This window comes from Bombyx mori, chromosome 17 (assembly GCF_030269925.1).
Source record: "Bombyx mori chromosome 17, ASM3026992v2".
NCBI classification, from domain to species: Eukaryota; Metazoa; Arthropoda; class Insecta; order Lepidoptera; family Bombycidae; genus Bombyx; species Bombyx mori.
The window spans coordinates 3583901-3728079 of NC_085123.1; the positions used below are offsets into that span (position 1 = coordinate 3583901).

At 37.7% G+C, this 144179-nt stretch overlaps 5 protein-coding genes, 2 long non-coding RNA genes and 1 other non-coding gene across 17 annotated transcripts; 5 read left to right on the plus strand and 3 right to left on the minus strand.

Moving 5' to 3' along the window:
- The first annotated feature begins 4921 nt into the window (after positions 1-4921).
- Positions 4922-7440, plus strand: A3 (actin A3). Of its 2 annotated transcripts, none has more exons than XM_038016618.2 (3): positions 4922-5506; positions 5964-6324; positions 6417-7440. In XM_038016618.2, exons 2-3 carry the CDS (start codon positions 5975-5977, stop codon positions 7195-7197), a joined length of 1131 nt encoding a protein of 376 aa, XP_037872546.1. In that variant the 5' UTR covers positions 4922-5506; positions 5964-5974; the 3' UTR covers positions 7198-7440.
- Positions 7441-16088: 8648 nt separating this feature from the next.
- On the plus strand, positions 16089-21426 carry A4 (actin A4). Of its 5 annotated transcripts, none has more exons than XM_062673184.1 (4): positions 16089-16216; positions 18509-18712; positions 19886-20246; positions 20339-21426. In XM_062673184.1, exons 3-4 carry the CDS (start codon positions 19897-19899, stop codon positions 21117-21119), a joined length of 1131 nt encoding a protein of 376 aa, XP_062529168.1. In that variant the 5' UTR covers positions 16089-16216; positions 18509-18712; positions 19886-19896; the 3' UTR covers positions 21120-21426.
- On the minus strand, positions 20336-63333 carry LOC101741471 (klaroid protein). The gene is made up of 12 exons (XM_004921900.5): positions 62503-63333; positions 60952-61144; positions 46871-46983; positions 40528-40683; positions 38925-39129; positions 37773-37971; positions 36377-36483; positions 35323-35461; positions 30033-30635; positions 28705-28875; positions 26845-26957; positions 20336-25516 (listed from the first exon to the last, which is right to left on the minus strand). The coding sequence occupies exons 1-12, from the start codon at positions 62661-62663 to the stop codon at positions 25238-25240; spliced, it is 2439 nt and encodes an 812-aa protein (XP_004921957.2). The 5' UTR covers positions 62664-63333; the 3' UTR covers positions 20336-25237.
- A 1551-nt stretch (positions 63334-64884) lies between these two features.
- FANCI (Fanconi anemia, complementation group I) lies at positions 64885-98406 on the plus strand. 5 transcript variants are annotated; one of them, XM_012690033.4, is made up of 25 exons: positions 64885-65119; positions 65458-65562; positions 67098-67270; positions 68092-68259; positions 68938-69048; positions 69634-69764; positions 70185-70384; positions 71920-72047; positions 77868-78073; positions 79404-79608; positions 81352-81522; positions 82484-82587; positions 83849-83997; positions 84960-85136; positions 86402-86590; positions 87421-87635; positions 88273-88452; positions 89109-89236; positions 91321-91511; positions 92127-92282; positions 94003-94201; positions 95208-95397; positions 95654-95846; positions 96701-96818; positions 97434-98406. In XM_012690033.4, exons 1-25 carry the CDS (start codon positions 65021-65023, stop codon positions 97565-97567), a joined length of 4020 nt encoding a protein of 1339 aa, XP_012545487.2. In that variant the 5' UTR covers positions 64885-65020; the 3' UTR covers positions 97568-98406.
- On the plus strand, positions 72058-76845 carry LOC105841629 (piggyBac transposable element-derived protein 4). Its single transcript, XM_038016832.2, has 5 exons — positions 72058-73344; positions 73467-73580; positions 73656-73748; positions 73938-74002; positions 74100-76845. Exons 3-5 carry the CDS (start codon positions 73714-73716, stop codon positions 75812-75814), a joined length of 1815 nt encoding a protein of 604 aa, XP_037872760.2. The 5' UTR covers positions 72058-73344; positions 73467-73580; positions 73656-73713; the 3' UTR covers positions 75815-76845.
- A 15820-nt stretch (positions 98407-114226) lies between the features above and the next one.
- Positions 114227-114979, plus strand: LOC119629791 (uncharacterized). Its single transcript, XR_009975338.1, has 2 exons — positions 114227-114297; positions 114379-114979. It is a non-coding gene; the product is annotated as an uncharacterized LOC119629791 (long non-coding RNA).
- Positions 114980-116741: 1762 nt separating this feature from the next.
- Positions 116742-117671, minus strand: LOC101741279 (uncharacterized). The gene is made up of 2 exons (XR_209562.5): positions 117321-117671; positions 116742-116911 (listed from the first exon to the last, which is right to left on the minus strand). It is a non-coding gene; the product is annotated as an uncharacterized LOC101741279 (long non-coding RNA).
- Positions 117672-130129: 12458 nt separating this feature from the next.
- On the minus strand, positions 130130-132165 carry LOC101741136 (uncharacterized). Its single transcript, XR_009975333.1, has 2 exons — positions 131815-132165; positions 130130-130295 (listed from the first exon to the last, which is right to left on the minus strand). It is a non-coding gene; the product is annotated as an uncharacterized LOC101741136 (transcript).
- Between the last annotated feature and the right edge of the window lie 12014 nt (positions 132166-144179).

Below are 144179 nucleotides of genomic sequence, written 5' to 3' on the forward strand. Positions count from 1 at the left end.
AAGATAAAATTGTTTTACGCTCCATCCGTCAGTCAAAAAAGATTTTTTCGTGATTATAACATTTAAGTAATTATAGGGTATTATGTTATTTTTACCGGAGATAATACGAAAAATACAAATAGGGATAAAAACGAAGTTTTATTTATTTATTGCTTAGATGGTTGGATGAGCTCACAGCCCACCTGGCGTTAAGTGGTTACTGGAGCCCATAGACATCTACAACGTAAATGCGCCACCCACCTTGAGATATAAGCTCTAAGGTCTCACGTATAGTTACAAATTCGTTACATCAATGTTCGCACTACAACACGCTACGAGAAATAAAAAATCCGGACAACGAAAAAATTAATTTCAATAAATAGAATTATGCAAAAAAAAATTGCCAGCCGTCTTCGATATAAAATTGGAGTTATTTAGAAAATCGATTTTTTGTCCACTCCAAATAAAGATTCCAATAAAAAGAAATATTTTTTGGTAAAGGCAATAGTTAACAATAGGTAAATATTTTGACATTCCACAAGTGTGTCATCATGACGTATCTAAATTTAAATAAACCAATGTGGTTTAAATGAATTTAGTACACAACACGGTTGTACAGATACCTACAAGGAAAATTACGTCATGAGTTCTATGTTTATAACGAATTAAAATCATTACAGTCGAAGGTATAGGTAGTTTAATGATGTCTGAACAGCGAACCACGAAATAATATTAATTAAAAGATAGGTAGCTGATCTAAACACAATTAAACACCTTTTCTCTATCGACTAATCGCTCACAAACTAAAAATATATTAATGGTCTATGACACATTATCAAATCAAGATTAGATTCTGACATTATTTCTGTGGTCTATGATAACTAAAGCATAGTGGTCCACCGGCGCGGCGTCTACTCCCGCCCCGTCCGTATGCATCCCCCTCTGTGACCCACGATGCATATAGGGATGTCCGCGTTATATGTTTCAATTTTTACTGGTGGTAGGACCTCTTGTGAGTCCGCACGGGTAGGTACCACCCCGCCTATTTCTGCTGTGAAACAGTAATGCGTTTCGGTTTGAAGGGCGGGGCAGCCGTTGTAACTATACCGAGAACTTAGAACTTTGTCTCAAGGTTGGGTGGCGCATTTACGTTGTAGATGTCTATGGGCTCCAGTAACCACTTAACACCAGGTGGGCTGTGAGCTTGTCCACCCAACTAAGTCATAAAAAAAAAACTAATTTATGATGCAAATTGTATAGACCTCCTCTTTTTGAGGTGGTTACTGAAGCCCATAGATATCACAGCCCGAATGCTGCCGTATTATCTATGGCAGCCAACCACCTTGCGACATAAGGTTTGTCTTAATTTATAGTTTAACAGTTGTCCCACCTTTCAAACCGGAACGCTTTGCTGCTTCGCGGCAGAAATAGGGTGGTAGTAAAAAAATTTACTGATTTAAATTTATTCGGACATAAATTATCTGTGGCAACCCTGATTAGTTTTTTTTTCTTTATAGACGATGTGCATACGGCCTACCTGATGATGAGTGGTTATCGTCGCTCATGGACGTCAGCAATGCCAGGGACAGAGTCAAGCCGCTGCCTACCGGTATTTGAATGCATTAGCTTTTTTTTTAATCTCTTCAAAGTAGCTTTTTAGGTGCAACTATAGGTTTTTAAAATCTTTCTACTTGCTACTGTGGCGCCACCATAATTTGCTCTCTCTCAGTGGACATTTCGAAATACTTTTAACCGCCATACTTTTAATTAACTTACTAAATCGAGCATAGTATCTATGATTGGTTTAAAAATTGAATTTCGTTTATGCTAACTAAATAATTCCTTTGTTAGCTACGAGAATAATTATCACACTACCTAAGTACCTACCTATTAATCGAAGATCGGTGTTCATTTTCATTTTTTGGCTAATAGTTTTATTATTCGTTTTCATAATTGAATAATAATACTTAAATCAGTTCATTTTATGTTATTCCAAACAATAATTAATAATTTTACAATGGAATCGTTATATAAACCGTACTGAATTGTTTTTGGCTAATTGTAAACACCATTCAAAAGAGTTAAATGACGACATTATTGATTAAATATCTGACAGTCATCGAGAATACTGTGAAGGAGACGAATCGTCACGAATCAAATCGATTACATTCTATGACTCATGCTTGAAATGTTCCGAGAAAACAACCTATGAGTCATTTTACGAGGGCACGTTTTGGTCAGTTATAAAAAAAAACATATAGAATTTAACATTGAGGATTTTTTCATTCTACTATTGCTGAATATGATTTGACATCGCCTGATATATATTTTTGGTATAGTCCTCTAACTATTCTTTTACTAACTAAACTGAGCTCTTACGAACGGATTGATTAAAATTTTAACAAGACAACTATAATCGGATATTTTTTCAATATAAAAGAACTACTTTTTTCTAAATACACGTATTAGTGGGATTGTATGGCCAAAACTAGCGGATTTTAACACTAAAGCCTGTATTTCAAAACACCACTCGGGACAGTAATGACAACCAATAACTCACATAGACGCTCATCCGTTTTTCTTTTAAATTTAGAGTGCCAGTGTAAAAAAATTAAAAACTGCAAAAAAAATTGGCAAATTTTAATTTAAAAAATACCGATCTTCACACATATGTACATATATAAGCCCCTAGTACGGACAGGGAGGTGTTTCAGAAATGCAGTTTGTCTGTGCTCGGTGGAATGAGTCAGACTACACCCCTAGCTCGCCCACAGATGCGCCACCTTCTCCCCGGGAACCAGATCGATACACGCAGACTAATACGTACCTACTAAAACTTATTTTAAACGAATTATTCTTCTCAGACGAGGGGTCGTGTATTGATCGTGGCGGTCAACATCGGAGGGTGCCAGAATAGCGATTCAATCTATATTTTCCCAGTAATATTTTGGCAAAGAATTTCTATCGTTTATGGTAGCAGTTTTTTTTGTTTTAAGAAGCATACGGATTTGTGGCTAAGGTATTAAGTAATTACCGGATACCAAGGCCTCCATATCGTAGAAGCCGCAGCCTATTACATTAAAAGGAAGAAGTATGAAAGGAGGACCTGAAAAAAAAGACTTGAAATATTAAAAGGAAGTCCCCTTAGTAGAAAGGTCTTACATATCTACAATCGTATGATTGATTTGCCTCCGAAATTGCCAGGATGACGATACACACCCGATTACGTTACCAAATACCGATAAAAACTACACAGGTACGAAAATAGATAACACTAGAGATAATACTAGGGAATAATGATGAAGATGTGGCAGCTGTACCATATTGTCGCCTACCTATATCTTCCGATAAATCGCATCATCGACATCTTCTTCTTCTTCTCATCAACATCGTCTGACCAAAATACCAAGAATTGGTGATATAGCTATATCATATTTGTAAATGACAATGAGAATTACCGAACTTCGGCAACACTTTGTAAAATACATACTTTTGAACTACCAACAAATACAAAGTTGAAACTCAATCAGATTAACGGTTTATTGTGTGCAAAGAATTCGAAAAAGCAAAAACTTAAATAATTAAAACATTCAATTTATTCTAAAGTGGCGGATGAAAGGCGATTGCATGCAGCAGAGATGCGAATGTTGCGATGGATGTGTGGAGTAACGAGAATAGATAGAATACGGAATGAATATGTCAGAGGAAGTCTGAAAGTAGCACCTGTGACAGAGAAGCTGAGGATGGTATGGACATGTGATGAGACGAAATGAAAATGAGGTTGGTAAGAGAATGTTAACTATGAATGTGGAAGGATATAGAGGAAGAGGTAGACCTAAGAAGAAATGGATGGATTGCGTAAAAGACGATATGGGTAAGAGGGGAGTGAGCGAAGAAATGGTATATGATAGAAGAGTATGGAAGGAGAAAACATGTTGCGCCGACCCCAAGTTTCTGGGAGAAGGACAGGATAATCATGATTCAATTTATTCTGAGCGTAAGTGGAATGTTTTCGAACCTGAAACGTCAATAAGCTGCTAAACTAACAAATGACAAAAATCATTAACTCAAGTAATTGCCTGCTGGTTTAAACGTTTTATATTGCGTAAGATCAAGAAAATATTGGTAAATAGGAAACTGACAAGTTTTACGAATGCGATTCTTTACATTCTCATGTATCTGTCATGAACCATTACGAGTTCCAGCATTACCCGTTTTTAGAGCAGTTCCAAGAAATCTTGAAGATGTTACATACTACATACATACATACATATTTTTTACTGGTGGTAGGTAGGGCCTCTTGTGCTTTAATTTGTTAATTTGCTCAAGATACTTTTTCGGTTTCGGTAACTTTACCTTGAATCTCGCTTGAAGAACAACAATCGCCTTTAGAGACTCGAGGTTAGTATGAAATTAAAAAAGATAAAAATATTACATTTTTATTGTTCCTCCCTCGAAACCCTCCAAATAGAATCTACTGGTGGTAGGAGCTCTTGTGAGTCCTCGCGGGTAGGTACCACCACCCTGCCTATTTCTGCCGTGAAGCAGTAATGCGTTTCGGTTTGAAGGGTGGGGCAGCCGTTGTAACTATACTGAGACCTTAGACTTCATCTCAGGGTGGTTGGCGGCATTTACGTTGTAGATGTCTATGGGCTCCGGTAACCACTTAACACCAGGTGGGCCGTGAGTTCGTCCACCCATCTAAGCAATAAAAAATTAAAAATAAATATGTTTGAAGTCCGTAACATAGATTCCGTATTTTTACAGTTGTTTTTCACGTTTTTCATTTCTTCATCAATAATGGAAAATAATCACACACAAAAATACTGTATATTAACAACAAGTACAGCCGATTTTAGAGTTTCGATAAAGCGAGGTTACCAAGAATGCGGCAGATAAGATTTACGTACATTCAAGAGTCGCTGATAACAACTTTTACCTCTCAAATTGCCCACAGTGCGATCACAAGAAACATAGACGAACGGATCTGTGCGCAACGAGCCGCTACGATATCATTATCATACAGATTTTTATCTTTTCATCTAGCTTCAGTTAGTGATGCTTTCTGATCTCTTCATAATTATAATTAAAAAGAATAAATTATCTAGTAATATAGTTCTACTACGGTACACGAATTTTTGAGATTAATTAACCGGATTTTCTGGGTTATGATTTACATCGGTACAGAATCTAGTGAAAGCACGTCGAGTGAAATTCTATGAAACTTCGGCGGGAGTCGGGGAGAGATTACAAGCGACCGCGAGGTGCCGCTAACTTAATCAGTTATCAAGGCATCGCCTTATCAAAAGATGCGAGTTGATAGCGTGCGCGTTACCATATATGGTGACAAAAACTGAGTCAGCCCGCGATTGGTGGAAAAACAAACTGGAGCCGATACTGTGTAAATTGTGATAACGGCTCTTTTATATAGTTTATCCTCACGAGTCGGTTCTCATTTACTAAGGTGTGCTCGAACAGTGCGCATTCGCATCTACGTACCTACTTGTCACTTATTTAATAATACTATGTAAGTTTTAATTTTAAAATTGCGAAAGAAAAAAAAACATATTTATTTATTTGTAAAATTTGAATTTCGAAGGTTCTCCGTCCCTTTACCTTTAAGTATTACATATGTTTGAGTGTTTTTTTTTTTTAATAATACGCTAATGATAACGTGTTACGTTACATAATTGTTGCATAACTAGTGAAGTGAAATTTTTTATAAAAAAAAAGTTTTCGGAATTAGTGTACTGCAGATGTTAATAAACACTACTAAATAAGAAATAAGTTTATTGGACGCACATTTCAAAGTGTCCACTCGCATCGATCAATTCGGAAACAGAAATTGGGAACAGTGAATTATGAATCTTATACAGTTTTCTTTAACGTCACTAAATAGATGGACGCAAATAAATTTGTCGTTTACTTAGTATAATGTATGGAATGAGAATGTAGTTTGAATTGTTTTTTTTCTTTTCTTGCAGACTAATTCAAGATGTGCGACGAAGAAGTTGCCGCGTTGGTAGTAGACAATGGCTCCGGTATGTGCAAGGCCGGTTTCGCAGGAGATGATGCTCCTCGCGCCGTATTCCCCTCGATCGTGGGAAGGCCCCGCCATCAGGGCGTGATGGTCGGCATGGGACAGAAGGACTCGTACGTAGGAGACGAGGCACAGAGCAAAAGAGGTATCCTGACCCTCAAATACCCCATCGAACACGGAATCGTCACTAACTGGGATGACATGGAGAAGATTTGGCATCATACCTTCTACAATGAGCTGCGTGTCGCCCCCGAGGAACACCCCGTCCTGCTCACTGAGGCTCCCCTCAACCCTAAGGCCAACAGGTGAGTTCATCGATGCTGGACTATGCACTTTGCCTCTCGGTCGGTGGGCCGTTATCGACCGTTATCTAACGAGTGACTTTGTTCTGTTTCAGAGAGAAGATGACCCAGATCATGTTCGAAACATTCAACACGCCCGCCATGTACGTCGCCATCCAAGCCGTGCTCTCGCTGTACGCGTCCGGTCGTACCACCGGTATCGTGCTGGACTCCGGCGACGGTGTCTCCCACACCGTGCCCATCTACGAGGGATACGCACTCCCCCACGCCATCCTGCGTCTGGACTTGGCCGGTCGTGACCTCACAGACTACCTCATGAAGATCCTCACCGAGCGCGGCTACTCGTTCACTACCACTGCCGAACGGGAAATCGTTCGTGACATCAAGGAGAAGCTGTGCTACGTCGCTCTCGACTTCGAGCAGGAGATGGCCACCGCTGCATCCAGCAGCTCCCTCGAGAAGTCTTACGAACTTCCCGACGGTCAGGTCATCACCATCGGAAACGAAAGATTCCGTTGCCCAGAGGCCCTCTTCCAACCCTCGTTCTTGGGTATGGAAGCCAACGGCATCCACGAAACCACATACAACTCCATCATGAAGTGCGACGTGGACATCCGTAAGGACTTGTACGCCAACACCGTATTGTCCGGTGGTACCACCATGTACCCTGGAATCGCCGACCGTATGCAAAAGGAAATCACAGCTCTCGCCCCATCGACAATGAAGATTAAGATCATTGCTCCTCCAGAGAGGAAGTACTCCGTATGGATCGGTGGATCGATCCTCGCCTCCCTCTCTACCTTCCAACAGATGTGGATCTCGAAACAGGAGTACGACGAGTCTGGCCCCTCCATTGTACACAGGAAGTGCTTCTAAGCATTGAGACTTTAAGTTATGATGCCCTACAGCAGAACCTCAAGAGGGTGGCTCAAATTACGCTTGTGATCTTGTAAATAAATTCAGTATTTAATGTAGGTTGTAAGGTATTGTAATATGCATATTACGTAAAACGAACGGAATGTTGTTGTTGCCGTTTTTTTTTTGACAAAGATTTTTATTTATTAAAGTTACTAACCCCAAAACTTTTTAATAAAATAAATTTATATACCGGTATAATAACTGACGTTTTTCACTTGCTGTCCCCGCTCCCGACTAACAGTACGTTGTGTGCACCGAAATTACCGATTTCGTGCACCGTTTGAGACAGTTACGCTAGGAGCACAAATCTCCCAGCTGCATACCGTTGTTTACTGCAGTCTTTAATTGGAATGCGAGTCGTTGACCGCTTAATACGAAACATTCTAAAATTCGCATCGTAACGCCATTAAAAATGCAAAGGAAACTGGTTCTGTACTTTCTACCTTTCAAAAGATCTGATTCACCAAATTAATTTTATGCGGACTCACTAATTCCGTAGAAATCTGTGTTCGTTAATAATGAATCAGAGGTACCCAGGTTACGCTTAGGCATAAGATGACTGTTCACGTTTTTACAATACATACGAGTAAGTAACACGCAAGATGAACATCCTTTGATGCGTCTGTGTCTTGAACCCGTCTGAGATTTGAGTGACTTGTCAACGTCATTGCGTAGTGTCACCGGTCGTCGACCTAAGCTGTATAATCTGTACAAAACAATGTCAGTTTGTCATTTTTTGGTAGTTCAAAAGGGCGTTGGATTACGTCACGTACCTACCAGGCTATGACCTAAATAGCCATAAAGTCTCTTTACAACCCTGTTATCATTTTAAACGTGTCGTATCAAACTTTCAACAGCGTCTTTCTGTAATAATGTTTTAATTTTACTTCTTTTTAACAACCTATTAGTAAATCCTATGATGTATCGTTGACGTTATCAATCAGAATTAACACATAACCATTATCTGTGTATGTTTACTCGCAACATTTATGTACATCCAAAATTTTCCATGAAAGTGAGTGGGCATCGACAAATGTGGTTTGTCCGGTAGCATTGATTTTACTAAGCTACGATGCATGTAATTTCAATTTTGGAATCAGTTTAGGTTTTTCTTTCTCGGAACATTATGCAGGAGAGGCGATCGAAACTTGCGTCTGGAGTGGAGAGCTCATTGGATTACAAATTCGGCCATTTGAAAATAGAGGTTTGCGCGTTCACTGCGAAGAAGGTCGCCTTTATCATGACAATGCAATTCCAAGGAGTATCACTACTTTCTTCCGAGAGTATTGTAATTCTTGAAGTCTAAACTTCGAGTGCTATTCAATGTTGGAGTTAACTGAAAAGGAAGACCAAGCGCAGTGTTCCTTCGTCTGGACAGAAGATTTGTTGTTTGAGTCCACTCCATACAGAAGACAAAAAGAAAGAAGAGAAAAAATGATTTTATTGTAAAAAAAGCGTGGGGTGCATGGTATCAGTAGTTATAAATATTTTATGAACAGATATGAGTAAAAGGGTTATTTTGATAATATCCTGAAATTCAACCCACACTTTTTTAACAATAAAATATTTTTTTCTTATAATACACTATTTTTAATTTAAATTTATTAAATTTTGTTTTCTATTTTTTAATTGGATTTTCTATTAAAGCGTATTTTGTTAGTTTTTTTAAATTATTATTTATTTAATCATTATCTCGTGACTTGACGTGTATTGTTACCAAGAGACTGATCGTTTCTTATTACTGAAAATCCTAAATAAAACAGCTTACGACGTTACACATTGATGATATCGGTTTATTTTCTGTATTTGACCTAGAGCAAGGTTTATTTACATCTCAAAATAAACCGTTTAAAATTAGTTCGGTCAGACACACCCGCGGCGAATCCGTTGCGTCTATGTTACGTATGATGTTCAACAAACGCATATCTATTTCTGGGCTGTTGGTTGGCTGTGCTGGTGTTTGTTTATTTACAAAAAAAAAAACAAAAAATGTATGCTGTATGGCGTATATTCGAAATATAACTATATTTAATCTACCTTCCGTAAGTTGGACGTACAATAAAATGCTCATGGCAAGTTAAGGGCTAAAATTTCATAAGCTGGACATACAAATGCTTACGGCTAGTTAAGGACTAAAAATATATTCGAATTTATTCTACTATGTAAATTAAACTTAATTTTATGTGAAACACTTCCAAAGAGTAAACTATCATCTAAACTAAAATCATATAAGCTAGATCTCTTGTTTTACCAAAAAAATATACTAAATGTAAATTTTCTACCATTATAAAGAACATAAGATTATCTATCTCTCAAACTGATATGTCACATATTAAGCGAAATGTGGCTTAAACAAAATAGCCTCACACCCATGTATTTGACTCATGCTCATAACTTCCACGGTGAAGTAATAACATCGTGTATTAAAAAAACAAAAGCGGGAAAATCTAATTTCAGTACTTACTGGCGGTAAGACGTCGTGTAAGCCTGTGAGTGTGTGTAAATAAAAATAATAAAAACTTGAGACATCTTACTACACAATTAAGACCTTTTTTCCCTTGTAGGCAGAAGAGCGTACAGTCCACCATATTGGTTTTTTTTTAAACTAAGCTAATATAGCCTTAAGAGGCTATTTCAGCGTAACCTTAACTAGTAGGTGAGCTCACGGGGCTCAAAGCTGACGACGTTGCTAACTCGAACCCTAGCAAGAGCCGTGCTTCTCAGAACCTACCACCGGATCGGAAACGCGACCCACTGAGAAGATCCGACGAGAAACTCAGTGAGCTGTGTTAGTGGGTCAATTTACTCGTCGAGCCCTTCGTCGCACGCGACGGGTTCGACGAGAACGATGACCGGGGCTTGAGGTACCTAAAAGCACCGTTAGTGGAGGGCAGGATCCGAAATGACTTGACCATATTGTAAGTGGTTACCGTAGCCCATGAAGGTTAAGTACTCTCCACAAGCCTCGTTTGAAGGACATGTCATAGCGCTCGGGAAATACCGAGCAGGGGAGCTCATTCCAAAGCGGGATGGTACGTGTATGAACTCTATCTACTCCGGATGCTATGAACTATTATTGAATTGCATTACTGGTTTTGACGAGATAAGTCTTGATTTCTTTCTCTTTTATGATTTTGTTATAAAGATTAATGGTCTCTCGGTCCACTCAATGCGAAGAAGTTATTGAAGCAAATAAGATGTCGCAATAATTCAATATTATTAACATTCACTTTTATTTTGAGATAACTCAAAAATGACATAAATGTCATGTCAGGCATAGATAATAAATACACTTAATATTTAAGATGTCCGAGAACAATACTAACAGCTTAAAAAAGTGCTTTTCATTAGATGATACTACAAATTTTAATATAATATATACCTTATTATAGGTAGCTTAGGACACTTAATTGAACCTACTTTTAAGGTTTATTACCGCGTTTTTTATACATTTACATCGTAACTCGTTAGTCGTATACATTTTAGTGTAAAATGTGGGGCAGATAGAAAAAACTCTTTGATTTTTGTAGTGCTGTTCTTAAATAGCTTTTGTGGCCAACCAAGATTGTATTTTTAGCGTTGGTATCGATTTTCACAGCTGCGCCCATACTGTGTCTCGTCTAATACATATTTCGCTCCTCGGTCTGGCCACCCCACGTAGCGTGGAAAGAAACGAAGGGCCTTGACCCCGCTCAAGGGCGCGCGAGAGGGCGATCGATTCAAGGGCCTTTCCCCCCTTCGCCCTTCGCCCTCAATTGGCCTGCTCGCCTAGACTGCATAATTCGCTTTGCTACACGTGCCACCACTAATCACATTGCATTAAAGTATACCTTCAAACGAATGCGATGTTCTGTTAAATTTGCATTAAAATTAAAACGAGTTTTGAGTTTTGCAAGTCTCAAGAAGGCTAGGCGTTTTTACCTTACATAAAATTTGACTAACAAAAACAACCCAAGTACTATACCCATTTGATTCTTTTTTTAACTCCAATAATTCCGAATAATTGGATTGTTTTCTTGTCTAAAAATATATAAATAATAATAATATAACATAAATAAGAATACAACAATTCTCTTAGAGGTTTATAAAATAAAATAAAAAACTATAAAAAGACCTTGTTCTAGTCAGTCCTTTGTCAATGACAGACACCGTTTTTGGGTCGGTAGGTACCGTATTTGTGAATTCTAAAATAGCTCTTATCGTTCCGGAGTATAGATCAATATCAAATGAACGCTTAATGCCAAAAAAAAAACATTTTTATTGAATTTTATGTACTGTATATGTATCTAATTTAAATAAATTTATATGCTAGTACTCTTATTGTACCAAGTTTCAATTCGTCGCATAGTATGGACGTTATGCTTAAAGATGTGCAGCATTTACGTTGAGATTAATCTATCTAAGCAAAAAAAAAAGGTACAATGAGACATGTTTTAATCCCAAGTGACGTTCATCCAAATTTTTTTGTTCTATTGCCCTTGTAGGTAGATGAGCATACGACCCATCTGGTGGTGAGTGGTTACCGTCGCCCAAGGACTTCAGCAATGCTAGGGACAGAGCCAAGCCGCTGCCTACCGAAAAAGTAATAAAAAACTATATAGTGTGGCTACATAAATTATCATTTATCATAATTATTGATTGGGTACGTTTTTTTAAGCGATTTTATGACCTGGGAACTAAGACCTTTAGGTCAAGTCTTATTTTAATTTTAGTGACACGTAACTTTTTTATATGAAAATGATATTATGAAATGAAATGAAGTTGATTATTATGAAACATAGCATGAAATGAAATGGAAACGAAAAGAAATGAAATGAGATGAGATGATATGGGATGAAGTATAATCTTAGTAAAATGGTGGTCATTTACTGAGACTTTTCAGTGGACTTTTGGGAAGATCCCGAGAAGATACGTTCAGCGGCTTTGTTTCATTTTCCCACATTTGGCACTTTTACAGATACTAAACAGTTAATAAACCACCGTTATTACACATTTAAACCTGAAGCAACACTAATTAGACAAAATAAAACAAATCACACAACTTCACTCCTCGCGTTCCCGATGAAAATGCATGTCGGTATTACCGAGTATTGTTATACTCCATAATATTTATTTTGAGGTCGGTATTTTGAAGTATTTATTTATTTGTTATTTTTAATTTATTTTTTATTGCTTAGATGGATGGACGAGCTCACAGCCCACTTGATGTTAAGTGGTTACTTGAGCCCATAGACATCCACAACGTAAATGCGCCACCCACCTTGAGATATAAGTTCTAAGGTCTCACGTATAATTACAACGGCTGCCCCACCCTTCCAAATTTTATGTGCTTGTCCTTAACAGCTGATTCACACTGAGTTTCTCACCGGATTTTGTCAGTGGGTCGCGATTCCGATCCGGTGGTAGATTCCGCGAAGCACTGCTCTTGCTAGGGCTAGTGTTAGCAAAATCTTTCAGCCCGTAAACTCACCTAGCCCCTTAGGCTTCAAGTGAATAGATATGAATAACAAAAAAAAATAACAGTTGAATACATTGCGTAGGATAGCTTGTCTCGTTAAAAAATATGACCTACCTACCTTTATTGGTGGTAGGACCTCTTCTGAGTCCGCACGGGTAGGTACCACCACCCTGCCTATTTCTGCCGTGAAGCAGTGGTGCGTTTCGGTTTGAAGAGCGGGGCAGCCGTTGTAACTATACTGAGACCTTAGAACTTATATAACAAGGTGGGTGGCGCATTTACGTTGTAGATGTCTATGAGCTCCAGTAACCACTTAACGCCAGGTGGGCTGTGGGCTCGTCCACCGATCTATGGAATGAAAAAAAACATCTAATCAGTGAAAAGAATGACGGCTACAAGAAGGTGACTACATGACAAAATTATTAGCTCAGTCGACTGGCTCATCCTAGAATCGAATGCTAAGCCATAGCATACTCTTAGATTTGCTGCTAATTTAATAATAATGATACCCGGAAATTGTCCCAGCAAGGTAACCAATCTCATGCAAAAAAATCAAATAAGGATTATTTCTTTTAAGACCATGACCTTTCCTTTATTTTATGAGGTAAAGTTCTCGGGAACTAATATGGCTTTTAACGATGAGGTAAAATACCTAGGCGTGACCCTAAATACGACAATGACACAAAATTGCATGTTGATAATCTTCCACGCAATTCTCAGGAATATTTTTGCTTGGGGACTGAAACACAAAGTGACTTCTAGTAAGATCCTAAGTCCATCCTCTATACTCTATTGGATAAAGAGCACAATTATTCTACTGACTGTTTATGAGATGAAAACCAAGTTGACGCTGAGCTGTATTCGGACGTTAAGCAGTAATTTGGGAAGGCGCTCAATCATCGATCTTAATTCGGTATCTGACCGTGTTAATATCAAACGCAATTAAATGGCTAATGAACTAGTGGAAAAGGATTCCAAAACAGAAATATTTGAACCCGAACCATACAGGGTAACTCCAGAAAGGACGGTTTAATGTACATAGGCAGACTACACCAAAATCTTCATGGAATGAAATGGTATGGATCAAAAGCACAGAATATAAACGAATACAGATCATAGACCTATATAGTAGGGACACGACATATTGTTCTATACGTACAATTGCTTATATAAATAGCACCCATTTTGAAGGCACATACATAAACATATATCTATCTCGTTCTTACTCAGCACTTTAACTCGCAGGAAAACAATATAACAGTATTTCAGTGCGTACATAAAATGAAACATGAATATACGTAAATATCTCCGTCTCCGTCTAATGAGGCCGAAAATCCGCCATGTTTAGCGCGCCAAATGTCATTGTCACGTCAGTTCGGCCGTCTGTTTTGGGTTGTACATTATTTATTGACTTTGATATCGATTTAATATGATTAATTATATAAAATTTCATAATTTATCATGCTTAAAACATACAAAAATAATAATTAAAACGTATTTTATAGGATCTCAAGAAAGTCGATGCCCTAAAACTATTATCTATATGTATTTAAATTCATTATGGAGCCCTCATCCGAAAAATCCATTTTTCGGTCGGAATCTATTGATCATGACACTAATCATAAATACCACTTTAAAATATGTCATCAAAACATATTTAGACATTCTGTTTAGATATTTCGGGAAAAAGGCTACCGACAAAATCTCTTCGGGACTATTTAAATAAAATAGTTTTATTCCGCAGTGAGTAAAACACTCTTGTAAATTTGTTAAATATTTAATAATTAAGTGATTTTAGAGCGGAAGTCACAAGGAATGACGTTTGTAATTAATGAATAAATGTTCTGTAGGTGTTTTTTTTTTCACGCGGTCCCTTGATAAGTTTAAAATTTGAATCACTCTCAAGCGAAAGTGATTCAAATGGTGCGGCGCACCTTCCTCGGGGTGCGCTGCGGTAGTATGTTACGGACTTTAGAGTCAGCAAAACAATTAAAATAGATTGTTATAGTCTAAGAAAAACACGTACTCAAAATACGATAACATTTAGCATACTAGAAATGGGCTGATGGCTTTGAACTACGCCATATCTTTATGTTTTGCGACAAACGACAACATTATAAAATCAGTGTAGCAACTTTTAAAAATCATCATATCGTTTACTTGGCAAATTCGAAGGACGAACTTGTCTTAGATTTCACCCATCTAAATCATATCATATTTGCACATAACAATATACCTACTTACTTCCCATTAAAGTATAAATTCTACAAATAAATAATACTCAACAATATTTAAAATAAAATGAGCCAAGAACGTTTATCGATAAAACCTGATAACATTGAAATCTTTTGTACAGCACTAAAGCCGCCATGTTTTGTGGCCAGATGACGTCACAGTGGCACGAAATTTTGGTTGACGTTTCATTTCCATAGGTTTCCTACTTCATTGATACAGATAAAGAATACCAGGTTTTTTAAAAGTTAGCTCAGATATCTGGTTAATGCGCTAATGGGGTTGTTAATATTGGTAACAGTGATATTGACATGGAAAGTTCCTTGGCTATTCACCGTAGTAAAGATAGTTCTAAAGCCTAAGTAGTTTTATCAGCCTTAAAAGTACACGAGAAGAATGCTCTATTTGATCCTGTAATTGATGTGGGCCTGCGAAAAGTCAAGGTTTTAAGTGGGCTGGAAGTACCCCGTCCCACTATCACGTGGATGTTTCGGTCGCGTCAAAATAAAGGTGTGCTATAAATTAACGTATCACTGTTTCCATCCAAACGAATTAAGTTAAATGATTCATATCTACGGTTTTAAGTAAAGCGCAGTGACTGTCGCAGCTTGAGTCAGCCTTATAGTACGCATTTGCGGCGTGCGTGACTCACACCGGAATGAAAACTGACTTAGTTGTAATGATCGGATGAGTTATGATACCAAGGTTTTTTTTTATTTTATTTTTTTATATTAAACATTTACTTGGACGATTCCAGCTACATAAACGTGCCGACGATTTCAGCTACATAAACGTGCCAAAGAATAGAGTTGAAAGAGTAGCAGATTATTACCTGCATCACATAGAAATGTTAAAATAATAAAAAATTGGTTTTTAATGGAAATATTCGAAAAACAGAACTAGAAATGAATACAGCGAAAAAGAATACAGCCAAGAAACTTTACATCTTCAACATATGTGCAAGGTACAAAATTAACTATCTGTCGGTGATATAAAATTACCCAAAATTAGATAAATAAGAAAAAGAGAATAAAAAGAGAAATAAAGAAAAGAAAAAAAAGAGAAATAAAAAAGAAAATTTAAAAGTTTTCAAAATCAATATCAATTAGGCAAACATTAGACAGATATGTCTATGGCATTTTTTTTTTAAATCTGACTTTTTGGCGGGAACGCGAAATGTAAAATTGTGTGAATTGTTTTATTTTGTATATTTAGTGTTTAATCAGGTTTAAATGTGTAATAGCGGCGATTTATTAACTCTTTAGCATCTGCGAAATTTGCACGAATGTGGGAAAATGAAACAAACACTTTGGACATCGTTGTCGGGTTCTTCCAAAAAGTCTTAGTACCTAAATACCCACCATTTTACCAAGATTTTATATCATCCCATCTCACCTCGTTACATTTAATTTCTAAATTCTAAAATTAATCACACTAATATTAATCAACTTCATCTTATTTAGTTTCATATCATTTTTCATATTATAACAGAATTTAAGAACAAAATATAAGACTTGACTTAAAAGTATCGTTACCAAGCTACAAAATATTAAAAAAAAAAATCAAATCTCAAAAAGTATTATATAACATTCGGCCTACTTGATATACTGAGGCCAATTAATTAAATAATTAAATTATATATATACTAAAATAGTTTAACTTTATTTTTAAATTTATAAAATTTATTTTTGTTTTCTCTTAGACACTGTAATTTTAATTAATTATTGATGAGATTAAGAAGCGAAAAAAGAAATGTTAATTTAAAACAATTTGTTCATATGTCTCAAGGTGGATGCGTGGTGAAAGTCACTTTGAGGTATCTATAGGTTCCACTTACCATTTAATACCTTGTTTGTGAGTTTATATAGCTCAATTCGAAAATAAAAAAATAATTGTACTAAAGTTGCTATTTTTACTGCCTAATTTGTTTTATTTTAATATGTATGTATTACAAGTGTTTCAAATATAAAATGTTTAAATATAGAGAATGAGAACACAGAGGTTATTGTTCGTGTAATAAAATAACGAAAATAAACGTGTGAAAACCGAGCACTTTCTAGTAGAAAAGCCGATTTCAACGGAGCGAAGCAGTTGCAATAATGCGCTAATTGGTTTTAATTTATCAGATCTAAACGAAGACTTCTCAGTGTCGCCGCGTCTTAATACATATTAATATGGATCCCTCTCACTGTGTTGTGTAGGCCCAATAAATTTAAAGCAGTGAGTCTTTTGATGATATGTAATGATCATAGCTTTTATTCAGTCTTAGAAGGCGTGAAGAGAAATAGATTTATGGTATAATACTAATATATTTTTTATTTTTTATTATTTAACTTACATTTCGTAAGGGTTTTTTTGCATTCTCAGATTGAGAATAAAAATAAATCTTAACCAACAGTCTAGGTATATGTACCTACAACTAACGCTTTGATTATATACACGTATATAATCAAAGCACCACACGTTCCGATTTGCGATTTGTCCGTCTCGCTGTCCCCAACCAGAACAAAAATGTTTTATCCGCTTTCGTTTATCTGTAATGTCGTGCATGTGTTTATTAGAAACTTACCGAATATTTACTTATCCCAAATCCTTATTGTATTACAAAATACATAGGTACTAAAGTAACTAATTTTGCTGTAGAAAAATAGTTTTTTGTTGCGAAATTATTTATAAATATTACGATGTCAGTGAGGGTAAGATACCATAATAAATTATTTCAAGTAATTTTTTAAATCATATGTTTTATTTTGCACTTAAATATTGTATCTTATCCCGACCTACCCTATTTATGTATTTATTTATATACGAAATTCCGTAGGCGTCCCGCTTCGACAAGAAAAAAAAAATGGTCACGTTATGTATAACTGATAACTGAATTCAATATGCATTATATCGAACATTAAAAAACAGCTTACTTAACTATGGGAAAAACAAAATAAAGATACCCACCCACGACGCTGCTTATCTTAACAGCAAAAACAATCTTTCTTTATGTAGGTATATACCTATATCATCAAACTTAATTTCAAAACCATCCAGTCTTATAATAATCGAGGCTTTCTTCACAATGTGAAATTAATTAATGACTAAGATAAGGCACGTCTGTTTCAAACGAGCCTTTTCTATAGGTCATCATAAATTAAAAGACACCGTTTCCCTATTCATGCTTTTTAAGAATTGCTTTGTTCAAGTTAAAAGCCCCAAAATGATATTCATGATTATATATAATATAATATGAATGGGAAAGATTTTTTTATTTAACTTTGAATGCACACAGAGAAAATTTGTTTCAATGAGTTTGTAAACGCTATGTTCGTACAACGACCGTTGCTGGCGTGCACCAATCAGAGTTGACGATTTTACTCATGCCCATATATGGTAAGGCCATCGGTTCAAAGGAGTAGCGGGGGGCTCGACGTTGGGCGAGTCCATTTTTTTGCGAATTCATAAAAGATTCGTAATTCAAAAATACTACAAAGCTTTTTAGATAAAAATTAAAACTATCAAAATTGACGTTTGATACGTATTTGTCATAGACTTTGTCGAAATATTGGTGATTTTATTGCACTTGCAAAGGTCCATTGGGCGAGTTCATTGTGTCACGAGGCGCCGGCGTATCGCGTATTCTAGTGAAGCAAATCGACCTCCACTCCAACACACGCAAGCAAGCATTGCGTTGAGCAGGGACACCGGCCGGCAATCGGTATCTGTTTCTCACGGTTAGCAGTCACTGCAGGGCGTTTAATTTTCATCTTGTCACACCTACATCTTACTAATTTCGTAAGTAGATTTTTTTTACACGTAGAATGTATGTATTCTTTCCTTAATTGCTTATTTTTAAACGAAATAAATAGGCTATTAATATTTGGAATTAGGTTGCGGTCAATGTCAATGTCTGTCTCAACTTTAATTCAGAATGCCTTGTGTTCCGTAGATGCTATAAATCAATCAAGATGCATCTTGGATTGTTGCCAACTCGCAGCTACAAAATTTGTTTCCAAGCCTAAGCATAGTGCTGTACCCGTTCCCGTGTATTCAGATCCCGTATAATAGTATAATATACTCCGTAAATGTAGTGTCACTGCTTGCTGAAATGATATTGCAAGTTCCGTTGGGAATCTTGCCGTTTTCAAGCAATGCGATATTAGCGGTATGGCGGGAGGGGGACGCGCAGACTCCCTCTGCTGTAATACCATATATGGACACAAAACTTCGTGTATTGTACCCTAGCGCGCGATTGGAGGAAAGGCTGCGGCGGCGGGGCAGGGGCGCCCCGATAACCAGCCTCATTTATATAGTCTGCCAAGCGCACTCACCGACATTCCACGAAGTGAGCTTGGGTCGTTGCGTTGTACAGCAATAACGAAGCTGTGCAATAGCAAGTTAATTTATTTATTTATAATAGAACTATTTAATTAAAAGTAAGTTATTTTCATTGTGTCTTCAAATATATTAAGTGATTGTGATAACGGTTAACGGTTGTTAGAGGATTGGTGCATCGAGATTAGTGTGTGCGGTCAGTGACATTAGCAATAGGGGTGAATCGTGTGACGCGCCGGTCCCAGAATTCCGGGATTTAATTGTAGTTTTGCGGTAGGGCGTGGTCGACCCACCGGTTTGAGATTAAAATATTATCATAGCTGTGTGCCAGTTGGCCAATCCAATTAGAAAGTAATTCTCGTCGCGAATTTGAATCTACTTTCTCGCGTCGTATTACAGAACGACTCTTTCTAGACGAAATCCATGTGGCATCACATGCCACGTTTTATCGATTTTTTTGATGCGTACCACCTTATTTGGTTCCGATTCGCAATTCGCCCACTTGCATACTTATTTGTTAACAATGCGTGGGTTACCTGCCCACAGGATCTATGTTAATATGGTATCAATCACAAAGCTTCTATATATTAGGTAATATGAATCTCTGAACTAATTATTCATTATTCTTTTCAGACTAATTCAAGATGTGCGACGAAGAAGTTGCCGCGTTGGTAGTAGACAATGGCTCCGGTATGTGCAAGGCCGGTTTCGCAGGAGATGATGCTCCTCGCGCCGTGTTCCCCTCGATCGTGGGAAGGCCCCGCCATCAGGGCGTGATGGTCGGTATGGGACAGAAGGACTCGTACGTAGGAGACGAGGCACAGAGCAAAAGAGGTATCCTGACCCTCAAATACCCCATCGAACACGGAATCGTCACTAACTGGGATGACATGGAGAAGATTTGGCATCATACCTTCTACAATGAGCTGCGTGTCGCCCCCGAGGAACACCCTGTCCTGCTCACTGAGGCTCCCCTCAACCCCAAGGCCAACAGGTGAGTTCATCGATGCCGGACTGTGCACTTTGCCTCTCGGCCGGTGGGCCCTTATCGACCGTTATCTAACGAGTGACTTTGTTCTGTTTCAGAGAGAAGATGACCCAGATCATGTTCGAAACATTCAACACGCCCGCCATGTACGTCGCCATCCAAGCCGTGCTCTCGCTGTACGCGTCCGGTCGTACCACCGGTATCGTGCTGGACTCCGGCGACGGTGTCTCCCACACCGTGCCCATCTACGAGGGATACGCACTCCCCCACGCCATCCTGCGTCTGGACTTAGCCGGTCGCGACCTCACAGACTACCTCATGAAGATCCTCACCGAGCGCGGCTACTCGTTCACTACCACCGCCGAGCGGGAAATCGTGCGTGACATCAAGGAGAAGCTGTGCTACGTCGCTCTTGACTTCGAGCAGGAGATGGCCACCGCTGCATCCAGCAGCTCCCTCGAGAAGTCTTACGAACTTCCCGACGGTCAGGTCATCACCATCGGAAACGAAAGATTCCGTTGCCCAGAGGCTCTCTTCCAACCCTCGTTCTTGGGTATGGAAGCTTGCGGCATCCACGAGACAACATATAACTCCATCATGAAGTGCGACGTGGACATCCGTAAGGACTTGTACGCCAACACCGTATTGTCCGGTGGTACCACCATGTACCCTGGAATCGCCGACCGTATGCAAAAGGAAATCACAGCTCTCGCCCCATCGACAATGAAGATAAAGATCATTGCTCCTCCAGAGAGGAAGTACTCCGTATGGATCGGTGGATCGATCCTCGCCTCCCTCTCTACCTTCCAACAAATGTGGATCTCGAAACAAGAGTACGACGAGTCTGGCCCCTCCATTGTACACAGGAAGTGCTTCTAAACGCACCGCGCGTCGCTGCCTCCAGCAGCCCGCGGCCGGCTGCTCAATTCAGGCTTGTAATCTCCGTTAATTTAATTGTACGTAAGATATTATTGTAATTAACGTAATAGTGACGGCAGGACGGAGCGCGGCGCCGCGGGCGCGCCTCGACCGCCGGCCCGGTACTGCACTCGCCAAAGGATTTTTTGTAATCTCATGAATGATGATTGTATGTGCTGAAACGGATAAGACTACTTTCTTACTAGGTCATTTATAAATTATAAAAAACAAATTTAAAAAAAAATACAAAAAAAAGTCCGAAAAATTATACCTGTCTTTTTTTTCTAAACTTCCCGAGCCTTATGACGCAGTGTGACCACAAACCTGCATACCGATTAATATTTGCTTAGTACTGGTCAAACAAAATCTGGTCCGTAATTAATACCTACAACTATTTTGTTAAAACCAGGTACATAAGACACCCAGTGTAGGCAGCGGCTTTGCTCTGCCCCTGGCATTGCTGAAGTCCATGGGTGAGTGGTCACCATCAGGTGGGCCGTATGCTCGTTTGCCTACAGGGGCAATAAAAAAAAAACCAAATATGCCAAGAATTACGATCGACCATAATTCCACTTGGATGCAATACGGGTGATCGAACTCGACGAGTGGTTTCATTTTACTGACTACCTAGGTATATAGGTAATAATAAAAAGTGCCGTTTCTTGAGCAGACTTCTGTTACTTGATATATAGGTACATACCTACCTACTCTAAAGTATAACCGTTATGGTGACTGAAGGCATCTAGGGTATGCACTACACTGTTGCTGTTAGGACAAATTCAGATAGGTAGGTACTTAGTCTCCTATACTGAACGACCGTGTTCTTGTGTAAATTGCTGTAAATGCTTGGCATTACATACATATTCACTTGATATTTTTATGTTTCTTAACCAATATGTGTAGGTAGCAGTGTCACAGATTTAGAATCAGTGTTTTTGGACGCCATCCGGTTTCCGTACATCCCATACATATGCGTTTTAACTTATACCTGTACCATGTACATGGATTGTTTCCTAAAATAGCCTATTATCTCTTAACTTTAAAAGAATATCTTTGTTTTTAAACTGCAGGAATACAGAATAGGTACCTACATTCGTGTTTTAAATAATGAATTGAGTTTTACAAAAATCAAAGACAATATTATGTTTACAATTTTATTTCAAACATCACAAAATGAATATAAAAGAAAAAGCAGCATTTAAAATAAGTTAAAAATTGCTATTTACAAAATTTTTTCGATGTTACGTAATTTAAAAAATCTTTCTTTTAAATATTTTACAATTTATAAAACTTAGTGAACATTTGGTGAACAAACATAGTTAAATGTACTGTAATGTTTTTTTTAACAATCCAAAGTACATATCAGCAGACATGCTCTGAGTGCTATACATACATTGAACTGACTTACTGAATTTGATATTTAGTGAATTACAGTTGCAACAATGCATAGTAATATTTCATATCTCGGTAAATATTGCAACGTGTAAAAAATATTCTGCATAAAATGTAACTTATGAAAGAAAAAAAAAAAACTATTGATAGTGGTAACTCCATAAAATGTTAATTTCTTAGACTAAAACACTTAAAACACAAAATTCAAGCACATTCTCTGTCAAATAAAATTAACAACATGATTATTATACACAAAACTGCATTCTGTTTCGATTCTCTAGTGACAATGTATTTTATGAGCGTATTCTAGAATCTAGATAAACTGTACTCTAATTTCAATGTTTATTTTATTTTATTAAAACACATCTAAAATATAGTTTTAACAAATTTATTTGGTTAGTATTTAATGTACTTTGTGTAAAAATGTGATTATTTTTTCCTAGGTCATCAGATTGGGTTCCATTGACCCCATTTTTGTTATCCGAAATATAAAATTCTCAGTGTGCTTAGTGCGAGTTTTTTAACGTTCTCGATAGCGTAAAAGTTAACCCAATTTTGTATGCAATTGGAACAGCGCCCCTAGCGGCAAACGTACGCAAACGATTCCATTCCATACAAATAAGAGCTAACATTTACGCTATCCAGATCGTTAAAAAACTCGCACTAAGCACACTGTAGTATACTAAATTATTTCTGTGTTAACTAACTTACAAATTCGGTCGGCAGGATGTACTTGAGGGTTCACAGAAATCAGTCACTGCCATTTTAAGGTACCTCTTATGCCTAAAATATCATTAACGTCTTCGACTTCAGTTGTGTTTAAATCTTTATCGTTATCTGCTTTAGGGATACTCATTGTAAGTTTTTGGAATTATGGTGGCTCGGCAATTCGAATATGCTCTTGCTTTGATACGAGGAACCTTCAAGATCGACTCTCTGCAAGTGTACGGTACACTTGGACTCATGAAAACTGCGTGATTCCCGTGTAATAATAATATACTGATACTAAGCCAACCCTTGTTTCGGTGTACTATAATCTTAGATTTATTCGAATTTTAGTTTACTTAATCTTAATTTGTTCCATGTTCCACATATTGTTAACTTAACGTTTTATTGTGTCTGTATTTACAGTAAACAAACTAAAATAAAAAAATAAGTTTCAATTCAATTAGTCCCACAACAGATCTAAGTGTGCCTCGAGTGAAAAAGTGCTATTCTTAATATTGAACTTAAAAAAATATCAGAAAATAATATCTATTGGTTTGTGAATATACATTAAACACGATTTCAAAAGATGTATAGAGTGATATAACTGCGCAATGATAGACTTAACCAAGCTACCTTGTACAAAAAAATCTTAATTAAATTTTAAGTGTACTTAACAACACCACTTCCTTTCTTGATTTATAATATATATTTTTAAATAGAGTGTTTTTGAATGATGTTGTAGGACAGTCATTTAAAATTCTTACTTAATTTTGTTTTAATAATTGACCCAGGCATGGAGAGAACTGCATACATTTTTAATTGATTTTCTCAGTGTCCCAATATTGCATGGCGTCTTTATTTAGACGAAAAAGAAGTTTTGTAATTTCATAAATATGGAGACACGCTAATATATTATATAGTAATATATTTCGCAACGTTATGCATAGAAGCGGAAAGTTGGATATTTTTGTAGTTAAAACGGTCTAGACTTGGTCTGTGATTTCTTTTCACATAAATAATTCTTATCCTAAAATGGTCGTTTTTTTTTCTTTCTTGTTCTGCCAAAATCTACAACGAAATAGAACCGAATGCGATTGAAAAACTTTCATGTTTCATCTTTGCCTGACTTAAAATCGTCGAGATTTTCAAGGTTAAGTTTACAGAGTAAGTTTTTTAAAACATTATTATTGAACTAAACAAGATCGTCAAAGTGAACAGGGCTGTGCGTCTATTAACTTAGTTAAAATATTTGAGACAATAAAATAAAAACCTTAAACAATATATATAATTGGCATTTATCCTTCTAAATGGACTAGTTCCTTTACTAAAACTACAATTTTTTAAATTAAATTCATAGTCCGATCTTAATTTTATAACATGTGATATTTATTATTAATGTTACTTAAATATATTCTTTAAAACAATTGTGAAAGCTGCTGTAGTCGCTTTTTACGTTTTATGTAATTAATCATATTTTAATTAAATCGAAAACTAACCCGAGATAAAATGTTATATTGTAGTCTTTGTCAATAGATGAATGAAACATCTCATTTTATTGAAAATGAATTTTCGGCTTACAATGTATAGCTAAAAAATTAAAACCCTTAATTAAGATTTAAAATACACGTAACGATACAAATAGATATAAATAAAAAGAAAAAAACCAATAAGCGTACACAGATAAAAGATTGTGCGATTTTTATAATTTTGTACATAATTTATTGTTCTTTTTTTTATTTTACAAAAAATAAATGTCTTTGGAAATAAACAGTATAATAAAATATCCAGTAGTACTGTTCACTTAAAAAAGTCACCTTTCATTTAAAAAAAAAAAAACGAATTAAGGGCACTTCTATTAACACCTACACACTATTGAACTAGGAATGACCCGGATTGAACACAATATTCGCTCGCACATATTCGATTTAGATTCCTCTGCTTAATATCATACATGGGACGTACGTTTCTGGACGTCTTTGCTACAGCTGACTGTCGTGCATACTGTCCTCCGCCGCGCGTCGCACGTCGGCGAGCGGGTTGCCGTGCACGCGGAACCTGTACACGCAGGTGTACGTGGGGTTGCCATGGTTGCTCTCGATGCGAAGTTCCACGATGTCGTAAGCGACGGGATACTCTATGCCGTCAATGTTGGTCGTCTTCGGATGCTTCACCGGGAAATATTGTATTGATTTTCCGTCGGCGTCGTACATGTAATCGCCGAATAGGTGTGGCTCCGGATCCAGTTCGCCGTGGAGACCCTGGTAACGAGAACTATTTCATTTGCTGGCAACATTATATTAGTTATTAGTTTCACTCGGACTTTTTGGCGGGAACGCGAGAAGTGAAGTTGTGCGATTTGTTTTATTTTGTCTATTTAGTGTTTCTTCAGGTTTAAATGTGTAATAACGGTGGTTTATTAACTGTTTCATATCTGTGAAAGTGTGAGAAAATGAAACAAAGCCGCTGGACGTAACTTCTCGGGATCCTCCAAAAAGTCCACTAAAAATCTCAGTAAATGACCACCATTTTACTAAGATTATATTTCAGCCCATATTATCTCATTTCATTTAATTTCATCCCAGTTGATTAATGTCTCAAATTAATCATCTTAATTTCATTTCACTCCATATTATCATTTGTCATAAAAATAAGAATATTAATTAAATTAAGACGTGACATAAAGGTCTTAGTGACCAGGTCATAAAATCCCTTAAAAAAAATTAGTTTCACTCGTCAATTTGCTGAATCTGTTTTTTTTTCTACCTATCCTAGTAACCTCGAGGGGTTATTCTAGATTCACCAAACTAGTAGGTGATCTCACGGGGCTCAAACCGATAGTGTTGCTAACACAAACCCTAGCAAGAGCCGTACTTCGCAAAATCTACCACCGGATCGGAAACGCGACCCACTGAGAAGATCCGGCGAGAAACTCGGTGGGCTGTATCTGTGGATTAATTTACTCGTCGAGCCCTTCGTCGCAAGCCACGGGTTCGACGAGGACGGTGACCAATTGAATCTGTCATTAATTGACTATGAACACGTGCATCAGAGCAGCACTAAAAAGATAGTTTTAGAAATTTCTTATTTCTCAACCGGTTAATTTCCCGCTTGATATAATTAGAGACGAATAAAACGTATGTATGTATGTACGTACTAAGCGTACATATGTATGTTACTATAAGACTGATATTTTCAGCAAATCTTTAGATTGGCCTAGTTGGTCCTAGTTTGGCAGCAGCCGGATCCGAGTCAAGTTTGGGCGGTGAAGCGGACGGGCTACGACCAGTAGGACTGATTCATTTAATTTTTATTTATTTATTTAAACATCATCTTCTGAAGAACTGACGGTACGGCCGAGGTTTAATTCCGTGACCGATTCCAATTCATTCTTAAATTTTATTGCAAACTTAATTTTAGCATTTAATAACGCAGTAAAGAGAAAAATATAGTACATATTTTTCTAATGTAGATCATCGTTTTGTTTATGTGTGTGTGTGTGTGTGTGTGTGTGTGTGTGTGTGTGTGTGTGTGTGTGTGTGTGTGTGTGTGTGTGTGTGTTTTTTGTGTCCAAAAATTATGTACTCACGTATACTGAGAAGTTCTTGGGAGCTGATTCAATCTTTCCGTCGATGGCGAGTAACTTGGACATGTGCTCCAACGAGAACCCGGTCACTTCTATTATCGCGTACGTCTTTATGACTGCAATTAAAATAGGTCTCAATTACTTAGTGATTCATGTTTGTTTAGTCAACTAAAGTGGCGGATGAAAGGCGATTGCATGCAGCAGAGATGCGAATGTTGCGATGGATGTGTGCAGTAAGGAGAATGGATAGAATACGTAATAAATATGTTAGAGGAAGTCTGAAAGTGGCACCTGTGACAGAGAAGCTGAGAAGTGCGCGTTTGGGATGGTATGGACATGTGATGAGACGAAATGAAAATGAGGTTGGTAAGAGAATGTTAACTATGAATGTGGAAGGATATAGAGGAAGAGGTAGACCTAAGAAGAAATGGATGGATTGCGTGAAAGACGATGCGAAAGAGTGAGCGAAGAAATGGTATATGATAGAAGAGTATGGAAGGAGAAAACATGTTGCGCCGACCGATGACTGGGAGGAGGGCAGGAGAATGAATGATGTTTATGGAGGGTAGAGGCAAGAAGCACCATCTTCTATTGGGGACAAGTTGGAAAAGTGTCCAATTGTAAACAGCAAGTTATTGTTGGAAGACTCACCGAAATAGCGCTAGTGTAGGAAGTGGAAATGATATTCATATCATGCTATATTTATATAGCAGTTTTAAACAGTATAGTGTACTGGATTGAAGTGAAATGTGGTAGTTTATGACGGCGTTGTTTTAATCTTTCCACTTGCTACTGTGGCGCCATCTTACTTGGTTTTTTTCAGCGGACACTTTTTAATACACTGAGATGGTGTTCCTTACTTGTATCCTCCATGTTCATGAGTCGAAGTGTCAAAGCGTCCGTCACCAGCGCCATCTCGCGGAGCTCACAACGACGCTCCGTCGCGGTGAACGTTGGTGAGCACGTGTTAGGTACGTATATTCATAGAGCTCGTATTCCGGCATAGTCGATATTTATTGAAGCTTTAGTCGCTTATGTTTGAGAATGGTGAATATAGAGAAAATTTTGATTGTCATTCATTTGCATTTTAAAATGATCGGCTCGAAGATTTTTCTCTTTTTTTCTGTATTTTTTGGCCAGCCGGGACCAGTTAGTTCAGCTTGCTCATGATTTCATAGCCACGTCACACGAGCACATCCAACGTCAGTCAAAGTAATATTTAACAATGACATTAGCGGAACCGTGAGCTTTAGGTGCAGCTCGTAACAATCTCCACACGACCGGCGGGTAACTTTTGGATACATTTCAAAAATTTCAGTCGACGATAGATGCGGTAGGACGTCTTGTGAATCCGTACGGGTAGGTATCATCACCCTGCCTATTTCTGCCGTGAAGCAGTAATGCGTTTCGGTTTGAAGGGTGGGGCAGCCGTTGTAACTATACTGAGACCTTAGAACTTATATCTCAAGGTGGATGGCGTATTTACGTTGTAGATGTCTATAGGCTCTAGTATCTTAACGCCAGGTGGGCTGTGAGCTCGTCCACCCACCTAAGCAAAAAAAAAGATTTGCCGCTGCGTTCATCCACAGTGAGTTTCCAGAGGTCTTTTTTGCCACGCACCATCCGGCTATGGAATGAGCTCCCCTCCACGGTGTTTCCCGAGCGATGACATGTCCTTCTTTAAAAGAGGCTTGTGGAGAGTATTAAGCGGTAAGCAGCGGCCTGGCTCTGCCTCTGGCATTGCTGAGGTCCATGGACGACGGTAACCACTCACCATCAGGTAGGCCGTGTGCTCGTCTGCCTACAAGGGCAATAAAAAAAAATGACGCTCGTCGCTACGGTTCTGGTGTCGACCGTACGTACCCAGGTAGCCGGGGAAGCCCTGGAAGGCCCAGCAGTCGGCCGGCGCGGCGCCCGCCGTGAGCGCGTTCCGCGGCGACGTGTGCACCCACAGCACCGGCACGCCCAACACCCAGTACTGCTTCGACTTTATCTGGTACAGCTCAGTGCACCGCGTCGACAGCACTTGGCCCCCTGCGCAAACATCACGTTACAGCTATAGCGTTGAGTGGTTAGTGGAGTCCATGGATATCGCTGCCTGAATGCCACCACCCACATTGAGACATTACACCGTGACAGCTTACAGTATACAATTACGAATATGTAACCCTACCCTCAACATACCGATAAAACTACTAGGTAGAAGAAATTTTACACGAAAGGATAGCAAGCATGGTGCCTATGTCGAAACGGTGCCATAGACAAGCGGGAGACTTGCAACGATCGTCTGGTGTAGTGGTAAGTGACATGGTCACTACACAAGGGGGTCGCGGCTTCGAATCCCGCCAAAGGAAGATATTTGTATGATAAATATAAATGTCTTTTCCAGGGTTATGGATGTATATTAAATATATGTATGTGTATAATAAAAATCTTACATTTATTTCCGTTATCTGGTACCTGTAATACTAGTTCTTTACGAACTTAGCACGGGACCAGTTAACGTGGCGTGATTGTTATTAAATATTTATTTATGTATTATTATTTATTTGCAAGAAGGTATGAAAACTGGACAGTTAAGATGTAGAAAAAAAATTTTTTTTTCTTCCTTGACAAAAATAAAGAATTGGTTTAAAAAAAAAATTATATTGACATAAATTCATTGTAATTTTAAATATCGTTTCCTAACGTTACTAACTCAGAAAAAAATAAACACGAAATTCGAATTAGTAGTCGTGGCCTAATAAAGGATGAGACGTCCGGTGCATTCGTATGTAGCGATGCACCGGTGTTCGAATCCCGCAGGCGGGTACCAATTTTGCTAATGAAATACGAACTTAACAAATGTTCACGATTGACTTTTAAGGTGAAGAAATAAAATCGTGTAATAAAAATCAAACCCGCAAAATTATAATTTGCGTAATTACTGGTGGTAGGACCTATTGTGAGTCCGGGCGGGTAGGTACCACCAACCCGCCTATTTCTGCCGTGAAGCAGTAATGCGTTTCGGTTTGAAGGGTGGGGGGCAGCCGTTGTAACCATACTGCCAGCTCCGGGCTCCAGTTTCCACTTAACACAAGCTGGGCTAAGCAATAAAAAAAAAAACTATACCTAATTCGTTTTTACTTCGCTTCGATTTAAAGTTATAAGACAAACATACCACCCTATCTCATATTAGTTCGCATACTGACCGGCACTCTCCAAAGCGTAGTCCACGAGTCCAGTTTTATCAGCATCATACACTTCCAGCATCCCGGCGACGAGCGTCCTCACCGCCTCCATATCCACTCCGGACCCGGTTCGCTGCACCTCGACATCCTTTACGTGTTCCTCCACCTTCTGCACGATAACCTCCAACTGACGACGTTCAAACAACGCCAAATATTCTTGGACCATCTCTTTTATTCGATCTTCGTCCAACTCAGCTTGACCAATGTTGGCCAAACGTTCATTTAGTACCCGACTGGCCTCTCGCAATTGCTCAGGTGTGACGTAATTCTGATCAAAATACGCTTTCAATTTCAAAGCTAGAGCGTCCGTATTGTCTCTCGTTAAGATCTGCATTAGGTTTTGTTGCAGATGCATCAGCGAATACTGCTCTATTTGAGATTCGATGTTGTCCAATTTCGACAGCTTTTGATCGAAAAGTTTGAGGCGGCTGTCGACGCTTAACGCCCAAGCTTCTAAAGCTCTCATCCGATCGGCCAGATCAGAATCCTGAGATATTCGCGGGGAGGAGTACGCTTCATCAAGGATATGTTTCTCTTGAATTATAAAATCTGAATAGTTGTAACCTGAAAACGAAAAAGAAAAATCAAATTTTGTTAAGCATTCACCCTCTGTCCTTCCCACATAATTTCATTTATTTACGTTGGTTAAAATTCGACTTTAAGTACGGGGAAGGACAGAGCTATATAATTATAATATTGTATTGAAATTTAAACTCACCCAAAGGTGTAGAGTCGCTCAAGCTAGTCCACTTTATATTAGGTGATATTTGCCCTGTAACCTTCCCCGGAATTAAAGAGATATCGCACTTTTAATCCCGAAAAGACTAATCATATCCGAGGCAAAGGAGTTAATGATAGACAGAATTATCGAAAAATATTATTCAATTAAACTGTTTTTTTTTAATTCCAGAGATCTCTTTCAAATCTAATAAACTCAAGTATCGTTACGCTGGTATTGAATTAAACGTGCGAATTTATTATATACAGGGAAGAATTATGTGGGAACAGAATAAAAACTTAATTATTTAAAAATATATATTAAAATCAAAATTATTATCCACAATAAAGCCCAGCACATTAGTATAACACAACTTTGAACATTATTGTTCTTTATTATTATATCTCTTATTTGTACACAATTATTGTGATATTTTAATAAAATATACTAGTGTTGAATTTAAGTTATAAAGTTCGTTGGTACATATTTTGAAAGATTAAACCTATTGAATAATTTTAATTGTATACATTTTTTTTATAAATGAACAATTTTAATTGAATAAATCAAATACTGCTTTGTCTTAGAAAACAAAGAATGTGACATTAAAATATAAAATAAAATAAAATAATCATTATATAAATTTGAAAACCATTTTCTTATGAATACTACTACAATAAATATATAATACAAATTTTGAAGACAGAATAATGTGAAATATATTTTTGCTTTCAATTTTAATATGACTAGGGAAAGTAAACTTTTAATAAATTATATCAAAAACTCGAATCATATAGATTGAAATATTATAGGCGGATTTTTTTTTTAAATTTCCAAAACTTAAACTACAATATTAAAGCAGTACGTGACTCAGACAAAGACAAAGATATAACATATAAATAAATTCAGTTGCCTTTTATAATAAAACAAGAAAACTAAAAAAAAAAATTATGACCAGAGTGCCTAAAATAATGGACTAAACTGCCAAAAAAAAAAACAATTTTCCATTAATAATACAAGATTTTGTGAACACTAGAAACTTATAAACTAAAAAATAAACTCCATTATGGCCGCGTCATGTTAATTTAAGGTACAACAATTATGGTGCTATATTACACACGATACTTGCATATTTAGCGAGGGCCTTATTCGCAATGAGTTATTGTTGGCGATAGCGATATACGAGCACGTCCATCCAGAACAGTGTGAAAACGTGTTAACCATATCGAGAGGTGAAATATTTTGGTTTAAGCGACATTTACGCCACCTTTATCTTTATAATCAAAGGTAAGTTTTATTTGGTATTAGCATCAACATCAGCAATGATTGTGTATAACAACAATAATTGTTCGGATTGAAAAGAAAACGAAGTATTTTTTTAATTGCCCTTGTAGGCAGACCAGCATACGGCCCACCTGATGGTGAGTGGTTACCATCGCCCATGGACTTCAACAATGCCAGGGGCAGAGCCAAGCCACTGCGTAGCGTTAAGTATCGTGTATTAGCACCATAAGCTTCTACTCCTTGTATTGTCTTGATCTGCTGTCTTTAATATAAATTTCGCTTTAAATAATTATTTATAGTCAATAAAGAGATGCAACATTGGAGTCACATTAAAAAAATTAAAGACTTTTTTTAGAAGTACATGAAAAAAAAAAATTTGCAATAAACCGATGCATGCTACAGACGTAACCTGGTCGATTTTTATAACTTGTAAGTTAGAACAAAACAAAACAAAGAATAGAAGTATGACTAAAAAACTTACAAACTAAACAATTCAATATTAAATAATTAAAATATTTATTATAATATTATAGAATCATACAACACATCACTATAGCGGAATGAATAAGCGACGATAATATTAAAATTATAATGTATGCATTTTGTTGCAGCAATCGATAATAATTAATAAATAATAAATAAATATTTGTACTTATAGGTAAGTTTAGTATGCTTAAAGAACGGCGCGCGAACGACATGACAATGACATTTTGTGACAAAAAAATTCTAACCCAGCAATGCTTTTGTTCTAAATATAATTTTAAAATAAATATTATTCAATATAATTTTGTATTCGACATAACAACAGAACTTTCTAAGACATTATGTTTGTAATAAATATTAAGTACCATAAATGTTGTTAGTCTTTTACCCAGTTTTTTTAAAATGAACAAACACAATGTTATTGCACAGCAAACATTAATATATAAAAAAAAAACAATAATTATGAATGTATTTTGTAGCATATACTCATACTAGTCCAATAGAATGTCCAATATTGATTGCTCAATGTTCCATTTTCTGCAAATATTTGTTAATTATAATAATTCTATATAATACATTTTTGTTCTTATGTTTCATGGGTATATAAGGTGATTAACACAGTCCATGGACATCATGAAGTGAATGCCGTGACTTTATTGAGACATGATGTCAAAATCTCTTTATCATGACAGTCCTATATCCTCAATACATCCCTCATGATGTGGCTTTTTTTGAAATGTTTTAAAGATAATTTATTGTAGTTTTCTGTAGGTCACTAAACAAAACCCTGATATAACTTGGACCGTACTAATATTGATTTTGAGAAATCTGGCATCTATGAATAAAAGTTGAAAAAAACTTTGCTAAGTCATTACATATGTTTTTGTGGACCAAACTATATTGAACAGATTCACTTTAGGAAAACCAGAATGTTCAGTAAATAAATTGACTTTCCATCTACAGTTTTAATCATCAAGGATTAAAAGATATTTTGGAGTTCTTCAATTTATTGGTGATATTCTTATAGTCGTAAGCGAGAATAGGTTGAGCAACACAAATTTCAAGTTCACCGCCACAGGTTAATCATATTATTTGAAAATTTGAAAAATCTTATTTAAAATTTTAATACGCATCATTAAAAATAATAATTAAAGTATTTAAGTTTATAATTCTATGGATTTTGATCCATCGCTGAATGTATGTATATTTTTAACATTTTTTTTATAGACTTAAAACTTAAAATTACTGCAAATATTTATTTTGCTCTCTCCATTGCTGATTCATTGTGTATGTGCTTAATGGAAGTAACGTTACAAAGAAAATATGATAATTGGGAGAGACAAGGCGTCACGCAGAGCTCAAATTAAATAAGGGATAAGATGTGATCAGTACTTTTGTTAGATATATTTGCAAATGGACCAAAATCATTAGATATTAATAGACAAATAAGTTTGTCGACATCAATCATATTAGCTTTGGATTTAGAAATATATTTATATGACATAGCCATGTAAATTGATATTGTTTGAGGCTTTTACGATGGACTTTGAACAAAGCTGTAGGTGTGGCTTAACATCAAATGATCCCTCGCCACAATCGTCTCATCTCTTCGAAGCAGCTCTCTGCGACGACCTTAACGTATTCCGAGGTGTCGGCCATTCTGTTCTGAACGATATCTTTGTACTCTCTGTAAGCTTTGCCTACTTCGGGCATGTTGTCAGTTATTGCCGGCATGCTTATGTTAATTTTCGGCATGCTTATTTCGGTCAAAATGTTCTGAGGCACAGTTATGTTGGGCAGACGGAACGCGGGTAGCCTGCTCGAGAACTCGGTCAGATTTAATTGGAAATCTGTAAAATTGACCATCGCTAGATGTTCCCAATTTTCATATGTGTAGTGTGCTGTAAGGAATTTACATTATTAAATATATTACTGCTAACGTACTTGAATATAAAAACGAACACTTATATTTCAATTTAATTTAACAACTTTGAGTATAAAAAAACTTTTAAAAAAACCAAAATCAATAAACAAACATAAGAGTACGAATACATAACTATCACCTTCTGTTGAAGTCGGTTAAAGGCGCTGAAGGTTCATCATTACAAACTTACGTGTATCATAAAACTGTCATAGAATTAATTTAAGTACACATTCGGTTCATTTGTCTGAAACACCCGTCTATTTTTAATACGCTTTTATTAGCTTCAGACATATGTAACGGAATCTTTGAACATGACTTTGACCCTCTTCAAAACGCCGGATTAACTCGAAATCTGGCATGTTTAATAAGGACCGATGACAATTCAATATTAAAAAAATATATTGAAAAAAATGAAAATCAACTAAAAAATGAAAAATAAATACTAGTTTAAAAAAACAAAAAAAATACGCTTTTATAGAAAATCCAACAAAAAAATAGACAATAAATTTGAATTAATTTGAATTAAAAATAATGTAAGAAAAAATGATTTTATAGAAAAAAGCGTGGGATGCTTTTCAGGATATTACAAAAATAACCCTTCTACTCATATCTGTTCATAAAATATTTATAACTACTGAAACCAAGCAGCCCAGGCTTTTTTTTACAATAAAATCATTTTTTCTTACACTCTTTTTAATTCAAATTTATTAAAACTGATTTTCTATATCTTAGTTGGATTTTCTATAAAAGCGTTTTTTTTTTTAAATATTATTTATTTTAAGTGTTCCCTGTTGTATCATCGCACGTGCCTCTCGGTTATTTAAGCACGTGTAGTATGTACTCACATCCGTACGCGACGACCGGAAGGAGCAGTAGCAGCAGCCACGGCCACCAGCGTCTCCCGACATCCGCCTCCTTCGCCGTCTTCTCCTTGTATCTCCGAGCGACGTACTTTTCGCTTTCATTGGCATGGTTCGACGATACCTGAGAGAAATGAGACATTAGTTTATATGAATTCACAGAGGCATTTACGCATCGCGGTTCTGTTAGCCTAGTGGGTAAGACGCCGGATGTACTCGTTTTTTCTCTTTTTTTTCCCCCTCCCTATGCTGATAGCCTTGAGAGGCTATTTCAGCTTCACCCTAACGTGTAGGTGAGCTCACGGAGCTCAAACCGGAGTGTTGCTAACACTGGCCCTAGCAAGAGCAGTGCTTCGCAGAATCTACCACCGGATTGGAAACGCGACCCGCTGAGAAGATCCGGCGAGAAACTCAGTGGGCTGTGTCTATGGGTCAATTCGCTTGTCGAGCCCTTCGACAAGCAACGGGTTCGACGAGGACGGTGACCGGTACCTAAAAGCACCGTTATTGGCCGGACGACGTCGACTGTTTACCATTCGGTCTACAGGATCGGGAATGTAATTCCCAACGGCCACAAGAGGGTTCTCATGTCGTGCCGCCTTCTCAAAGTGATGTACTCGTACCAAAGGACTATACCACAGTTGAAAGACCTCGACAAATTAGAATTGTCCGAAGTAAAAACTTAATGTTTTCTCTTTAATAATAATGAAAAGTACCAAATTTGCGTATTGTTATTGCTCATAGGTTTCGGGTAGCATTTTTGTTAGGGGCAAGATAACCGTTATGCAATGTGGAGTCAGAACGCTACTTTGACAAAGCGGCGCGACCGATAAGCCACTTTGTCGTCAATTCAACAGAGACTTTTGACTACGTTTTTGCTAAGGGTAAAGTGACACCTATCGTGGTGGGTGACGGCAGTGATCTAGTCCTTTAAGAGCACTTAAAAAAGTTTATATAGAATAAAATAGGGACTTCGGCATCATGTATCCAGTATTCACTTGGGTTTATCTAGGCATTTATAGCTAAAAAGTTTACTCACAGATTCCGTGATAGTGGTAACAGTTGTGGTGACGACATTCTTAACGGTAGTGTAGATCCAGTAGAATGGAGCCAGCGCCGCCGAGCCCGCTCTTGATACTAATCCCGCTGAAATATAATATAGTACATTGTTAAGTAGACTTAATCATAATTCCTAGCTTTACTAGACTAATGTTATTATATGCCCTCTATTATTAAGACTTTGCAGGTAAGAGGCCTGGGCGTGTCCCGTTGTATGCCGTAATCTTGTAATGAGAAATCAAAGCGTTTTGGACATGAACATGCTGTAAATTTGTTTGTGCAATCTATGGCTGAAGAGTTTCTTTTTATATTCTTTTACTTTACTGGTGGACCTCTTGTGAGTCCGCACGGGTAGGTACCACTATCCCCCCTATTTCTGCCGTCAAGCAGTAATGGATTTCGGTTTGAAGGGTGGGGCAGCCGTTGTAATTATACTGAGACCTTCGAACTCATATCTAAAGGTGGGTGGCGGCATTTACGTTGTAGATGTCTATGGGCTCCGGTAATCAATTGACACCAGGTGGGCCTTGAGCTCGTCCACTCGTCTAAGCAATATAAAAATATCTATATATTAATACGTGAAGCCAAAACTTTGTAACCCTTTTTACGAAAATTGCGCGGACGGAGGAGTATGAAATTTTCCACACTTATAGAGAATATAGAGAAGAAGTGCACAATGCTAATATTTTTTTTAATAATGCATAAAAGATACATTAAATCAATAAAGTAAACATTACACACACTACATACCATGTATTTAACGCACACACGCATGCATACTATTCATTTATTGTCAAAATTTTGTTCTTGACCTCTGTGGTCAAATTGAGAACAGATTAAATATTGTTTGTCTTTATTAATATTTTTCTATAGTGTAGTCTTGGCGAAAGGAGACAGAAACGATTACATACATTTTTGAGCCCGAATGTGACGTGATGAAACTAGTATGAATTAATAGATTCAGATTTATCAGAACCTTGCATTATAGTATAGTGCATTCATTACCTAGTGCAATGTTTTTCTTTTTATAATCCTGTAATCGATTAATTAAATCGATCACACCGCTAAACCGACAAAAACTAACTTTCTCATTTTTCTCCAGTCCCAGTAAAAGGATTGAGATGATTTTTTATATTCTTCTATAAAAAAATAACACATATTTTTTAGACTACATTCCAAGTTATTACATTTTTGGCCCACGATTTTCTTTCTCCTTTGTGTTTATAGAAGTATAATAGTCTTTGAAAATAGAATCATAATAGTGTACAAATATAATTTCAATTTATTATAGTCGAATTTCGACTACCGGGCGACCACTAGTAAAAAAAAATCGGCGAGAAACTCAGTGGGATTTGACTTCTTCAATTGTCAAGTACCTTGCGGTGTCGGCCTTCGGTCGGTGTAGGGGTACCGGTGCGCGGGGCCGACGAGCCGCCTGTACGCGCCGCGGGTGCCCGACGCGATGCCGCTGATGATGGAGACGAACAAACTAGTGATCCACCATCGCTCGTCGTGTGCCACCACGGCACCCTTGTTTTGAATGTAGCCGGTTTCGTCGTCCGAGCTGTCGATAGCCTGTCGAATACATTGAATACATAATAAAAGGAAGATCTTCCACCGAGGGGGTGATATTGCTCAGTAGACCGACGGTCCGAACGTTTTTCTTTATGTTTGAGCAATTACTAGTGGCCTGGAGGCTTTTTACCAGGGCAGGTGGGCGAGCAAGGGCCTCAGCCAGGAAGGGTGGGATTAGCTAACAGCTACCCGAGCGCCTCCAAAGGAGACCTAACGACTCAAGAATAGCTGCTTCGCGAATGAATCTAATACCGGATCAGAATCGCGATCCGCTGAGAAGATCCAGCGAGAAACTCAGCGGGCTGATGTGTAGGTTAGGTAATGTTGTTCGGAACAAGCTTATGTTGAAAATGTCGTAAGCGAGATTCAGGCATCTGTCAAATATCATGGTTACCCGCCACAGATTGACACGTCAAGAACTGAAGTTTTTTGACCAGTTTACTAGTCATGTAAAAACACCCCATGTGTTTTTTATATTTCGCATGTGTAAGGATTTTTGCTTATTTCTGTCGTACAGCAGTGGTAGGACGTCTTGTGAGTCCATACGGGTAGGTACCACTACCCTGCCTGTTTCTGCCGTGAAGCAGTAACGCGTTTCGGCTTGAAGGGCGGGGCAGCCGTTGTACTGTTACAATTGAAACCTTAGAACTCATGTCTCAAGGTGGATGGCGGCATTTACGTTACAGATGTCTATGAGCTCCGGCAACTACTCAACACCAGGTAGGCCGTGAGTTTACCAACGCCCTGCCTATTTCCGCGGTGAAACAGTAATGCGTTTCTTTCTGAAGGGTAGAGCAGCCGTTGTAACTATACTGAGATTTTAGAACTTAGTAACCACTACACCAGGTGGGCTGTAAGCTCGTCCACCGCATCTAAGCAATAAAAAAAAAATTCGTCCCCCCAACAAAGCAATAAAAAAAAATTGTAAAGCGTCATAACGCTAAAACACTCACGGTATATCGTTTCCTGACCGTGGTGGCTGTCCACGCGCTCGTAGCGGACAGCCGGTCCACCTCGTCGGGGCTGGTGTTCGGTCCCTGTATGCGGAACTGGGAGAGCGACCGCCGGGACATATTCGGCATGGCCACCTGTCCCGGAGCGAGCTCCACGCGGTCCTTCGACAAAGGCGAGTACGTGTAGTCCGTTTTGGGGTATTTGCTGTGAATAACAAGCACCATTATTACTTTACTAGCGACCCGCCCTCGCTTCGCTTCGGAAACTGTAATTTATTATTGATTTCTCCACTATTTAATGGATGTTATTATGCATATAAACCTTCCTCTTCAATCACTCTATCTATTAAAAAAAACCGCATCAAAATCCGTTGCGTAGTTTTACAGATTTAAGCATACATAGGGATATAGGGACAGAGAAAGCGACTTTGTTGTATACTATGCAGTGAAGCCTAATTGATTAAAAAAAATCATCGCCCCTACCCCTCCATTTTCGGGTATAAAGGTTAATTAGTAGAAATCAAGCAGGCCAAACTTTTAAGCATGGGGGTCATAGCGAAGCAAAGCAGCAATAACCCGACTTATGACTTAATGCGACTGGCGGCATTTACGTTACGATATCAATGCACTCACAAATAATCACATATGGCCCAATGAAAAATATTCACCCCAACAACAAACAAGATAGATCAAGTATTGTGGCATATAAACTATAACATGATAATACCAGTATAATTTAATACACGCACAGACCGCCAACATGACACAACATGCATCCACCTCTCGTGTGAACCGCAGACAGTTGAAATTTATACTTCAGTACAAAAAAACGAGGTCTTTTGCGTTACGCTTTTTACATATACATTTATATAGAAAAAAAAACACTAAAATCTAGTCCATTCTATCACTTGATTCTGTAGTGATGTTCCACACTTATACTATGGGCTAATTCCGTGGTATGTCCTCGGCTTTGTCGCCGTTCGCGTGTGGAAGTTTATTTCTATAAATGCCAAACGTACACTTGTGTGACGGACATTTAATTTTACGTAGTCTCCTGAGAGTGGACAATTAGAGAAGTGTGAATACATTTTTTTCAAAACTGGACCGAATTCGCCGAGTGCTTACTGCTTATACAAACGATTAAGGTTAAAATGACAATATTTAAGGCTTTTGTAGAACGAGAATTTGTATTTAGTGTTCATTGATAGTTTGAAGTCGAATAGAAAAAACAATTTAGTACCTTACTGTCAAAACTTCTTCAACTGTTTCCACCTCCATAATCGCCATTAAGTTGTTCATTTTATTTATAAATAAAAAAAATTCCTATACTATTTTCGAAATAAAAAAATTGATATTTTTAAAGTTACTGAGTTAATTTAAATATTACAGTTGTCATTTTTTTTTTGTCTTTACCCACACACATTTTTGACGTTACTGTTTCATTATTGCCAAACTTAAAAATTATAATAGGTATTATAAATCTTACTACCAATGTTCTTATTATCATTAATGATATATCGTGTGTAAATCAAATTAAGGTCGAACATGAAAATACTCAAACATTAGGATTGTTGAGACGCGCTGGTTTCTCGGGTACACTTACTTCCAATACTCGCCGGCCATCTTGTAAAGTCTGGACGGCAAATGCTCGCCGTTGGGATCCCGGTCTAGCAGAGTGCTAGTGTCGGCTAGAGCTTGCTCCGCAAACGAGCTGTCCGTTGAGCATACGCTGTAAGTCGGGCTGCCGATGCGGGATGACCTTGACGATATCAAAAATCAATTTGAATGAAATAAAAAAAAGTACTTAAATCGAAATAAATAGGACTTAGTCTTACCAAAAAAGTTTTATTAGTTTTATTATTGACTTTTGGTTAGAATGTGATCTTATCGTTCCCCTCTCTAAAGGCAATATCTAACATGTTGCCGGTGTACTTATTCAAGTTCAAAAAACTACTTGTCTGAGATGCCATTACTATTATACTGACAGAGCCACAGATAGCCTCCAAATTAGGATGACCTATGGGGTTATCTGTGCGTACACCAGACGCAAACTAAGATGACCTATGACCGGACAAACGATGACCCATTATATATAGACACCGAATGATTTGATGATGAGAAGACGAGCTTACGTTGGGTTTTCAGTGAATATGTGTATTGTCTTATTTTGTTTTTCTTATATTAGAATAGATAGACATTTATGGAGAGAGCTGCGGTGAAGTTACTTTTTTAGGTTTCATCATAGCTTTCTAGCGTTTATTAATCTACTGAAACCCCGCCTTGCTTCAGAGTGTCTATCGTTAAGCACATAAAAAACATCAATTTGTTTGAACTATTCATCACACGCTATCTATCCAGCGGCGACGGTATTAAGACACAAGCGGTTCTTGAAGTGACAACAATTGTGCAAATTTTCAACCCAATCGGATGGACGAATAGTTTCTGAAAATATAGTGAACGAACATACAGAGAAACATACATTTGTTTAGATTACAGTATAGAGTTTTTTAGTGGCGTATATTAATAATAATATAGGCCTATATTCGCGAGTCGTAGACAAAACTAAAACTATATTTACGGTCCAATTTCGCGCGTATTATCTTCGTTTTATGATTATCGACATTTCGAATTGTTTACAGTTTACAGTCACGGACCACTAAGGTGTTATCTATCGATATTTACATATTTTGGTAAATACTCTCAATTTTATTTAAAAAAAAATAAGTTTACGCCATGTTTACGCATTTACATTTCTTGCAGAGAGAAATAAGTAATAGTAAGTATGTTGAGGTCCTGACATTTTGTTTGATTATAACTAAACTAACCTTAGTCTAAGCTAAGTATTTTATTACTGGTAGTAGGACCTCTTGGGAGTCCGCGCGGGTGGGTAGCACCGCCCTGCCTATTTCTGCCGTGAAGCAGTTATGCGTTTCGGTTTGAAGGGTGGGGCAGCCGTTATAAGTGTTATATCTAAACTGAGACCTTAGAACTTATATCTCAAGGTGGGTGGCGCATTTACGTTGTGGATGTCTATGGGCTCCAGTAACCACTTAACACCAGGTGGGCCGTGAGCTCGTCCACTCATCTAGCAATAAAAAATAAAAAAATTAATAAAAAATAAGTTATTTTCAGATGCTAATTAACAATAAAATATATCTCAAAAATTAATATTTTAAATTTTACACTGCTTTAGAAAATAATTAGTTTTTTTTTCATTTCCTAAACATTTTACATTTTCAGACATGTGCCCTTTTCGAAATTGCATATTCGATTAATGACGTCGTTTCATAATCACATTGTGAAGCACAATTAAATTACTACACGAAGAATTCACCTCGATAGATATATCAGGCTAAATATTGTGTAAAAATATTGGATCGACTCCAACTGTGCTAACGACTTAAGTTTCTTTCGTAACAGTGCGAAAAGTGTTTCCAATGTTTTTTTTTTACTTTACAGGCAGACGAGCGTACGGCCCACCTGATGGTGAGTGGTTACCGTCGCCCATGGACTTCAGCAATGCCAGGGGCAGAGCCAGAGCCAAGCCGCTGTCTACCGTTAGATTTTAACGTTTTATTGTATACTACTACTAGCTATTAAAATAACGTAAAAAGCAAGCTGAGAATCAATCAACGCTTCTTTTTTTTTCCTACCTAAGCTGATAGCCTTGAGAGGCTATTTCAGCGTAATCTTAACTAGTAGGTGAGCTCACGAGGCTCAAACCGGAGTGATGCTAACACTGACCCTAGCAAGAGCAGTGCTTCGCAGAATCTACCACCGGATCCAAAACACGACCCACTGAGATGATCCGGCGAGAAACTGAGTGGGCTGTGTTTATGTGTTAATTCGCTCGTCTAGCCCTTCGTAACAAGCGATGCAAGCGATGGACGAGATTTTGATTGGGCCCGATTGTGTGTGAACACGGATGATGCAATTCGGCAAATAATGCGTAAATATCAAACCGAAACGACAATTAATTTCATCATAAATTGTTTTGTGTACCCTAATAATGCTGGTCAAGATATTGCAGCGAAGTTACAAAATTATTCTATTGTCATACGAGGGCGGCACTGAAAATTTCGGGAATTAACGAAGTGACACAACATTACTATTTAAAAATGTATTTATTGCTTTTCGAAGTATTCTCCGCGAAATTTGACACATTTTTCCATATGATGGAACCAATCATTGAAGCAACCATTCCATTCGGAAGTTGGGGTCTCCAAAATTGCCGTTTTGTAGGCGTCCACAGCTTCTTCAGGTGATGAAAATCTCTGTCCACGCAATTTATTCGTTATTTTAGGGAAAGTATAGAAATCATTAGGGCTTAGGTCGGGGCTGTACGGCGTATGGTCTAATAATTCTATGTTTTCTTGCTCTAAAAACTCTTTTGTTCTGTGCGCGGTGTGAGAACTCGCATTGTCGTGATGGAGGATGATGCGGCGGTTGCAGTTCTCTTTACGGAGTTCAGAAACGACCTGTGGCAAACAAATGCTAGCATACCATTCTGCATTAACCGTTCTTTGTCCCTCAAGAGGAATAGTCGTAACATGGCCGGTTTTGGAGACAAACGTGGCCATCATTTTTTTTGCAACACTCCGTGAACGAACAATTTTTGTTGGCTTTAACTCATTTTCGAACACCCAAACTCGTGACTGGTTTTTTGTTTCGGGTTCGTACGCGTATATCCAGGATTCGTCACCTGATACAATGTTGTATACAGCATTTGAGGATTCTGCGTGGAATCTTTCGAGAGTTCTGACGCACCAAGTAATTCGAGCCGCTTTTTGCTCTTCACAGAGCGAATGCGGTATCCGTCGGGAATACAACTTTTTTAAACCTAATTGTTCATGCAAGATTATTTGTATTTGACTCATGCCAATGTCTAAAGTTGCCTGAATTTCGCGGTATGTCACATGTCGATCTTCCTCAATCAGCTTACGCACAGCATTAACGTTTTCTTGGGTGACTGCAGTTTTTGGACGACCTTGACGGGGATCATCACTGAGCTTGACACGTCCACGTTGAAACTCAGCAAACCAGCGATAAATTGTAGTTTTGGATGGGGCTTCATCACCAAATGCAGAAATCATCCGGTCAACACACTGTTTTTGTGTTAAGCCACTTCGAAAGTCATAATAAATCATCGCTCTTGAATTTTCTCGAGTCAATTCCATTTTCTCAACGACTAAACAAGTTTGACAAAACCTCGTGACAAGACCGAGAATCTTTTTGGAGTTTACTCCTTAAGAATCGATTTACATATATAGGCCCGGGGTATGAAAATTATGGGGACCAAAATCGTACTAGCATGTCACACGAAATGCGTTATGCGCCTGATTGGCTCCTGATTGCGTGATGCGTGCGCGCGCCAATCAGGAGCCAACGCGCGGCCGCGTTATCGCAGGTGACGCCGGGCTGCTGCGCCGGCAGTCCGCCACAAAGCCTCGTACTGATCGCGCGTTTCTCTCATTATTGTATTTTCATATATTTGTTAGTCGTTTGTTTTGTGTCTCGTTAATTTGTTAATAATCTGTAGTGTATCGTGTTGTCGTAATATAGAACTATTTCTCGTATTGTTTCGTTTAATTTTTTATATCCAGTAAACTCCAGTCGTGCGTCGGAGCGGACACACACACTTTTTTTTTTTTTAAATAAATAAATGGTATTCGTTTTTAAAACCAAGGAGTTTTCAATTAAAAAGATTTTAATATGACAGGAACAGTGGAAATATTCCATTCCCGATACTTTTAGTGCAGCCTAGTAAGTCTTTGAAGCGAGTGCAAGTTTTCAAATTAATCAGACGTTTTTAAGTCTGTGAAAATGACATTCGAAGATTCCGGTTCGCACTAATCACTATAATAAATAAATAAATAAATATTTACTAACAATCACGCCACGTTAACTAGTTCCGTGATAAGTTCGTAAAGAACTTGTGTTACAGGTACCAGATAACGGAAATAAATGTAAGATTTTTATTATACACATACATATATTTAATATACATCCATAACCCTGGAAAATACATTTATATTTATCATACAAATATCTTTCCTTGGCGGGATTCGATAATAATAATAATAATCCAGTACAGGCGTTATACCTAAACACCTACTCCAATCTTTAAAAATATTAGACATAGCAGAAAACGCGTACATGACCATGCAAAAAGCCGCAATATTAAACACATGCCGTATAGTCCGTCAATTCATGCAGGAAGACTTAAACATTCTCCAAGTAGAAAATGAAGCTCACTTGGCATAGGCCCGTGATCTTCATTATACCGAGATATCTTAAGTATTTCGAGAAACACAATATACGAATATAATAATAATAAATAATATATACATACATACCTAAAGGCGTGTTAAAAATAAAGAGAAATAGCGTTGTGATTGTTATCTGTGCTGGGTTGGGTTTACAGACGAGAGAGACAATTGCTCACGTGCTATTTGACTGTTTCCGAGTGGCCATCTATCGGAACCTAAGGCCATTTAAGGAATCTTAGGCCATTGCCTTGGTTGTTGCCAAAAGCGAGTCGGGACTGTGCTTGTTGGGTCCCTCCATTCATATGCAATACACACGCAATCAAGGATATCGTTTTGATAAAAATTTTAAATCGAGTAAGAGTTCTTTTAAGTTAAAGTTTTTTCGTGGTCCCTTTCTCGGAAGGTGAGTTCTGTTATCGAATTTGTTTACGCGTATTTATAATATGGTTTTCTTGAACGTTGACGTCACTGTACAAGATAGTGCGCTCTCAGTCTGGCATGAAATCAAATGATAGTATTTACCGAATTATTTACTGAAACATAAATTTCACAAGGGAGATATGATTTGTTAGTGGGTTTTTTTTTCACGGAAAAAAATACCAAATAATATTTAGGGCAGCTACAATTAATAATTAGTAATTATTTTGTAAATAAACCGTCTTAACAGTAGACCTTAACGTGAACTGTTAAATCGTCATAGCCTTACCACAAAAGTATTATAATTTTGCAATACAAAAATTGAGGCTATGACGTGGTGTTGATTTTGACGTTTAGTGGTAACTCTGAGGGCCCAACATTGGGTACATATTGTAAGATCCCTTCCTAGTAGTAGGCCCCTTTACTGTTGCTCTTTATTTTGACCGTGCTAAACGGGGATCCGTGGTTCCGGAGTGAATGTCTTTTTATACTTTTCCTCCGTAGGCTTTTGTCAACACCTTACTGATCCAAAGGGACTGATTTTAATCACATATTTTTAGTATTACTGCGATACAAGATGGTCTTCCACCATCACCACCAGAAGTCTACCAATTGTTATAACGGGGTTAAAAAATACCTATAGTTTTATTCACCTCAACATTACGAACTCATTTTGTTATTGCGAACAACTTCTACTATTAAATGATAACACATTTTTATTAAGTTACTGTATGTATTTTCTATTTAAAAACAATTATGTAGGTAACAATTTTTCTGAAACCTATCGAGACTGATTCACATACTATAGAATTTAGGGTCATATCGGTGGGAACGTTATATAAAGGTTTTGGGTTGACAAAATTCGTTAACTAGAGGCAAATAATTCGTTAACTACAATTTTTTTGATAGTTGAAAATTCGTTATAAAGAGATTGCTCGCAAGAAATCTTCGCAACGTAAAAGGTATATTTTACATTGACTCTTATGGAAAAATCAAGGGGATAACGAAACATTTGTTAAATCGAGAACGTCGTTATATTGATGTTCGTTATACTGAGGTTCATTATATTGCGGTTCGTTATATTGAGGTTCGTTATATTGAGGTTCGTTATATTGAGGTTCGTTATATTGAGGTTCGTTATATTGAGGTTCGTTATATTGAAGTTCGTTATATTGAGGATCGTTATATTGAGGACGTCGTTATATTGAGGTTCGTTATATTGAGGTTCGTTATATTAAGGTCTGCACTGTATTTTCTCACCTATCTAATGAGGCACTGTACGCCGCGTGTACCGGGCTGAGCGTGACGTCAGCGAAGGTACTGTACCGCTGCGAACTTGTTGACACCCGTTCATATTGACTATTGATCTCGTTCTGTGAACAAACATTTTAATTTAAAGCTTGACTATCACCTAATAGGAAATCATTATAATTATGTGCAATTTTTATTTTATTTTTTATTGCTTAGATGGTTGGACGAGCTCACAGCCCACCTGATGTTAAGTGGTTACTGGACCCATGGACATCTACAACGTAAATGCGCCACCCACCTTGAGATATAAGTTCTAAGATCTCAGTATAGTTACAACGGCTGCCCCGCGCTTCAAACCGAAACGCATTACTGCTTCACGGCGGAAATAAGCAGGGCGGTGGTACCTATCCGCGCGGACTCACAAGACGTCCTACCACCAGTAAAAATATTTTATAACAGCCGTCTTGACTATTACTGCTTCGAGCACAGATTTACGTTGACAATTACAAGCTTTATTACTTGTCCTGTATATTTTAGTCCAACGCACTGCGGCATTCTTTTTGTAGTGCTTACGGGGCTAAAATGGCAATTAACACATGGAGGAGTGACTTATTGGGTGGAGATCTTGATTTGAACGTACATAGTTATGTTATTACTGAAATTTGTGCGTTTTGTTACGTATATTCGTATTACGTTTGCATAATATTATCAGTCTTCAAGCTATGGTATTCCGTCAATGTCACCATGCTATCTTAATCTTAGAGAGAGAGAGAGAGAGTATTATTTATTGTACACTAAAAAACAAATAAACGGTGCGATACATTAAACATAAAAAAGTACAATTGGCGGTCTTATCGCTAAGAGCGATCTCTTCCAGACAACCATCAGGTGGACAAGAATCATTCGGAAACGAACTACGCGCGGTGTACCATTTCAGTGAAATACATATACATATATGTACACATACATATACACATACATATCTCCGTAAATATACAAACAATTAATACACAATGTATTATAATATAATAATAAAAATAAAAAGAGAAATTTTGCTTCTTTACACATCAATTAAGAATAAGCAATTTACATATAAAATATACTTAAAATACCTTTGAAACATATACAATTGAAGTAGATACCAATTTCAGAAATCTACCTTATCACATATTAATAATTTATAATCTTACTTATTCATTCATACATAATCATCATCATACATTATTTTAAGAATAATTTGATAAGCAGTGTTACGGGTCCCTCATATATAAACGAAAATTTGAGAACCGCTCATCAATATTATCAATATACTAACGGATAACGTCTTCCTGTGAAAATTTCAACAATTTTTTTTGGTTAATTTTTAATTTTCCGAGCGAACATTTCCACGGAATCCTTCACTAAAAACATTATTAGGACAGTTATGAACTATTTAAAAATGCTAATTCAGTCGTATTTCTAAAGGGTTACGCTTACCAAGAGAACATTTACATTCTTATAGATCGTCGTATATAGTATTATTTCACTTAAACAAATAATATATTATCACACTACAGATTAAATTAACTTATAGCTTCAACTATCTAGTCATTAGTTTCTAGTGCAACTGAGCATTCATTGGTGTGAAGTAAATTAACGAAGTTATTATCGAAGCAATCTTATCAACTGACCTACGGTGTGCGCGTGAGCCCATAGATAATTTATATCTTATGAGCGATTATGGCAATCATTAAAATAGAAAACAAAAAAACGTAATACATATTTTATTAAATATTTTTTTCTAATACTAAAAAGAGATCCGAAAATTACAATATTGGTGTACGCGTGAGCCCATAGATATCTTATGAGCGATTATGGCAATCATTAAAGTAGAAAACAAAAAAAAGTAATACATACTACATATATATATATATATATATATTTTTTTTTAATAAAAGCGATTCTAAAATTACATATTTATTTCACATTAGAAACATGCAGTTGCAAAACAGGAGTATTATTCGTTTTTACAGAATAAGCACTTCAAAGGGTATTTTTTTCAAGACGTAACGTGTTATCAGAATAATTAAAAAAATGTAACAAAAAAAATTGTGTCAATTTAAATCGCGCACCCTGTACTTTTTTGGTGATAAAAAAAAACTTGTTCTGAAATGAAAACTCTGACTATCAAATAGCCTGAATAGGTTGATAGTTTGACAAAAAGAAAACGAATTAAGGCTTACGTAAATTACAATCCGAATATGAATTCACAAGCAAAGAAGGTTCGAGGCCTTCATGCTTTTAACCAACTTTAATGATACTATACCTACTTGTAACTATACTGAGACCTTAGAACTCATGGTGGGTGGGTGGCCATTTACGTGTTGTAGGTGTCTATGGGCATCAGTAACCAATTAACACCAGGTGGGCTGTGAGCTCGTCCACCCATCTGAGCAATAAAAAAAATAAAAAAAAAACACATAACAAATATTGGATTTTCGTTTATTACCTATTTCGGTCTCAGAAAGGATATGCCTTCTAGAAGACAATACAAATACCGTGGTTTTTTCCCTACCTATTCGCTGGTCTCCTATGGGCTATTTCAGTTTCTCGTGGACGGGTAGGTGAGCTCACGGGTTCCACCTGAGAGAATTTGCTAATACTAAGCCTAGCAAGAGCAGTGCTTCGCAGAATCTACCGGATCGGAAACGCGACCAACTGAGAAGATCCGGCGATAACATAATGTGTTAATCTTGATTAAAAATCCATGGATAATTTAATAAAGAATTCAACATACATTCGTGGTACAGCGGCACATAATAGAGTAGGTGCAGAAGGTCGACTCCGGCCGGCCTTGATTTTAAATACATAAGCTCGACCATAGCGCTAGGGCTGACATCTAAATTATATTTGTTTTTCAATTGAAAACATTATGTATCAGCGATCGGATCCCTTATCATATGTTCGAAAGGGGTGATAAAGAAACGAAAACAAACTCGTATAGTTTAGTAAGGGGTACAGAACTGATAACATTTTTATTTTATTTAAAGATCATTTAAACGCCGTCTTTAGAGAGCAGAAATGTCCCACTAAATGATAATGGTAAATACGCTGCAAGTTTTTTTTTGCACGTCGTACGAAGCTGGCCTTCTGAACCTATTTTGTGGCAGAGATCATGCGAGAGCTATGTGCCACTATAGTTTTTGTTTTTTTTTTTAGAAGTTTTTCCTAACGTAGGCACTCATTCTTCAAAATCATACTGATTTGTTAATCATTGGTTAGTTGACAATGATTTAAGTAACAGTGCTTCTAACTTTGCCTGCTACTTGAATACAACCTAATAAATAAATATACAATAAATCACGGTATATCTTAAATCTCCTTGTTTTAATCTCCGATCCTTTCGTTTGTGTCGACATAGATTGCGCAATGTCAGTTTCTTCCGCGTTCCTGCAACAGGCTTATCATAGTATCAAGGTCAACGACCTCTTAAACACAAGACAAGATTGGCGCGAAAATTATGTCATAACTAAGAACTTATTTTAAATGAAATTTTGTTTTTGAATGAGTTTTATAGAATAACAATGTAGCTGTGATTTTCTGTCGGTGACGCTACACGCCACAACATGAATAAGGCTTTTTTTCCTATCTACCACATCTAAGTAATAAAAAAAAAACAAAATACCTAAAAGCTGGAGGCCACGAAGTTCGAGGGGTTCTGTCTGAGTCAATTTACTAACTTCTGCTCTATCAGATACTAATTATGCTAGGTAAGTAGCTACCAGGAAGAATTAATAATCGTGTTACAAAAGTCATACAAAAAAAGCTGCCTAGCAGCAGTAAAAAAGCTTTATTGCTAAGAATCATGAGGCCGTCCGAGCGGGTAGGTACCATCATCGGGCCCAGTTCTGAAGCAGGCATGCATTCCAGTTTGAAGGATGGAACAATCATCATTACTATAATACAAACCAACCCACTGAGTTTCTCGCCACATCTTCTCAGTCGGTTGCGATTCCGATCCGATAGTCGATTCAACGTAGCACTGCTCTTCGTAGGGCCAGTGTTAGTAATTCTCCCAGGTTGAGACCGTGAGCTCACCTACCGATCCGCGTAACTTGGAATAGCGCCTTAAGCTACCAACGATTTGGTAGAGAAAAAAAAACAAACCCAACGCCATCTGTCTTAAAATGTTTGGCTGGCTAACCTATATTTGTCGTCCTGAGGTTTTTGTCCTTGGCTTTTATAATAAAAGTAGAACTTTTTAGAGGCGCACGTTTATTCCGTTTTCTGTAGTCACAACAAGAGCGCGAACATGTTGCCAACCTCATGCACAAAAAAAAAACTACTCTTGTGTTGGTAGTGTTGCCAACATTGGCAACATTAACATTTTTATGTGTATGGGTTCCTGTAACCTAACAATTAATAGAAATAGACGCGAAAGTCTCTCTTATCGATAACATTTATATAATTATTAAAACAAACGTGCAATTAATTAAAGCAGTCGAAATGAACCAATAAGTATTTTAATCACATGACGACATGCTTCTTCTTATAAAACATTATTTATAAGAAGCGATAAAAACTTCGTCATCAATGACATCATTGGCAACAACAGGGCAACAACAAAAAATTCAGTTTCCGAACATTCGAAACGTTCAGTGTTAACGGAAGCATGAAGGAGCGTAACTTAGAATCGTATGATTCATCCTCTGTGTGTAGGTCTATGACATTAGGAGTTCGGGCCACAAAAACTGCGATACGCAACATTCAACTTAAAGAGATTCTTCCTTTTAAGTTAGACTACCGACCCACCCTCGCTTCGCTTCGGAAACATTAAATTTTATTATTGATAGGTGAGTCCCGCTATGTTGCGCGCGGTACGACAATAACAGCGGATGATGCCGCGGGGCGAAGCTAGTCTAAAAAAGTAGTCTGAGTTACTCCTTATATCTTCAGCCGACTATCAGTGAAAGTCCCGTCAAAATCGGTCCAGCCGTTCCAGAGATTAGCCGGAACAAACAGACAGATATACAGACAGACAGACAGACAGACAGACAAAAATTGTAAAAAATGTTGTAAAATATTCATATGCATGTAGTAAAAAGAGGCTATTTCAATATTACAAACACACTCCAATTTTATTTATATGTATAGATATAAAAAAATCGTATCTACCCTCCGCTAGTAGCCCTAATTAAAAGGAATAACAAGTGTAGAAGAACTAGCAACAACACAGGTACTTTGTTTCTGCTACGGAACACACGCACCGGAAGAATCTATTCCTACCCTCAACAAAGTCAGCACATACTAGAAATAGCTTGAACTGTACCGTGTAACAAAATTCACAGTTTCACAGTTCGAATTCAGTACAGTACTGAAACACATCGTTACTGAATCACTTTCGAGAGTTTAAAAGCTAAGCAAAATTTAATAGTTTTACAATTGAGCTTTAAGAAGCCTACGTCAGCGACGTTTAAAAAAACCTTTTTTTTTGTGATTGAAAGATTACTGGTGGCCCGAAGGCCTTTCCAGTTTCACCAGGACAGGTGGGCGAGCAAAGGCTCAGCCAGGAGGGGTGGGATTTGCTAACAACTGCCCGAGCGCCTCCGAAGGAGACCTAACAACTCAAGAGCAATTGCTTCGCGAATGAATCTACTACCGGATCGGAATCGCGACCCGCTGAGAAGATCCGGCGAGAAACTCAGCGGGCTGATGCATAGGTTAGGTTGCACGTCGACCTCTTTCGAGTTCGACGAGTACGGTGACCGGGGTCCCCAAACCTGCTTCTAGAAAAACCTTTATAACGTGTATACGTTCCATTGTATTTGTGAAAATTGACGACAGTTAGGGGACCTAAATTTTAGCGTTTTTTTTTCGTACATTGAATCCCTGAGAACGTTAGAAACATATGAGGCATTAAACGCAAAGGGTAGTCCTTTTGATGGATCACATTACACTCTGTTTAATTCATTAAATGGTTAAATTTCATCACCCTCGATTCCCTGTGGTATCATTCGCGATTATCAATCCAGAGGTCGTGTCAGTTTAAGAATGCATGTAACAATATTTTCCGTTGCTATTGAAGTTGATTGAATTCTTAAGTTTAATCGGCGTAAGTATTTCGTGAATGCGCTTTTTTCTTCTTCATGTGCCGATGACTTTACAAATTAGATGGATAACGAAGACAATTATATGTAATATGTATGTATGTATTATATGTAAAGACGGAATTCGATGACAATTAGCGATGTAGGCGACGGCGTGTATAATTTAAATAATTAATTTCGCTTATCCGAACGTGAATATTTTATTTGGGTATCTGTTATCTGTGATTCTCTTATAAACGCAAGTGTACCAGAAATTTCTTACACGCAAATAGGTACAGTTTGCTCCATCAGTCTCTAGACCACTTCACTTATATATTGTTACTAGATGATGACCGAGCTTTGCTCGGTTTTTTTTTGATAACGCCATCTTGTTGTGTCTTTAAAGCGGTTAGTTGCCCCCATTTAAGAAAAATACTATTATTATTCGCCAATAGATGTCGAGAAGAGTTGATTATTGCAATGAAAATACGAATAAAACAACATTTTCTGAAAATAAATCGTAGCTAAATCGATTTATCGCCCCCGAAATCCCCTGTATACTAAATTTTATGAAAATCGCTGGAGCCGTTTCCGAGATTCAGATTATATACCTATATTTATTAATATACAAGAATGTTCGTTTAAAGGTATAAGATTAAGACTTTTTTTTATTGTTTCGACAATTTCTAACATGAAGTTGTATGATCTGGCTCTTCAAAAAAAAATGCTAAATTAGTTTATCCCAAGTGGCACTTGATGTATGTAATATCTTAGCGCAGATGCCTCAAACTAAGGTCATTGACTGCTTTCAATTAACAAATGTTTGCTTTCAATTTACGTGACCAACGTGTGTTTTTTGAATTCTTTAGAATATATGTACATATATTACTAAATAGTCGATTTGATTGATTGTAGTTTATTGCATAACAAAAACATCATGGAATTATTTTGATTATATTAAATTCCACCGGGTTTAGCTTTAAAGCAAATACATTACTATGGTCCAGGCGAGGTGATTTTAATAACACGTTTTTTTTTCAGGATCTTAAGAAATCCAATCGAATCATAAACATTAAAAAAAAAAAAAATTAAGATACTCTTGTAAAATATTTCATAAATTTTGTATTCGACAAAGAAGTGGCCAGTGAATTCACCTCAATCAAAACAATGATCGTGTTTTACATTGTAATTAGAACTAAGTGGCAGAAAGGGAAAAACAAATTTAACATAATTATAACCAACTGCAGCGATTGATTCTACAACAACGTATCACAGTTCAACACAGTATAAATAAGCGTTTAGAAATGCCATTATAAATCGCGTAGAGGTTCCACCAAAAGTGACCACAGACATGAAAGTGACCTAGGATCGAATGCTTGAAGAATAAACGAACGAATTACTGATGTACTTTCAAAGACCTAAAAGAAACCACTCGAGGTTTGCGTATTAACGAGCACTGACCTTGAATGTATGTAAAAACATCTCCGGCGTACAGACGTTGACCGAACCAAGCGATTGATCGACTAGAAAATGCGCAACAAAAACTCACCCAATCACCATGGCAACTTCATCAAGATGTACCCGATTTTCTATCCTTGGATATAGCTAAATAAAGAACGCGATCGCGAACTAGGTCAAGAATACGATAATCAACGTGTTTCGTATGCAATGTATTGAGGATAGCCGCTATACGGACCCCGCACAACACTCATTACTATTTAAGACTGAAACGCGCCAGATGGCTTCCAATAATAATGCCCATACGGGTACACGAGCGAAAATAAACCACGCGGGGGAAGTTCGAATCGAGTTTAAATATGGACATGTTATGGCGTTTTCCTGTTACGGGAACTTCGAGGACATAGCAGATGAAAACGAATGAAATCAACGACACAATAGAGCACTGTGTCTTCCGTGTCAGAGCGGCAACATGCACCATATAAAAATATATATATATTAGACATCCCGTTGAATCGTATCAACGTAAGCGGTCAGTTATCAACGCTCACTACAGTTTAAAAATAACGTACTTTATAAATGACGCGTGATATCGTTAAGTTGTTTGTATGAGGCAGCGTGAGCGCACAAAGTCACAATAATTTAGGGGAAACATTTTTTTTTTATAATTTAATTCTGAATGCTGTAAACAAATTGCAATGCTTGTCAAGATTATAAGTGATATAGTGAATTTATTTGTCATGCTTTCATATCTTAACTAATTATCATGAGATGGATACCTAAAAATTCCATTTCCGAGAGTATAGAATCTAAACACAATACCGTTAAAGTTATAAGGAATTTCAAAAGAAATGTTAGGTCGTCCTATTTTGGTAGGCAGAGGCTTGGCTCTGCCCCTGGTATTGCTGAAGTCCATGGGCGACGGTAACCACTCACCATTAGGTGGACCGTATGCTCGTAAGCCTACAAGGGCAATAAAAAAAATTCAGTCCTCAAATGACGTCACACGTTAAACAGAAGAAGAACTCGACGTGGCCTAAACGACAAGACGCTTTGGGAGGTTTTACTACGAAAGGAAGATATTGCACCGAGCGGGTGAAGTTGCTCGATAGACCGTGTGCTTAAATGTTGTTCGCAACTTGTTTATAGGTATGCAAACTTATCTTGAAAATGTCGTAAGCGTAAGATTCAGGCACCTGTCAAATATCTTGCGTTTTGTATGATGGCTACCCGCCACAGACACCTGTACCTACATATTACTCGTACCGAGCGACGCGACTCTGCCGGTGTTAAAAAAAGTATTTTATAAAGTTTGCCCGCCGAGCGTTATGGAAATTAGGAGCTGTCCCGTTTTTTTTGCAGCGAAATTGTTATCATACTCCCCAATCTAAAACGCATGCTTTGTGACAAAAATACCCCGACCGGTGCTATCGGTTGTACTAAAAATGTGGTACTGGCTTATAACAAACATTTAAAAACAATGCAGGAAACTCTTACAAAGCAGGCGTCAATTTAATGTAATTGCTTAATTGTTATTTATGACATTTTGTTACAATTAAGATACGAGACGAGGCCTGAATACAAACTGCAAAGGAAGTCAAAGATAAAGAGGCGAACACTCGTAAGAGGATTAAAATAAAACCTGTTAGTGTGAGTTGTTTTCGATATGATGCAATATTGAAGACGTGTGTGGATGAAAGGGGATATGATACAATTTGTTAATTTTGAGAAAACGGGCAACAAAATTTTGTTACTTGTACTTTTACTTCGTACATAACTCCTTATCACATGCAATTCCTAAAAATAGCTTTTAAGCCCGGAGCTATAAGGTCTAATATGGTTTATGCTGCTATACGCACATAACACCTACATTCAATGTATAAACTCAAAAATCTTAAAAATGGTACTTAACCCACTCATGTCTTTAATTGTATCAATGAATTGTATATTTCTTTGATCGACATTGTCGATTATGCAAACAATAATGTAAAATCATGCATACTATTTACTCGAAGAGTTTGCTTAGGCCAGTTTTGTAACTATAAAATAGAGGCAAACGTAGGGGCGCTGTTCCCACAGCATACAAATTTGAGTTAACTTTTACGCGATCGAGAAGTTAAAAAACACTCACTAATATGTCACTAAAACCACGGTGACTATTACTAGCTTCGTGGTCTGCGTGGAAGAGGATGGTATGGTTGGTATGCCTATTATCCGTAACAGTGCAATGCGATATACATCCTTAAGACATCAGTTCATAGGTTCGCTTTTATTGTAATCGCCTTGCGGAACAAAATTACGGCGAATTACATTTGAAAAATAAAAATAATGATCGGCGGTCGTAATTGATGACTCAAAATCCTAGAAAATTATTCTGAATGCGAGTGCTTTCTGCGTCACCGGCTCAATTAAATGTTACAAGGCTCTTCTGACTTTATTTATTTTAGCTTAATATACACTGACGTATGTACATATGTCTATATTCCAACAGTTTCTGTAGTTCAAACAGATGGGTCAGTCAAAAGACGATTTAATTATCTCGCCAAATATATTTTCGACCGTTAAATTTTTACGAAATAAAAAACGCGCTTCGTATAAAAGTGGTCACATAACAATGCTTTGCCCACTGAGTTTCTCATCGGATCTTCTCAGTGGGTCGCGTTTCCGATCCGGTGGTAGTTTCTGCGAAGCACTGCTCTTGCTAGGGTTCGTGTTAGCAACACTTCTGGTTTGAGTCCCGTGAGTGAGCTCACCTACATGTTAGGGTGAAGCTGAAATAGCCTCTCAAGGCTATTAGCATAGGTAGGAAAAAAAAACAATGCTCTGTTTCGGGGCATTGTTACAAAATTGTAAATTTGTTATAAATAATTTAATGAAAACTGCTACTTATCACGTCTGTTTCAAGGTCAATTATAAGTTAAAAGGAAGGTGGTTGATAACTTTTTTGCTGTAAGATGGAAACATATTTTTCATTTTTCTTCAACTAAACGATAACCACATCGAGGGACGAAAGGGGTGAAAGGGTGGTTTAGGCGTCATTTCGCTAAATACGCGACATTTATCTTTGTAATTTTATTAAAGGTGTATTTTATTTGGTTACTAGCATCAACACACCGATTATACTTAATTGAACTTAAATTAAGTTTACTCCATTCAAATAGCTGAAGAAGTTTTTTTTTTATGGTATTATTTCCAAATTTTAAACATAAATGGCTCTCCATTAAGTTGCAAAAATGGCGCTTAAACCAAATACCCTTTCACTCCTCGATATTATAATACCGCAAAGAGAACTCGTATGTACCATAGCTCATTTGTATGGCCACAGGCGTGACCCATTATGACGCCGAAATTTCAAGCACATTATTGATTACGAAAATAACACTTTCCAATATTAAACTAGTAAATTATCTATATATTAATATGTGGAGTAAAAACTTTGTATCCCTTTTTACGAAAATTGCGGACGGAGGAGTATGAAATTTTCCACACTTATAGCGAATATAGAGAAGAAGTGCACAATGCTATAATTTTTTTAAATAATGCGTAAAACATACATTAAATCAATAAAGAAAACATTACACACGATACATACCATGTATTTGACGCACACACGCATGCATACTATTTATTGTCAAACTTTTGTTCTTGACGTCTGTGGTCAAATTGAGAACAGATTAAATATTGTTTGTCTTTATTAATATGTTTTTTATAGTGTACAAGCTTACAATTCCAATTAATTATAGTCGAATTTCGACTAGTGCGGGACCTCTAGTATATATATAATAATATATAATTCAATCGTAATACATGATATTTTCAGCCGTGAGAAATGTCTTTCTATAATGAAATCCTACCTATCAATCTATATTTACATATATTAAGAATTAAACGTATCATTTTTGATAAGCGCGTGAATGTTCCGCAGATAAGATTTTAAACATGATTTATAACAAATTCAGAGTATGCTATTTCGGATGGTGACGCGTTTCTTTAAAATATTTGACTACAGTATTTCGTTTTGGAATTCTTTGGAATTGAATCGTATTACTTAATACTGGTTAAGCTGTCATAAAATTTTACAACACAATGGAATGTATTATTCGTCGATTGAATGATCATGCTTTATGGTTCGGTACTCGAAAGAACCCTTTGCAAACTCATTTTGTGATGTTAGCGGAATTGTCATTACTAGAGGTCCCATAGTCGTCGAAATTCGACTATAATTAATTGGAATTGTAAGTTTTTACACTATTATGATTGTAATTTATACTTTTATAATCACAAATTTCGCCAAGGCTATAAAGACAAACAATATTTAATCTATTCTCAATTTGACCACAGATGTCAAGAACAAAAGTTTGACAATAAACAGTATGCATGCGTGTGTGCGTCAAATCCATGGTATGTAGTATGTGTAATGTTTTGTTTATTGATTTAATGTATCTTTTATGCATTATTTAAAAAAAATATTAGCATTGTGCACTTCTTCTATATATTCTCTATAAGTGTGGAAAATTTCATACTTCTCCGTCCGCGCAATTTTCGTAAAAAGGGATACAAAGTTTTTGCTTCACGTATTAATATATAGATCATATTGAAATTTATTTCTATTTTATTACTTTGGTGGGAGACCAGATAACGTCCTAGGTATATCTTTAATTTTACACAATACTTTTTTGTACTATTTTGTACATACAAAACATCGATCATATTATTATCATTTATTTATTTATTTATTTTATACTTTATGCACAAAACAAAACTTGTACACAGGCGGACTTAATGACTGACTGACTTATCATATCGATACTCTATCTCAAGATGAACAGCGGCATTGACTTGTGGTCAAATGGGGCTCTGCTGTTATAGCACCCTAACAGGCTATGCGTTTGCATTATGCTAATTAATCATTAATCATTATTATGTAAGATTTTTCGGTAGACTAATCAACTAATGAGAAGATCAGCTGTATTAGATTTATTGAGGTAATTTAAGTGTAGCATACGTTACGTATTTCCGGTTCGAAGGTTGATTCAGTCTTTGTACAAAACAATTGACACTTCGATCTTATAATAATGAGTCGTCTATTATCAAAGGTGGCAATCTGTGCATTTGGACAAAAAAATATTATTGATATGTCAATACAGATTTATTTGAATATAATCGTCTCCTTCAAAGAATACGGTTCAAAACCTGCATTAAATAAAGGTTAATACTTAACCTGTTATCTATCTAAGATATCGTTCAGAAGAGTTTTGTGACTGCCAATGGAACACAAAGTCAATAATTCGTTTTTCTGATTTACCAATAATTGTCCAAAAGTCACATTGCCGGCTTTGATACTAGTCGACTCAATTTAGAGAGCGTGACGTTATTAACATTTTTGATTTACCTGGATTCCGATGAACACTTAACACCTGGTCGGTTTACTTAATACAAAGCAGAATAAAAAGCTTTTTTTATTTTTATTGCTTAGATGGGTGGACGAGCTCACGGCCCACCTGGTGTTAAGTGGTTACTGGAGCCCATAGACGCGCCACCCACCTTGAGATATAAGTTCTAAGGTCTCAGTATAGTTACAAGGGCTACCCCACCCTTCAAACCGAAACGCATTACTGCTTCACGGCAGAAATAGGCAAGGTGGTGGTAACTACCCGTGCGGACTCACAAGAGGTCCTACCACCAGTGAAAGTCTCGTCGAAAGGTCATGCGATACGATAGAATAGACTGTAAAACAAAAATTTCGCATGCCTACGTGTTTACGGGGCATGCGTGTTTTCGTAGCCGCCCCGTGTGTGCTCACATGTGTAAACAACGGGTACGGCTATTGACGGAATCGCGTATACAAACTGGCTTTGATATTATTAACGTTTTCGTTTTGAATTTAACGCTTTTTATGAGTCACGTTCTAAATACGTTTTAAAAATGGAACGAATAGGCCGTTATGGAGCCAGGAGGGTCGAACGGGCATGTAATTTTTAGACCAGTGTGTTAAGTGCGAGTTTTTTAACGTTCTCGATAGCGTAAAAGTTAACATTTAAGTTAACGTTCGCCTACGTTTGCCGCTAGGTTTTTTTTTTTTTTTTTTTTTCTACCTAAGCTGATAGCCCTAGCGCCTATTTCAGCGTAACCCTAACTTTAGTAGGTGAGCTCACGGGGCTCAAACCTGACGATGTTGCTAACACGAACCCTAGCAAGAGTCGTGCTTCGCAGAATCTACCACCGGATCGGAAACGCGACCCACTGAGAAGATCCGGCGAGAAACTCAGTGGGCTGTGTCTGAGAGTTTACCGCTAGGGGCGCTGTTCCAACTGCATACAAATTTCGAGTATCTTTTACGCTATCGAGAACGTTAAAAAACTCGCACTAAGCACCCAGGATTTTTACTTTGATGAAAAAAAAATCTATCATAATGCTTAAAGCTTATTAATAATATTTTGGAACTTAAGTATAATTTCATGAAAAGACAACCTTACAGGTTTCTAATTCCGGAAATTTGAACAAAACATCTCACCTCATATTCTAATTCTATAATACAAAAGTGGTCATTATTCAAAATTTTTTTACCTGAAATATTTCCTTCCTGTGGCCCTTAAGTCGGTCCAAGCTTTCTTCGGAAGAATAATCTGAGGTTTTTACCAGACGGTCGGTTGTATTCTTAGTTGATTGCCTAGTGCGATGTGCTGGTGGTGAACTATATTCTTCAGTCACTTCCCTAATAGTCTCCACTGTTTCTGTAACTGTTGGTGGGCCAAGTTGTCTGCAAATTATAAAGAAAACTTAATTTAAATTTTGAAACTTTTCTTTTTAATATGTATTAAAATATTTCATATAAACAAGGTTAATGTTTTTTTTTTTGTTTATTGAGCAAAGAAGGAATGAAAAACATAATGTTTTCAGTTACTTTTTAACAAAAGCACAAAAACCTTAATATGGTATTTCTTAGTGTGTGAAGTCAAACACCACATGTTTACTTTAAAATTACCATAACAATGTAAATGTGTAAAAATGGTTTATCTCTGTTTAATCTAAGGCCACCATGGCATTATGGCTGTGACCTTATTATTACGAAACTCAACTATGAGATCATGTGTCCTTCTAAAGTACTAAGATTCTGATATATTTATAGAATAATACTGCAGATCTTTATTTATAATGTGTGAAAATTTACATTAGTTATACTTTCAGTTAGGCAGATGATTTATTATTCAGTTACCTGTTGTTCAGTATATACTGAACTGTATGAGATATGGAATCAAGTCTTAATTGCATAGAAATAAAACAGACATCATAGACCAAACCTTGTATGCTCACCTTACCAAAATATTGAGTTAGAGAGTTACCTTAGAATGCAAGGTTCAGATTGCACTACAAGTTTAGGAGTTCAGAAATGTCATTAGAGATCAGTCAAGTAACTCCAGGTCAGGGCTTCTTACGAGCATATTATGAGGGTAACATGCATATATTTTCCAGTTAATAATTAGAGAGAGCCTTTCATGTAAAGAACTATGACCTAAATAATTAGCTGAATTTGTTTTGAAATAGCTAAATTGAATTAACTGTTTAATGTTCACTGTTAACTGTTTGTTTCATTGACATTTACTTTTGAGCACTTATTTTCCACTTTACATTTTCACAGATAAGGTTTTGAATATAAAGTAATTAAAATTTGGTACAGCACGTGAGAATTATTTTTGAGTGCAAAGTGATAAATTCGTGAAGCATATAGCTTCCATAAAAATTTGAGTAGTTCAGTATATTATCTGATAAGGCTGTAAATTATTTACAATTTATACAAGAAACAGTAACAGCTCCGGTAACTACTTAACATCAGATGGGCCGTGAGCTCGTCCATCCACCTTTGCAAAACAAGTTGAATATTTTTTTTAACATTATAAAACAAATTGTTCTGTTTGTCATTGGTAAATTGATAGAAGCATTTTTTTATATTATAAAAAGTAGTATTAAGTAGTTTTACAGACTGACTTTGAGTACAGTTTTTTATTATATTGTGATTATATACATACTTTTTGATTTATACTAGTATTTTTTTCCTATTATTTCTGCCTTGACTCACATCATCAGAGCTGTTGCAACTGATTAAATTTGTACACTTACTTCACAGGGGTGTGTCTACTCTTCACCGGTGTTTTTCTGCCTGCCTTGTGATGAGTGTGGTCATCACCTTCTGTGCAGTTCTCTCCATCACATGTTGAACGCAAGAAGGGTGTCTTCGAACGAGACCTTGACCGTAATTCGTTAACGGCCAGATTCTCCATTATTTCGGCAATTGAAATGTCCGTTATCACTTATCACCGTTTAAACATCATAAATAACTGTCACTATACCAGTCTTTTTGTTCTTATTTAAATAAGTATAAGTAATAATTGCGCGAATAAAAATGAGTTCACCAGATTTTTTTATTGCACAAGGAAATCTATTTATGTGACTAAGATGCCGCCAAAATACGTAACGTCTTGCACACGTACCAGTCCATGTAAAAAGGTTATGAGTTATGTGATCAATCAAAGGTACAAATGTACACAATTAAATCCGATAAATAAATAAAAATGTCTATAATTTTCAACTGTAGAATATTAAGTCTACAGTGTATCAATGTGTCGTTTCGTAATTTTATTAAATCAACACTCGCTACAGAAACATAAACTGATGACGTCACCTAAATTGCAAGGATTGGAAGAAACGAGAAAAAACGACATTGACAGTTTAATGTAGAGTGACAATTAACATTTTAATATAATCTATATAGGTCTATGTAATATAACAATAAAATTTTGTTTAATTTTTTATCTATTATTTTATTTATAAACAGATATGAAATAGATAATAATAATCACACATCTAAGCATGAAGAAACACTAAATTAATTAAAAAATTGTTCACATCAGCTTACACAGAGCTTTCGCTCGCTTGTAATATACACGCAACAAGACAAGAATGTGGACGCGGCGAAGCAAGTGTTTATTAAAAAGCAGCTAAATGTTTAATGTTTACGTAACGTTGTAGTGAAATTATGTGATTTCAACTCGCTAGCACGAGCATCTTATAATCGTTAATCTTATTTTCATCACATTTAGATAAAACTAGTTTAAGAGCGGACAGTAGCGCTCTGCATTAACTGGTCGTAGTTAATGAGTAGATACCATCACTATTGGTGAACTGATAGCTCGTCTGCCTAGAGCAAACGTTTTTTTTGGATTGAAGGATTACTGGTGGCCCGGAGGCCTTTCTTGTTTCACCAGGACAGGGAAGAAAAAACTATTTTTTAACCAAAGCAATAACTTTTGCAATTGAAGAAAAAACAATTACTTTTAATACTTTAGAAGAAGAATAAGACTTAAATGTAAAAAAAAATCGGTAAATCCTATGAGGCAGAAATAAGTAGATAACTAGATAAGTTATGTAGGGTAGTTGGTAACGTCTTTTCAGCTTCTGGCTTAGCCAGGACTGGTGAGAGAAAACAGGCAACGGGATGGGATTTGTTAAGAGCACAAGCGTGCCCGAAGGGGACCTAATAGCGCAGTTCCTTCCTGTTATTAATCAATCGAAATAGCATGAAATATAAATAACCATCTAATATAGCACTATAAAAACAAAAATTGAATAATTTACGACAGATACCACATTTTACCAGTTAGAGAGTCAGTTATTCTCACAATTAATCTTATTTCATTTAATTCCATTTTTTCACTCCAGACTTTCATTCAGATTTTAATTTCGATGTATTTAATTTTATTTTAAAATCAGTATATAAAACTGTGTCGATGGTTTGTGCTCCATTTAACTTTTCTTATAACATACATTACATTCCTTTGCTATAATACGAAATACACGCATGAACTATGTTCCGTTTGCCTGTTTAATTACAGAAATTAAACCAGAAGACTATGCACGTTTTGCATAATGGAGGCTATTCACGCTAGGTTTTGGCATGATGGTTTTAGGGCATGCGTAACCGAAAGGTATAACCGAGTTTCATATTACACATACACGTTAGGATTTGCATGCACAGTTTTGCCATTAACCTCAATTGAGCTACGTAACGGTGTGTGTAGGCTGCCATTAAAATGACGACGATGTGATAGCTATACTTGGCTTAACACTTGTTCTGAATAACACGAAAAGAAAATAAGATCCCATTGAATGGTCTAAACGCTGGTTATTGAAAAAAAAGCAATTCTCCTACGAAAATTTGACAAATGAATTGAGATTTACACCAACAGATTACAACAATTATTTACGACTGGAAGTTAATTTTAATGTCGCAGATAATTAGAAACTAAGAACTGTGGCAGGCAAGCTCGCTGGACACCACACACGCTCGGTTATGTTCGCGCGCAAACATAACCGAGTAGCATAAAATATCAATTTTAATATTTAAAAGCTCTGGCTTCGTGTAGCCTGGCTAAAATTGAAGTTGTAGAAAAAAATTAAAAAAAATTTTTGTTGCTGTCCATACTTTTTTATCGAGTTTTGTTTGACAGATCGAGGTCATTGACGCGCACATTCTTAATTGAAACCATAGACCTATATTACTTCATTGTTTGAAACGCATCAAACATAGGTTTATTAAAACTTATTTGCATCAAAAGTACATACGCTACCTACCGGGAAAATGGATTCAAGTTTTCTATTTGCAAAATTAAAAGAATTAGGCCCAGTTAATAGTGAAAAGGATAACTTAATAGAGCATTGTACACAAAACATACAACAGGTACAACAGGCTTTACTCAATTTATTTTCCAAGCTCATGGTTTTGAATTAGGTATTAGCTTTTTAATGGAAACCAAAATGTATTATAAACCGGGATTTATTAAATTTCAATAGAGTTTATGTTCTTAAATACCCATAAAAAGGCATAATATTGAATCTAAATAATGTAAAAAATATCAAGTCTCAAGATATTTTTTTACACAAGTTGCTTAAACTCAAAAAAAAAAACAAAAAATGTATTAACTCCAAAAAGAGACATCTAACTTATATTAGTACAAAAACAAAAACGCTATTTAATTAAAAAAAAAATGAAGGCAAGTAGACATATTTTAATTTCAGATAATCAAGTTTTTGTCGAGACGTCTATTAGCTTCTGACGGAGGTCAAATTCTGGATTACCTTTTTAATGGTCTTACAGAAAGTTTAAAGATACACAAAATAAAGGTGAGAGATGCTATCATTCTATTGTTGTAGAATTTTTAGCAATTAAAAGGATATTTCTGGATTATAAGTATCAGATTGCAGAAATATATACCAATTTTATAGACGTCACAGTCATTATTCAAAAGATACAGCTGATTTTACAGTGCACCAGTAGTCAATAGTATACTGTTGCTTGTGGACTCTAGAAATGCCGCTATATTATAGTATATGACTGCAGTTATCAAATTAAACGATATATACATAGTGCAAGTATCTTCCTATAACATCTGCAGATCGTCAAGTTCCACATACCCCGTGCGCCCCATAGGTGCAAGGACCTTGTGGGAGGTTCGGACTTTGGCCTGAAAAAAAAAGTATCTTCCTATACTTATCTGATTTCTAATCCCCAGTTCATATCTTAAATACTGGAGCATGTTGCAAGTTCATATAATTACCATCCATAGATTTTCTATCCTAGAGAAAAAATGATTTTAATTTATTGCTGAAGATGGCTACTGTGTCAGTGCTGTTGAGATATAAATAGGGATACTAGGGGTATAAAACTCCAAGCAAACAATAGCAAAGTAAATTTTTCTATCTATTTGTGATTAAGAAAGTTATGACAATATAGATATCGACGCTTGAAAGGCAAACGTGACTAAGCTACAATGCGTGAACTTTACAGTAGACGAATTTTAAAGTTGAAATTAATTTAAAATATACCTGAGAAATACCCGAAAAAAATTCTATTTTAACGAATCTAGCTGTAGGATTGAAATGATTTTAATAGACCTAGAAATATATTTTTTTTACGCATCGAATATGGTTATTGCCTATCATTTATGTACAAAGCAGTTATTGTCGCTTAGTCACGTTTGCCTTTCAAGCGTCGATATGTAGTATTAGTTTGTTGAACATTTGACAGTCGAGTATAAATAATATGAATTTTTATGTGTATAATAAAAATTCATCCTCTTCACTCGAAATGTAATGCAGGCTGAACCAAGCATAATGGCTAAATAGGACAATAAAGTATAACCGCACAACCATTGCACTGCTAAAATTGGCATATTTGAAATGTCAGAAATAATATAATGACATTAAAAAAATGCAAGTTTTTTTTTGTGCTTTTCTAGGCCGACAAGCATATGGATACCACGGCCCACCTGATGATAAGTGGTTACCGTCACTCAAGAACTTCAGCAATGCCAGGGGCAGAGCCATAAACAACCGTATAACCTTTTTAAAACAATGGTTATATATTTAAAATATTTTTATGTCTGTATGTTTGATTCATTCATAACTATGAAAACTATAAAGTATTCAACACATTGGAAATAATATAATGATGGTAAAAAATACAAGGCTTAACTGAAAAAGTATGTATATAGTTTCTATTATGTGTAGGAGTCGCAAAAACCGAACACAATATATATAATACAATATAATCTAAATATAGTGCAGATCAAAATAATGATATGTCTGTTCACTTAACTAACACAATTTCTTAAATGAAAATTGAACATTTTTTTTAGTCCTAAAATGTTATTTTTCAGATAGTAGATGTTATACTACAAACAATGAGAAAGGAGCCCTCATCATTGACTCATTGTGCAGATATCATCAGTAGACTTTGCTTGGAACTTCCACAGTTACCTGCCAATGATTTAGTTAGGTGGTGCAATGACAGCATACAGTCTGTTGTTGAAGATACTGATGTTAACATGATGTAAGTTAATCCGCTGTTTAAAATAGATTGCCATATGGCAAAACTAAGACTGATTAAAAAATGTCCATATCAAATCTTCATATGTTAAATTAAACAGGGTGCATCAAAACCATTACAAACCATCAAATGATAATGAGAATCGAAAATGTATATTTCTGTCGGTCTTTTTGCATTTAATGTACTTTCACATTAATATATACAATAATTGAATGAGTAACAAAAAGACACCCTATCTACAATATCCATAATTTTAAGATTTCATGAAAATGTCATATAATTAAAACAAGTACATATTTACTTTAATCTTCACAAATAAATATTCATTTTTGTTTATCTATACAGTAGCAGGTTAAAATTGTCCGTTTTGCTTAATGAAAGATCTATTAATGTCTCTTAAAAATGTATATACATACTACATAAAGGATTTCCAAAACGAGTTAAAAAATATGGTGGTTTCTGATCTTAACAAAGTCAGTGGTCAATGACATAAAAGAAATATTGGGAAAAAAACCAAGCTGTAACTTGTGAATAACAAAATCTGTTTTGGAACTAAGACTAAATAATGAAGAAAATGTCAATAAAAAAAGAACAAGTACAAGGGCTAGAAGAGTTTTTTGTACTAATAAAACTATCCCAGATTGCTCTAATGGGCTATTAGTTACTGACCTATGTGGTGTTCACATTTGATAAACTGATTTTTTGCATTCACGGTCTAGGATTTACGTAGTCTTTTGTGTGTTTTTGGCTAACAAAACAAGAGGAAATCCTATTGAGGCGAAGGTTTTGTAATAAAATGTAAAAAATATTGATACTGATTTTAGTTGGCGTGACATTGTACCGGAGTGCATTAGCTCTCTGCAAAACTATGATACCATACAACATTATGATACAGAGATGAGCAGTGATGACTACAAAACTCAGTGTGTACACACCTTATGTCAGTTTCAGTGGAAGGAAGAGCATTTGGTTCAGCTTGCTGCAATGTTTACGTAGGTATTAGTTTTTTAATTTAATAAAATTTATCATTGAGTTTTAATAATATTGACATTCAGAAATGGCTTCTCGCCTATATTAGTTTTCAACTAAACTAACTTTTAGAACTAAAATATTAAATTCTAGTATAATTTTAGATTTCAATTGCTATGCCCCAAGCAAGCCACATTATATTTCATTATTGTAAAAGAATGAAAAATGTCTCATATGTTCAGAACAGTTATAATATAAAATTTAAAATTAATGTCTTTTTGTTTAATTATTTAGTTGATGCTTAATCAGTTCTGATAAAAATATGAAATAGAAATAAATCTTGCCACTGCTCATAAACAAATATAAAATTTATGTCTCTTTGTTTAACTATTTAGTCGATGCTTAATCAGTTTTGATAAAAATATGAAATAGAAATAAACCTTGCCACTGCTCGTAAACAAAATGTTAATTAATTTAATAATACAAAATAGAAATTTCAATTTTAAAAAATACGATTACGTGTATTAAAATTACGTGTTTATGGTACCATCAACACAAATACAATAACAATACAATAGCAAACAATACAATACAACAACAGTCGCTACCTGTATAATTAAACGAAATGTGTGTATTTCATACATTTAGCTGTGACCATACACAGAGTAGGATTTCATTGGTAAAAGTACAAGTTTTTTCAGAGACATGCAGTTGTCACGAGTTGATCACACGCAAGTAGTGAACAAAATGTGTTCGTTAATAATCAAAGTTGCACCAGAAAACTTGCCCCCTCTTACTTTGCAACTTATGCGGTAAGTGTTTTCAAAGCTACAATTAATCATTACTTATTATCCTTAATGCTTGTCTATCTACAAATATTAGTATTCCAACCATATAAGCCACTAGGCTTTCACGGTTTTCACTAGGCTTTTCATGAGTTCACAGACAATATCGTATTAAGTGGTTACCAATGTCCATAGGTATGAATGCCTAACACCTTGTGATATGAGGTGGAATTTTCAGTTAAATTCAGGACTGTTCACCCACCCTCCAAGCCCAAATGCATGATTGCTTTGCTGTAGAAATAAGCAGAATGGTAGAAGACAACACTCATGGTAATATATTGGATGGGGCTATTCCAGGTCTACAGCTATATGTGTAATCCACGTATTTTAATTTTAATTCAACTTTTCACTTCGTTCACTGCCAGACATTGGCTTCCCCCATGGTTTCCTTCAACAACTGACCCTGCCTTCTCTGTAATTAGCCGATTACTGCGAAAGTGAAGTTTGGTTTGTGTTATCAAATGAAATGAAAGAAACCTAAAATGATAACTCTTCTTTTGCCAACGCCATAGTTAGGTAAAATTTTAAGCCCATGCGAGTTTATCTCTACAGGTTGTGCAAGTTATATAATTTAGATATAGTATTATCACATTTGAGTCATTACTTTAATGCAAGTCTATTTGGCAAATTGGAACCCCCTCCACAAGATTCAGAGTCAACGACTATGGATGTTGACGATATTGGTGAGCTTTAGTTATGTCTTGATATAATATTATGGTCACATTGGACTTTTTTAATTATCGATCAACTTAAGTCATTTACTGAGAAACAAAAAATCTGTGCGAGTAGAAGATGCATTAAACCAGCGCTGCCTATTTCTGCCACAAGCATGTACTCTGGCTTTTAGTGCACCCTTTACTTTAACACTGGTTTAACTATACGAATGAAACTACGACTGTCTCAAGGTCAGTAGCGGCATTTCTGTTGCGATTTGTATAAGCTCTTATGGCACTCATTCACCCCTTTAATGAAATAAATGTAAAATAACAATAATCATTAATATATAATAACAATAATGTATTATGGAATGGCTTAGAATAAAAATAATGTACATTTTAAATAAATAAAAACCTGACTTCACTTAATTTCTTTTTTAATTCCAGTTTCTTACACCATAGCAGAATTCAGTCAATGTCTGTCAAATTGTATATTTCATATATCGCAAGGGCCTGTAGACCCGGAACTTGTGCGAAAACATCTAAAAATGTGGCCCAAAACTCAGCTGTTGAGGTCCCCTTTCATGGTGAATTTAGCTTTGGTTATGTCAGACAAGGGAACCGATTATAGAACTGTTTGTTTGAATGTAAGTGTAATAAATATTATTTACTAGCTCTGCATCTTACTATTTTAACTACTCTGAAATGCACTAAAATCTTAATTTTTGAAGCTTTGACAGTGAATCTTATTAATACGTGAAGCAAAAGCTTTGTATCCCTTTTCACGAAAATTGCGCAGACGGAGAAGTGTGAAATTTCTGACACTTGTAGAGAATATTATTATAGAGAAGAAGTGGGAATGTTAATAATTTTTTTTATTACCTATGCATAAAAATATATTACAACAATAATAAAATGTACACAGCTGCCTACCATGTTTTTGACACAAACATGATAGATAAACTTTTTGTTTAATGTCAAATTTTTGTTATTGTTTATAGTCTGGTCAAATTAAGAATAAATTATGTAGGTACCTAGTAGTTCTATTTTTCCAACTGGAAAGGCAGAGGTATCGTACCATACAGCCTAATCTATTCTTTTTTTTTAATGAAAAATAATAAAATTGTTAACAGTTGATTAATTTGAAACATAACCAATTGGCATAAAATTAAATGAAATGAGATGAGATACTATGGGATAAAATATAATCTCAGTAAAATGGTGGTTATTTACTGAGACTTTTTCAGTGGACTTTTTTATTTTTTTATTGATTCGATGGGTGGACAAGCTCACAGCCTGGTGTTAAGTTGTTACTGGAGCCCATAGATGTCTACAACGTAAATGCGCCACCCACCTCGAAATATAAGTTCTAAGGTCTCAAGTATGGTTACAACGACTGTCCTACCCTTCAAACCGCAACACAGAGTGGTGGTACCTACCCGTGCGGACTCACAAGAGGTCCTACCACCGGTAAAAAACTTTTGGTAACTTTATGGAGTAACTTTTTGGAGGATCTCGAGAAGTTACATCCAGCGGCTTTGTTTGTTAGTTGCTTCATTTTCCCACATTTGTACACTTTCACAGCTACTAAACCGTTAATAAACCACCGCTATGACACATTTAAACCTCAAGAAACATTAAATAGACAAAATTATACATTTCACACAACTTGGCTCCTCGCGTTCCCGCTAAAAAGTCCAGAATAGATTATTATTGTTTTTCTTTATTATTATTTGCCTATAGAGTAGTCTTGGCGATAACTGAAGAAGTATAAACAGAAAATTACTATTATATTAGACAATAGAGCCATAATAATAAAACTTGTAATTTCAATTAGTTATGGTCGAATTTCGACCACTGAGAGACCACTAGTAATTAATATAATGACATCATAATATTATGTAATCAAAAATATTTATTTCATATATCATTGAATGAAAATTGAAACATAAAGGAAACAAAGGATACTTAAGTTTGAGAACCATATTCTGTTCTAAATGAATTCGGTAAAAAGTGGATACAAGTAAATTGAACAAATAAAAAGAAAAATGATTTTGTAATTGTTTAAAAAAAATGCATTTCATCTTTTGTAAATCTTCTATATTAAGAATATTAAGAAATAAAATAAATCCAGACACATTGGGTTCTTTACTAGGCTAATAAATAAATAAAAACATAACAGGTGATAAAGTCGGCGATAGAACAGCGTGTATTGGACGATATAATGCGCAAGAAATCAGCTTGGGAGCGGTCGGTAATGCTGCCTGATGTGGACGTCGCCAGCCTGCTCAAAGTACTCACTACGGACAGGTGCGAAACGGCTACCAAACACGATATGTACAGATATATATCGACGCTTGAAAGGCAAACGTGACTAAGCGATAATAACTGATTTGTACATAAATGATAGGCAATAACCATATTCGATGCGCAAAAAAAATATATTTCTAGGTCTATTAAAATCATTTCAATCCTACAGCTAGATTCGTTATAATAGATTTTTTTTCAGGTATTTCAACTTTAAATTAGTCTACTGTAAAGTTCACGCATTGTCACTTAGTTACGTTTGCCTTTCAAGCCTTCGATATGTATATGTAGATACTATTTGAAGTATTCTGAACAGCATAGAGAGGATACTCTGTCTTTATCCCAGTGTGCTTAGTACGAATTTTTTAACGTTCTCGATAGCGTAAAAGATAACTCCAAATTTGTATGGAGTTGGAACGTTTGCCTACGTTTGCCAATTTTAATAGGGGCGGTTGCCACTAGTGGCGCTTTCGACTGTGAAGGCTTCCAATTTTTGGACGCTTAAGACTCACTTTTAACGAGTAATATATACTTTACTCTTTCTAACACATTTAAAACTCTAAAATGAACGGGTTCTTTCTCTCTTTCACACGTAATTTATCAGAAAAAAATACGGCGGCGACTGAATTGTTCAGTTTACGAGTCAAGCTCGAGGTTGCTCCACGTTAGCTCTGTTTTTGTGCACAATTGTGAATTTTTTTGCATTTCGTCTATAAATCATGGAATCGTAAGTATTATTTCATTTTGTTTACTAAAATGGATTTATATATATTTAGATTTTAAGACATCTTTGAAGCAACGGCAGTTCTACGGATTTATAGGTGGATTTTGTTTTGTCGTATTTGATAGAAAATTTATTAAAATCTAAACGAATATTTGTAATCGGATCACTATTATAGTGAAATTTAACCTAATTATTACAAAAGACGTGTATTGTAGTCACATATGTGAAAATGTCGACCTCAAAGATATGAACACAACCAAATGATTATTAGATTCGCAACGAATCCGCTTTGTCGTAGTAAAATGGCTGCTGTTGAACTACTATTAGAAAAAGCTTTAATTTCACATAATTTTTTATTATTATTTCGTTTTTGTTGCTTTAGTTACTTGATTTTTTATATTTTACCCCAGTGATTGGATTCTTTGCATAAGCCTACTTGTATGTTGAACTAATTTATATACATTTTGTTACCAGTCAACATGCTGAAGCCCGTGGTCGTTCTAGAGGTGGTCGTGGTGGCGTTAGACGGGTGTGGTCGCGTGGTGATATTCGTCTGCCAGCTAGTACCTCTGAATCGTAATAACCTCTTAAAATTAAAACCTAAAATAAGATACATTTTTATTTATTTAAACTTATTTAACCTTATTTAATATTGTTTTTCTACAATTTTTTATTTATTTCGTCAATACGTATTTCAGAGTTTTTGAATCTAAACCAATTGAGGACTTGCCACACGACCAACCCCTGGATAGGCCAGTACACCCTAAAAGGGTAAGGGTACTCCCTCCTGTCGCGGTGACTAAAAACCCAAGGTGAGTGTTCTGATTGTTTTAAATATTTATGTTTACAACAGAAAAACAAATATTTATACCTAGCTTTGTTTTCAGATCAGAAACATGCTCATCACCGGAAATTACCCCGTTGTCCTCCCGCGAAGCAGAAAGAATGGAGGTCGGCGGCATCGTGCCATCGCATGCCCTGTAACTATTTTATTAAATAATATAACCTATTTTGTACGACGGAGAGGTTGGTTTCATAAAGTGATGACGTCGGCATTGCTGATGACGTCAGCGACTGATGATGGCGCGATCGGCGCCTTGTTTTATTACAAATGGTGACGTCAGCGAGTAGTTACTAGCATTGATTAAAATATCCTTTCTATCTTGTAGAATGCCTTCGTCCAGTAACAGCCCAGTTCCTGATGACGAAATCAACGCCTCACTAATTAATTATGGTAAGTACATTATGATATCAACCTTTTTATCAACAATCGCGGAAGTAAAATACCTATTACAATCGAAACCAGAAATTGTAGCTTTTTTTCCTTTCAGGCAGCGAGACAGAGTCTGACGAAGAGGAAGTAGGGATTGGCCAGTCGTTAGTGGTGCCCCGGGTGGTTAGGATGTTGATGGACGAAGATGAGGAAGATGAAGAAAATGGCCTCAACGTTTCTTTGGAGTGGCCTACTCAATCATCCATTTGTACCTCAAAACCCGCCTCACCGATGCTTCCTACACCGACGCCTGTTTCACCGACTCCCATGGAGCCTAGTAACAAATTTAAATTTGTATGGAGAGCGGTTTCAATGCCTCAAATTGAACCTCATTTGAGGCGAGAACCATTCTCGCAAATTAATAGTGGCCCTACGGTTTCTTTTGCGAGTCCCTATGAAGCATTTATTGCCATATGGGATCGTGAAATTATGGAAGTTATTGTGAGGGAAACCAACATTTATGCACAGAAGCTTGCAACGGCCATGTTGGAGAATGGGACCATCTATCCTAATAGCCGGATTACGCATTGGCAAGATACGAACGTAAACGAACTTTACACGTATTTTGCCATTGTTCTGGCTATGGGTAAGGTGGTCAAAAGCCGCTTAGAGGAGTACTGGTCCACCTCTCAAGACATATTTAGTACTCCCTGCTTCTCCACGGAAATGACACATGACCGTTTCCTGCTTCTGTCGAAATGCCTACATTTTAATAGTAATAATGATTGTGACCCTGCATTGTTGACACGACACCAGATTAATCTTTTAAAAATAAAACCATTAATAGACCACCTTAATAATAATTTTTCAGAACTATATAATTTATCTCAAAATCTGGTTATTGATGAGAGCTTGACAACGTGGAAGGGCTGGCTTGATATAAACCAGTCATTCCCTAATGAGGCAGCGACAGCTGAGATCAAAGCTTATGAATTGTGTGAATCACAAAGTGGTTACTTGTGGCGGTTTGAATTACACGCAGGCCTTGACACCTCGACACCACAAGATAATCCAATTTCTGGGACAGTACCAGCTCTCGTGCTCAGACTTTTAGATGGTCTTGAGCACAAAGGGCATACAATATGGATGGACAGTTTCTTCAACTCTCCAGCACTAGCACGAGAACTGAAGGTCCGGGGATTTGACTGTGTGGGTACGCTGCGAACAAACCGTCAATTTGTGCCATACGATTTGACGCGTCTTACAATAAAGGATCTGACAGTCGGCCAAGTATTGGGATGCACCTCGGGAGATGTGGATCTTATGGTCTGGAGGGATAGAAAACGGGCGGCGTTTATTTCCACATATCATGGTTTGGCATCTACCAGGTTCAGGGAAAAACTGAAGCCGACTGTCGTGCATGACTATAGTCTCTGTATGGACAGATTAGATCGCAGGGACCGGCTGCTCGCAACGTTCCCCATAGAAAGACGGACTAAAGCTTGGAGCAAGAAATTTTTTAGAAGGCTCTTGAACATTAGTGTCCTGAACTCGTACATCTTACTCCAGAATCAGTCGTTGCTACACCGGAATTTCCGGAATGCGTTGGTAACTGATTTGTTGACAGCACACAGAACACCTAAACCTAACACAACAACAATCGCAACACAAGTACATTACCCGGCGCAGTACCCTTTGATCAAGCGCGGAAAGTCAGACCGCCTTAGGCGCCAATGCGCCGTGTGCCCGAAACGGACTGTCTCGTACTGCAAAGCTTGCAATGTGGCAATGTGTACTTACACATGTTACGAGACATACCACACTTCACACTGACACTTTACCGATCATTGCCACGCACGCACGCACGCACGCACGCACACAGACAGACAGACAGGGTATTTGGGCACTAGTGTTAAAGATACTTCTAAAAAATTTATAAAGTTGGTGAGTTGTTGTTATTACCATCCATATTGTTTTGGAGTACTAAACAAAAATGCTGCATTATGTGTTGTACACTTATATGGCGGGTTATGGTCACCAGGGTCGTGTCACCAATGCAACTCGCAATCATTTGAGATGGCACATATATTACGTACTTAATCTCGTTGTTTATGTGCGATCTTTTAACTGTGTTGTTGTATGTTTTGTATGATTAGTTGTAAGTTACCTAGTTGTTGCTACTTTTTTTATAAAACTATTTTTTGTTGTTGTGTCTTCTATTATGAAGTCATTAAAACAATTGTTTATTTGAATAAAAATAAGTTTGAAAAAAAACAAATCATATTGATTATTTTTATTTGCATAAGTCGTTTAATATAATGCATACTTTATTTAATTTTAGCCTTCATGGAGCACACATGTTAATTTTTGACTATGTTGAACTTTTCATATAATTTTTTCTTCAAAACATGTGGCATTTTTCATTGGTATGAATGCCTAGCTTCATGTAAATCTTGAAAAATTAATTATTATACCACTTGTGAGCATTTCTTATATTTACAAAATCTTAGGTTTTATGAGACATTGTTTTTGTGCCAATTTTGAGACTCTTATTTTTAAATATTCCTACTCAAGATCTGTAGAATAAAACAATGTACCTTTGTTTAAACTAGCTTGGCGATAAGTTTAAATTATTGTAAACAAAACACTCTGTCCTTGACGCCAAGAACGTATTAAAAATAAATGAAATTGAGACCCACTCAAGTGACATTTAATTTTGAAGTGGGTCGTTTTTTTTTAAAACAAGTTATGTTGAAAAAAGTTATTTGGGACATGTGCCATTTAATTTTGGTTTTTATCTTATGATGTAAAATACTTTGTATAAAAAAATATAGGTACATAAAAATATATATACATCCAACAAGTGTTTTGTTTTTTATTGATCGGAAAATAAAAGTTAACTTTGAGTAATCCCTATTATTTTTAATAGAACTTTCATGTGTAGTGTAAGAAATTAGATACTTAAAGTAATATATTTTCTTGATAAATCTAACTGGAATTATACAAATTTTAAATTAGATTTAGAGAAAATCAGGTTTTTCTAAACTTAGGTCTCAAAATTTCTCATTGTGTGGAACGTCCAATAATTGTACGTACGCCCATACCTTTACATTTAATCTATCACGCAGGGGGCAAAATTTTTTTTGTATAAATAACGATAACGTCACTTATGCAAATTATGTAATATCTCATGAGAAACGGAAAATTCGACATCCTATTATATAATTCTTGTATAGTTCTGGTAGACTATAGAAATAAAATAATATTTAAACTACAACTTTAAACTTTATCATTACAAGCAAACATCTCTTTCGTTTCACTACTATCTGTTAAAAAATGTATTTTCTCATACTCGGTTCAGAGCTACGAAGGTTCAGAGCTGACAAAAATTGCATAAGTGACTTTACAGTACCGTATGTGCGACATATTGATTTATTTGCCGCGCAAATTTTTCTAAATTTGTTAACTTGTTCATGAGGCCAGAAATGCTAATTTAATCAGTTAACATATTATGTACTTGTAAATTATTGTATTTCTCAAATGCCAGCAGTATCGTATTAGCTTTTGCGATACTTACCTACAGCATTAGTATCGAAATCAGGTTTTTGAACTTTGAATAATGTAACGACCACTTTTTTTCCCTACCTGTGCTGATAGCCTTGAGAGGCTATTTCAGCTCCACCCTAACGTGTGTAGGTGAGCTCACGGGGCTCGAACCGGAGAGTTGCTAGCACTGACCCTAGCAAGAGCAGTGCTTCGCAGAATCTACCACCGGATCGGAAACGCGACCCACAGAGAAGATCCGGCGACCGACCACTAATGATCGTTATTTTAATAAATGATATTGTTTATCTAAGTACTCAATGTCTGCTTTTTTTACTTTCAGTGCCAGCCAGTTGTCGGTTGGATTAATGAACTTAGCGTTCGCACTTCTGTCGGTGTCTCCTATAAAGCCGGTAGCTCACGCGTGCTGGTCACACGGGAAGCTTATATTGGTGCGGCTGTGCAAAGCGCAAAGGGAGACGGTCCCGTATGTACTGAACAACTTGGGGGACAGGCTGGCGGGACATAACGCTCAGAAACAATATGCAGGTAACCGGCATTTACTTTAGCGGTTTTAATTGCCATTTGTATTGAGGTCTTGTGGTTAAAATGCTTTACTGTGATAGGTAATTTTTTGTTGATCAAGTCATTATGTAATTTTTCAATTCATGATTTTTACATATCGAGAGGTGAACAGCTATTTGGTTTAAGCGACATTTTTGCAACTTTACATGAGAGCAATTTAAGTATAAAAAAATTTGGAAATATCATAAAAAAAAACTAAATATTGAAATGGAGTATGTAAACATAGTTGAAGTTCAATTAAAACATCGCATTGTTGATATTAAATAAAACGTACCTCTGATCGCAAAAATAAATGTTGCGAATTAAGCGAAATGTCGCTTAAAGCGAATAGTCGTTAACACCTCGATTTGGAGCACAATGGGAACAGTACAACACGGAAACAACACGTTTGTTAGTCTAGAGGTGTTTTTATAATGCACGGATATATGAAGGAGCTGGCGGCTCACCTGGTGCTAAGTGGTCACCGTAGCCTATAGACATCACATTAAGACATGAGGTCGAACCTCAATTGTATTAAGGGGTAGGCAGCGGCTTGGTTCTGCCCCTGGCATTGCTGAAGTCCATGGGCGACGGTAACCACTCACCATCAGGTGGGCCGTAAGCTCGTCTGCCTACAAGGGCAGTAAAAAAAAAGGTATTGTGTTAAAAAAAGAGGAAAAGATAGGATGGTGGTTCCCACCCATGCGGGCCCACAATATTTAATATCAACAGTTCCTTTGTATGTTGAGTGCTCGCTCCTATCTATCTATCTATATATATAAAAATGAATTGCTGTTCGTTAGTCTCGCTAAAGATCGAGAACGGCTGGACCGATTTGGCTAATTTTGGTCTTGAATTATTTGTGGAAGTCCAGAGAAGGTTTAAAAGGTAAATAAATATGAAAATGTTCGGAATTAAATAAAAATAACAATTTTGTTTTTCCTTTGATGTGTCCCCCATCGGACGGATTTCTTTTGTTTGTTTTAAGTTTATTTTATACAAAACTTTAGGTATTTTATTTAGCGATTGATGCACTACGAAGTCTGCCGGGTCAGCTAGTTAGCAATAAAACTAATGTCTCACTTTTAACGTTTATCTAGATAAATGTTACTATTTTTTTTATTGCTAGATGGATGGACGAGCTCACAGCCCACCTGATGTTAAGTGGTTACTGGAGCCCATAGACATCTACCACGTAAATGCGCCACCCACCTTGAGATATAAGTTCTAAGGTCTCAAGTATAGTTACAACGGCTGTCCCACCCTTCAAACCGAAACGCATTACTGCTTACTAAACTGTTTATTTGTTGAACAGATTGTCTGTACGTGCTGTGCAAGCTAACGCCGGCGTCCGTGGAGGGTCGCTCGGAGCTGAGCACGATATTAGAGAACTGTCAGCCCTCCGGTGGCGACTACGGACTGAGCGCGGCCGTTCTCGATTCAGTACGCCCTCTCATCAACTTCAGTACCAGAACCAGGGATACCTTGGTCATGGTGTGCCGCAAGGGATTGTATTCAAGGTTCGTTGTGTGTTTTTAGTATTTAGAATGTCGATTGTTTTTTGTCTTTCCTACCTAAGCTGATAGTCTTGAGAAGCTATCTCAGCGTAACCTTAACTAGTATAGATGAGTTCACGAGGCTCAAACCTGACGACGTTGTTAAGACGCGTGCTTTGCAGAATCTTCCAACGGATCGGAAACGCAATCCACAGAAGATCCGGCGAGAAACTCAGTGGGCTGTGTCTCAGGGTTAGTTTACTCGTCGAGCTCTTCGTCGCAAGCGACGGGTTCGACGAGAACAATGACCGGTGCTTGTGGTACCCAAAAGCACCGTTAGTGGATCGGGAGGATCCGTATTGACGTGTTTTGGGCGACGTCGACTGCTTTCCATTCTGTCCGCAGGATCGGGAATTGTTGATCGATGTATGTAACGTGTGTTCACGAAATACTGCATAACATTAAATAAAATTATGTAAATCATAACATTGATATAGTCACCTAGTGAGTGGTTGGGGAGAATGCAGACTTGAGTTGGTCACTATAATGCCGCTTCTAATGAGATGTTACTACGAAATGGTTTAGTTTATTATTTTCAGTAATCACTAAGCACCAGAATCGTTATTTTTTTTTTATTGCTTAGATGGGTAGACGAGCTCACAGCCCACCTGGTGTTAAGTGGTTACTGGAGCCCATTGACATCTACAACGTAAATGCCGTCCACCCACCTTGAGATATGAGTTCTAAGGTCTCAGTATATAGTCGGATTTTTAATTAGACGAAGCCAGCTGACAGTAGCTAATGTCACTTTGCGAAATAATGTTGCTATATTTAAAGTAATAGTGATGCGTTCAGTTCTCGTTCAATCACATGAATGAACAATGGGTGTGAAGAGTTAATCATTAATTTCAAACTATAAAAGAATATTATTTATATTTTACAATAAAATTATATTAAAGTGCTCCAATATATGTTACTAGTAGTATGTAACTACAATCAGTTGTTTTTATTTTCATTACCTACCTATAATTGTTATATTTGATACATCTATAGTTTCAACTATATGATGTATTGGAAATAGGACCGTCTTACAAGCTTCCTCGCAATGTTTTTCTTAATGTTTAAAACACTTGGTGTTCAATACAGGTAGATACTATAGGAACATAATATTTCGTCGAAAACTCGTTGGTATGTACAATGCACGCCTAAAATTCGAACCCCGTACCCGATATCGGCAATTCGGCACACCAACTATTCACTAGACAATCGAGGCAATTTCATTAATTCAGGAGTTTTTTCAATCGTTCTCTTTGTCACAACACTATTTTTATTTCATCAAAAACTGACAACACAGTAAACGTCAGTTGACTTCGTCTAATAAAAAATCCGACTATAGTTACAAACGGCTACCCAACCCTTCAAACCGAAAGGCATTACTGCTTCACAGCAAAAAAGGCGGGGTGGTGGTACGTACCTGCGCGGACTCACAAGAGGACCTACAACTAGTAACTACGCAAATTATAATTTTGCGGGTTTCTTTTTATTTTTATTACATGATGCTCTAAGCCTGTTTTGAATAAAGACATGTTAAGAGTATCTGGAATATCAGATATCATAATTGTATTCTAAAAAGATGATGCAAATCCTTTTAGTCTAGGCTACCACCTCTAACACCGTAGGATTTTTTAAAAATCGATATTTTTACGGATGAGGTTCCTACCGTAGGTTTTTTTCCTAAAATTAAAAAATCGATTTCTATTTCGGCAGGGATTCGTGTCATCGTTGTCTGGCCCTGTCCGGTTTCCTGACCGTGCTGCGTCACGTCCGCCTATCGCGCGCCCTGTCCAGCAGCCAGGCCGAGAGCAGTGAGCAGTACAGCGCTAACTCCTATCTCACTCAGATCGCCGTCGACTTCCACGCCTCGCAGCAGGGCACGGCGTGAGTGTTTCATTCTTCAATCAAGATCTAGTGTATCATTAAGGAACAGTATTAAGAAAATAAATAATAGTTAAACTAACAAAATACGATTTAATAGAAAATCCAACTAAAAAATAGGAAAATAAATTTTAATAAATTTGAATTAAAAATAGTGTAAGAAAAAATGATTTTATTGTAAAAAAAGCGTGTGGGGTGCATAGCATCAGTAGTTATAAATATTTTATGAACAGACATAAGTAGAAGGGTTATTTTGATAATATCCTGAAAATCACCCTACCCTTTTTTTACAATAAAATCATTTTTTCTTACACTATTTTTAATTCTATTAAAGTTTATTTTCTATTTTTTGGTTGGATTTCAATTTTTCCAATATATTTTTTTAATATTGAATTATCATCAGTCCTTAATAAGTATACCAAATTTCGAGTTAATCTGACGTTTTTAAGGGGCTCAGAATCATGTTCAAAGATTCTGTTACATACTAACATACATACGTCTGAAGCTAATAAAAGCGTATTAATAGTGAATGATTTCTTTATCATGATCAAACGTATGAGTTCCAGTAATTGTTTAGCCGTTAACAGGTTAAACAATTGGCTATAGGAAATGCTTTTAATAGTCCTTAAATTTACTGGTTGCTGCGAATTTTAGCAATCGACAATCGCCGAGGACTTACATTAATTCTTTCTTTTTTTGTTACTAGTTTTTATAGCTAGCAACATGCAAAAGGAAAGATACATTCTATTATAGTTCATCTCTCAGTAGATATTCAAACAGTTCTTGTTTTTTTTTTTTTTTAAATCTTTTTACAAACTTTACAAAAATCAAGTAAACGTCATGCATCATTAGGTGTGATCATTTACTGATTTTTAGATTATGTTTTATTTTTGTTGTGTTATTATTAAAGCAGTTTATCATTATTAATTGAATCACTTGGTTTGACTAACAACATTTTTTTCAGAGTAAGTTCAAGAGTGCGCAATGAAGCAGTCTGTATGGAGGTCGTGTCGATACTACGCAGGTGTCTTATGCAAGATGCCCTTGTCAAAGAATTGCTTTATACAAGTAAGCGGAATTATACAAGTAGATTTTTTTGGCTTACTGTTGTCTGGCACCCCGTAATGAGATAAAGAAAAACAAAAAATTTAAATCTACAATTGACCTATTCTTAATTTAAACTGTGATCATGGATAATGTCACAGACATCGTAGTGATGTGGTAACGGTAGTTAAGCTTAAATTATTTTTATACAGCGCATGCGTACTGCGCATTTCGACTTAATAGCACGTCACAGCGATGCTATTCGCTGGCTATTGTAATTGAAGTCTAATATCAATGTCAATAAGAAACCTTATTGATTTTTTTTTAAGGGATTTTATGACCTGGTAACTGAGACCTTTAAGTCATGTCTTATTCTAATTTATATTCATATTTTTATGAAAAATGATATTATGGAGTGAATTATGGAATGAAATGAAGATGATTAATTTGCGACATTAATCAACTGGGATGAAATTAAATGAAATGAAATATAATCTCAATAAAATGGTGGTTATTTACTGAGATTTTTTCAGTGGACTTTTGGAGGATCCCGAGAAGCTACGTTCAGCGGCTTTGTTACATTTTCCCACATTTGTGGACTTTCACAGATACTAAGTTACACATTTAAACCTGAAGAAATCCTAAATAGAGAAAATAAAACAAATCACACAACTTCACTCCTCGCGTTCCCGTCAAAAAGTCCGTTAGAACGTAATAATTTATATTTGCACAGAGCAACACTGTTACGTGTAGATGAGTGGGGTCATTGACCCCGTAATTTTGTTTGCATTTGATTGTTTTTTTTTAAAACGATATGTATTCGTGCTTCGCTTAAAATGCTAGTTTTGTTCTCTGTTTATGTTAAGATAGAATATAATTGAATATGCAATTTCGAAAAGGGCACATCTCTGAAAATGTAAAATGTTCAGGAAATGAAAAAAAACTGATTATTTTCTAAAGCAGTGTAAAATTTAAAATATTAACTTTTGAGATATATTTTGGTGTTAATTAGCAATTGAAAATTACTGGAATTATTATAAAATGGGTGTAGGTAAGCCTCAAAACTACATTTATTGAAAAAAGTATTTGACAAAATATGCGACATGTGCCCTTTTCGAAATTGCATATTCAATTACAAATTAGTCTTCAATAACTGTACGTGCAAATTAATTAATACTAAAATTGGAAAACAATTAATAATTTTACTTATTTTTAATTAAATTGAAATATTTTTGTTTGTTCAATGTGATTCCATTAAGATGGTCGAAATTTTACAATGTTTCAGAGATCTACGATTGCTCTCAAGAAAAAATCGCCCTCCACGAATTGATAATGGAATTACTGTACGAACATCTAAGTAAATATTTAACGGATAACAACTCTTTGATGTTGGATAAGTGCGTTCAAATTGGCGCTACAAACGCAACGCTACTTGTAAGTATTTAAATATTATTTAAAACTCTGAAACGGGCTGTCTGGTATCGCCTTAGAACATTTTTTACTTATTTTATTGCTTAGATGGGTGGACGAGCTAACAGCCTTGTGTTAAGTGGTTACTGGAGCCCATAGACATGTACGACGTAAATGCGCCACCCACCTTGTTAACACTATTATCATTTTATTTCCTTAGTCGAGAAGAACTAAAAAATTGTAAAAAGACGTTAAATATTCAAACGCTTCTCCTGAAAAAGTACGTAATTTCCATATGTGTGCGTCATAGCGCGGTTTGTGCAATAAGATTAGTTGCAGGGATTTTCATGAGCCCGCACGGGTGGTCACCACCATGCTATCTTTTCTGCATTGAAGCTGTCACGTGTTTGTGTTTGAAGTATGGGATGGTCACTGTATGTACTACGAGTACAATAATATAATTGAGACCTCGGCCTTCATTAACCACGATTAGTAGACAAGTGTTCAAAGATTTTGATAGAAATTTGTAGGAGTGCTCTGTCTATTTTTTTTTTTTTTTTTTTTTTTTATTGCCCTTGTAGGCACACGAGCATACGGCCCACCTGATGGTGAGTGGTTACCGTCGCCCATGGACTTCAGCAATGCCAGGGGCAGAGCCAAGCCGCTGCCTACCGTTTAATACTAATAATAATACTTATTTCCCTCAACGTAGGCGTTTGTATGAAGCTCGCGAACGTTGACCTCGTTCTTGGATGTAGTACACTGTCTCCCTAGCACAAAAATAAAACTGTTTAAATAAGCGGTAGGCAGCGGCCTGGCTCTGCTCCTAGCATTGGTCCATGAGCGACGTTTTGGCGTGATGCGTTACCTGTCTAAAGAGATGAGCACTTTTATAATGGTCGTCTTTCTGTATGTCATCGCTTCTGTTACGTATACAGTTATAGCTGCCTACTAGAAAATCACTAAAAATCTTTAAAATTTTCCAGGAACCAATATCCAATCTCCTGTACGTCATATGTCAGTTCCTTCAGCCAGAACTGGAGGAAGACTACGAGGACATCCTCGCCAGTAACACGGAATCCGGTAGCACGTTTTTGAAGAACAAACTAAATCTAATCATGGAGGGGCTGTGTGCCAGCAACGACTTGGGGCAGATATGCGTGGTATAGTTATTTCATAATGAATTCTCATGAAACTTGCGTGCATAAAATTTAGTGCTAACGCATGTAGACTCGGAACGCTTAGTCATCACTTCAAAATCACAATATTTAAATACATATTTTTTTTTTACCTAAACTGATAGCCTCGAGAGCCTATTTCAGCGTCGCCTTAACTAGTAGGTGAGCTCACGGGGCTCAAACCTGACGACGTTGCTAACACGAACCCTAGCAAGAGCCGTGCTTCGCAGGATCTACCACCGAATCGGAAACGCGACCCACTGAGAAGATCCGACGAGACACTCATTGGGCTGTGTCTGAGGGTTAATTTACTCGTCGAGCCCTTCGTCTCAAACGACGGGCTTCGACGAGAACGGTGACCGGTGCTTGTGGTACCTAAAAGCACTGTTAATTTATTTATTTATTTATTTATACTTTATGCACAAAACAAAACTTGTACACAGGCGGACTTAATGCCATGGGCATTCTCTTCCAGTCGACCATAGGGTGGTGCAGAGATAATGCATGGTAGGTGCATTGACAAAAAAATAACAAACAACAACAACAAAACAAAAAAAAAAAAAGAACAAACTCAAAACAAAAATCTTCCTTAAAATAATATCTCAGTATTATAGAATACATATACTACAATTCAATATACCTATGTATAAAATAGTAAAATACATACATACACATAATTACACACAATAATATACACATGAAAATACACAATTTAGTATTATAGTTAAGAATGGCTAAAAGTAAATATATATATATATATATATATATATATATATATATATATATATATATATATATATATATATATATATATATATATATATATATATATATATATATATATATATATATATATATATATATATATATATATATATTATATATATATATAATAATAATAATTGAAAAATGAAATAAACTAGTTTGGAGATGATTCTTCCAGTTTTCTGTGGATGTGTTCGCGAACTTTGAGTTTAAAAGTAAAGTTAATGTTAATGTTAATGGGTCGGGAGGATTCATAATGACGTGTTTTGGACGATTTCAACAAATACATATACATATACATATATACATAGCCGATACCTCATCCCTAGAATTATCGAGAATGTACCACACCTCTCTAGTAGCAGTTTCCGCTATCTGACAATATATGGCGTTCTCGAGCATTCTGGATCCTTCGATATTCGTTCGACTATTCGGCGATAGATGGCGTTACTCTTACCGGCGTAACAATACTAATTAATTTCCAGGAAGATCCAGGTCTCTCCGACTTAACGCCCGAATCGAAGGCCAAATGTTTGAAAGTACAACAGACGCTCCAGATATACGAAACTCTGATCGCTTATCAAATAATGCAATGGAGACCGGACAGCACTGAAGCCGCGGGTACTGTGTACAGGCTCTACAAAGAGTGTGACCAGTTGCTGGAGAAAACTAAGGTATGTTGCGTCTATGTGTTATAACTTCATAAAGCCGGAAATGTTTCAATTTAACTATAGTTAAATAAACGAACTACACCCACTAGTAGACTACTAGCGCGCCACCGTGCGTGCTTTTTATTATTATTTTTATTGCTTAGATGGATGGACGAGCTCACAGCCCCCCTGGTGTTAAGTGATTACTGGAGCCCATAGAGATCTACAACGTAAATGCGCCACCCACCTTGAGATATAAGTTCTAAGGTCTCAGTATAGTTACAACGGCTGCCCCACCCTTCACATCGAAACGCATTACTGCTTCACGCCAAAAATAAGCAGGGTGTTGGTACCTACCCGTGCGGACTCAAAAGAGGTCCTACCACCAGTAAATTTCATGTTACTACGGCTCTTAAAGTTTCAACAGTATGTTTGTAATGCTCTGACTTTATAAGCGGCAATTCTTACTCAATTTAACAATTCGCTTCAACGTTGACTGAATCAAGTTGTGACGGTAGCCATCACACAACACAAGATATTTGACAGATGCCTGAATCTCGCTTACGACAATTTCAAGATAAGCTTGCATAATTAAAATTAGGACCGTCGCGGCGTCGCCTCGGTCTACCGAGCAATTACATCCGCTCGATAGAAGATTTCCCTTCGTTGTTACTTTTACAATGTGATATAAGAATCAAAAGGCAGCATAAATGCTGACGTCTACTTTGAGACAAGACGTTAGTTTTTTTATAGACGACAGCTCTTCAGAACATAATGCATTGGTACTATTGATTGGATGAACGATTGCCTTGATAAATAAAAAAAAACATTAAAATAAAGTTTACCACTTTCAGGGACCATCAAAGTTAGCGAAAAAGCGCAGGAAATCCTTAAACGAAACGAAAGATTCGACGGTTAAAAGTCAAAAGTCTCCTAAAAGTCAGAAAGGCAAATCAAAGAGCCCCAAGAAACTTTCGAATATGGTCAAAGACAGAGGAAGCGCTTTCAAACAGCTGCCGTGTCTGTGGGACTTGAAGCTCTGCGTTAGGATCGCAGGATTACTCTATGCGTATGTTCGGAATCATTAACATTGTTTAGTTTTTATTTATTGTTCTTGTAGGCAGACGAGCGTACGGCTCACCTGATGGTGAGTGGTTGCCGTCGCCCATGGACTTCATCAATGCCAGGTGCAGAGCCAAGCCGCTGCCTACCGTAGTACATATATTGTGGCTCATTTTGTACACAGGACTAGAATCGCCCTGAAAACGCGGACTGGTGACATTACTGGCAATTTTAAACAGAATAAGACCAGACTTGGACCTCGTTCTTTGAGGCGCCAACCTCAAGTTGGAAAGCGATATTTGTGGATTGCGGTAGCCCCCAAATGCTGCACGGTACTCCCTGTCTGATAGAACAATGTTTCTTAAAAGAATTGTACTTTAGCATTACATATTTTAGCGAACGTCTGGGACGTCTTTCAGTCTTGCATTGCCTTCCAAGCACCCATAAGATTAATGCTAAAATTGAATAAATTATCTTAACATAAACTACATTTTTTTCTTCGATTTGTAGCAAAAAAAAAAAGTATTTAGAAAAACATTAAATTCCATTAATTTAAATCGCAATTCTCTTTCTAGCACCTCCAGCTCTCGTAAACCGGTCATAACCCGGTCGAATAATTAATTCATTAAGACAAACGTTTTCAGTGAGCACGTTCCCTGGACTTCGTCGGATCAACGCAACCAACTTCGTGCCCGAAGGGACTTCCACGTGTGGACGTTACGATGTATCGTTTCGGTCCTATCCAAAAACAATTTGGAGAAACACCACGTGGCCACGCACGTTGTCAGTTTGTGCCGGCTCATGTACAGCAGGTGTATTTGTAGGTAAGTAAGGGAATAATTAAATTATATATTTATTTATCTGGAGACCTTCGGCTTAGCCGCGACGTATATTGTTCGTGTTTGTGTGTACATTAAAAATCATTACTATTTCGGGGTTCGATTTACTATTTTGGTTTTGGGGTTTACATTTTGAAATCTCCCGCCAACTTGCCCGGTACTCGCGCAATCTACTGAGCGCGACACTAGCGCTACGTGTTGCCGCAGTTTGTGCAACATTTGAAAAACCAGTCTTTGAGCAGTTGGCGGTACGTCCGTAATTCTTTAAATCTTTAAAATATCATAAAACTGAGCTATCGAACAACTATATATACATAGATAGGTACATATGTATGTTCGGCTTAAGTATAAGAGTTCACTAAATAATAAATAAAAAAACATGTTAAATGTGACTGTATGTCTGATTTTGAAATATGTTTACTTATAAATCCTGTTTGTAGAGTTTGGTTTGAAGGGTACAACTAGCCATTATTCCAATATTGTTAAGAGTCAAAATCGTGTCACAAAGTGGGCAGGGCTTAGATATTGTGATAGGTATTGCTTCTAGCAGACGTTTGACTCGAGAATACCACCAAGTATTGACAGTTTTTGGAAGGTGGATCTTATGAAAAAGACTGTTAAAAACAAAATTAACTTGGCAGGTTCAGCGAGATGTGTGAATTCGACGATCAAACCACCGTAAACTGTATCGAGGTCTTCAGGCTGTGTCTAAGCTTGCTGTTCTCCAACAATTATTCCTTTAAATTGGATTTCTTTCTTCCGAAGATCAGTGAGTTTATAATTTTATTGAACATTGTCTCAAACAATGATTATATCTGTACAATAATAAAGAACTTTATACTGTCATCTATAATTAGATATGTGGTAGGTACAGGTAGGTACCACCACCCTGCTTATTTTCGCCGTGAAGCAGTAATGCGTTTCGATTTGAAGGGTGAGGCAGTGGTTGTTCTGTAAAAACTGAGACTTGAACTCATGTCTTAAGGTAAGTAAATGGCTACATTAACGTTGTTGATGTCTGTGGACTTCGGTGACCACTTAACACTGGGTGGGCCGTGGGCTAGTCCGCCCATCTAAGCAATAGAAAATTGCAGCAACGTCGTTGCGTCACTTCGGCGTCCAAGTGGAGTGGAGTGCTGGTGAGACATGCATTCTATACAAAATGCGGCGCCTTACGGCCTGGCCACGGGGATCGGCGGTGCGAACAGCGAAGCGGTGGGCGAGGCGACCATTCGCGCAGCACCGTTTGCAGGCCACGGGTACTCACGTTCGCCGCCGCGACTAGTAAGGAAGTCCGACAGCGAAATGTCTATATCGAAATTATCTCGATATTGCTTACAAATTAATAGTTTTTTGGTTCAGGACCTATTATTTGGAAAAGATTGTGAAGTACATGATTTGAATAAGAATCGGAGTATACCTATAGATGGAGAATTCCACAAGAAGTACGAGAAATACTTTGGGTGGCTAGACTTCCAAATAGCTGGTCTAGCTAGTATTTCAGCTATTTTATTTTTTTATTGCTTAGATGGGTGGACGAGCTCACAGCCCACCTTGTGTTAAGTGGTTACTGGAGCCCATAGACATCCACAACGTAAATGCGCCACCCACCTTGAGATATAAGTTCTAAGGTCTCAAGTATAGTTATAATGGCTGCCTCACCCTTCAAACCGAAACGCATTACTACTTCACGGCAGAAATAGGCAGGGTGGTAGTACCCACCCGTGTAGACTCACAAGAGGTCCTACCACCAGTAATTACGCAAATTATTATTTTGAAGATTTCATTTTTATCACACGATGTTATTCCTTCAAAATTGGTCGTGGCCTAACGGTTAAGACGTTCGGTGCATTCGTGTTGAGCGATGCAGCGGTGTTCGAATCTCAGGCGGGTACCAATTTTTCTAATGAAATACGTACTCAACAAATGTTCACGATTGACTTCCACGGTGAAGGAATAACATCGTGTAATAAAAGTGAAACCCGCAAAATTATAATTTGCGTAATTACTGGTGGTAGGACCTCTTGTGAGTCCGCACGGGTAGGTACCACCGCTCCGCCTATTTCTGCCGTGAAGTAGTAATGCGTTTCGGTTTGAAGGGTGAGGCAGCCATTATAACTATACTTGAGACCTTAGAACTTATATCTCAAGGTGGGTGGCGCATTTACGTTGTGGATGTCTATGGGCTCCAGTAACCACTTAACACAAGGTGGGCTGTGAGCTCGTCCACCCATCTAAGCAATAAAAAAATAAAATAGCTGAAATACTAGCTAGACCAGCTATTTGGAAGTCTAGCCACCCAAAGTATTTCTCGTACTTCTTGTGGAATTCTCCATCTAAGTATAGGTATACTCCGATTCTTATTCAAATCATGTACTTCACAATCTTTTCCAAATAATAGGTCCTGAACCAAAAAACTATTAATTTGTAAGCAATATCGAGATAATTTCGATATAGACATTTCGCTGTCGGACTTCCTTACTAGTCGCGGCGGCGAACGTGAGTACCCGTGGCCTGCAAACGGTGCTGCGCGAATGGTCGCCTCGCCCACCGCTTCGCTGTTCGCACCGCCGATCCCCGTGGCCAGGCCGTAACTACTGAACCATGCATCCGATTGACTTGAAACTTGGTATCCATGTAGAAAATACATGTACTTAATGGATATGAGTGTCGAACTCCCTAATAATAATAACAATAAATAATAATGTTAATTTTAAATACCCAGCGAAGCGGGCCAGTACGGCTGGTCGTAGATAAAAAACAGTTTACAAAGAATATCCAGTTGCGTTAATAACGCTGCCACTATCATAAGCCAAAGTAATAAAAGAACCAAAATTATTTTTAATGTTACAGCTGACCAAACGGAGACTGTGCCGTCTGCGTGCATGGCCCTTATATTAGAGAAAATACTTGCTTCTTTGACGTTAATGGAGGAGGAAGCCTTCGCAGAAGGAAACGAGTCTAAGAAACTGATAATTGGTCTCGTGAACACAGCCAGCCTGCTGCTGGAGCAACCAGTACAGTCTACACCGGAGATGACAAGTGTAAGCAACATAAAATGTCATCTTAATTCAAACAAATGCTCAGTAAACAGTGGTGCGAAGTCAGTTGTACAATGTGTTAAATTGTTGACATTTTTAATACGCTTTTATTAGCTTCAGACGTATGTATGTTAGTATGTAACGGAATCTTTGAACATGATTTTGACCACCGTCAAAACGTCGTATTAACTCGAAATTTGGTATACTTATTAAGGACCGATGACAGTCCAAATTTAAAAAAGATATTGAAAAAATTGAAATTTTAATGAATATTAAGTTACTACTTAATGCGCCATGAAACGTCATGAAAAACAAAATTTAGTCCAAATATAAAACTGTTATTTATAGATTGCCGTTGTAACTATACTGAGACCTTAGAACATATCTCAAGGTGGATGGCGCATTTACGTTGTAGATGTCTATGAGCTCCAGTAACCACTTAATACCAGGTGGGCTGTGAGCTCGTCCATTCATCTAAGCGAAAAAAAAAGATTTATACGATACGTTATTTTGATTACTATATCCATACACTTTTGCAGCTCACTGTACGTGCCACAGCTAATGTTATCCCATGGACACGTTAGCATCATCATTAAATTGTTTTATAATTGTTGGCAGGTTATAGTAAAGTTCGAAGACTTCATGCGGAAAACGTATCATGATTGCTTGTCGATGCTGCCCGCGCTACTGGCGGCCGGCTGTCGGGAACACCAGGAGACGCTGTTCTTGGAAGACTTGCTGGCGAAACTCACCGAATCTCTCGGTAAGATTGATGTAAGTGGAAACAATTGTTTTTTTTTTTGGTGCATGTCTAGACAGCGTTAGCGGTGTGCGATTGGCTACTGGGGTCCGTGTACATAATGTTACGCGCTGGGGCTCGGGATAATTAAAATTTCACCAAAGTACAACTTAAAAACTCTATTCAACACTTAAAACATTTAAACACTTCACACAAACACTTTAAAACTCTCAATTCGCTTGTTCCGCTTCGCTTCAGGAGATCCGTTCGCTGTTTCGCTTCGAGTAGTTCCGATTACTGACTGACTGCGCGCCATCCCTACAACGTTTTTATAGCCGATACCCCATCCCTAGAATCATCGAGAATGTTCTACACATCTCTAGTCGTAGTTTCTGCTATCTGTCAATAGATGGCGTTGTTATTCACGAGCATTCTGGATCCTTCGATATTCGTTCGACTATTCGGCGATAGATGGTGTAACTCTTACCGGCGTAACAATAACAACTTTAATACTGTAGGATCAGTCTCATTTGTATAGTATAACGGCTATCTCCGCCCTACAAATTGAAACGAATTACCTCTTCGCGGCAGATATAGGTAGAGTGCTGATATGTACCTGTGCGGGCTTATGCTATCTCCAGTTGATTAGCCCACCCGCTACCGAGTTTGACGTGGTTCTTAGAGCCCACAGACAATATCAGTGAAGTTAAACGCTTAATGGCCTCGGGCTAGAATTGTCTCCTGTGTTATTGATATCGGATAATCAAAAGCTAAGAGCGAAGCAAAACAAGTGATTATCAATCCTGTCTAGTTCTGTCGTGAAAATGTCAATCAGGTTCTAAGGGTCATATTATTTAACACTTAATGGGCCGCGAGCTCTTGGAACGATCTCGTTCAATAAAACTGGAAGATAAGAGCGTAACAAGATACTGATCGATTGGGAATAGGACACACTGACTACTAAACCTGCCTATTTTTGCCGTGGAGCAGTAATGCGTTTCGGTTTGAAGGGTGGGACGGCCGTTGTAACTATACTGAGACCTTAGACCTGATATCTCAAGGTGGGTAGCGGCATTTACGTTGTAGCTGTCTATGGGCTCCCGTAACCACTTAACAGCAGGTGGGTTGTGAGCTCGTCTAAACACCTAGCAATAAAGAACGGCTTCCCTCTACTACTAACCCATCATTTAAGTTGTTAAGAATTTCAAAAAAATAAATATAAGTTTAAAAAAACTAACAAAACAGGCTTTATATAAAATTCAACTAAAAAATAGAAAAAATTTTTTAATATATTTCAATTGAAAATAGTGTAAAAAAAAAATATATTTTACTTAAAAAAAGCGTGGTGTGCTTTTTAAGATATTGAAATAACAATTCTTCTACTCATATCTGTCAGAAAAATATTTGTAACTAATAACACCATGCACCCCACGCTTTTTTTTACAATAAAATATATCTTTTTTTATACTATTTTCAATTTAAATTTATTAAAATTTACTTTCTATTTTTTGGTTGAACTTTCTATAAAAGCTTATTTTGTTAGTTTTCTTAACCTATTATTTATTTTTTAGTTGAATTCCAATTTTTTTATTCTTTTTAAAATACTGAATTGTCATCGGTCCTTAATAAGTATACCACAAATTTCGTTAATCCGCGTTTTGAAAAGGGGTCAAAATCGTGTTCAAAGATTCCGTCACATACTAACCTAAATACGTCTGAAGCTAATATGAAGCGTATTAATGACCTCTGTTATAGGAAGAAGACACATCAAGGAACGAATCGTGCACGCTGTTCGGTTCAGTGACCGACGTCACAGTGCATTCGGTCCTGAACTATTTGTGCGTTCACTTGAGTGACAGGATGCAGTGCGCGGAGCACTTGCTGCACAGAGCCCGCGACCTGAGCGCCGCAGTGCCGCGCGCCACGCCCACCGCCCGACTGAGGATCGAGAGAGGTCCGCTAACACTGACATTACATACACTACAGGTGGTAGGACCTCTTGTGAGTCCGCACGGGTAGGTACCACCGCCCTGCTTATTTCTGCCGTGCTGCGTTTCGGTTTGAAGGGTGGGGCAGCCGTTGTAACTGTACTGAGACCTTAGAACTTATATCTCAAGGTGGGTGATAGCGCATTTACGTTGTAGATGTCTATGGACTCCAGTAACCACCTAACACCAGGTGGACTGTGAGCTCGTTCACCCATCTAAGCAATAAAAAAATAAAAATAAAAAACATTAATATTGTATACTAGCGACCCGCCCTCGCTTCGCTTCGGAAACATTAAATTTTATTATTGAAATAGGCGAGCCCCGCCATGTTGCGCGCGGTACGACAATAACTGCGGGTGAAGCCGCGGGGCGAAACTAGTCTAAAAAAAGTAGCCTAAGCTACTCCTTATATCATCAGCCACCTATTAGTGAAAGTCTCATCAAACTCGGTCTAGCCGTTCCAGGGATTAGCCGGAACAAACAGACAGACAGACAGACAGACAAAAATTGTAAAAAATGTTATTTTGGTCTATGTACCGTATATATATTCATGTGCATGTAGTAAATAGCGGTTATTTCAATATTACAAACAGACACTCTAATTTTATTTATATGTATAAATAACAGTTTATTAAATAACTAGTCCTTCGTCGCAACTTGGTTTATTTATTTATTTACATTGGCGGACTTAATGCCTAAGGCATTGTCTACCAGTTAACCAAAGGTAGTGCCGAGTAAATAGTGGCAGGTGCAATGAAATTTATATATTAAATTACAAATACAAACACAAAAAAGTATATATGTATCCCCGTCGGACGGATTTCTTTTGTTTGTTTTAAGTTTATTTTATACAAAAGTTTAGGTCTTTTATTTATCGATTGAGGCACTGCAAAGTCTGCCGGGTCAGCTAGTGATTTATAGAATGAAGCCGATGATTTTGTTTATGTATTTAATTAATTAAATTGTTTTCAGAACTCAATGAAATTTACGAATCTACAGTGGTACATATGTGCCAGTTGACGACGTGGACTTCGAGGGTGGTCTCGTTACGTTGTTCCGTGGGTCCGAGCAGCAGTCGCGTGCTCGGCACGTGCACGCGGCTCTATACGTTACTGGCAACACTGGCCAAGCAAATCAGTGTTGCCATAGCAAAGAATGCGCGGTAAGTCTGATTTTTTTATTACTGTGTTTTGCTGCAGAGGTCTTAGATACATTGAGGCACATTGCGATTGAATAACGTTATTTTTATTTTGTGACAGAAAACAGGCAGGTCTTATCTTATACCTATCGTATTAGTAAGGATGACTGACAATTTGTCTATTTTTGGCTATTGTATCTCTAGGCAAAATAAACAAAGCCCACACTTCTAACGTGTTTTGAAGTATTTTAAAATGACCTCGTCTGATTTAAATTTACAGTTTCGATCGCCTCCTGAAACTGAGCGGCAAGCGACTATCGACAATCAAGGACAATTTCATCACGTACCTGGGCTCGTCGCAGGAGCTCGTCTCGGCTCGGCGGGTGGAGCGCGACACCAAGCTGATACCGCGCCTGGTGCACGAGGCCGAGCAATACGCCAAGCACGTCATACTGCTGGCCGATAAGGCGCAGGTGAGATCTACAGTATGCGCGCGAGTTCATGTCCATCGGGGCCAGAGGCGACGCGCGGGGGACAGCTCGTCCCGCCTCCGCCCGCCTCCCCGTGTTTGTCTGACGTCCAGTGTTGTTCTTGACGGTTGGTTTTTTTAATACAACATGTTAGAAATAAATAAGTACCTAATTACTTACCACATTTATTTTATTTCATAATTTGCAAAATTAACTTATGTTACATTAAACCAAATTGACAGCTGTTGACTAAATCGGTAGCTATTATCGATATTACCATAATTAACTAGTTCACAGCACTACCGCATTCCTCAGGATGGACATGAACTCGCGCGCCTACTTTATATTTACTGTGAGCTTACTTATCGTCGGTGTGATGGGAGATGTATGGACGAGGTCAGAGCCCACCTAGGTAGGCAGCGGTTTGGCTCTGCCCCTGGCATTGCTGAAGTCCCTGGGCGATGGTAACCACTCACCATCAGGTGGGCTGTATGCTCGTCTGCCTACAAGGGCAATAAAAAAACTGATGTTAGTTACAACGGGCTCACAAGAGGTCCTACCACCAGTAAGAAAGATGTATATAAGAAACCAGCCTTTGCCCGCGCCTTCGTCCGCGTGGGATAGTTACTTTGGCGTATATCTACATATAGCGTAAGCTCTCAAAAGGGAACAGTACCCCGATTTTGAAACATTCTTTATGGTCTTAGCGTGGGTTATAGCCTTCCTCAATAAATGAGCTATCTGACGTTGAAATAATTTTTCAAATCGGACCAGTAGTTCCTGAGATTAGCGCGTTCAAACAAACAAACTCTTCAGCTTTATAATATTAGTATAGATTTATGAATTGTATTGAACAGTTGAACTGGCAACAATATCTGTCGTTGGGAACGTCGCGCGACTTCAGGATCAACGGGCAGATCCTGCAGCAGGTGCTCCACGACGCCGACGGAGACGACGCCGACCGAACTAACGAGGGTGGGTATCCTTGAGTTTGCTGACCTGGAAATCGACCACAGACAAAATAAATTAGAGTTTTTATTAATAAGTTTTTTTTTTATTGCTTTGATGGGTGGACGAGCTCACAGCCCACCTGATGTTAAATGGTTATCTTACTTTAAAAGACAGATAATGTAACTGGTAAAAACTAAAAAATAAACGTTGCAAAGATGATTAATATAAAAAATATCTTAAGTTAAACCTTTAAAACACTCCTGTAAAATTTAGTAAGTTTTGAGATTATACAGTTTTAATGCGAGAAGACGATATAAGCTGTAAGGTCTCAGTATAGTTACAACAGCTGCCCCACCCTTCAAACTGAAACGCATTACCGCTTCACGGCAGAAATAGGCGGGGCGGTGGTACCTACCCGTGCAGACTCACAAGAGGTAACCCCACCAGTGTAAAAAACCATTTCTTACCTTTTTTGCCTTTCTATTGCTAGTAACCCCGAGGGGTTATGCTATATTTACTGGACGCGAGCTCACAGGCGCAGTCTGAAACGGCTCGGCTTCGGATCGGAATCGCGACTCACTGAGTAGAGTCGTCACTTATCGCTAATTCGAGTCTATGATTTTTTCAATTTTCTTGTAGACATCCACGACGCTAGTACTGTGGTTACGCAAGAAGATTCCGGAGACGAAGATAATCAAGAGGAATTAGAAGAAGAGGGAGAACCTGAGAACAGTGATGAAGGAACCCCTGAGAAGAAAAGGAAACGAATATAAATTGATTTTAAATCCACGGTCATTTTCATGATGACTACGTGCTGGGACGAACGCCTCTAGTATTATTTCGAAGTATTAGTGTTAATTGAATATGCAATTTCGAAAAGGGCACATCTCTGAAAACGTAAAATGTTCAGGAAATGAAAAAAAACATTATTTTCTAAAGCAGTGTAAATTTTAAAATATTAACTTTTGAGATATATTTTAGTGTTAATTACAATAATTTTTTATACAACAGATATGTTATTTTCATAGTAACTGACTCTTTAAATCTGATCGCGCCATATATATCTACATACCTACCGATATAGTGCACACACATGTTGACAAGTAGCATTAATGAAAAGTACAAAAGATGGGATAAGCGCGTGAGTAAAAAAGATAGCTATAATTGGAACGATTGCACTTGTTATATTATTATTGCATTTGTTTAGACGCGACTAAAGACGAAGCGTCCCAATTGGCCTGTTTTCGAGTCTTCACTTGACGTGCGCTTGAAACATATCTGCTTCTTTGTACATATAAAATTACATTGGTTAATCAGCCATTGAAAATTACTGGAATTATTATAAAATACGTGTAGGTGGTAAGCCTCAAAACTACATGTATATGAAAAAACGTATTTGACAAAATATGCGGCATGTGCCATTTTCGAAATTGCATATTCAATTGCAGTTGTTATTATATCTTCAGATAAAGCGTGGACATGACAATAGCTACCTCGTAAAACGTGTATAGTCTGCGACAGTCTGCGTAAACAATAAGCAATTTCATTTCGATAACATGTTTTGTTATAAGTATGTTGTGAACGATCTAAATAAATATATTTTCGTATACAATAGTTTTATTTTTAGATATACTATACCTATTCTTATTTTTTTTTTATTGACATTCGTTCAAGAGTACATATTCGAATTAACGTGTATATTTGAAATATTAAAAACCTTGAAAATTGGTGATGTTTATGGGCTCCGGTATCCACTTAACGCTGGGTAGGTCGTAATTTACGTAATAATAAAAATAAATATAAATTATTTTATCTTGCTACCTAAACGAATTCCAGGGATTGCCGAGACCGAAATAATGAACTGTTAGAGCTACGAGAATAAATGACATCACCGCGAATATTGTTCATTGTATACAAATATTACGCAGTAAATTAGTGGAATAGATTGTTAATAGCCAATTAAAAATAATATATTAGAATTTAATATTTAAATGAAATTAAATGGACGCAATACATTTATTTGAGAATAGCGGCTTAATCGCATCGAGTATATAAGGCGTCTTATCCGTCAGGCCGACAATTTTAAAATATTGATTTACTTAAGAATAACTACATTTTCATTTCATCTAAATAAGAATAATCAATGAATGAATGATGATGAAGATGAACGATAAGAAGACACATGAGATGGATGTTATATATGTATGTATGTATAAATTATGATTACCCATCAGCTGATGATATGCGGTTCTAAAGCCAGCACAATAAAAATTACACCCTTCGCCCTAAAAATACAAAAACGAATCAAACTTTTACTTATGACCTTAGACAGACGAGTTCACCTGATGAATGATCAAAACAAATGCTTATATAATAAGTGTCTACGCGAGACACTGTGGCCTTATTGTTTCATTAATAAAACCAATTGCCCTCTTGCTACTTGCTTTAATTATACAATGGTTTGGTTGTGATTGTTCGTCGATGAATCTTGGAATGTGACCTTTCTCGAAAAAAGGAAGGTCTTGTCAATAATAATTATTGGGAGATATCTTCAGACTGTTGTTGAATGCTGTCAGCGCGCGGTGCCGGTAGTAGTAAATGTTTTGGCTAGCTTGCTGTGCTAAACGCGTCAGGCGCCGCGACAATAAGTGTATTTATTACCTATGATCATGATTGAAACGTCAGTGTTCATGAAAACGCATCTGAAAAATTAAATTTTGTCATTTTACACGGTCAATGCGGTCAGTATTGATGCGCGGAAACCACTGAACCTGATACGGAGCTGCCATTATTTACGTTGCTTTGGTTCACGAAAAACTCGAAGTATTCTGTCATAATTATTTAACGTTTACTTCTGTTTTCGTGCGACGCAGACGTAATTACATTTATGCTAAGTTAAGCTTTTAATATAAAACTAGCGGCCCATGCCGGCTCCGCTAGGGTCTTTAACAAAAATTTCAACGATATTTGACGTTGTTTTATTTTTTTTAATAAAAGAACACTTATTGCGGCGTAACTATAATAGTTAGACATATGCTGTCATGACACTTTTTGTAAATAATAAGTGTTCTACAAAGTCGTAGTACATTATTTTATTCTATCATCAATAGTTTTCGCAGGGCACGCGGTGTAAAGAATATTTTAAGTAATTAATTTTTTTACACCTTGGGTTACATTATTGGAGTTTTAGTAAGGATCCCTAATTTTTCTTTCAAAAAAGATTATAGCCTATGTCAGTCTGGTATAATATAGCTTCCAAACAGTGAAAGAATTTTTCAAATCGGTTCAATAGTTTCGGAGCCTCTTCAATAGTCTGTATTGTGTGTGTAAACAGACAAATCTTTCCTTTTTATAATATTATTAGTATTACTATACAAGACTAGATGGCGGTTAGCACGCTATTCAAATATTGATGAATTTCAAATATTCGGAGCGTCGGAGTTAATAAACGCGAGATTAAACCGTAAATTATACCACGATTTTGTTAATTCGATACAAGAAATTGTTGATACAATATAATGAAGCCTTCGAGCTCTCGTCCACTCTCGTCACAGGTAATAGCGGCGCTCTCCCTGAAACTGTTGCAACCATTTAACTTAAGTGTGTAATCTATGCATTTAACCTTGAACCGTGAGATTGTTCACTCGTGTACGCAAAAAAAAAAAAAACCAAAATTGTTTACCATTTGATCTGTTCAATATTTCAACGAAACAAACCTTCTTGGAAGGGTTCTCAATATGATGAACTGCCAGGAAACAACGGGCTTGCGTCTCATTTGTTGGGAATTTGTAACGGAAACGGTTCGATGCTACGCAGGAAATATTTGACGAGTTTAGAATTTTTGCGTGTTCCTGGTAGTGCAAAGCACCTATAGTTACTAAATGTTTTAGTTTATGGTTTGAGGCATCGTTATAAAGAAAGAACAAACATGTTTTTTCTTAAATCTATGCTATTTATTATTATATTAAATATTTTTAACGTAAAGGTAAAAGAAATATAATATATATTATTAAACACATATTCTATATTCATACATTGCAACGGTATTATTTGAAATCAGAAAATCTACAGTCAGAAATATGGAGGGTACCTGGGGGGGAGGGTAGAAACATTTTATCCTGGCCTAACAAGTAATAAGTAAGAAATAAAGCATGTTTTAATAACACTACAAAGTATAGCGTCTCGCTTCGTAATTCGTAGTTGCGTAGTTCGTATAGTTTATAAGAAAATTAGGTAGTTTCAAAATCAATTAATTACAAAATTTCATCTAAACGGAAAAATGAGTAATAAAATGTTATATAAATGTTTGAAATTAGTAACAGGATACCAATAATTTTTTTATCTAAAGCAATTAAAGCGTTAATCAAGCGCTAATTAAAGCAATCGTTGAAAAATTCAACTAATTATTTGTATTTTTAAGTCACGTCCGGCGAGGCTAGGAACGAAAAGTATTTTTAAATCACTAAAAAAGTATTTTTTTGTGTTGTCCAGCTGGAGCACTGGGTATGAATACTCCAGAGGGTCCCACAAACAAGTTCGAAAAGGAATGGTAGCGAGCGAGGTGCGGACGTATTCTCGTGTGTATGCTTCGGTGGTTGCGGGTGAACTGTCGGCGCACGAAAAGGGGCGCACGCGGCTTGCCAAAGGAAAAGCCGTTCGGTCGCTACTCTTTGAGTCGCGCCGGGAGCCGACAACGAGAGTCCCTCATTGGTCGCGGCGCGCGATCAGACGCGGCTGCCGACGCGGCAGGCGTTAGGGTTGCTATATACTCCCCCTCTAGTCCTGGAGAACGCCCTCGCTCCTGGACTAGGACATCAACAGCCTTAGCTGGGCGTCCACGTTTCCTCTTAGGAATCACAGATTTGGGTAAGGAATCTTTATTACCGTGGTAACAGGTAAGGTCTTGGGTATGGTATTTCCCTAATATACCATCAGGCGGTTTCTTCGAAGGATTCAAACAGTAAGGAGGTACTGAAATTGGTGCATGCTCACCTGTTTCGATGCGATGCTCAGCAAACGGTGTTGGACCTCCCCCTGCTCTGAAGATGTGTGCGTGCCTGTCCAGTAGGTCAGAGAGCGCTTGCCGCTCAGCTGGCGTAAGGTGAGTACCTTCGTCATCCCTAAGGATGTCTGTAGCGGCGCACGAAACTTTGCGCGACTTAGGTTCGAAGCACAGATTATACTTTACCATCGTATCATCACTGAAGAACCAAACCTCTTCTTTGAAGTCGATTACTACTCCAGCTGCGGTAATAAAATCTATTCCTAATAACGTTTCATTATTGGTGGATTCAGGAAATATGAGGAATGGAGTGGAAATAATTGTCGTCTCTAGGCGTACATCGAGTGTGGTGGTAAAAACGTCCATAATGCGCACCACACCGTCGGCAAGTCTGACTCGTTGAGAGGAAACGCGGAGAGGATGGTTGTTCTGCTGGAGGAGAGCATATAGCGTATGACCCGCGATGCAGTGCTTTGCAGCTGTGTCTATTAAAGCGGTGCCGTCAAAACCCAGTATATTTATGTTAAAAATCGGCCGTACGTCACGACCAATAGGGGGTCCCATAAGATCGTCATCTCCGCCGCAACCATAAAAACAATCAAATCCTATTACATCAAGCTTATTCCCATATTTCGGAAAATTCGGGTTTGTCCCGTTTTTATCACAATAGTTTTCAAATAATGGTATACAAATCTTACTGTCGCTCGGACATCTTTGATGAACAAAATTTGAATCCTCTGCGACCGCGCAGGTTAATGTTTGACATTGCCCGTTTGCATTGGCATTACGGCAAAGATGTCCGTCGACGCTAGAAAACATATCCAAATTATTATTTTTGTTGAAAAAAAAATTATCATTTTTACGTTCGGCAACATTTTTAAAGAGTTAACATTTTTAGTTGGGACGGCTGAAGGGTTAACATGAGTAATGTTTTCGCTCGGACTATTATTATTTTTGCGATCGTCACTCGATCGATTAGATGTTATGCATTTCGTGTTGCATGCAGTGATATTGTGGTTCTTTTCTCGAGAAGAACCTGGGTGATCAATACGAGCTCGATCGGCATTACCACTGTTATCAGTAACCTTAATCCGCGAACGATTTGAATTATGGGGAGCAAAATTATAATTTTGAGGAATTCGCCGCTGTTTATACTGTGTGTAGGTATCAGTGCATGCATCACTATTTGGCAAAATAGGTATACAAGTTTCATACACTAAATTAGAACTATGAATACGGTCTTTTACTGATTTGTCGTTTTCAAATTTAAAACAAACTTTTGAATCGACACAATAAAATGACTGATCACTTTTAATTTCACTTTCACTAGATTTTGAGTGAGTTTTATTTTTAGATAAGTTAGTATGAGATTGATCACCTTGTTTTGAATCTAACTTACGATACTGGTTCTTCTCGTGACCGAAGAAATGGCAATACGAACATTTCGGGCGTCGCTTCCTTTCGACGGAGTCAAATACACGCGGCGTTCCGGGAGCAAGCGGCGGCTGCGTCGCGGGCTCGTGGCCGGGGGCGGCGCCGCTCGGAGCGCACGCGGCCGTGCGCGCTGCTACTGCCGGTGGAGGGCGGGTGCGTCCGGTGCCGGTCGTCGATTCGTATGGTTTTCTTGCTAATTCTCCCGTTGGTCTTGAGGCATCGTGCTCGTAGCGAAGTTCGTCCGTCGCGTCTTCAATTTGGCGCGCTCTTTGCAGGAGCACGTCGAATGAACTTATTTCGTCGCGGCGAAGTCTCTCCCGTACGCGGGGGCTGAGGAGTCCGTAGATCATGTCCAGCTGGACTTTCTCGCTTAGGTCGCCGGCAGGTAGCTTCGCGAGAAGAGCACGCGACGCAGCGATGAAACGGTCCGTTCTTTCGTCGTTTTGTTGACCTCGTTTGAATAGTTGAGCGTATATACGGTGTCGAGGTCTGCGATCACCGAAAGCGTCTCGTAGGGCTGATACGGCATTGCACCACGAAGATATGGAGGACTTCACACCCAGCCACCAGACGGCGGCGTCGCCGCACAACAGCATCGACAATCCCCGGACGGCGTTCTCATCAGAGATGTCGGAGCAGTCGCAATAGGCCTCGGCCGCATCCAGGAAGGCATCAAGCGACTCACCTGCAGTCCCACTAAAGCGCGCGGTACATCGGGCGAAGTTCGCGTGTGCATGTGATGCGGGCACTGGTGTTGATGTGTTGTGCCGTATCGTTTCAAATAATGATTTCAAAACCTCTGTTTGGCTCCGCTGTAGTGCCTCTACTATTGTTGACACGTGCTCGCTGGAGAAGGTGGCTTCGGCGGGGGCCACGTGGCTGTCGCCGGATCGGTTGTGGTGATTGGAGCGCGAGGCGTCAGCGGCGCCGATTTCGCAGGCGGGAGACGCGCTCGTAGATGCTTCTCGAAAGGACTCGTAGATTATGCGCGAGGCGTCACCGGCGCCATTTTCTTGGGCGGCGGACGCGCTCGGGGAGACCGATCGCGGGACGCGGACAGACGACGGGTCCGTTGCATCATCATCCTTGCGATTTCGGCTAGCACGGTTATCACTTCGAGTGTTCACCATGATCATGAGTTCACAATTTTATTTGCAAAACCGATACGATTCGTCGACTCACTGCTAGATTTTCCTTACCACGTTGAGGCGCCAGTTTTGTGTTGTCCTCCTTACCACGTTGAGGCGCCAGTTTTGTATTGTCCTCCTTACCACGTTGAGGCGCCAGTTTTGTGTTGTCCAGCTGGAGCACTGGGTATGAATACTCCAGAGGGTCCCACAAACAAGTTCGAAAAGGAATGGTAGCGAGCGAGGTGCGGACGTATTCTCGTGTGTATGCTTCGGTGGTTGCGGGTGAACTGTCGGCGCACGAAAAGGGGCGCACGCGGCTTGCCAAAGGAAAAGCCGTTCGGTCGCTACTCTTTGAGTCGCGCCGGGAGCCGACAACGAGAGTCCCTCATTGGTCGCGGCGCGCGATCAGACGCGGCTGCCGACGCGGCAGGCGTTAGGGTTGCTATAATTTTTAAATACTTTTTACTGGTGGTAGGACCTCTAGTGAGTTCGCGCGGGTAGGTACCACCACCCTGCCTATTTCTGCCGTGAAGCAGTAATGCGTTTCGGCTTGAAGGATGGGGCAGCCGTTGTAACTATACTTGAGATCTTAGAACTTATATCTCAAGGTGGGTGGCGCATTTACGTCGTACCTAGATGTCTATAGGCTCCAGTAACCACTTAACATCAGGTGGGCTATGAGCTCGTCCACCCACCTAAGCAATAAAAAAAGAAAAAAGAAAAAAGCCAGTAAGTTATTCTATGACTTATGAAAACCGATTACCGGATAGTTTATGGCGAGTTGAAGGATTATTTTCGTCTTGAATGACGTCACACATGCAATGAAATCGCGCTTTGAAAAGGTTAAGCCGCAATTTATAGGCGACTTGAAAAAAAGAACGAAGCTCTAAATTAGGTTCGTTCGAGTTTTTAGTGAAAAAACCGTCTCCTTCCGGGTACCTATTTTGTGTTAGTCTCTAAAAACGCGTACTATAACTGCGTCATTATCAGTAGGAACCTACCGCCCGATTAGCCTCCTCATGTCTCTAGGCAAACTGTATGAGCGTCTGCTCTACAAACGCCTCAGAGACTTCGTCTCATCCAAGGGCATTCTTATCGATGAACAATTCGGATTCCGTACAAATCACTCATGCGTTCAACAGGTGCACCGCCTCACGGAGCACATTCTTGTGGGGCTTAATCGACCAAAACCGTTATACACGGGAGCTCTCTTCTTCGACGTCGCAAAAGCGTTCGACAAAGTCTGGCACAATGGTTTGATTTTCAAACTATTCAACATGGGCGTGCCGGATAGTCTCGTGCTCATCATACGGGACTTCTTGTCGAACCGCTCTTTTCGATATCGAGTCGAGGGAACCCGCTCCTCCCCACGACCTCTCACAGCTGGAGTCCCGCAAGGCTCTGTCCTCTCACCCCTCCTATTTAGCTTATTCGTCAACGATATTCCCCGGTCGCCGCCGACCCATTTAGCTTTATTCGCCGACGACACGACTGTTTACTATTCTAGTAGAAATAAGTCCCTAATCGCGAAGAAGCTTCAGAGCGCAGCCCTAGCCCTAGGACAGTGGTTCCGAAAATGGCGCATAGACATCAACCCAGCGAAAAGTACTGCGGTGCTATTTCAGAGGGGAAGCTCCACACGGATTTCCTCCCGGATTAGGAGGAGGAATCTCACACCCCCGATTACTCTCTTTAGACAACCCATACCCTGGGCCAGGAAGGTCAAGTACCTGGGCGTTACCCTGGATGCATCGATGACATTCCGCCCGCATATAAAATCAGTCCGTGACCGTGCCGCGTTTATTCTCGGTAGACTCTACCCCATGATCTGTAAGCGGAGTAAAATGTCCCTTCGGAACAAGGTGACACTTTACAAAACTTGCATAAGGCCCGTCATGACTTACGCGAGTGTGGTGTTCGCTCACGCGGCCCGCACACACATAGACACCCTCCAATCCCTACAATCCCGCTTTTGCAGGTTAGCTGTCGGGGCTCCGTGGTTCGTGAGGAACGTTGACCTACACGACGACCTGGGCCTCGAATCAATTCGGAAATACATGAAGTCAGCGTCGGAACGATACTTCGATAAGGCTATGCGTCATGATAATCGCCTTATCGTTGCCGCCGCTGACTACTCCCCGAATCCTGATCATGCAGGAGCCAGTCACCGTCGACGCCCTAGACACGTCCTTACGGATCCATCAGATCCAATAACCTTTGCATTAGATGCCTTCAGCTCTAATACTAGGGGCAGGCTTAGGGACCCCGGTAACCGTACTCGTCGAACTCGACAAAGAGGTCGACGTGCAACCTAACCCATGCATCAGCCCGCTGAGTTTCTCGCCGGATCTTCTCAGCGGGTCGCGATTCCGATCCGGTAGTAGATTCATTCGCGAAACAATTGCTCTTGAGTTGTTAGGTCTCCTTCGGAGGCGCTCGGGCAGTTGTTAGCAAATCCCACCCCTCTTGGCTGAGCCTTTGCTCGCCCACCTGTCCTGGTGAAACTGGAAAGGCCTTCGGGCCACCAGTAAACTTTCAATCATAAAAAAAAAAAAAAAAAAAAAAAGTAGGAACCTTGAAAAGCAATTGATTCATTAAAATCTCAGCACGATTTATTTGATCATGAATTCGGCGATTATGTTTAATGAATACGTGGGTACCTATAAAAATAATTTAATTACGGAGCTCTGCCACAGAATACTAATCTAATATTAAAGTACTAACCTATTTATATCATTTTCAAATTATTATTATTAACCTGTTTCTTTCACTATTGGATCCAATTAACTCGATAAGTTAACAAAAAAAGGATGTTCATACTTAGTTCAATTCACCATTTTATTTCATCTCTTACTTAATTATTTATTTGGATCGTAAAACTTAGCTACTACTCATTAAAGTACTTAGAAGTGTTATTTTAAGTGTGCAAGAATAATAATATTAATATAATAATAATAATTTATTTATTTCTCTCTTAAAGGTATAGGTAATACAAATACAAATAGAAATTAACCTTACATTTTATTTTTAAAGACCTGTATTACTGATTTCCAGGCTCCCTCCTTCTTACGATAGATTAAGTTAGCTTAAAAAGCTAAGAAAAACAAAGGGTCTCCACAGTGTTTATTGTCATTGAAAACATCCTTATTTAACGCTTGATATCTTCCTCCTTGTGTCGTGTTTCTCAGTGCCGAGGGTCATGACCTTTATTGATCAGGACACTTTTGTTAGGAATATGTTCCCATTTCTTCCTGTCCTCTGCGCGGTGGATAGAGATATTAGTGCTGGAGTCCAATGTCGTCTTAATTTGATCGAGCCAGTACCCCCTCTAGGCTTCATTTCATCCACTTTGTCAGCGATGAGTAGTTTTTCGATATTGTCGCCATTTTTCCTCGCAACTTGATTGATAAACTCGAAAATCGTACATGCGTACGCAAGTGGCGGAGATTCTTGTGGAGACGCCTAATTCTTTCAGGATTGATGACGCTTAGATATAACTAAGAAATATACTTGAGGTCCCGCAGTAGTCGAAATTTGACTATAATTAATTGGAATTGTAAGTTTGTACACTATTATGATTGTATTTTCAACGCCAAGACTACACTATAGAAAAATATTAATAAAGACAAACAATATTTAATCTATTCTCAATTTGACCACAGACGTCAAGAACAAAAGATTGACAATAAATAAATAGTATGCATGCGTGTGTGTGTCAAATACATGGTAGTGTGTGTAATGTTTTCTTTATTGATTTAATGTATCTTTTATGTATTATTTTAAAAAAATATTTACATTGTGCACTTCTTTTCTATATTCCCTATAAGTGTGGAAATTTTCATACGCCTACGTCAGCGTAATTTTCGTAAAAAGGGATACAAAGTTTTTGCTTCACGTATTGATATATAGATATTTGGATTTAAGAAAACTTTACATTGTAGAAGTTGATTTATTAGGACTCTGTGTGTCCTCCGTATAATTTTATCTAAATCAATCCGATAAATGTTACAGTCGGTTAATGCTGATGCACATTATTTATTATCACCATCACCTACATATTGGTATTAAAAAAAGCGAGTTTTTATATAAATTGTAGGAACAAATGAGTCGTCACTTTCATTACGAGTTATTTTGAAAGTGGCACAAAAGCCCACAAGTGAGTGGTTTTGTTATATTTCTTTCTTTGAGATTAACGATGTCATTAATTATGCATGACAACACAAATAGGTAAATTTGAGAACGTAAATCTGTTATTTTTCTTCTTCTGAGAATCCAATAGTTTCACGAAATTGTTATTTGTGCGTCTAATACCAAAATGAACACAGCGACATTTTCTCTCCATTGGGATTATAATCATATATTTTTTTACTAGCTGACCCGGCAGACTTCGTAGTGCCTCAGTCGATAAACAAAAGACCTAAACTTTATTTAATTCGGAGAATTTTCATATTTATTTGCCTTTTAAACCTTCTTTGTACTTCCACGAATAATTCAAGACCAAAATTAACCAAATCGGTCCAGCCGTTATCGAGTTTTAGCGAGACTAACGAACAGCAATTCATTTTTATATACATATATAGATGAAGATGATTTATACTGGATTTTTAACATACTGCTCGCGATAAATTTTAATTATATCACATGAAATGAGAGCTCAAAATGGTCGCACGTTGTTATAAGTAACGTGTTTTGTCTTTTTACATAATTAACTCCCGTCATCGTAGTGAGAATTATGTTATTTAGTACATAAATTAGCCACCTGTTCCTCTGTTATCTCGACCAATATTTAAATTAGACAAGACGTCCTACGCTAGTAATTACGCAAATTATCATTTTAGCGGGTTTGATTTTTATTACAGATGCTATTCTTGCACCTTGGAAGCCAATCGTGAACATTTGTTAAGTACGTGAGGCATAAATCTCTAGTTTACGTTTACCTCCAATATAAATTTACAGAAACATTACATAGCAATAGCTAACAAAGTTTCCTACCATATTATAAAAGAAAAAAAAAATTAGTAAATCTTTTTTTTATTTTATTGCTTAGGGGGGTGGATGAGCTCACAGCCCACCTGATGTTAAGTGGTTGCTGGAGCCCATAGACATCCACAACGTAAATGCGCCACCCACCTTGAGATATAAGTTCTAAGGTCTCGAGTATAGTTACAACGGCTGCCCCGCCCTTCAAACCGAAACGCATTACTGCTTCACGGCAGAAATAGGCAGGGTGGTGGTACCTACCCGCACGGACTCACAAGAGGTCCTACCACCAGTAATTAGTACCTAAGCTGTTGTCTGTAATTAACCTTAGAAATAGACTTGCCAATTTCATCATTTTTAAAGGTGCATTGTTTAAGCTCTTCTTCTGAATTGCTCTAATTCTAGAAAGACCATAGAAGACGGAGAGCGGGAGACAGACATACCACTCATTGGAAATTCTTTATCTTTGACGTTATTCAATATTATTCAAAGGTTTTAAAATAAGCGTTGGACATGGCTGAATATTGTTTCCTTCCTTCCTCTTCTTAAATACCAGAGATAAAGAATCAAAAAGTAGCAAAGATAAAAATGAAGTTTCAAAGATTCTGAACATAGATAATTTGTTGCACGTCTTTTGTACGATTTTAATGGTTTTTTTTTAAGGATGGGAGGATAGCGGATTGAAGATTGCGACACCGGGAAATTAGGTGTGCGAGATCCATCAGTATTTAAAACGTTGTCTGTTCTGTTTCTGTTTTATTCTGTTTCTATACTATCTATACTAATATATAAATATACAGTGGTTTTTACGGGTGTTCCGTTATAACTACTGAACCATGCATCCGATTGACTTGAAACTTGCTATCCACTGTACTGGTGGTAGGACCTCTTGTGAGTCCGCACGGGTAGGTACCACCGCCCCGCCTATTTCTGCCGTGAAGCAATAATGCGTTTCGGTTTGAAGGGTGGGGCAGCCGTTGTAACTATACTGAGATCTTAGAACTTATATCTCAAGGTGTGTGGCGCATTTACGCTGTAGATGTCTATGGGCTCCAGTAACCACTTAACACCAGGTGGGCTGTGAGCTCGTCCACACATCTAAGCAATAAAATATAAAAAAATAAATCCATTGGTTATCCATGTAGAAAATACATGTACTCAATGGATAGGCTAATATGTATTTATATGAGCGTTGGACTCTCTACACCAGTTGCGGAGGCGTTAATGATGAGAATCTTTGTGGGGGTGAGAAATAATAATGTTTATTTTAAATGCCCAGCGAAGCGGACGGGTTCAGCTAGTATATTCTAAAGATGGGTAGATCATCTTAATACCATAGTAACCCCATATAGGTAAAAAATATAGTTATAGGTAATGAATTTACTGGTGGTAGGACCTCTTGTGAGTCCGCACGGGTAGGTATCGCCGCCCTGCTTATTTATACCGTGAAACTATACTGAGACCTTAGAACTCATATCATAGATGTCTATGGGCTCCGGTAACCACTTAACACCAGGTGGGCTGTGAGCTCGATCAGTCATCTAAGCAATAAAAAAAAGATGCCGTTACTTAGAGACAGAAGTCTCTACTTGAAACAATATTATTATAATTGTACTCTTCAAATATGAACAGCTTTGTCGCACTTGTCGGCCCACGCAAATTCAAGGTATCGACTTTATCCTTCAGTCAATTTAAACGTTGCTCTCCTTGTACGGATTTACTAAAATATGAATGATTCAGGTTTTATTTAGGAGGGTATTTTTGTAGATTCTACGAATGATGCCTAAACGGATACACCCACCCGCTTTTTTAGAACTGATTTTAATGGCGCGTTTTCTGTTGATCAAATTATGAAGGTAATGGATTCTTGGGAAAAGGGATTCAGAAATATTTTTATACAATATAGTATTGATTAGTGGTGGGCAAACATTTTTTAATGGCGGGCCACAAAGTTTAAGAGATTCTAGAGGTGGGCCAGAATTATAGAAAAAATGCATTTTGTATTAAAGCTTTTTAATAAACAAAATGCCTTTTACTTTTACGCCTTGTTAGGCGTGTGAGATATATGGAATTGGTTTTTATGCGGCTAGTTTAGCTTCACCGATAGATAGGTGAATAGAATGTTTTTTTTTCCAATGAATAAACTAATACCTGTGACAGACTGCCGAGACAATTATAATGATGTTATATTATGTTATGTCCTTCTTCAAACGAGGCTTGTGGAGAGTATTAAGCGGTAGGCAGCGGCTTGGCTCTGCCCCTGGCATTGCTGAAGTCCATGGGCGACGGTAACCACTCACCATCAGGTGGGCCGTATGCTCGTCTGCCTACAAGGGCAATAAAAAAAAAAGAAGTTAATTATGAGATTATGAAAGCTCAAAACACCCCTGACGAATTGGAGCTTTCATTACTATTGATGGTTATATAATAAGCGGGCTGCTCGCTTGGTATAAAGCGGTTTTTTGAACCAGACATTATAATGTAAATGTAACTTTAAAAAACAGGTTCAATCTAATTGAATTAGAGTAATGGTAGTCGCCCCATTCACATCGGAACGCGTGTCAGAAACGTCAGAAGATATATTTATATATACGAGTATATCGTGTGCTCAAATCGCTTTATCTTCCACAATGACAATTAGAACCATTTCGTAACTCGTAATTATTTTTAGTTTTTATATACGATTAGCTGACCCGGCAGACTTCGTAGTGCCTCAATCGATAAATAAAAGACCTAAACTTTTGTATAAAATGAACTTAAAACAAATAAAAGGAACCCGTCCGACGGGGGACACATCAAAGGAAAAGCAAAATTGTTTGTTTTTATATAATTCCGAGCATTATCATATTTATCTACCTTTTAAACCTTCTCTGGACTTCCACAAATAATTCAAGACCAAAATTAGCCAAATCGGTCCAGCCGTTCTCAAGTTTTATCGAGACTAACGAACAGCAATTCATTTTTATATATATAGATAGATTTCATTTAATCATAAAATCTTCATAACTATTCCACGGAACCCTTTATGCGGAGAACGAACGATCTCGATTTTGCGTTAGTAGTTTTTGTATTGAATTTGATTGACAAGGGGACTCCGGGAATCACAAATCATTTTGGACGGCAGCTGCGCTCCGTTCCCGGAACGAGGGGGATGCTGCCTATTATTACGAACTAACGTACGAACTCAACTACACGTGTGGGGATTTTGAATTTTTAGTTATTTTGTTGGACGTTGAATAATATAGTCCATGTATATAATATATTGGTACTAGTGGTAAGGCATCATGTGAGTCCGCACGGGTAGGTACCGTCACCCTGTCTATTTCTCCTAAAGCAGTAATGCGTTTCGGTTTGGAGGATGGGATAGCCGTTGTACTGTAAAAGCTGAGACATGGAATTCATGTCTCAAGATGGGCGATGGCATTGACGTAATTAAAGTCATCCTCATAACCTTTTTCTTGCCCTTCTCCCAGTCACCTGAGGTCGGCGCAAATTGTTTTCTCTTTCCATACTTTTCTATCATATACCTACCATTTCTTCGCTCACTCCCCTCTTACCCGTATCGTCTTTCACGCAATCCATCGATTTCTTCTTAGGTCTCTTCCTCTATATCCTTCCACATTCATAGTTAGCATTCTCTTACCAACCTCGTTTTTATTTCGTCTCATCACATCTCCATACCATCCCAAACGCGCACTTCTCAGCTTCTCTGTCACAGGTGCCACTTTCAAACTTCCTCTAACATATTCATTCTGTATTCTATCCATTCTCGTTACTTCACACATCCATCGCAACATTCGCATCTCTGCTGCATACAATCGCCTTTCATTAAACTCAACTAATTTCATTAAATTAAAGTCTACGCGTAAAATCAGGTGGGCCGTGTGAGCTCTAAATGTGAGCAATAACAGAAAAAAATACATAATTTTTTTTTTAAGCACGTAAATTTCCGGTGCGTAATAGTAATATTTTTAAATCAAGTTGATACAGATACCTAGTACAATATATTTTAGGTTAGTTGATTAAAAAGCAGACTCTTGGCCGTAATCGACGAATTCGACGAGGATGATGACCACTGCTCGAGAGACCTTTTTTTTAACGCTGGGAAATCCATTTACGGATACCCGGTCGCGGGGGGTAATGGACCGGGTTATGTCGGACTCCGGCGCCTCGTGAGAGGAAGAAGGGGAGAAGAGAAGGACCGACGTCCCCCACCTCCTTCAATTTCTCACAGGAGACTACGCCTTGAAAAAGACGCGCGAAGCACTTGCTTCGCAGAACCGACTACCAACTAAACCCCATCGAGCTCCACCACACCGACTGACTACACGAAACTTACGGTACCGCAGCGCGCGCCGATAATTCTCGAGATACCTAAAAGCACCGACAGTGGATCCGGGGATGCTTAGGGCGACGACGGCTAAGGCATGTCTTAGCAAATTCTCTAAGGTTGAGTCTGTGAGCTCACCTACCCATCCGGGTGTAGCTGGAATAGTCCCCTAGGCTACCACCGAATAGGTGGGGGGAAAAGAAAGAAACTGCAGGATATTAAAATGAGTAGGAATGGTATGGTTTTCATGAAATTCAATTCTCAGTAATATCCTAGTAGTCCTCCGATAAATGAAACACTAGCAACATTGTCAAATTATATAATCAAACGTGACCTAAAATATCATTAGGACTTAAAAAATAATTATTTAATTCTGTGAAACATTTTTATTCTTAATAACGTATTTAAAATACAAATAGGTATAGCTCAAAACGAATAATAACAACCGTTCGTGGAAGCAGTTGTTTATCAGTTCGTAAGACAACGTTAACTTCTACGAAGTCTACAACTGTAATTATGAAATTGCGTTTTGTAGAATTTACGTTTTATGGTCGCCGACGACGCAACGCCGTTCGCGGCTTATTAGTCTTTCGCAGTACGTGTAGGTAATTATGCAGTTCATATTTGGTAAGTACGTTTTCGTTCCATTTGGCAATCAATAATTTTCCGCTATAAAAACTCTTTCAACAAAACCATTTTGCCTTACAGAAAATTGAACTTTAAAAACAGAATATTTAAATTATTCCTGACGTTTCGCGACATTTCTTGTCCGATGCGAAATCATTTCACTTTCAGTTCAAAAGCAAACCTCAAACCATACCGACAATAGAAATCTTCTGGGACCAGTTCAATACCGAAATTTCACTCCAGTCTTCAGGATCTAAAACAACCAAGCCTTCAAGAGCCAAGATGCCTTGCCACCCGTGTCACAGGCCATGCGCGCCTTGCTATAGGCCTTGCGCGCCGTTCTACACGTCGTGCTGTACTCCGTGCCACGGCTGCTACTATCGCTGCCGTTAGATGCGGTAGTAAAGTGATCAGTGAGCCGCCATACCCGAATAAGAACTGCGATGGGCGTTTGAAGTCACGCTGTCTCCGTTCCCGAGCGACGCTCCTCTGACGAGTATGGACGTAGAGCGCGCGTTGAGCTTCGCTCCGCGTCGTGGCACCGCGGCCTTCAAGAGCTCTGGAGGCTGTTCGCTGTCGTGGTTCGGATGTTGGGGAATGTCGGCGACCGGCCGCTTAATATTGTAACTCGCTGTTCGAACGGTGTTTTTCGTTTTCCGTGTTAAATATACGCTAATAAAAATGTTTGATTTTTATTCAAAGAGTGATGCTAAGAAGCTGCTGCTTTGTATTATCAAAGGATTTACGAATTAGGTAATGTTTGGGACGAATTTGGCACGTGAACACTGCCTCTTGGAGCTAGAAAGTTTTAAACCTTCGCGGCTTGGTATCGTATCTGCCTGTTTCTGTTGCTCAGCTAATCTCGATTCTATATTAGATCGGAACCATGTACTAAGTTGGTTATCGTTAATTACCTAACTCTTGTGCTATATCGAATATCGTATAGGAAATTATTGAGCGCAATGAGACTTTTCTAGAATAAATTCAAAATGTCTCCTGAAAGCACAAGTCACAAACTTAAGCACCCGTTCTCACGAACGCAGACTAGATTCTTGGAGAAGTTAACATTCCATAACTTGATAATTTCACGATCTACCAGAGCAGAAACGACCAGAGGTTATTGTTTTAAATGCCTTTGTATCCGGGCCTCGTTTTCCGCAAGTAGACTGGATGGAAACCGCTTATTTAAAATCTGTAGAAGCCCTGTGCGCCCTTCGAGTTCTCAACTGACTAGGACGAAATCGAGTTTCGTAACTTTATAGGTGTTCTTTTACTTTGTCATGACGTATTTTGATAAAACGTTTGGGCTGTATCGACTTTGTTCCTCCTCAATGGGGCACTGTAATATTATCCATTTGATCTTTAGTTTGTCTTGTAGATTTTTCCAACACTCGAGGGGGGAAAATGTGAACCAATTTGCTGTTAGTCTGACTGGATACGTGTACTATTTCAAACTCGTTGCGAAAAAAAAACTTTTGTTTATAAAATGGTGGGCATAAGCATTGTTCACATGATTAATCAGGAATGCAGACACATTACCTACCTTACCTACCTACCTATTTTGGACTAGCTACAGGCGCGTTTCACTAAAACTCGAGGAAACAAGGCAGTGCGAGCATTCAAGTATATTGTGTGGTTCTTCACCACAAATATGCGACCATACTCTCATAACTCTCGTTATAGACATAGCGTACTCTGTTAGCCTTATATTGCAGTGATGCGCTCTGAACAAAGCTAAGTCCAATGAAACTATTGGATCTTGCTCTCTGCGTTGCGCTTAAATACTATATACCTAGGTATTTAATGGAAACTTAGCCTACGGCTATTAGTTCTTGGTTTTCGGGCCTTATAGATCTCCGACACATTGTGCTGTTTGTTTCTTGAGTAGACAAGATCCCTATATCCGAAATTAGGTTTTGTTTGGTTACAACCCTTACATGCTTAGCTCATGGTAAATAAACTACATCAGAATTATGCCAAATACATAAGAACTTCAAATCGTGTTTTTATTCAACATATAAGATAGTTAAGGTTAAAATGTTATAAATTATAAGTATAGGTAAGTTATAAGTAAGGTTATAAGTATAATAGTTAAAAGGTTAAGGTCATAGAGATTCGACCGCTCGATTTAGAATATGCCATCGAAGCTTTAAATGAAATGAAACGTCGGGTACTGGGTACTTACTGGTGGATTCGATTTTTTTAGTAATGATCTGCTTTAGTCTTGCAAAAGTTCCTGAATAAGCTCGAATACTTAATTGGACAATATTTAAGCTACCTAAATAGTCAGCAAAAAATTGTTGACCAAGGTGCGATGTATTTACATGTCCACGAATGTGCCTAGTATCTTCTCTGCTAGGTCAATTTTATAAATGGGGTGAAACGTCTACAAACCACCTAAATTCCATTCCATTCCAATTCCATTACTAAAAATGGGCTTCATATAATTAATTTTTTAAGCTTTATTTAAACCGCATCCAACAACAAAGTTCAATGAAAACTAAATAATAATAAAAAAACGATACAATTAAAACAAGCTATTTTCATTGTTATCTTTTCACGAATGTTGAGGCTTTACTTCAAAAGCACTCTCGTCTCTTTTGATTACAGGAATCTGAAACAATTCAAATTTTACAGACGAATCGCTTTCGGGCAAATGATAAAGTTCCACGAACCAAGTGAGCTTTAAAATTAAATAAAACTTCTATTTTACAACGAAAAATGTATTATTTGAGAATTTGCAGTGTATTTTATATTAGAAAGAATAAAACGCTACTAAAAACTTATTAACTTACCAAGGAATTATATTAATATGTGGAATGATATAAGAAATGATATAATGTATGTATTTGTAATTTAATATAAATTTCATTGCACCTACCACTATTCACTCTGCACTACCTTTGGTTGACTGGTAGAGAATGCCTTAGGCCTTAAGTCCGCCAATGTAAATTTTACATGAAGTTTAATAAATAATATAATACAATACAGAATTATTCTTTAGGTGAATTAACTATAATTACCAATATGGTGGACAAGAGGAAAAAGCGCCACATCCTCCCATTGTTGGGTTGCAAGGTTGGAATGAATACAAGCAGTAACCGCCGCCTTGGGCGCCTCCGACATATCCTCCGTAGTACACTGCCATTATGATTTAACACTGAAATTTAAGTGGAAGGATCGAGCAAGAAAAGATTCTTGTCTTCCGATATTTGACGAATGCGGAAACTAATCTATTAATCTGTTGTTGAAACGACAAATTTATTTTTGTTATTTTTTGACATTTGGTTACGTCATTATTGAGACTTAAATAAGGTTCAATATCGTCACTGAAAGAGTATGGCAAACAATGTTTTTAATACGCTTTTATTAGCTTCAGACGTATGTATGTTTGTAACGGAATCTTTGAACATGATTTTGACGCCCTTCAAAACGTCGGATTAACTCGAAATTTGGTTTAATTATTAAGGACCGATGACATAAAAATAATAAAAAAAAATTGAAAAAATTTATGTTCAACTAAAAATTAAAAATAAATAATAGTTGAAAAAAAACTAACAAAATACGCTTTTGCAGAAAATCCAACTAAAAAATAGAAAATATTTTTTTATAAATTTGAATAAAAAATAGTGTAAGAAAAAATGATTTTATTATAAAAAAGCGTGAGGTACTTTTCAGGACATTATCAAAATAACCCTTCTACTCATATCTGTTCATAAAATATTTATAACTACTGATACCATGGACCCCACGCTTTTTTACCATAAAATAATTTTTTCTTACACTATTTTTAATTCAAATTTATAAAAAAATATGTTCTATTTTTTAGTTGGATTTTGTATAAAAGCGTATTTTGTTAGTTTTTTTAAACTATTATTTATTTTTTATTATATTTTTATATTGGCTAGTGTTCGCCAACCGATTAAATTTTGTTTCACCTATTGCTTTCTCTTTGTTTTGTTATTGGCATTTTAATATAAAACTTAAAACAAAAATCGGTATCACGAGTAAGCGAGCTCATGTAGTATCTGGTTCTATATCTGTCCACAGATATATCTTGAGTCCCCTAGGATTTATTCACCTCATGCATGATCTTTCGGTATCCAAAAAAGACTGAAGACAATCAGCCATTCACAAGACAATCTACAGAAAGACAATCTTAGCTCGAGGTGGAATATGAATCTTGATTTAATGTTATCTTTATAATAATATCTAATAGGAACGCAATATTCGCTATTTAAAAAAAATTGCTGCTTTTGCGTGACAATCACGTTTTCTCCGAAAAGTCTCTTAAAAAGGAATAACAATTTCCTTTCCAATTTTCGTGTAAGGTAAAATTATATTAAAAGTACGCTTCGCTAAATTATGTATGATAATTTTTCATTGACAATCACACAAGTCAATTATTCGGGCACGATGTTATTAAATATTTATGTATAAGTGGAAAACAAAAATACGAGGGTCAGCCTTCGCGGAACGGGAGTCAGGGCCTGCGACCCACACCACCGTCAACGGAATTCTCTGAACCGTTTTCGTCCCCTGAATAGAAATGGCCCACGTAACCATGACCTATGAACAAAAACCCAATCGACCTGTACACGAGGTCACGCTAAAATGGCCCCCAATCGTAACGTAGGACACAATAGTGAAATTTTTATCATTCGTCGAAACGCGTCGCCGTACGTACACGCGATTCAGCCGAAGTTGTTTAATAACATCATGCTTAACAATATTTTACGTTTAAAATTCATTCCTTCCATATATAGTTGGTTCTTTCATTACAGTTTTCACTTTATGGGTTTTCTTTGCTAAATTTTTTAAATTGGTTTCTATTAATTGCCTAACATAACCTAAAATTTTGACAAGAGTATTATTGTTAAATGGGTCAGCCTTATTGTGGATGTTACCTTCGTGAGGTACCCCCAGGGTCTCTAAGAACGTTTTCTTCTTCATGCAACGGGCTTACGGCAATCGAATCGGTAGATAAATTGTAATCTATTTCGCTGTTTTTTTTTCAGGACTATAATATGTTTTACTCAAACAATACATTTGAACGTTAGCGAACATACATTTTTATTAATCTAAGTCCTAAGTTATGAGTTGCGAACAACGATATAACATCCGACGTGCCATTATCATTTCATTTCATTAACAATAACATAAAACAAAGTTATAAACAAACATTTCCGGAACACGATTTTTATTTCATCATCCATAAATGCAATCTTATCATTTCCGATGTTAAACTATGTAGATTGTTAACAATAAGCGATCGGTATCTTGTGATAAAACATTTCATTCATGAGTCAATTTTCATTGAAGAAAATTCACGAGTTTCATTCTATCTTCGAATCTTACCTATTTATTTCGCTGTGAATAGAATAAGCAAACCAAACTCGCGTATACAATTGTGACTTATAATGCCAGGCATTCATAAAAACCTCATGGATAATTTTCATGACAATAAAGTGCGTAGGTATTTATATAAGATTAGCTGACGCGGCAGACTTCGTAGTGCCTCAATCGATAAATAAAAGACCTAAACTTTTGTATAAAATAAACTTAAAACAAACAAAAGGAATCCGAACTAACGAACAGTAATTCATTTTTATATATATATAGATAGATTTTTTTTCCACACCAGGAACCTAAATTGAGTACGAGAACAGATTGGTATGACTCGTATTTCTATTAAAAAATTTCAACCTACATCAAACTGTTTGATGAAAAGGTAATTTTCGAATCAAACCTATTAAGCTTCTCGGCGGTTTTAGAATGAATTGGATTGTTGAAGCCAGATCAATAAGATCTTTGCGGGCCAAACCAAATTCAGCGAATCAGTAATTTTTATTAACTTGAGGTTTTCATTCTAAAATTTATAAAATGCGATGTGAGTTGCACCGAAGATAAAAATAAGGGACTTTTACAGCTTAGTTTAGATATTTTGAAAGGCTCTCGGGTGACCCTCGTGACCCGAATGGTTCAGTAAGATAAGGCTCACCGGTCAAAATCGCGGACTATGTTTTTTTTTTTTGTTGCTTAGGTGGGTGGACCAGCTCAGAGCCCACCTGGTGTTAAGTGGTTACTGGAGCCCATAGACAACTACAACGTAAATGCGCCACCTACCTTGAGATATAAGTTCTAAGGTCTCAAGTATAGTTACAACGGCTTCCACCCTTCAAACCGAAACGCTTTACTTATACTTCACGGCAGAAATAGGCAGGGTGGTGGTACCCATCCGCGCGGACTCACAAGAGGTCCTACTCACTCGTAATCAGTAATTACGCAAATTATAATTTTGCGGGTTTCATTTTTATTACACGATGTTATTCCTTCACCGTGGAAATCAATCGTAAACATTTGTTGAGTAGGTACGTATTTCATTAGAAAAATTGGTACCCGCCTGAGATTCGAACGCCGTTGGATCGCTCAACACGAATACATCGGACGTTTAATCCGTTAGGCCACGACGACTTCTGAGTTCCGTTCAGTGCAGATTTTGAACTTCGGAATCCGTTTTCGAGCTTTATAGTGGTTCCAGCGCCGTTGGCATTACTGTGTGCGTAGTGCGAGTTTCTTAACGTTCTCGATAGCGTAAAAGTTAAGCCATTTTTGTATGCAGTTAGAACAGCGCCCCTAGCGGCAAACGTACGCAAACGATCCCACTCCATACAAATATGAGCTAACTTTTACGCTATCGAGAACTCGTTAAAAAACTCGCACTAAGCACACAGAAGTCGAATCAACATGACGTGATTGCGCACGGCGGTTTTTTTTTCATATTCTCGAAGCCGTATAACAGAGTTCTTTGGGAATGTGTTCCTTAGAGATCCTCTTGTGGGTCTTAGACGTGAGGTATTTGTCGTTCTTCAGCTTCTTCTAGGTTTTATTGGTGTCCGTTGTTCATTGAACTCGCACATGACAAAATCGCCATATATATCTATAGGTACTAGATTATAATAAGCCTTTCTCGTTTCGGTAAACACGACTTTAGTCAACAACTTCGCTATGTTCGATAACTGGAAACGATCAAAACATCTTTGAAATGTTTCAAGGTCGTTTTGAAGCTGTTAAAACGATTCAAAGTCCAAAGCGAACACCGAAGTCGCTTCTCCGAAATCAAATTACAAGTTTTATTTTGTTTGTAACGTTAATTTCATAATGGCGGGCCTTCTACGTATTTGAGCAACGTGAAAATCTATTTGCGAGTTTCGCTAATCAAACCACAAACCATTTGGTAGTTACCGCGAAATTTATGAAACGCCTACGTGTTTAATATCAAACGTTCTGTTATTTTTACGATTACCGCGGAGGCTTCAATACAATGTGACCCGTCTATTTTTAAGAGGTTATGGCGCCCACGCCATGGTCAATGGGAAAATAGAAGGAAAACGTCCTAGAGGCCGGAGCCCCAAACGTTGGTCCGACCAGATCTCCGAGCAAACCAGCGGACCATTTAGCGTTGCACTACACCAGGCAACTGACCGGAACCGATGGAGGCTGACAGTCGACAAGCTAAAACGGAGTCACGATCCTCAGCAATGAGGGAGCGATGGAGAAGAATGGCGCCCATATAGGTACATTGAGAAGCCAACGCGACTGTTGAACCTTGAGTAGTAAGATCCACGTCTTAACAGCTCCTAGTTTACTGGTGGTAGGACCTCTTGTGAGTCCGCACGGGTATACCACCACCCTGCCTATTTCTACCATGAAGCAGTAATGCGTTTCGGTTTGAAGGGTGGGGCAGCCGTTGTAACTACACTGAGACCTTAGAAATTGTATTCCAAGATATCTTAACAAGAGTCATATGAGAAGTAGCATAAGAAATAAATACATGCAACAGCCTCCGTCTACCTTTTTCTCCTATTTGCTAGAGAGATCAAGGCAAGTTGCAACTTGCATGACCCAATAAATAATACAGTTTCACTGAATCGTGCTGGAGATGCCGGAAAAAGGCATCTGAGTCACCAGAAATCTCACCAGTCCAATTACTTCTTTTTTTTTCGGGGAATGGGCTGAACCTCCTACGAGGTATACACGCCTAGGGCACGCGGGGTTTGTGGGACCGTTTATCTGCCGACCATGGGGGGAGACTGCAGGCTTAAAGTTATTTTAGGGCCCTACCTCACCAAGCGACTCCTCTTGCACTCTCTAACTCGACGTCCGATCTCCGGCCGGGGTCAGAACCGGCCTGCCGTGTCAGACCCGGTATACCGCCAATCGAGTTTCTGTTCCACAATACGTCAGCGACGACTGCAACGCGGACTGCAACCACCGATACGTCGTCTCATCCTCCTGGTCACAGCGCGCTAGGATGACAGTAGCGCGCGACCCAGCCCCGTGACCATCGCTGGAAGGAGACTGCTCCCTCACAAGAGCAGGAATTGGACGAACGCGCTCCTCCGACCCTCGACCGGCCCAATTACATCCCAACAGAACATAGTTTATAACATAGGACGCTCCCCCTCTATCTTCGTGACATATATATCACCTCGAGGCTTAAACTCTGCCCACAATCACTAATTTTTCTAAGGACACTATGTTTAAAAATTACTTCCACGTTGAGAATATAACATAGTTTAATATGTGTTAAACTTCTGAAATTCATAACTTAATTACTGGTGGTAGGGCCTCCAATAATTATAGCACTACCCTATTTACTCTCATGGATGTCGCTAAAGGCAATTAGGGGAATCCCCGAAGGACGGGCAGTAACATTCTCTGAGTATCGTACTAGCATACTGAGACAGCTATTTACTGGTGGTACTTTAAGCCGTTTCTCCTGCGAATCGACCCACAATAATGATTCTAATAATCTAATTACTAGGAACTTTCTATCCACTAATAAAATTGACGTTTTTTACCGTGAACCGACTTCTAGCATGTATTCTGACGCCAGACTTGGAAGCAGTGCAAAAGTATAAACTTGTAATAATATTTACGAATGTTTTGCATAACTTTTCGCGCGAATTGGATCGCGTGTAAGCGGGCAGGTGACGCTGTTTATTCGCGAAAGCACTGTGTTGCCAACGTCTCGTTCTCTTTATATTATCCCTAAAAAAAACTTACAAGGAGCAAGGTTATTACTGGAGACGATGAATCCGCCCGAGTGAGTGCCAATAACAGGCCTATTTCGGGCGCGGTGCAGTCAAGCGACTCGTGCATTCCCGCGTTTGAAGAGTGGACGGCTTTTGTTTCAATAAACACGACATTCATTAAAATCGTTGAGTTGAAAGTCGAGATTTTAGATTATTACGTCACAGGAGTGGTCTGAACGCTGGTGTCCTCATGGCGTCAAAAGCACAGCCGGGGTAGCCGTTGTAACTGTACTTGCGATCTTAGAACTTATATCTCAAGGTGGGTGGCGCATTTACGTTGTAGATGTCTATGAGCTCCAGTAACCACTTAACACTAGAGGTGGACTGTTAGCTCGTCCACCCATCTAAGCAATAAAAAAAAATCGCCAATGTCGTCAATTATACATCTCGATTTTGCTTTGTTGCTTCGTTAAGCACACAATAGCATTATTAAGACAATGCCACGCCGTTTTCTAGCTTACCGTAAAATAATCTCCTTGAGTCACTGAGGGAAGGCATGTTCGAACGTTCCGGAAAAACTGCAGTAGATAGTTTAACCCAGGCTTTTAGAGAATGTGGTAGGAAAGGTCCTAAAAATGTACTTTACGGAAGTAGGTTGTTTTTGGTAAAACTAGGCCTTTCTGATTCGTTTTAAAAAAAAAACCACGTTGCCAATTCCGTTAAAACTCTTCGGAGCACACCTCTTGTAATAAACAGCAGTATACGCAAAAGACCCAGAGTACGTGTTATCGTATAGTTATAAAGTAATGGTCAGAATTCAATTACAAAATATTTGAGGGAGAAAATGTAGTGTTTTTAGTTTTCCCCACTTTCGTTTTCGTTGTAGTGACAGTAACATTGTTAGCATGAGGAATTATAGACTTCGAACACAAGTCTTCAATCTGTTTCCTGTACATTAAAACCTATACTTCTTAAATGATTTCCGGATTTTTTTAACTAGAGGTAAACACGTAGCTATCACTGGCAATACTGCAAACTATGAATAGACAAGACAACAATAAGATTATGACGATCCTGTTTGTGTGTCTCAAATACTCGAGATGCCAGTCTGCGTTCTATATCGGTACATTATGACGTACTTGATCGGCGTCACGAGGCCAGAGTTTTGGAGGCAGATCTCGCGCCGCAATCATACCGAAAATATTTCCTTAATAACTGGAAATAATATAAACTGAGACATCAGCTTTAAGACGTAAAATGTTGAATTATGATGGAGCCATGATCTGATATATTTAAAACGTGAAAACTGGGAAGGATTGATGAGGAAAACGAAGTGAAATTCGATGTAGCGCAACATTACTGGTGGTAGGACCTCTTATGAGTCCACCTCCCCGCCTATTTCTGCTGTGAAGCAGTAATGCGTTTCGGTTTGAAGAGTGGGGTAGCCGTTGCAACTATACTGAGACCTTAGAACTTATATCTCAAGGTGGGTGACGCATTTACGTTGTAGATATCTATGGGCTCCAGTAACCACTTAACACCAGGTGGGTTGTGAGCTCGTCCAATCGTCGTCGCAGACTAAAAGTTAAAGCATCTGGTGTAAAAGTTACTCGGTGGTAAAGTAGTTAGCGGTCCTGACTGTTGCGTCAAGGATCGTGGGTTCAATTCCCACATCGTGCAAACATTGCTTGATGAACAGGTTTGTTTGCTCTTCGCCTGATTATTTATTATTTATATATGTATATATTTAAACGTATAGAATTATGTACGTCAGTCTCTGGTACCAATAACACAGGTAATTCTAAATTGAGGCCGGATGACCGTGCGTGTTTTGGTTCGCAGTAAATAAGAAATGAGAAACAAAAAGTAGCTTTTCTATCTTTAACTATTCACATCTCCTCGCGTCGTTTTCCTCATTACTGAGGGTCGTGACTCCGCCGCTGCATCAGATTCTCCCGTACGATTTCCCTCTATCTGCTGTGATCTTTAGCTTCAAGAAGGGCATTGTGGAAGTTGATGTTTAGAGAAGATCGTATTTGGTCCGACCATCTCGTGGGACTGCGTCCTCTGGGACGTTTGCCATCTACCTTTCCTGTCACCATCAGCTGTTCTAGATTGTGACCCTCTTTACGAGCAATATGTCCGAAGAATTCCAGCAGCCTACGAAGGCGTATAGTGGAAATTCGCATCCATAAATCGTAGATTATCTATCAAATAATCGTTTACAACGAACGACAATTTTAACCCGGCGAACATGAACACAAACATTCCAATTTAAAAATGTCATGAGTAATTGAAAAGTCAAGCAAATTGCTACATTTCCGTTCGTTTTCCATGGAACAGCTCGGTAACCGGATGTAGTAATTGCCTTCACTTCAGGTCAGTTAAGAGTTTAAAATCATGTATCGAATAATGTTTGGTAGGTATGCTTAAAGGTAATGACGATTTGAGTATCAATCAATATGTCATAATCGTTACTTTAGGCGCTCGATTAAAGTCCTTCGGTGTCCAAATACTTACACCTTTTTCGTTGTAGAACACAGATTTTTACAAATGGTTGAGTGTATTTAGAGGCCACGTATTATTATGTCGAACAGTATTAAACAATAACAACGACAAACAATTAATATAACTAAGTGGGCAGCTTTAGTGACTAGTCAATACGAGATCGTCTGCTCATTAATGCAATAAAAATATATGTAGACAAAAATCCGAATGTGAATTTAAAGGTATTGAATATCAATCAGTTTTTTTAAATAAGTACATCGGAATTTAGTCTTAAGGCCTTGTCCGCACAGCGATATTTCACGGCGCGATTTTTTTCTCGAATGTATTAGGGCCTGTCCGCACTTTACCGCAACATTTTAATTTATCTAATGCTAAGGCGGCGTAACAGACGTATCAAAAGATATCATGAGCATTGGATTCATCCACTTACGGCATTGAGACCCATGAAAGAGTTTTTCTACATGAAATATCAAGAGTTGCGAAAATACAGCAAAAAGTTAGTTGCTCCACATCAATCTCATCATTTTCTTGCACGGCTGCCGATCGGGCGGGAGAAGAAGCGCGCGACATCTTTTCAATAGTGACGTTGCACGACTGGGCGAAACGCGCGAATTTTATTCCACAGTGCGAGCATAGCCATACTTACTTTATACGGTACAAAATATTCAAGCGGAAATAAATTTGCACCGCTTCGCGTTCAACTTGCATCAAGTCACAGATTTTTTTCCCGCGCGATTTTTTTTACCGCCAGTGCGGATACTCCTGTAATATTAAACGTGTTACAGAATTACGAGAAAAAAATCGCGCGGTGAAATATCGCTGTGCGGACAAGGCCTTATGGTTAAGTCGAGGGCCATTCGCGTAACGTTACGTGGCGATAGGTCTATGGGCGACATCTATCAGTTGACAGTTCTTTTTTTTTTCAATTCGTGCGTCAAGGGATTTGGTTCCTAAAATGATTGGATCAACAATTGTTGATCGAAGCTAAAATAAAACGGAAATTGAAGCCCATTTGTAATAAACAAAAGATGTGTGGTGTCGTGGGACACCGGATAGGAACGAAGTTCCTTATTATAAAAATATTAAAATATTTTAAGTTCTGTTCGAGGTATAAAAAAAAAAATTATTCGGGTATACATTTTTTATTATGATTTTTTTATTAATAAAAATAAAAAAAACTACTTTACAAAGTTATCAACTTTATTTTATTCACAATGATTTATAAAAAATATATAATAAAAATATGTTATTTTTTGTACGTTATTTCAAAGTTAAGTAGTACACTGTGCGCATTACTAATTTGTACGTTATTACAAAGTTAAGTCGTACACTGTGTGCATTACTAGTAAAAATCTTACGTTACGGACGTCTTTTCCCGGTTAGGGTACCCCTCCGCATCGTTCCATAAGGAACTTCGTTCCAAAACTTCATTCCAATAAACAACAATAAGCACAGCGTCCTATTTCGTGTATTCTGTGAAGTAAAATTTGCGTCGATACGCTGCTCGGGTTCGCTACGTCACCTCTCGGGTTTTTTTTAAAAAGGCCACTGAAGTCTAAGTGGATTTCCACCATTTTACTACGGCATTATCTCATCTCCAATAGCTTCATTCCATTTGAGTTCATTCAATCTTAACTCAATTTATTATATACAGATAGATTTCGTATCACTCCATTTCATTTTTCGTCTACAAAAGCTTAGAAATATTATAATATTCGACGCTGGCAACAATAGCATCCCAGAAGCCGATTACCGTCCTGAAAAAAAACGTATTTCAGTTTCGTCTCAGTGTGTCTGAAAGTCGATTTTCACGAATGAATCAAATAGTTTCGCGTGGGCATCCACTTTAGTAGATCGTAAGATTTCCATTTCGCTTCATAAGGCTTTGTTTGTTGAACTTGTTTGTACAAATATTTTGATATTCATTATTACTTGAGGACTTCTTTGAGAAATTGATGATTACTTAGCAGGAAAAACATGTTTTCCTATATATTTTGTACATCTTATTCAGAATATACTATTTTTTATAATCGTATTTTGTATTCAGGCGAGCATACGAACTATTTTAGTGAGTTATCAGTTGCGCATAATGTCTATGATCTATGTCGGCAATAATTTTTTCTTGGGTCTCCGCGAGTCGCAGATATAATTAAAATTATATTTACGGCTTAATCAGGCGTTGGTATTTTCATTATTCTCGAGCGCTGGGTGTTGTCCATAATGCCGAACATTGCAGTATTTAAGATGTTGTAAATAATACTATAAAAAACGCGAAATTGAGCCGTAAAATTAATTCTTATAATGACATCGGCAATTCGCCAAAATTCAATATAAAACAATCAATATACACTCAATATAATTCACAGGATTTAATTTCATAAAAGAAACTCTTTTATAGTTACCGTACATATACTTAAAGGAGTTTACGAATATCAGTCGTCAATCAGGCCAGAATTTTTCGAAAATAATACGAAAAAATCAATTTCGAAATAAAATTCTAGAAGAAAATCGAAATTCGGAAGCGATGTAAATATCTAAACTGACGGAATCTTCATTTTTATAGAAAAAATTGTCTAGAACAGTTTAAAAAAATATAATATAATATTAATAACAAAAATTTCGAAAAAAAGTTACTCTAAATTATCCAGTGACTAGTTTTTTTGATTTTCTAAATTTTACTGAATTCAAGATTTCATAACACTGAAAAGAAATGGCTTGCTGTGGACCTTGCTACCCTGGATGTGCTCCCTGCGGACCAAGCCCTAGTCAAAATCCTCCGCAGTGCGGCCAGTGCCCTAGTCCGAGCCCTTGCCCGAGCCCTAGACCATGCGGGCCCAGCTGTGGCCCATGTGGGCCTTGCGGTCCTTGTAGCGGCCCATGTGGACCGTGCGGACCGTGTTTTGGACCATGCGCGCCTTGCATGCCGAAATGTTCCCCGTGCTGTGGACCATGCCCGTCGTTTTGCAAGCCATACTGTGGGCCTTGTGGACCCTGTCCGTCTCGATGCGGACCGTGCGGCCCCTGCGGCCCATGTCCTTCATTTGGTTCGTGCCAGTCTTGTGGGCCAATGCCGCCCTGTGGCCCGAGCCCTCCGTATGGGCAGTGTACCCCCTGTGGAGCGTCTTGCTAACGAGGTGGAATATGGTGTATGTGCATTAGTGAACGTTTCCAAATATACATTGTGAAAGTGTTGGTTTTGGTGTTAAAGTTTAATAAAAACTATTATCCTAGGTTTTGCTTCTTTATTAAGTTAACCTGTGCCTTGCAAGGCTCTACGATAAATGGTTAGGTAATTATGTAGTTGATATCGTGTCATATCAATAACATATTAATTTCACACGGTCTCTGACACGGCTTTGATCATATTTTGAAATTCTGCAAAATCTGTTTGAGGTATAATCATTGCGTAGTTTACTATTTGGACTAAACCAAAATAATTGGTCCCCATGGACTGTCGCGCAGCGCGTGGAAAACCCCGAAAGATTAGCCGCTTTCACGTCCTTGGTTTCGGAGACTATTTGGATCTAAAGAAATTACTAGATGGTGCAGAAATTATTACAGTAATTGCGTTAATTACAGCACTAGCCGGCTTCAGTCGCAATAATGTAGAAAAATGTATATCTCCGCCAACAGCACTTATTTTGTAGATTTGTTTTACTTATTCTTCTCATTTTAAAATTTCTAGAATTTTATATGGTTTAAGATAAGATTTTACCAATATTTGTGGACCAAATGCAATCTCATTTTTAGGTCGCAACCCGCAGATGTTCTATTCTGTATCTTGAGGCGTATGTAAAATCTCTGATCATATCAATTTAGGATGCATTTGGACAAAATCTGCCGAAACTTTGGGCAATTGAAGGATGTTTTCTGTACATTCAAATATAGTTAGGTCATGCGAGGTGGTATGGCGATCTGGATCTCCTGCGCATCGTTGAGTGAGCTGCTGATTAGTGTTGGATGAAGATTCCGTTTCAGCTTTTCTACGCAACCTTGCATCATTCAGCACACTGGCACATGTTTCTTGTGCTCAGCACCTGAACACTTTTTTTTTGTTTGAGAATTTACTGGTGGCTCGGAGGCCTTTCTAGTTTTACCAGGAGGGGTGGGATTTGCTAACAGCTACCCGAGCGCCTCCAAAGGAGACCTAACAACTCAAGAGTAGGTGTTTCTCGAATGAATCTACTACCAGATCGGAATCGCGACCCACTGAGAAGATCGCCTGATTACACTGGTATTGTCGATAAATCTTAGTACGGTTCAATTTACACAAAAAAGACCACGTATTCAAAAAATACACTTTATTCAATTTTGACTCGATTCACATTTCTTTTGCGTTACATTATTTATGCGCACCATGGACCACAGCAAGAAGCGCAGAGCCCTCCAGTGCAGCCTCCGATACAGCCGTGCCCACAGCTGTAGTACGAGCCGGCTACTCCTCCACGGTAGCTGCAGACATTTGGGGGATTTAATTTAATCAGTACTTAGTTAGTGGGAGACGTTAAATTGTTTTGAATCTTTAGTAGCATTGGAGTGTTTTTGGGTAACCTAATTACACAGGAGCAAAGATATTTTTATTTTGCATGTTCGAAGTCTTGATTATCAGGCGTACCGACTCTCTCATTCTTGAAGCCGGTACACATGACTGCTTCAGTGCAGAAACCTGCAGATTGTTAATATCTACCCGTACCCACAATGTGTACTATTACTAATTAATTAAAGAGCAGAATACGGAAAAGAGGCTCATAAGATATCAGCTTTGTAATCTTCTTTTTCTTAGTAGCCCACAGACGTCCACTGCTGGACATAGGCCTCCCCCAAGCCTAAAATATATTGTATTATATGAGCTTGTAAATATCAACCTCATTAAAACAACCCTCATTCGTTTTTTATTGCTTAGATGGGACAAGTTCACAGCTCATCTGGTGGTGGTAAAGTGGTATCTGAGCCCATAGACATTATATACAGCACAGTGCACAAACGATCAGCAAAAATTACTTCCACGGGCTTAGAAAACATCTCTAAAAAAAACGCTAAATGTTCACTGCCAAATGCTGGGAGCATCACGAAGTATTACAGAATACCAGCATTACATTCCACCAATAAATTACCAGTATTGTCCTCATACCCATTAAACAAGAGATCTACCAACATGCTGACATGGGAGGTATTTTTAATGCGCTTTTATAGGCTTCATATTCATATGAATGTTTGTATGTAAAGAAATCTTTGAACGTCTTTTTCACGGACTTTCAATACCTTCGATTTCGAGATGGGTGGCGCATTTACGTTGTAGATGTCTATGGGCTCCAGTAACCACTTAACACCAGGTGGGTTGCGAGCTCTTCAATCCATCTAAGCAATAAATAAATAAAAAGATTAACTTGAAAAATTGTACACGCATCAAGGACCGATAATAATACAATAAATATGTAATTTCAACTTCGGAACATTCTGACTAGTATCGAGAGGTTAAACAATATTGTGGATAGAGAAAAACTAATTGTTAGTTTGCTATGTAAACATGACTATGTAAAATTTTAAACATTGAAATTTCTTCAATATTATCTTCATACATCGAGCCAATAATTATGACCCACGATCCGAACCTTTATACATATTATATGATGATATGAAATACTTCACAATAAAAGGCTTAATTGCGTTTTCTGTGATATAATAAGAAAACAACACTTAAAGCCCTTAATCTCTTAAAATTAATATTTTAAACAGTATTATTATACTATACAAAACGGAACTCTCTTTTCACTGAACGACAGAGAGGCGAGTGATTCCGACTAAAAAAATTTTTTTTCTAAGCTACAGTTTTTTAAAACCCTTTAGGTTAGAAAAGGTTTTAGGTTAGGGTAGAAACCTTTAGGCTTTAAATGATAAATAAATGCCGTATACATCTCGTAGCTAAAACTAATCTGCGATAATTACTCTTATACTACAAATCAAGATTTACCCGTGCATATCTCCGCACCGCCAACACGAGTTTGAACAATAAGCACCTCTCGCGTGCACGCAACAGGGACCAACTTGACCGCAGCAATCCATTCTATAGGCCAGGGGACCGCACGGGCCAGACATAGGCCCCTGACAACCCAAACAGCAATTACGTACAGGCATGTCCAATTGCGGCGATTAACTTCAAATTGATTTTAAATACGGAAACTTGGACAGTTTCGATATTAACAACAGCTTAGATACAGAAGAAAAATAAAATAAAAAAATGTTTGATTGAATTTTGTAACGTGTTGGTGTGTTTTGGTAAATTTTAGACGTATGCAAGATGAAGTGATATGTCAGATTTATTACTTTATAAATATTTGTTGTTCCATTAAAAGGATCTCTGAAGGTTTTACTTTAAATGTGCCAAAAGCAATGAAAGCAGAGCTTAAGTAAAAAAATTAGCTAGTATCATGTAATTACATTCAAAGCTGCTGTCCAAATCCCAATTTCTCAAAGTTTTTTTAATTTTTTTATTGCCTTTGTAGGCAGACGAGCATACGGCCCACCTGATGGTGAGTGGTTACCGTCGTCCATGGACTTCAGCAATGCCAAGGGCAGAGCCAAGCCGCTGCCTACCGCAATATACATGCCGGACACATTATAAAGAAACGAGACCATACTTTACGATGAAGCAATAACACCGCTACACTAAAATCGTAAAAAAATATCTCAATTTGTGTTTGGTAGAGTTATATTAAGTTACTAAGTTTTGAAGTCGTGGCGTGGTTAAGACGTCCGGTGCATTCGTGTTGAGCGATGCACCGGTGTTCGAATCTCAGGCGGGTACCAATTTTTCTAATGAAATACGTACTCAACAAATGTTCACGATTGACTTCCACGGTGAAGGAATAACATCGTGTAATAAAAATTTAACCCGCAAAATTATAATTTGCGTAATTACTGGTGGCAGGACCTCTTGTGAGTCCGCGAGGATGGGTACCACCACCCTGCCTATTTCTGCCGTGAAGCAGTAATGCGTTTCGGTTTGAAGGGTGGGGCACCCGTTGTCACTATACTTGAGACCTTAGAACTTATATCTCAAGCTGGGTGGCGCATTTACGTTCTGGATGTCTATGGGCTCCTGTAACCACTTAACACCAGGTGGGCTGTGAGCTCGTCCACCAATGTAAGCAATAAAAAAAAACAACACTAAGTACCACCGTTTTCTTTTTTTTATATGAAATACATTGATCTGAACCATAATGTGGACTTTTATAGCAATTTTTTCGAGTTTATGTGTAGAATATTATTATATTCTTCACAAAGAAGGCACCTGCCAAATTAATTTGCCTACACGTGGAAAGTGCGAGACCGGATGCACGCTCATTTTGTGATATGTCGTTTATCAGATGGCGACCGGAAATGATGTGTTGAAGATAATTATTATGTTTCCCGTTATAATATTATTTTATGTTTTGGATTACTATCCGTGCCTACGCCGTGTAATGGATTTTGCTTGTTTTGTCGGTTTAATAGCTCCGTATAGCGAAAATTTATTATTAATGATTAATATTTAGCGTTTTCCAGTGAAAAGTTATTAAATGTTATTCTCTACGTTTTTGTTTTTGGTTTGGCGTCATCTATAAAGTATTAGGTATTGGAGATACATTTTCTATTTTTTACCACGTACCATCCGACTTTGGAAAGAACTCTTCTCATAAGTTGTTTTTCTTCTTATTTTTATTGTAGTTTATATCACGTTTTAAGTCTAGGCACATGTCTTTAATCCCCCACAAAACCACGGGGGTGACTGAAATTGAGCGCTGTTCGTTGCATCCACCTTGAAGAGATCTTTTGCCCTTTTTTTCTTCTTTTCTTTCATTTATCTACCTGTAATAATCTAAATCTGTGTGAAAGGCAATAAATGATTCTTTCTTTATTATTGGTGGTCTTCGAGCGTAGTATATCACAAGTATTTCTTAGGAAGAGGTTTGAATAGAGCTCTGAACGTTAGATATCAATTCGGCTCGGTGTAAGAGCGAAATCCCCGCTCAGCTCCCATAAGAGCCGTCGGATGCTGAGTGCGGGGGCGCCCGATGTTCGGCTGTCGGTTCAGTCATGAGACGGCGCAAGGTGCGTCCCCGAAGGTACCACTAGAGACGACGTCCATCGGGAATTTCCCGGAAAGGAAATCCCGTATTATCATCAGGACGGGTACCGACAAAAGCTGACTTTCGGCACAAAAAAAGAAGTCATCAATTCGGCTGTGCTCTTCGTAACGCTGACGTCCGTGACCGAAGATGCCCACTCATGTGAGCTGACATCGATGGTAATCAAAAAAATGAAGAAACATCTGCGCAAAATAGTTTGTCAAATGATAATAGAATGGGAAGTAACTATATATTGATACAACTAATTTAGGATGCTCTGATGTAATCGATGTCGTCGGTGTGGGGACACCGAGTGCTCCTACGATTTCTTTATCACGAACGGAGTTGTCTTCACCTTGTCAGGTCATTTCCCTTCCGCCGGAGACGGAATGAGGCATACGCAAAAAAGAGGACCGAACTTCATGCCGGCCTATTATTTTGAGACAAAAGAATTAATTCATCTTGATTGAAACAAACGAAATAATGTATTGCAGCAGTTGTACCGCTATATCCTGTTTCGCGCGCGGAAGTCTAAATTAAATATCCGTAGGGAACCGCAGTCGTCAATAGACGCATCCGATGTCCATTAATAAACTAAATCGTATTCAATTTTGCCATTTCGCAATGCACTACCACAGAATTATGTTATACATTATGTGAAATCCCATAGGGATGTTTTGTATGTTTATGTATTTCACAGTAAGTAGGTTTCGTTCTTTCCCAACCAGCTATGTAGTATTGGAGTGATAAATCATTAGTCTACGGACGACTACTGTTGGACATAGGTCTTCCCCAAACCCCACAATTACCGTAGCCTATTTACGCAGACTGAATCCAGCAGAGATTCCTGTATCTTTCACTGGTGAAGTGATTACATTTAGCATATAAAGTGTTGACAAATAAAATGAAAATAAAGTGAAGAAATTAGAGACAACAGAATTATAGTAATCGGGACGGCGCGGCTACTCGTTTAAATACTTTTTTAATTTAGATAGTGACCTCACAAATGTATACATTCAACATTTTGACACAAGACTATTGGACTCTTAGAGGATACATACCTACATAATTTGCTTATGTTCACTCTAAGATTGGACTAAAATATACTGAAATGTTTGATGCTTATAAGGTATATAAGATAATATAAGGTTCGATGTATGTTATCGAGTTTTTCATGTTGCTGTTTAGGTAAGGCAAAAGGTTCTCATTTAAACTGACTTATCAAAGTTTTGTGTTAACCCGTTATTGGCAGAGTGAAAAAAATCTTAAGTTATATTCTCAATCTTTTGTCAGGTTAGAATAGAGCCTCATTAAAAACTATAACAAACAAAAATGGCCGACTTCAATCAGCTGTTTAATTTTCCAGATATTTTCAAGAAATAAACGATTTTTCTCAAAAATTAACGTCAGTAGCTACCAAGGTTTTATGTTCACAAAACCGCAGTATTATTAATTTTTGACTATAGCCCGAAATGGTTATGTCCGTATATGTTACAAAGTTAGGTTTGTAGAAACGTATTTATGAATTCGTAACACGTATCAGCCGGGTGTTTCGCCGATTGTTTTAATACACGATATCGTTGCAGTTGAATTATTTACAGTATGTTCATTATGAAGATGAAGATTGAATATCGCCCTAGCACTTATCCAACTAGAGTATAACTTGTATCGAGATGGTACTTTGATTTGGTTAGGTTTTAATTTGCATCAGATCGCTTTTTGGAAATAGTTGATAAATCACACTCGGAAATGATGCGCTAAGTTAGTAAAATAGGTGATATGAAATAGTGTAAACGCAGAATGCGGAAATAGTATTTTTGTAAAATATAACAAAACATTCTATGGCGTTTCGGTTTGAAGGGTCGGGCAGCCGTTGTAACTATACTGAGACCTTAGAACTTATATCTCGAGGTGGGTGGCGCATTTACGTTGTAGATGTTTATGGGCTCCAGTAACCACTTAACATCATGTGGGCTGTGAGCTCGTTCATCCATCAAAGCAATAAAAAAAAAGTAATATTATTATTAAACCAACGATTGAGTATGAGAGTGGTATGGACATGTGATGCGTAGAGAGAAGATGCATGTGACTAGGACATGTATGGAAATGGTAGTAGAAGTAGAGAAATGGTAGCAAGGTAGAGCGGGAAGAGATCGACCGAAGAAGACATGGATGGAGTTTGTGAATGACGATATGAGAAAAAGAGGAGTGAGTGTTGAGATGACGGCTGATAGGAGAAAATGGAAGAGAAAAATTAGCTGTGCCGACCCCACCTAGTGGGATAAGGTGGAAATAAAGAAGATTGAGTATGAGGGTAAAATTGAATTGAATTGACTACGATTTATGCAAAAAAAAACGGAATATGATATTTAAAGAAAAAACGTGATTGCCTTTGAAGTCGTCAAAGCCTAAAGTAAGACGCCCGGTCTGCTTATACAAGGTTGCAACGGTGCCAGTACTAATTATCCGATAAAATACGTAATTAACTCATCTTGGAGAATTAATACTTAGCTCATGTTGACTTCCGTGATGGTGGAATAACAGCGTGTGATAGAAATTAAAATGCAAAAAGTGATTTTTCGGTAAATACTGTACAATTTACAGTAAGTAATTCTACTAGTCTTAGTGTTGGTGGTGCCATTGACGTATCTACCTAGTAATATTTCTTAACCATCAAAGAGTTTTCTCTACTCTGTATGTTAACAAATGATGATATAAGTACATTAAAACTTTTATTTATTTCTGTGCTCATTGCAGATGTTTATCATGTCTAGGCACAGCTCACTAATTTTCTCGCCGGATCTTCTCAGTGGGTCGCGATTCTCGATCAGGTAGTAGATACTGCGAAGCACTGCTCTTGCTAGGGCCAGTGTTAGCAACACCTTCGGTTTGAGCCCCGAGAGCTCACCTACACGCTAGGGTAACGCTCATATAGCTTCTCAAAGCTGGAATGGATCACCCATCCGGACGTAGCTGGAATAGTCTAGAGTTATCTATATCCTATCTACAGGCTAGGGCAATTTTTTATGTTTGTGTTTTAAAGCCTTTGAATACTAATAAGAACCATTCTGTTTTTGGAACAAGCAAACGTAGAATATTTATGTCACTACTGTTTTTTATCCACTGTATATTTCGACAGCTTGAAAAGGCCAGGTGTATCAAATTTTACGGCCAACACAATTTAGCATTGCCTCCTCCAAAGTACCACAAGAGAAACATAAATTGTCTTTACCATTTGTATTGTTTTAAATTCATTACACGTTTGCTGTATGACAGATGGCTGTGGCTTGGAAGCTATTTGTAAACGGGATTGGTTCGAAGTTCAATTATTATGAGAAGGCTTATAATATTATGTCATACATTTTTGGCGGTATGCCGAGTGGTGACTACGGAAAGGAAAGTAAATAAAAAAAGTCAACCAAATAAGTCAAATTTTAAGTTGTCGTGGCTGAAAGAATAAGACGTCTGGTGCATTCGTATGTAGCGATGCAGCGGTGTTCGAATCTCGCCGGCAGGTACCAATTTTTTCAATGAAATACGTACTTAATAAGTGTTCACGATTGACTTCCACGGTGAAGGAATAACATCGTGTAATTAAAATCAAACTCGCAAAATTATAATTTGCGTATTTACTGATGGTAGGACCTCTTGTGACTCTGCGTGGGTAGGTACCACCACCCTGCTTATTTCTGCCGTGAAGCAGTAATGCGCTTCGGTTTGAAGGGTGGGGCCCAAAGCAGGCGAAGAAGGCAGCCGTTGTAACTATACTGAGACTTTAGAACTTATTTCTCAAGGTAAGTGACGGCATTTACGTTGTAGATGTCTATGGGCTCCGCCTATGGTAACCACTTAACACTTAACACCAGGTGGGCTGTGAGTTCGTCCACACATCTAAGCTATGAAATAAAAAAAAGAAGAATAGTACATCAGTATACTCAATTTACGATGAAGGCATCAATATACATTGCATAGAAATTCCAGTCTCGTCTTTATCTAGATTCTGCATACATTATTAAATACTTGAAATTTTAGCGCGTTCTTATCCATAAGGAAGTTGTGAGGCTTCGCATAACTTACTCACTAAGTAGCTGCTAATAGTGTTTTGTTCTTTGTTAAAATTCTACAAACATTTTGTTATCAACTTAATTTTTTTTACAGTAATTACGTCACACTTGAATTCAAGATTAATAAAGCCAATAGGCACTATGAAGTGGATACTAGTGCCCATTTTTACATGACGTCTAAATATTAATTGTATTGCAATAACAAATGTACCCGGTAGCGGTTACTAACCGTGCAACCAAGATGCACTACCACCAGTAAACTTAAATAGAAACCCGTTAAGATTCCATTAGAATTTTAAATATTATTCCTGATCGTTAATTTTTTGATATTATTATTATTATTATTAATACTTTATTTCAGTTTTTTTTTTAAAACCATAACATTTTGTTAGTAGTAATTACTTATATCTATGTTAGTAACTTAAAAAATCTAACACATAACTATCATTATATACACCCTATACCATTACACTTTTTATTTTATTTTTTCTCCTTCCAAGTGCCTACTGCAAAGGCTATTGATCAGCAGTCCCTCGATCTTGCTCGATATGATTCTCAAAAGACTGTTGCCACTGTCACTCTCTGATTGGCCGTTGATGTACTCTACATAAACACAAATTCGCTCGTGCAGTAACGAGCGTAATCTGTGACAATTTACAGATAAAGCCACGAAATATAACCCATCGACGGAGCATCTACAGATACGGAAGAACTTAAAGAAACCAACCTGTAATTTAAGTATTGAATTATTAAATAGAACACAGCCCTGGTTATGATGTTTGAACCGCTGTCTATTTTTTTAAAAGATTTTTTAGCTTAGTTACGATTATCGATAAATTTGATTTCGTCGGGCATAAGGATTTTGAAAGTAGCATCTGCATTAATTTTAGCTTGTTCACTGCTTCTGAAATATATTCCTCTTGAGCTGTTGTTTTAGTAGACTTTATGCAAAAAACCCTTTGACAACCTGGAGAGACTCATAGCGATGGGTAAAGTAGATGGAAGACGATCCTGAGGTTGCAGCTAAAAAAGATGGAGTGACCAAGTGTTCGAGCATCTGTGTGCTTAGTGCGAGTTTTTTAACGTTCTCGATAGTGTAAAAGTTAGCTCATATTTGAGTCGTCTATTATCAAAGGTGGCAATCTGTGCATTTGGACAAAAAAATGTTATTGATATGTCAATACAGATTGATTTGAATATAATCGTCTCTTTCAAAGAATACGGTTCAAAACCTGCATTAAATAAAGGTTAATACTTAACCTGTTATTTATCTAAGATGTCTTTCAGAAGAGTTTTGTGACTGCCAATGGAATACAAAGTCAATAATTCGTTTTTCTGATTTACCAATCATTGTCCAAAAGTCACATTGCCGGCTTTGATAATAGTCGACTCATTTGTGTCAATTATGGAATGGGATCGTTTGCGTACGTTTGCCGCTAGGAGCGCTGTTCCAACTGCATACAAAATTGGGCTAACTTTTACGCTATCGAGAACGTTAAAAAACTCGCATTAAACACACTGGACACGAGACTGAGCCACGCACTTCACTGTGCCACTGACCGACTTAAGTGGTGACAAATTACAAAAAAAGGTCACAGGCGGGCGCGTCACGATGCTTAGCAATAAGCGATCGATTGAAGGAGTAGGAGGATGCAAGTCAATAGGATGGTACGTTTACGCAATATGTTGTAAATAGTTGGCGTATTTGTTTACTTAAACATTTTTGACTCTTAATTTGTGGCAACACAGTCATAGTAATTTTTTTTTGCCTTTGTAGGCAGACGAGCATACGGCCCACCTGATGGTAAGTGGTCACCGTCGCTCATGGACGTCAGGAATGCCAGGGACAGAGTTGACCCCTGCCTACCATAAAATCATAGTCCCGCACAATTTTGTAGTTAGAAGGAGGACGAATATGAATGAATTAACGGTAGGCAGCGGTTTGGCTCTGCCCCTGAATTTGGTGGTGTCCTTGACCGACTGTAAAAACTCACCATCGGGTATGCTCGTATACCTCATATCGTCTACAAGGGCATTAAAAAAAAGTGTTTACGAAACTGTGTGAAGGAAGTCGCCAACTCTAATTCCTTCCTTATATTGATTAGAACACAGTCTACGGCGCAGTGGAGTCAACACAGTATTGATCGCTTTTGAGTGGCAATCGCGTGACAGAAGACCCGGTCGCCCTGTACACACTTGGCGATGTACCGTGGAGCGTAAGATGAAGACTGGCGGCCTGACCTAGAGCGATGTTAAGAAGAAAACCAAAGACAAGCAGAACTGGAGATAGTTCGTGAGGGCTCTATGTACTAGCGGGATACTCAAAGACTAAAAACATTATGATTATATATAATTACTAGCTGACCCGGCAGACTTCGTAGTGCCTCAATCGATAAATAAAAGACCGACAGGGGATATATCAAAGGAAAAACAAAATTATTATTTTTATTAATTCCGTGCATTTTCATATTTATCTACCTTTTAAACCTTCCCTGGACTTCGACAAATAATTAAAGACCAAAATTAGCCAAATCTTTTCGGTATACATTTAACAAATATACAGAAAGAAAAAATAACGGACGAAGTGAAAGAAACTCTAAAAATAGAAAGAGTTCCTCTTTATGGAACGTTGCAATGAATACAATGCTGAAGATATAGGAGGAGGATATAGGAGGAGGCTTGAGGTAAGGCGGGGGGCCGGTCGTAAAACTGATATGTTGATTATGATTACTCAACAACAAGGCTCCTGTTTGATCCGGAAGAGCAGACATTTAAGGAGCAAAGTATGAAGACGTATCTTAAGATCCGAACATCTTAATCGTGTTTCTGCATAAAAAGCGACGCATACCAACTGCTACGCGTACCGGGAAGTCGACGGTTCCAACAACCGAACGCCCTTCGAGGAACAGCCGCGCGGGTATTGGCTTTCTACACTGACGACTCAACGTAGTGGCATCTTTTTTTAATTTTTTAGTGCCCGCGTAAGCAGTGGTGCATACGGCTCACCTGATGGTGAGTTGTTACCGTCGCTAACGGATGTCAGCAATGCTAGGGGAAGAGCCAAGCCGCTGCTTATCGTATAATACTCACCACAAGCCTCGTTTGAAGAAGGACATGTCATAACGCTCGGGAGCCACCATGAGGGGAGTTCATTCCAAAGCCGGATAGTACGTGGTAAAAGAGATCTCTGGAAATGCACTGTCGATCCGATCTTCTCTAAGCTAGGCTAAACCAACGAGTTTTGTTATTTTGTTAGTGTTACTGTTGAGTTTGTTGTGTTTTTGTTATTTTTATTGATTAGGCGAGAAACTCGATAGTTTATATCAGTGGGTTACGTTGCACGACGAACTCATCCGACAAGTGCGATGAGAACAGTGAACGGTGTTTATATTGGTTTCTCTTGAGATACTCGATCGGATTTTTTTACTTTTACTTTGGTCATATTGCTCGGCGGCCACCAGACAACCTTGAAAGATTGATTGTGGTGGGTAAGGTAGAAGGGAAAAGACCCGCCGGCCGGCCTTCAAACCGTTGGTCGGATCAGATAACTGCGCTCACTGGACTCTCTGTTACGAACGCCCTGAGAGAAGCCGAAAATCGAAGCAAATGGAAGCTGAGGGTACAAAGAGCCACAAGATTCGACTAAGAAGAAGAAGAAGAAGACTAGATCGGAGTCAGTATCTTTGACAACGATATTCGGTAAATATAATAATCGCCCTTGTCTCGTTTATATTGTTCTCGTACTCATATAAAACCTTTCTATGTAAATAATTAATTAATTAATTCAAAGTTTCAAAGTGCATGATTCAAATAAATTGTTGGGACTACCCGTCATACACCGCTGTGGCTCGCTAATTTTACAAAAAATTATTTCTGAAAACTTCTTGCTCGCCACCTATCGCACGTTGATGGTACTATGACAGAAACTTTCCGGGATCGTCAAATAATTGTTTTTTTGTTATGATTGAAGGATTACTTGTGGCTCTGTGGCCTTTCAACAGGACAGGTGTGCGGACAAAGGCTAAGCCAGGAAGGGTCGGGAACAGCCGCCCGAGCGCCTCCGAAGGAGACCTAACAACTTAAGAACAGCTGCTTCGCGAGGAAATCTAGTACCGGATCGGAATCGTGACCCACTGAGAAGATCAAGCGAAAATTTCATCGGGCTGATGCATTGGTACTCCTACGCAGGTACTCCTACCTGAACTCGATACAAATACTAATTTGTATCAAGTTCATCGCAATCAGATGAATGGCTTACGAGAGCAAAGAGGACAAACAGACATTCGGTTTTTTTTAATGTATATTTAATTATATCACTAAAAAATGATACATACTGGAAAATGTTCCATTCGTAGTATATGTTCCGATAACAACGTTCGCGGAAAGACACACCGACATTGGTTTGATGACCACAAGGAAATACCATTTTTTGTTTATTCATTTTGTTAAATGATTGTGAGATTCTCGTTACTTGGCTGTGTAATTTTAGTTTGATGTTGACAATGCGACGTAGTAGTAGTAAATATGTTATTTATGATATACTAGTTGACCCGGCAGACTTCGTAGTGCCTATATCGATAAATAAAAGACCTACACTTTTGTATAAAATAAACTTAAAACAAACAAAACGAATCCGTCCGACGGGGGACAACATCAAAGAAAAAATTAAATTTTAGTTATTTTTATTTTATTCCGAACATTTTCATATTTATCTACCTTTTAAACCCTTTCTGGACTTCCACAAATAATTCAACACCAAAATTAGCCAAATCGGTAGGTACAGCCGTTCTCGAGTTTTAGCTAGACTAACGAACAGAAATTCATTTTTCTATATTATAGATAACAGTATAAAAAGTAACGTTGAACAATTTTAGATATTGGGAAATAAAAACCTCTGTCTCTTTGGACGTTTATATACAATGTTCTGTACATAATATTTGCTGCTTATATTGGTTTATTGGTAACTCGTGTATGAGTTAAAATTGTATCTTTGTAAATACGAAAAGGAACAATTTCAGTTGTTGCGCGATTGATCTTTTTTTTTCTTTCTTATTGCCGTATAGGCAGACAAGCATACGGCCCACCTGATGGTGAGTGGTTACCGTCGCTCATGGACGTCAGCAATGCCAGGGGCAGAGCCAAGCTGCTGCCTACCAAAATCTTTACCTGATCTTTTGAAAAGCGACCTTTGTGCAATAACCTATAGACAATTACTCAGGAATTAAGGTTAAAAAAAGTATCAGTATCATCATCGTCATTCTCCTGCCCTTCCCCCAGTCTCCTGGGGTCGGCGCAACATGTTTTTTCCTTCTATGCTCCTCTATAATATACAATTTCTTCGCTCACTCCTCTCTTACACATATCGTCTTTCACGCAATCCATCCATTTCTTCTTAAGACCCATCCGTTTCTTCTTAGGTCTTCCTTTAAAGCCTTCCACATTCATAGTTAGAATTCTCTTACCACCTAAAAAAAAGTATCAGCATAAAAATGTTAATAATCGTTAAGAAAATCATACATAAGTTACAAACAATGACACCTGGAAATCAATGTAAATTGTGAAATGATTGACGGGTTTCTCCCACAGCGCGACCGCTTTCAGGTTCCGATTATATGGAACATAATTAATTGGGAATCACAGTGATTTACGTGAACAATAGGCAAGTTCAAAAACCTACGACACACAAGTATTACTAAATATGATATAATTAAACCTTTACGGTTTAAATTCGCGTTGAAAACTGTAATTTTTTTCCCTATTGCGAATATAAACAAATACAATATATTAGATGTGTCCCTCGACTTAGCCCGTGATAAATTTGTAATTCATATAGAATGAAAGACGTTACATTGATAAAGTGTTTCTTGTCTTTGGTCCATTAACTAATGCTGGTATGTGAATTAACGAATCAGCGAACGCACTTACGTGTTTATTATAGCGGAATTACCCGGAAAGTCATGGTCATGTCATTTATCATGATAAAATATATCATATGAGTTAGTCCAGTTGTGCGTAATCAACTTATATTTGCGTTGTGAAAGGGGGGTAGACGGAAAAAATTCTTACGAAAAGTTGTCACGACACTTTTTAGATCCGTCATTCTGACCAATCAACGTGTAGGCGCTTATCGCGTGACATTGCTCGTATCCGATTGGTCCGCGTAA

Bases quoted from the DNA above. Each gene is read 5' to 3' on its own strand.
- A3 (XM_038016618.2), top strand. From the start codon at position 5,975: ATGTGCGACGAAGAAGTTGCCGCGTTGGTAGTAGACAATGGCTCCGGT. The intron at 6,325-6,416 runs GTGAGTTCATCG...GTTCTGTTTCAG, and splicing joins CTCAACCCTAAGGCCAACAG to AGAGAAGATGACCCAGATCA.
- A4 (XM_062673184.1), top strand. From the start codon at position 19,897: ATGTGCGACGAAGAAGTTGCCGCGTTGGTAGTAGACAATGGCTCCGGT. The intron at 20,247-20,338 runs GTGAGTTCATCG...GTTCTGTTTCAG, and splicing joins CTCAACCCCAAGGCCAACAG to AGAGAAGATGACCCAGATCA.
- LOC101741471 (XM_004921900.5), bottom strand. From the start codon at position 62,663: ATGGAGAATCTGGCCGTTAACGAATTACGGTCAAGGTCTCGTTCGAAG. The intron at 46,984-60,951 runs GTAAAAAAATTT...GTTTGTTCACAG, and splicing joins ACAGGAAGGAAATATTTCAG to AACGAGATCAATAGTCAATA. The intron at 25,517-26,844 runs GTGAGTACATAA...TCTCGTTACCAG, and splicing joins CCAAGAACTTCTCAGTATAC to GGTCTCCACGGCGAACTGGA.
- FANCI (XM_012690033.4), top strand. From the start codon at position 65,021: ATGGATTCAAGTTTTCTATTTGCAAAATTAAAAGAATTAGGCCCAGTT. The intron at 83,998-84,959 runs GTAAGTATTTAA...AAAATTTTCCAG, and splicing joins CTACAAACGCAACGCTACTT to GAACCAATATCCAATCTCCT. The intron at 88,453-89,108 runs GTAAGTAAGGGA...TTAACTTGGCAG, and splicing joins TACAGCAGGTGTATTTGTAG to GTTCAGCGAGATGTGTGAAT.
- LOC105841629 (XM_038016832.2), top strand. From the start codon at position 73,714: ATGGAGGTCGGCGGCATCGTGCCATCGCATGCCCT. The intron at 73,749-73,937 runs GTAACTATTTTA...TCTATCTTGTAG, and splicing joins ATCGTGCCATCGCATGCCCT to AATGCCTTCGTCCAGTAACA. The intron at 74,003-74,099 runs GTAAGTACATTA...TTTTCCTTTCAG, and splicing joins CGCCTCACTAATTAATTATG to GCAGCGAGACAGAGTCTGAC.